Source organism: Panthera leo, chromosome E3 (assembly GCF_018350215.1).
Source record: "Panthera leo isolate Ple1 chromosome E3, P.leo_Ple1_pat1.1, whole genome shotgun sequence".
Taxonomy (NCBI): Eukaryota; Metazoa; Chordata; class Mammalia; order Carnivora; family Felidae; genus Panthera; species Panthera leo.
The window spans coordinates 6798596-6905523 of record NC_056694.1 but is presented as its reverse complement, the minus strand read 5'-3'; the positions used below and the strand labels follow the sequence as shown (position 1 = coordinate 6905523).

Below are 106928 nucleotides of genomic sequence, written 5' to 3'. Positions count from 1 at the left end.
TCTAACAGCACACCTAAAGGAAATAGAAGCAGAACAGCAAAGGCAGCCTAAACCCAGCAGAAGAAGAGAAATAATAAAGATCAGAGCAGAAATAAACAATATAGAATCTAAAAAAACTGTAGAGCAGATCAACGAAACCAAGAGTTGGTTTTTTGAAAAAATAAACAAAATTGACAAACCTCTAGCCAGGCTTCTCAAAAAGAAAAGGGAGATGACCCAAATAGATAAAATCATGAATGAAAATGGAATGATTACAACCAATCCCTCAGAGATACAAACAATTATCAGGGAATACTATGAAAAATTATATGCCAGCAAATTGGACAACCTGGAAGAAATGGACAAATTTCTAAACACCCACACTCTTCCAAAACTCAATCAGGAGGAAATAGAAAGCTTGAACAGACCCATAACCAGCGAAGAAATTGAATCGGTTATCAAAAATCTCCCAACAAATAAGAGTCCAGGACCAGATGGCTTCCCAGGGGAGTTCTACCAGACATTTAAAGCAGAGATAATACCTATCCTTCTCAAGCTATTCCAAGAAATAGAAAGGGAAGGAAAACTTCCAGACTCATTCTATGAAGCCAGTATTACTTTGATTCCTAAACCAGACAGAGACCCAGTAAAAAAAGAGAACTACAGGCCAATATCCCTGATGAATATGGATGCAAAAATTCTTAATAAGATACTAGCAAATCGAATTCAACAGCATATAAAAAGAATTATTCACCATGATCAAGTGGGATTCATTCCTGGGATGCAGGGCTGGTTCAACATTCGCAAATCGATCAACGTGATACATCACATTAACAAAAAAAAAGAGAAGAACCATATGATCCTGTCAATCGATGCAGAAAAGGCCTTTGACAAAATCCAGCACCCTTTCTTAATAAAAACCCTCGAGAAAGTCGGGATAGAAGGAACATACTTAAAGATCATAAAGGCCATTTATGAAAAGCCCACAGCTAACATCATCCTCAACGGGGAAAAACTGAGAGCTTTTTCCCTGAGATCAGGAACACGGCAGGGATGCCCACTGTCACCGCTGTTGTTTAATATAGTGCTGGAAGTTCTAGCATCAGCAATCAGACGACAAAAGGAAATCAAAGGCATCAAAATTGGCAAAGATGAAGTCAAGCTTTCGCTTTTTGCAGATGACATGATATTATACATGGAAAATCCGATAGACTCCACCAAAAGTCTGCTAGAACTGATACATGAATTCAGCAAAGTTGCAGGATACAAAATCAATGTGCAGAAATCAGTTGCATTCTTATACACTAACAATGAAGCAACAGAAAGACAAATGAAGAAACTGATCCCATTCACAATTGCACCAAGAAGCATAAAATACCTAGGAATAAATCTAACCAAAGATGTAAAAGATCTGTATGCTGAAAACTATAGAAAGCTTATGCAGGTAATTGAAGAAGATATAAAGAAATGGAAAGACATTCCCTGCTCATGGATTGGAAGAATAAATATTGTCAAAATGTCAATACTACCCAAAGCTATCTACACATTCAATGCAATCCCAATCAAAATTGCACCAGCATTCTTCTCGAAACTAGAACAAGCAATCCTAAAATTCATATGGAACCACAAAAGGCCCCGAATAGCCAAAGTAATTTTGAAGAAGAAGACCAAAGCAGGAGGCATCACAATCCCAGACTTTAGCCTCTACTACAAAGCTGTCATCATCAAGACAGCATGGTATTGGCATAAAAACAGACACATAGACCAATGGAATAGAATAGAAACCCCAGAACTAGACCCACAAACGTATGGCCAACTCATCTTTGACAAAGCAGGAAAGAACATTCAATGGAAAAAAGACAGTCTCTTTAACAAATGGTGCTGGGAGAACTGGACAGCAACATGCAGAAGGTTGAAACTAGACCACTTTCTCACACCATTCACAAAAATAAACTCAAAATGGATAAAGGACCTGAATGTGAGACAGGAAACCAGCAAAACCTTAGAGGAGAAAGCAGGAAAAGACCTCTCTGACCTCAGCCGTAGCAATCTCTTACTCGGCACATCCCCAAAGGCAAGGGAATTAAAAGCAAAAGTGAATTACTGGCACCTTATGAAGATAAAAAGCTTCTGCACAGCAAAGGAAACAACCAACAAAACTAAAAGGCAACCAACGGAATGGGAAAAGATATTTGCAAATGACACATCGGACAAAGGGCTAGTATCCAAAATCTATAAAGAGCTCATCAAACTCCACACCCGAAAAACAAATAACCCAGTGAAGAAATGGGCAGAAAACATGAATAGACACTTCTCTAAAGAAGACATCCGGATGGCCAACAGGCACATGAAAAGATGTTCAACGTCGCTCCTTATCAGGGAAATACAAATCAAAACCACACTCAGATACCACCTCACGCCAGTCAGAGTGGCCAAAATGAAGAAATCAGGAGACTATAGATGCTGGAGAGGATGTGGAGAAACAGGAACCCTCTTGCACTGTTGGTGGGAATGCAAATTGGTGCAGCCGCTCTGGAAAGCAGTGTGGAGGTTCCTCAGAAAATTAAAAATAGACCTACCCTATGACCCAGCAATAGCACTGCTAGGAATTTATCCAAGGGATACAGGAGTACTGATGCATAGGGGCACTTGTACCCCAATGTTTATAGCGGCACTCTCAACAATAGCCAAATTATGGAAAGAGCCTAAATGTCCATCAACTGATGAATGGATAAAGAAATTGTGGTTTATATACACAATGGAATACTACGTGGCAATGAGAAAAAATGAAATATGGCCTTTTGTAGCAACATGGATGGAACTGGAGAGTGTGATGCTAAGTGAAATAAGCCATACAGAGAAAGACAGATACCATATGGTTTCACTCTTATGTGGATCCTGAGAAACATAACAGAAACCCATGGGGGAGGGGAAGGAAAAAAAAAAAAAAAAAAGAGGTTAGAGTGGGAGAGAGCCAAAGCATAAGAGACTGTTAAAAACTGAGAACAAACTGAGGGTTGATGGGGGGTGGGAGGGAGGGCAGGGTGGGAGGGAGGGCAGGGTGGGTGATGGGTATTGAGGAGGGCACCTTTTGGGATGAGCACTGGGTGTTGTATGGAAACCAATTTGACAGTAAATTTCATATATATTAAAAAAAAAAAAAATGAAAATCCAGGAAGGGATCCACAACTATATGGTCAACTCACCTTTGACAAAGCAGGAAAGAATATCCAATGGGAAAAAGATAGTCTCTTCAACAAATGGTACTGGGGAAACTGGACAGCAACACGCAGAAGAATGAAAATGGACTACTTTCTTGCACCATATACAAACATAAATTCAAAATGGATGAAAGACCTAATTGTAATACAGGAAACCATCAAAATCCTACAGGAGAACACAGGCAGCAACCTCTTTGACCTTGGCCATAGCAACTTTATACTAGACACATTACCAGATGCAAGGGAAACAAAAACAAAAATGGACTATTGGGACTTCATCAAGATAAAAAGCTTCTGCACAGTGAAGGAAGAAACAAAACTAAAAGGCAGCCTATGGAATGGGAGAAGATATTTGCAAATGACATATCTAATGAAGGGCTAGTATCCAAAATCTATAAAGAACTTATCAAACTCAACACCAAAAACAAATCATCCAGGGAAGAAATGGGCAGAAGACATGAATAGATGCTTTCCCAAAGAAGACATCCAGATGGTGGCGCCTGGGTGGCTCCATCAGTTAGACGTCTGACTTTGGCTCAGGTCATGATCTTGTGGTTCATGAGTTCAAGCCCCGCATTGGGCTCTGTGCTGACAGCTCAGAGCCTGGAGCCTGCTTCAGATTCTGTGTCTTCCTCTCTTTCTGTCCCTCCCCTGCTCACACTGTTTCTCTCTTTCTCAAAATCAAACATTAAAAAATTAAAAAAAAAGAAGACATTCAGATGGCTAACAGACATGAAAAGATGCTCAACATCACTCATCATCAAGGAAATACAAATCAAAACCATGGTGAGATATCACCTCACACCTGTCTGAATGGCTAAAATTAACAACATAAGAAACAACAAGCGTTAGCAAGGATGTGGAGAAAGGGGAACTCTCTTGCACTGTTGCTGGGAATGCAACCTGGTGCAGTCATTCTGGAAAACAGTATGGAGGTTCCTCAAAAAGTTAAAAATAGAACTAACCTATGACCCAGAAATTTCACTACTAGGTATTTATGCAAAGGATTCAAAAATACAGATTCCATGGGAGACATGCACCCTCATGTTTATAGCAGCATCATCAACAATAGCCAAACTATGGAGAGAGCCCAAATGTCCACTGACTGATGACTGGACAAAGAAGATTGTGGTATACACACACACACACACACACACACACACACACACACACACACACAATGGACTATTACTCAGCCATAAAAAAGAATGAAATCTTGACATCTGCCATGGCATGGTTGGAGCTAGAATGTATTATGCCAAGTGAAATAAGTCAGCCAGAGAAAGGCAAATACCATATGATTTCACTCATATGTGGAATTTAAGAAACAAAACAGATAAACATATCAGAGGGGGAAAAAGAGAGAGGGAAACAACTCATAAGAGACTTTTTAAAAAAGAGTTTATTTATTTATCTTGAGAGAGAGAGAGAAAGCAGGCAAGCAGAGGTGGGGCAGAGAGAGAGAGAGAGAATCCCAAGCAGAATCTCTGCACTGCCAGTGCAGAGCCTGACTTTGAGCTTGAACTCATGAACTGTGAGATCATGACCTGAGCTAAAATCAAGAGTTGGATCCTTAACTGACTGAGCCACCAGGCTCCCCAACCATAAGAGACCCTTAACAATAGGGTTGATGGAGGGAGGTGGGTGCAGGATGGGGTAGATGGGTGATGGGTATTAAGGTGGGTACTTGTTATGATGAACACTAGGTGTTGTATGTAAGTGATGAATCATTTAATTGTACTCCTAGGACCAATATTGCACTGTATGTTAACTAACCAGAATTTAAATAAAAATTGGAAAAGAAAAAAAAATGCCTGAGAGAATAAGATCAACACAGAGACCCAAGCCAAGATGAAAGATGGGAAAAGAAGACACATTATTCATGCTACTGAATCTAGCTGATTCTGAGATCCGTTCAACCGTATTCATTGCTGTGATTTCACACCTTTCTCTTAAGATAGTATAAGTTTTCTTTTATATCACTTGAGTATTGTCACAAGAGCACTGATCAATACAAACTTTTAGCCTAACATGATATGTTATATTTGTTTGTTTGTTGTATCTGTAAATCCCATGAGGGAAGACACTACGCTTGCATGTTAATCAGTGTACACATGGCACCCAGTATTGTGCTTGGGATATAGCAGATGCTTATCATATATTTGTCAAATAAGTTAGTGAATTATATAAGTACCATATATGCCTTAATTAGAGAAAGATTATATTCTGGTGAGAAAGAGAGCACCAGCTTAAAGTATTAGACAGTAGGTTTTGAAGAAAATAATGATACATTCAATCTACTCAAAGAATAAACAACAAGGTAAGTTCAGTGAAGTAAGACATTTTAGTATTTGAGGTGAGATAGAGAAACAAAGGATAGTTCAACATATCCCTATAATGGAGAGGAAGAGTAGGATATGAGGATGATATGGTAGTAAATACAAAGAAGATAAACAGATACGCCATTTTCTTTTTTAACTTTTGTATCTGAAATCTTTTCACATATTATATTAATGTAGTCTGTAAAATTGGAGTTTGACCCATAGTCAGGGTGGGAAAGTCTAGTGGTTAATTGCCTGCCTCCATTCCTTGACTTCTTTTCTATGATATGGCACATGAGGAAACCTTCTAAAGTGTGTTGTGGGCAATAGGGATTAGATCTTTCTCAGATTGTGCTCTCAAAAGGGTTGGATGGAAAGGGGCTAGGGTGATCTGAGTTCTAAGATGAAAAACAAGCTAGGGACTCTCGGGATTATTTGTCTCCATAGTTAATTGGCCCTTGGAGAAGATACTCCCATGTTATCTTCAGATCTACACTCCTCAAAATATCTCATTCCCCTGACCCCTACAAGTAAACTTTAAGCAAAGCCCTTTGGGAATGCTTATCTCAATTCATATGGCAAGTCTAATTGGCATCTTGAGTAATGGTTTCCAGAAAAGATTCAGGATATGTCCCCTGGGTTGGGATCCCTGATGCCATATATTTAGTGTCCTCAGTTTGCTTCAGATGACATCATAGGTCTTCTGGATTAGAGGGATGTTCTATTTCTCACAGATGCTGCTCCTCTGTCCTCAAGATTGGTTCATGTCAGGACAAGTCTATCCTCATTCTCACCCCTATGATTGCTGCTGAGAAAAGATTCATGCAGTTAGGAAGGGGCTTATTCTAAAAACACCAGTGCTAGAAAAAAAAATTCTAGTTAAGCAGAAAAGGAAGAATAAAGCTAAGAAGAGAGTGCCTTGGGTGATTCAAAATAGGGGAAAATCCAAAACAGATGTTCTTTTGACTCTGGACTCATTGAAGATTAATCTAGTATTAAATGCAGCTTCTTAATCAGGTCACATTAATGGAAATTTTTATTGTCCAAGCTTGCATTTCCATTTTGGGATAGAGCAGTGGCTCAGATACATGTTTAGAGGCAGAGGAAATATATGCATGATTCAAAGGCCCCACTAGTAGAGGTTAAAGAAGTTCAGTTACTTAATCTGTCATGATGTGCACTGCTGAGTTCAAAATCTGAGGACAGATTGCAAGAGCATTACAGAATTACAGTTACTGTTGTTCCTGGTGATACTCTGTCACTAGGATAATTAGTGTCAACAATGGTAACTGTGTAGGACAATATCTTTTATGCCATCCCACTGGAATTTGAATGGCGATTTCCAGGATTAGACAAGGAAGTGTGATGAGCACCTCAGAAAAGACCTGAGTGATCAGTAGCCACTGTGTGAGTCAGTGTGGACCTATCCAGCCCTCTCTATTCCACTTCTGTATTTGTTCTGCCCACAAGTCTCTGCAGAAGGAATTCCGGGTAAGGTAATGCTGGGGCTTGAGGTATCTAGGAAATCTTTATTAGAAGTTAGGGTATCCTCTGGTATTGTCAGCTTATTTCCCCATCTCTTTAGTCAAAGGGTGATATTTGGACAGTTTGTGAACAAAGTTGCCAGAAATGGCAGAAAAAAAAGTCACTTGAGGGCCACAAATCAAAATGCGAAATTATTAGGAAAGTTGCCTAAGAGAGGAAGGGACATGAATCAGGTGATGGAAAAATTTACACTGTGGAGACTTACAGAGAAAGATGGAAACCAAGAAGGAAGGAGATGGGGAAGAGTATGGATATCTAAGTAAAAGAGAAATATGTGGATGTTTTGACTGGGTTGGAGTGACTGGAGGGAGCATGGGGAAGGTTGGGCTCTTAATCCACAAGAGGCGAGTTTGAAATGGCAATGTGAGGGGGATGACCAGATAGATAATCCCAGACTGCATTAATTTGGAGAGAGAAAGTGTGACCTCTTTCTTAGTGGTCAAATTATATTTTAAAGAATACATTGAATTCTGAGTTATTTGCTTTAAAAAGTAAGTAGATAATCTGGAATGTATAAAGATCTAAGGAAATGTTCAGGAGGAAAAACATAAAGAGGGATGGCTGGGGATCAATTTGGACTATTATTCTGCTGAGTTGAGCTTTCCCATGGAGACCAAACTATCTGGTCAGTATTCACATAAAAATTAGATAAAGGGCTGATTGGGAAATCTGGATGATTAAATTTCATAATCCTAGTTTTATCAGCCCAATTTGAAGGCTCTCAGGTCTACCCAGAACATATCTTTTTTTGTGTTCAGGTACATAAATATGGTGGCTTTGTTATGTGTTTACTTGGCACCTATACACAACTCTTTATACTTAACTTCCCAATAAAGACAATACCAAGTTACCCTTCCACCTAACATGATACAACTATCCCATGTATAATGAAAAAACATGTTATCCTTTTCCCAAGAGGAGAATATAAAACACATCAAGCATTTCCCCATAAGAGGATACAAAATCCTTTTTGTCTTTAGCTAAAATTCATTATACTCCTATCTGATTATACTCCTGCTTTTATGTCCTATAGCTTAAATGCTGAGATATTTAATATTTAACTATATTAATATAGTTAAATTCATACTGAGATATGAAATTAATTATATTAATATATCTTTTGTTAGAAAAAGGGATGGCCAAGGGGAAGAAAACAAAAATATTTGGGTAATATACATGTACAAAATGTTCATATTAAAATAAGGAAGAAATGCCTATGACTATTACACTTGTGGTTTCTACAGCTGGTCACATGGTCATGGCTGGTGTTTATAACTATTTCTTTCACTACCCATTCCATATTTCCTTTTTCCACAGGGTCATTTTTCCTTGCCTGTGGAGTGACCCAAACCTTCATTCTTGAAGGATCTGGGCCATTAGCAGTCCTGTCTGAACTGGGTTGTTGTAGTTTTCCACTGACTGTTATCACAGGACATTTGAGTATAGAGAGACACCATAGAAAATATCCTACATCCTTGATGTGCTCCTTCTTATCCCCATGGTATAGTAGCAACTCAGTTTTTCCTTGCTAGTCAGGATCAATCACACCAAGCCAGTAGAGTAACCTCCTTTGCTTGTTGATTCAGTGATATGAGGATCCCAAAGTGGCAGGGTGACAGTCTCAACTCTGAGTAAATGGAATCATTGTTGTGTCACCTGGTGGAAGAATTCTTCCCCTTGGAACTAAGACCTCTAAACCAGCAAAGTCTAAAAGCGCAAGGACAGGAAGCAAGCATTTTGCTGGGGGACAACAGTTACAGACATTATAGTGAGAGGACTCACTCCCATTTCTACCTCTTGATTCCTGGTCCAGTGAACCCTTGCAATAGGAGAAACAGCACTCTAAGCTGGATGCAGACTTAGAGCACATACCACATTCTGGAGGACATCGCTCCTTTGTGTTGTTACTGAGTTTTCAAAAGGCTGTTCTACCATTCTATCAAGCCAGTTGTTTGAGGATGGTGGAAACTGTGGTAAGTCCAGTAGATTCCATGAGCATGGCCCCAATCCCACACTTCATTTATTGTGAAATGAATTTCTTATTCAGAAGCCATGCTTCTTGGAATACCATCATGTTGAATAAAGTATTCTATAAGTCTGCAGGTGGTAGTTGTGCCAGTAGCACTATAGGCAAGAAAGATGAAACCATATCCAGAGTAAGTGTCTATTCCAGTAAGAACACAGTATTGTCCCTTCTGCATTGGAAGCAGTCCAACATAATCAGTGTGCCACCAGGTAGCTGGCTGATTCCTTTGGTGAATGCTGCCTTATCAGAGACTCCGTGTTGGTCTCTGCTGTTGGCCGACTGGGCACCCAGCAGTGGTTGTAGCTAGACCAGCTTCGGTGAGTAGAGGTCCATGTTGCTGAGCCCATGCATAACCACCATCCCTGTTGCCATGGCTACTTTGCTTGTGAGTCCATTGACATGAACAGGAGTGACTGAAAGTGCTAACTGTGGTCCACAGAATGCATTGGTGCTTGGATAGGATGACTTATTTTGTGGACGATAGTAATGGGTATTTCTTCCCTATTTTTATACAAATATTTTGCACATTTTTAGTTGTATGCAGGATAGTTATGTTAGGAAGAAGAATGACTTTGTTGTGTTCATTGGCTTTAAGGAAATGTGTATGAATGTCCAGCCAACAGAGGGTGGGCTCTGGTGGTTTTGTAATATGTCCTCTTTGCTAGGGTGAATTATACTTCCCAGAATTCCCATTTTTGTGCTTTTCTGGTGAAGATGGGCCATAGGAGAGATTCTAAGGGAGATTTAGAGGGCATAAAGGAAGTAGCCATTTTGTAGTTTACATATGTGGTTGCTGATCTGCTGACTTAATCTCATTGGTGTGAAAGCAGCTGTTGGGCCCGCGATTGCTCTATGTTTCCCTGGATCCTCCTAACTTATCCTCTCTGATTTCTGGGCCAGGTGTGCATGTTTAGCCTCATTAGGAAGAGCCCCTGCTTCTTCCAAATAACCACATCCCCCAATTCCAGAGACAACAAGAACTGACATGGGTTTCAGTCTGCCCTTGTGCGGTTGTAGCTCAGGCTTGTATATTCCAGTCTGCCCTTGATCTACCACCCTTTACATCCATTTTCCCTTCCTTACCACTTGCCCTACAGACCTCAAGTTCCATGATCAGACACAAAGGTGACAACCTTATATAGACAGCTTAACCAGCTTTCACAACTGTGTAAGGCCAAATTTTTGTACAATCCACTAAATGTATATGTTTATATTTATACTTATAAAAAAGTACACATGCTCATAAGTATCTATATAAAGTATATAAAATTTAGTGCACATAAAGTATATATACACATATAAAAGCATATGTGTGTAAAGATATACACATATATAATGTGTATAAAAATACACGTATATGAGGTATATAAAATATATAAAATATACATCATATATGTGTATAAAAATATATGTGTATATACACATGTATGTGTATATATATATATTTCTTCCTTATGTGTATACACACACACACACACACACACACACACACACACACACTTCTTCCTTAATGAGGAGAGACTCTGTTTTGAAGAATGGCACTTAACAGAATGTAGATATTCTGGATTTTCAGAGTTAATCACGTTTGTGAAGAGAGATTTGAGTTCTTTTTCTAAAAGTTTATTTCAATAATTAGAGCTGTTGAATAATCAGAAATAGAAAAAAATTCTCTTCTCAAATTCTTTGCTAGATTAAAAGGTGCTTACTGTCAGGTGTGCTGAACCCCGGTATTTCTGATATCACACTCATCTCTTTCCTCTTTCCCCAGGATTGAGAAAGGGGACATGTGGCAGAGGAATCAGACCTCTCTGGCAGACTTCATCCTTGAAGGGCTCTTTGATGACTCTCTCACCCATCTTTTCCTTTTCTCTTTAACCATAGTGGTCTTCCTTATTGCGGTGAGTGGCAACATGCTCACTATTCTCCTCATCTGTGCTGATGCTCGGCTTCATACACCCATGTACTTCCTGCTCAGCCAGCTCTCCCTCATGGATCTGATGCATGTCTCCACAACCATCCCCAAGATGGCTACCAACTACCTATCTGGCAAGAAGACCATCTCCTTTGTGGGCTGTGCAACCCAGCACTTCCTGTATTTGTCTCTGGGTGGTGCTGAGTGTCTTCTCTTAGCTCTCATGTCTTATGACCGCTATGTTGCCATCTGTCATCCACTTCGCTATACTGTTCTCATGAACAGAAAGGTGGGACTGATGATGGTGGTCATGTCGTGGTTGGGAGCATCCATAAACTCTCTAATTCACACAGTGATCTTGATGCACTTACCTTTCTGTGGGTCTCGAAAAATCCACCACTTCTATTGCGAGTTTCCAGCTATTTTGAAGTTGGTGTGTGGAGACATCACTGTATATGAGACCATAGTGTACATCATCAGCATTGTACTTCTCCTCCTCCCCACCCTCTTCATTTCTACATCGTATGCCTTCATTCTCCACAGTGTCATTCAGATGCGTTCAGCTGGGAGTAAGAGAAATGCTTTTGCCACTTGTAGCTCTCACCTCATTGTGGTTTCCTTTTGGTTTGGTGCCTGCATCTTCTCATATATGAGGCCCAGGTCCCAGAGAACTCCACTGCAAGACAAAGTTGGTTCTGTGTTCTATAGCATCATTACTCCTACCCTGAATCCTTTGATTTATACTCTCCGGAATAAGGATGTAGCCAAGGCTCTGAGAGGAGTGATGGGGAGGGAGATTCTCACTCAGAGATGGCAATTGCAGTTATCCTGAGTATAAGAGTGGAATGGGGGGTGCTGGGTGGCTCAGTCAGTTAAGCCTCTGACTCTTGATTTCAGTTCAGGTCATGAACTCACGGTTCATGAGATTGAGCCCTGTGTTGGGGCAGAGAGCACAGACCCTGCTTGGGATTCTTTCTATCCTTTTCCCGTCTTGCTCTTTCTCACACTTTCTCTCAAAATAAATAAATAAGCTTTAAAATATAAATAAAATGTTAAAAAAAAAAGAGTGGAATGGGATAAACTCCTTAGCCGATCTGTGTAAACCTCTAAGACTTTTCAAGGCTCCAGATACCTGATGACTATTGCCAAAATCAAGTGGTTAGCATATAATTCCAGTATTCTTGTGGTCTCAGGCACCTAAGCACTGTAGAGCACTATCTTGGCCCATTTGGGCTGCTATAACAAAAATACCATACACTAGGCAGCTTAGACAACAAGCATTTTATTTTCTCATTGTTCTGGAGGCTAAGAAATCCAAGATCAACTCTTGAAATTACTAGACGCTCCCTCATTTCCTTTTGATTTCTTTAAAAATGTAGCCTTGCCAAAATGTGCTTCCCTGACTACCATATCTAAAACAGCAGTCTGCATCCTCTGTCCCCTGCTTCAACTTTATAATACTATTTTGCATAATTTTGCACATTATATTATATTATACTTATTGTTTGTCTTACTAGAACATGAGAAACCGAGGGCAAGGACTTTACTTTGTTTACTATTGTCTCAGTAGAGCCAAGAAAAGAGCCTGACATGAAGTAAGTGTGCAACAGCTATTTGTTGCATAAATTAATAAATGAAAAGAATGTAGATTGTTTTAACTATCTCACATGACATTAATGATATTTAACTCAGAAAGGGGAAGAGATTATAAAAATGAATAATACAGTAGATGGCTTGGCAAGACTCATTTGTTTCAGACAGCCAGATGTTAATCCCATGCAAATGCAAAGAGATCTGACATCTCAGTGAATTTTTCTGAGATCTAATGATCTGAGGGATTCCAAAGTGAGGAAAATTTCTATATCTTACTTCCTTATTAGTTGAAAAAAGTCGTGAAGCCCTGGGACCATCTTCAAGAAGAATAACACTTTGAGAGCAAAGTTATGCCTTTTTTTCACAAGAAAATATTTTCCTTTTCAGAAACAGCTTTTTGGCATTCTATAAGATGAGCCACCAGTTGGGTGCCTTCTTATCCATCTAGCCCTAAGACTGGATTTACCTTGTAACATTCCAGTATCAAGTGGAAATGATTTTTTTAAGTTTATTTATTTATTTTGAGAGAAAGAAAGAGCAGGGAAGAGGGAGAGAGAGAGAGAGAGAGAGAGAGAGAGAGAGAGAGAGAGAACCTCAAGCAGTTTCTGTACTGTCAGTGCAGAGCCTGACATGGGGCTCGAACTCACGATCCATGAGATCATGACCTGAGCTGAAACCAAGAGTTGGATGCTTAACCGACTGAGCCACCCAGGCACCCCAAGTGGAATTGATTTTTATAGAAACTGTGCCTGGGTTGTTTCTGAAGGCTCAAGTGTTTTGCACAAACAGTGAGTTCACAATCCCAATTAGATAGAGGTGGTTGTTCTGCTACCTCTCTTTCTACACATACAACTATGGCCTTGTCAGGGATGCTATAAGATTATTTGGGAATGAAACAATTTAGGCCAACTCTATGGAGGGTATTCATGCAATGCTAGCACGTGTCAAAAGTAAATAACATAGTTTTATATAGGCTCCCCTTGAGAAGAGATTTAACACTACATTATTATCATCACTTTATATATTCCAGATATTAACCCCTTTTCAGATATGTGGCTTATAAATATTTTCTCTCATTCCATAGGTTGCATTTTCACTCTGTTAATTGTGTCCTTTGATGAACAGAAGTTTTAAATTTTGAGGTATTCCAACTTACCTATTTTTACCTTTGTTGCATGTGCTTTGTGTGTCATATCCAAGAAATTATTGGCAAATATCATGAAGCTTTCCCCTTATGTTTATTGTCTTAAGTCTTACATTAGAATTTTGATACATTTTCAGTTAAATTTTGTATATGGTGTAAGGTAAAGGTTCAACTTCATTCTTTTGCATGTGAATATCCAGTTTTCCTGGCATCACTTATTGAAAAGACGGTCTTTTCACCATTGAAGGATCTTGGCATCCTTGTTGAAAATCATTTGGCCATGTATCTGAGGGTTGCTTCTTGTGCTCTGTATTCTGTCCCATTGGTCTATATGTCTATCTTTATGCCAGTATCACACTTTTGTGATAACTATAACTTTGTAGTAACTTTTGAAATCAGGAAGTGTGATTTCTCCAGTTTTATTCCTTTTCAGGATTGTTTTGGCTATTTGGGGTCCCTTGATTCCATATGAATTTTAGGATAGATTTTTCTATTTCTGAAAAAAAATGTCATTAGGATTTTGATAGCGACGGCATTGACTCTGTAGATCACTTTGGGTAGTATGGATGTCTTAAAATATCAAGTCTTCAAATTCATGAACACAAGGTATCTTTTTATTTATTTGTATTTTTAATTTCTTTCAGGAGTGGTTTATATTTTTCAGTGTACAAATCTTTCATTTTCTTGTTTAAGTCCATTCTGAAGTATTATTTTTGATTGCTATTGTAATCAGAATGAAGTTGGACCTTTAAGTTACACCATATACAAAAATTAACTAAAAATGTATCAAAAACCTAATCTAAGAGTTAAAATTATAAAACTCGTAGAATAGACATAGGGGGAAAGCTTCATGGCGTTGGATTTACCAATGATATTTTGGATATGACACAAGAAGCACAAACAACAAAAGTAAACATAGGAAAATGGGACTACACCAAAATTTAAAACTTCTATTCACCTAAGGACACAGTCAACAGAGTGAAAAGTCAACCTATGAAATAAGAGAAAATATTTATAAACCATACATCTGAAGGGAGTTAATATTCAGAATGTATAAAGAATGACTACAACTCAACAACAACAACAACAACAACAACAACAACAACAACAACAAAATAACCAGATTAAAAAATGAGTAAAGGACTTGGATAGACATTTCTCCAAGCAAGTTATGTAAATAGACAATAAGCACATGAAAAGATGCTCAACATCACTAATCATTAGGGATATGATTAGGAAAAAAATCAACACAAATTGGATTAAAGACTTGGAAGTCAGACCTGAAACCATAAAACTATTAGAAGAAAACATAGGGGGTGGTCTCCTTGACATCAGTTTTGGTAATGGGTTTTTGGATTTGGTAACAAAGTAAAGGCAACAGAAGCAAAACAAACAAGTGGGACTATATTAAATCAGAAAACTTCTGCACAGCAAGGAAAATTATCAACAAAATGAAAAGGCAACCTACAGAGTGGGAGGAAATATTTGGAAATCATATATCTGATAAGAGGTTAACATCCAAAATTTGTAAGGAACTCATGTAAGTCAATAGCAAGAAAACAAACAATCTGATTTAAAAATGGGCAGAGGAGGGTTGTGGGAGGGGGGATGGGCTAAATGGGTACGGGGCATTAGTGAATCTACTCCTGAAATCATTGTTGCACTATATGCTAACTAACTTGGATGTAAGTTAAAAAAAATAAATAAAAATAAAAATGGGCAGAAGAACTAAACAGTTTCCAAAGAAGATATATGAATGACCAACAGGTACATGAAAAGGTACTCAACATCCTTAAGCATCAGGTAAACACAAATCAAAACCACAATGAGATACTCTCTCATACTGTTACAATGGCTGTTACCAAAAAGACAAGAGATAAGTGCTGGTGAGGATGTGGAGAAAATGAGAAAAGGGAACACTTGTGCACTGTTGGTGGGAACGTAAAGTGGTATAGCTACAATTGAAAACAGTATGGAGGTTCCTAAAAAACTTAAAAATAGAACTACAATATAATCCAGCAATTCCACTTCTGGGTATATATCCAAAGGAAGTGAAATCACTATCACAAAAAGATATCTGTATCCCCATGTTCATTGCAGATTATTTATAATAGCCAAGACATAGAAAAAACCTAAAAGTCCATCTATGGATTAATGGATCAAGAAAATGTACACACGTACACACACATGCACACACACACACACTGGAATAGTATTCAGCCATAAAAAGAAGGAAACCCTGCCATTTGCAGCAACATGGTTGGACCTGGCCGGCATTATGTCCATTAATTATGGAGATACATTGCACACAATATGAAAATACTTAACACCCATTGAACTGAACATTTAAAAATGGTTAAGGTAGTAAATTCTGTTATGTGCATTTCCATATAATTTTTAAAACTTATGTAAAAAATTAGGTTAGGTTGAATACAGAGCACTTTCATCATTAATGAAATATTTATTTGGATTTTAAAAAGTATGATTCTAAAACCTACCACAATGTAAATTTTAATCTAAAAAATATCAGAAACATTCCCACTAAAGCCAAGAACAATACAAAGCCCATAACTGCTACTACTATTAAGCATTATATAATCTTGCCAATATAATAAGAAATAATAAAACGAGCAGAAACATTTTATTATATTAATTTTCATACCACAGACATCCAAGAGAATCAACTTACAATTAATTGGAACCAACAAGTAAGCTCAAGAAATGTACAAAAAACAATACATTACTTAGCTCAAAGAACAAGTCAAAAAATATAACAAAACATTAATAAATAAAATGAAAATGAAAATGGAGATAAAGCACATTCCTACGTGGGAAACTTTATTGCAAAGGGGTCAGTTCTTTACAAAGTAATCTTTAAATTAAAAATTATTATAATCTAAATTTCTTAGTATGCATTGTGAAATTTGGCAAGACAAATCAAAAAGTTAGGTCAAAGAGAAAATCTGCAAGAATAAGCACAAAATAACTAAAAAAGAGCAACAATGAAGAGCAGGTGCTATCAGCTGTCAGAACATGCTATGAAATCCAGAAATTAGTGTGGTATTCATTCAGGGAAAGAATCAGTGAAAGAATAGTGAACCCAAAACACACAGATTTATATACAGAAATTTAGTTTGTAACAACCACAGTGTCTCAAATCAGGGGAAAATGATGTTAGAACATTTATGTATCCATGGCAAGGTGTGGGGAGAGGACTCTATAGTATTGCTCAATTTTCGACCTTTCTAAATGTTTTATGAAGTCCATGAAGTAGAGCCTTAGAAAATTTGTGTTCCCCTAGAGTTTGTTTTTACCCCTTAATTCTGGCAAGGTATTCCTATCTAGTTTTAGAAGAATATTATGGCATTTTGGGGCAAAGATGCATCCTAGTAACCCAGCAATGGGAGCCAAGATAGAAAAGATCTCCACGGCTGCCATCACCTTCCCTTTGGTGCTATTATACACAGGGCGGAATGTGATCCAGACACTACAGAACACCAACATGCTGAATGTCAGGAAGTTGGCTTCATTGAAAATGTCAGGCAGCCTCCTGGCCAGGAAAATCAAGGTGAAGCTTGCAAGGGCCAAGGAACCCAAATAACCTAAGGAAAAGTAGAACATAATGATAGAGTCCTAGTGCACACAATAGGGAAGGTAGGCTTCGACTGTGCACCTAGGTCAACGAAAGGGGGAGAGGTTCCCAACCAGACTACACAGAAAGTCACTTGAATCACCAAGCAGATGGGGATGATAGAATCAGGTGCCCCAGATAGTAACTACTGCCTCACATTTCTCCCTGGTGTTGTGATCTTGAAAGCCAGAACTACAGTGATGGTTTGCCAAAATGGTGGAAATAGCCACAGTGAATTTGACTCCAAATGTTATCTGTTGGAGGATGCAGCTGGCAGTGTTGGGATGGCCAATGAAGAGTAAGGAGCAGAGAAGCACAAGATGAGGGAGATGAATAGGATGTAGCTAAGAGCTCAGTTATTAGCTTTGACTATGAGAGTTTCTCTATATTTCATAAAAATCCCAAGAACCACAGCTGTAAGGACAGACAGACAAAGGGCTGCACAGGCAAGTATCATCCCCATAAGATCTTCATAACACAAGAAAGTCACAATCTCTGAGAGGCAATGATCTCGACCACTATTTGGGTATTGATTGTTTGGACACTATATATTGCTTCATATCTGCCAATAAAAACAACGTGCCATAATCTTGGATTCAGTGAATCTCATGAGCTTCCCACATATTCGTATTTGGCCAAACTGTTACAATTGTACACCAAATAAAGGAATGCTTCAGAAAGAAAAACTCCAGGTTAACGATGTCTATTTTTTCTTGGTATATCAAGGACCAAGCAGCCCTAAATCTCCTCTTTTGTTCATCTCCCATATGCAAGGAAACAAGTTTTTTCTTACAAAGAAAAATCACACCCAACTATATCACTTAAATATAGGTAGAGTAGGACATATCCTGGATTCAGTCACTCAGAAACAAGCATTTATTGATAACCTACAGTGACACAGTTAATATCCCAAGTTCTGTAGATATAGAGATGACAAGACAAAAATTCTCACTTATGAAGCTTCAAATTTACATTATTTCTGCTATCCAAGTAATTGAAAACCTACCTCCCATTATCACTTCCACTAATTTGAATAGTTTCTATTTTAACAAAACAACTCCCTGATGAGTCTCCCTATCTTGTCTTAACTATTTCTCATCTCTCATCCATTCAATCAACACCTACTGATGTTTCTTTCATATTCCTTTCTTGCTTAAAAATCCCACAATCATTCCCATGTTCAGCTAGAGCAGCAACTCTCAAACATTAATGAGTATTAGAATCATCTGGAGGGCTTGTTAAAGCAGTTTGCTGGATCCTACCACAGGAGTTTCTGATTCAGAAACTCGGAATTTACAGTTGTAATAGTAAATCCCAAAATGATGCTGATGCTGTTGCTATAGGTTTGAGAACCACTGTTCTAGAGAGAGTCTAAACTCCTAACAATGCGTAACAGGTTCATTGTTATTTGGGTTCTACCTGCTTCCCCTGTAACACCATTTTTGAGATGGTAAGGTGGAGAGGATAAAGAAACTAAATTGGACGTGCACCTGTAATATTCCAGGCAGTCTGCTTGATATATATCTCACTTAATTCTCACACAGTATTGTGAGGTAGATAGATAGTATCAAACCCATTTTGCAGAACAAAATAATTGAGGCTTGAAGAGCTCAAGTAACTCACCTAAGATCGTGGAGGTAGTGAAGGCAGGGCTAAGATCCAGGGGGTCTGACCAGGGTAAAGCAAATGAGACGCCAGAGGGGCTCACTTTCAGGTGCCACTTGTGCCCTTGCAGGACCTGGAGAGTGAGTGCCTACTTAAATTTTGTACCCCAGGCACCTCACCTTGCCCTAGTCCTGGCCCTACTCAGGACTGTCCGACTCCAAAGCCTGGGATTTTTCATTACACATCTTTTGCGAATTTTAATATTCACTACAGCCTTTTCTCTGACAAAGCTGTGATTCTTAGAATTATAGGACTTAGAGAAGTCTCTGTATTTTTTTTCTGAAGAGGAATTTCTCAAGATTTAATATAATAAATTTATTATTAAAAAGAAGACTACAGGCCAACCTCACTTATAAAATGCTAATAAGTTAATTTTAAATATTAGAAAATATCATCAAGTATATTAAAGAAACAGCACACCACAGTCAACTGGGAGTTTTTCAATGTTTTCAAACGCAATAACTTGAAAGAACATTTAACTTAGAGTCAGGAAGAAGTGAGTTCAAAGTAGTTCAAATATTGGCATCGGTTTTATTATTTATTTATTTATTTAGAAAATGGAGGGTTTTTAAAAATGAAGTTTATTTTTTGTTAGTACTTTCTACACCTAACGTGGAGTTCGAACTCACGACTCCAAGATCAAGAGTCACATGCTCTTCAGACTGAGCCAGCCAGGTACCCTGGCATCAATTTTATATTGAATTATAATAAATAAAAACAACAAAATTCCTGAACCTTTCTTTCTCTTTAATTTTACGGTAGAGTTCAAATTGAGTGAAACTTACCAGTTTCCTGGAGGCTTGATAGAATTCCCATGTAAACCTGCCTGGAACTTCTGCATTTTGGGGGTGGGTAGCCCTTCGATATCTTTAGTTTTTATTAAGTTTTTAAAATTTTGATTCCAGTATAGTTAGCATACAGTGTTATATTACTTTCAGGTTTACAATACAGTGATTCAACACTTCTGTACATTATTCAGTGCTCATCACAACAAATGCACTCCTTAATCCCCATCACCTATTTTTACCCATCCTCCCACTCCCTTCCCTCTGGTAACCATCAGTTTGCTCTCTATAGTTAAGAGCCTGTTTCTTTCAACATTATATCAAAATCTTCAAAGAAATCTATCTTTAAATCTCAAAATGCTCCATTATCCTCATACCTGGGTGTATAACACATACTTTCTCCTCTTCTTGGGACACCATTTCTTCCCTTCTATACCTGACTGACTAATTATAAACACCTGTCTCTAACTGAGCTTGAATTATTTCACCTGAGAAGCATGCCTTGCCCATTTAAGGATTATATACTACATATTTCCCCAAAACATCCTATTTATATTTCTATAATTACTTTTTACACTCTATTACACTTTTTCTTTACTTGCCTGCTTATATCACTAGGCTGGAGATGTTCAATGGCAGTGTGGCTTATTTAGAAGAGAACCAGATTTGGATTTAGAACAATATTCAAATTCAGGCTTGTCTATTTACTAGGAGTTTGATCTTACTAATTAATTTTGTTAATAAAAAATGATTCAAAACGTGGAAATAACCTAAAGGGATGGCTGAATGCCCATTCAATGACATATTGCAGCATTGTTTAACAAGACAACACATGGCTTATTTATTTATCTAACAGAATGTATCTGTTTGACTTTGCGAGTTACTATTGATTAGAACTCACTGTGAAGTTACCTGTTAGCCTGATTTCTGTCTGGGAGAAAGACAAACCCAAAGATTATGGTTTTATTGTCCTGTAGGACATTTTTCTATCCATTTTTCTATCTGACTTAGAAATCTTATTCTAACATTCTTTCATTGATGTTGTGTTGTCAAAAGTGCTTTTACTGATTAATTATATAAACCTGTTTTACAAAAGCTCTTGGAAGTCATTTTCTCTCATTGATCCCACATTAATTAATTAGCTGAATAAAATCTTTGATGTGTTTACTCTATATTTTTGAGTCATGGGTTTAACTTTTAAAAATTTATACTCATAGTAAACTCTAAGTAATGGTAATGATGATAACACTAACCCCCGTAGGGTTTTTTTTTTTTTTAATGAAAAAAAGAATGAGTATGAAAGCATTTGGAACTGTGCCTAGCACCTAATAAATAGGATACAAATGTTTGATATTATTAGTCATTTTGCCTATTGATTTGTTATTAGACATAATTCTCAACTATATGTTCTGTTCCATATATAAATGTGTATTTTTGTGTAGTATCTCATTTCTTTATTGTTAAAGTTTAAAAATACATTTTAATATCTGGCAATAAAAGTCTCCCATCTGTTAAAATTATCTTTCAATATTTTCTCTAAATTATTCTGTATGTCAACCTTATATTATGTAAAGGTCTTCATTTTCAATGAAGTTTCTTTTTTTTAATGTTTATTTATTTATTTATTACAGAGAGAGAAAGACAGAGAGAGAGAGCGCGAGCACATAAGCAGGGGAGGGCAGAGAGAGAGAGGGAGACGTGGAATGTGAATAGACTCCAGGTTCTGAGCTGTCAGCACAGAGCCCAACGTGGGGCTTGAACCCAAGAACTGTGAGATCATGACCTGAGCCAAAGTTGGATGCTTAACTGACTGAGCCACCCAGGAGCCCCTCAATGAAATTTCAATGTGAAATGTATTCAGCTTACAAATTAACTTAGTTTTGGTATCTTTCCATTTCTGAGTTTTCTTATCAGTAAATAATGTAAGCCCTTTGTTTATTCAAAAACTATTTTATATTCATAATTAAATCAGAATTTTTCTTTATATTAGACTTGCACACTTCTTGTGGGTTATTAATAAATATTTTAAATGTGTTGTTATGTTATTAGAATATTTTTAATGCTATATATTTAATATGGTTATTACTTATGCATTGAAAAACTATTTCATATACTTATTTGGAGATTGACCTTACCAAATTGTGGCAAAATGATCATTTTTGTCTTGTTCTTGTTTTTATTATTATTATTTTTTATTTTATTAAAAATGTTTATTTTTGAGAGAGAGAGAGAGAGAGCATGAATGGGGGAGGGGCAGAGAGAGAGGGGGCAGAAGATTCAAAGTGGGCTCTGCACTGATGTCAGTGAGCCTGATGTGGGGCTCAAACTCATGAACTGCAATATCATGACCCAAGCCAAAGTCAGATGCTCAATTGACTGAGCCACCAAGGTGCCCCCTCCTTGTTTTTAAATAAGAGTGTTAGAAGGGCACCTGGGTGGCTCAGTTGGTTGGGCATCTGACTTCAGCTCAGGTCACGATCTCAAGGTTTTTGGGTTCGAGCCCCACTTTGGGCTCTGTGCTGACAGCTCAGAGCCTGGAGGCTGCTTTGGATTCTGTGGCTTCCTCTTTCTCTGCCCCTTCCTATTCGTGCTCTGCCTCTCTCTCAAAAATAAATAAACATTAAAAAAAATTTAAACAAGAGTCCTAGAGGAGGATGGGCCAAGATGGCAGAGCAGCATGGAAGTTCTCTCTTCTCTCATCCCTGAAGTGCAGCTAGATCAGCATCAGACCATTTTGAACACGTAGAAAATTGATCTGAGGGTTAACACAACAGACTGCATAACTTGAGACACAAACTTGACAGGTACAGGGTGCAGAGAGTGAACTGGGGGAGAGAGAAGCTGCAAAGGGTAGGGAGCTGTATTTGTGTAGAGAGGACAGAGAAAGGGGGGAGAGTACAGGAAAAACACTCCCCCTGAAAGTAGCTGGAGAGAAAGAGAGAGTGGAAACACCCACAAGTGACTTTAATAAGAAAGGGAGAATGGAGAAAGGAGAGGGTTTCAATACCATTAGGACTCTATAAACAGGGGAGAGCAGCGTCGGAAATTTCACAGCTCATTACCTGGTAGTGCTCTGGTGGGAAGGGCAAATCTCCAGGAGCAGGCAGCAAGATCCAAGAGGTCCATGGGCCACACGGGGAGAAGCAGTTCCCCTGTTATCAGGGCATGTGGTAGAGGCCATATGGCCTTCCCACAGGCAAAGGTCCCAGCGGACCCTATAGAACATGATTGCTAGTATTGGAACAAAGACGCCCCTATAGAACATGATTGCTGGTATTGGAACAAAGACGCCAGGGTGCGGTGAAACCTGGTGCTGGTTGTGTGTTGTGATTTACCTGAACCGCTACTGCTAGACGATCACATGAACTTATTCTGGAGCAAGCTGACACCCAGCCACAACTTCTGAACCTCTGCAGCAGCACGATCTCAGGAATATTCCTGGGGTAAGTTGGCACCCAGCCATTGGTCTATGAGACTGTGCCCCAGAGGGCCAAGAGCATGTTCCAGGCACAGGGCCCTCAGAGGTGAGGGGTTTGGAAACACAGCCCCATCTGAGATAAAATTCAGAAGGGAGGTGCTGCCTGGCAGGTTGATGGCTAGGATGCAAACAGTGAGGAAGCTAGGAGTGGGTGGAAGGCATGGAAAAAGGAGGGGTGCTTGATTGTCAGTAGGTGAGAGCACAGAGTTCTGGAGCCTGAGACTGGGAAGCTGAGTGATGCCATTTTCAGCTTTCCCATTCATGTGCACACGTGACCACGCATGCCACACCGATCCACTCCAGTAAGGTAAGCAGCACCACCTATTGGAGAATGGATCCATTACACCAAGCGCTGTCCAACTTTACCAATGAAGCCTTACAGGACCACTACAAGGCTCTTCATCTGGTTAGTGTATGGATTATAAAGTACTTCATAGTTTGACTTCTAGGGGAAACTGGATGTAATTTCATCCAGATTTCATACTGTTCTCTTGTCCATCTATTTGTTTCTTTATTTGTTTCTTTTCTTATTTTTGGATATAGAAAGAGAAGACATTTATTTTTTATTTTCTGATTTTAGATACATTAAAATTTTTTTTACTATATTTTTTACTTTTTTGTGAACTGATTTTTTATTCTATTTTACCTTCTTCAATTCATTTTATTCTATTTCACTGTATAGATTAAAATTTTTTTAATGCTTTCTTACTTTTTTTTTCTTTTCTCTTCTTTGCTTTTTTCCCCTCTATTCAATCAAGCTTCTTTCTTTTTTTTTTTTTTTAATATTTGAAATTTACTGTCAGATTGGTTTCCATACAACACCCAGTGCTCATCCCAAAAGGTGCCCTCCTCAATAACCATCACCCACCCTGCCCTCCCTCCCACCCCCCATCAACCCTCAGTTTGTTCTCAGTTTTTAACAGTCTCTTATGCTTTGGCTCTCTCCCACTCTAACCTCTTTTTTTTTTTTTTTCCTTCCCCTCCCCCATGGGTTTCTGTTACGTTTCTCAGGATCCACATAAGAGTGAAACCATATGGTATCTGTCTTTCTCTGTATGGCTTATTTCACTTAGCATCACACTCTCCAGTTCCATCCACGTTGCTATAAAAGGCCATATTTCATTTTTTCTCATTGCCACGTAGTATTCCATTGTGTATATAAACCACAATTTCTTTATCCATTCATCAGTTGATGGACATTTAGGCTCTTTCCATAATTTGGCTATTGTTGAGAGTGCTACTATAAACATTGGGGTACAAGTGCCCCTATGCATCAGTACTCCTGTATCCCTTGGATAAATTCCTAGCAGTGCTATTGCTGGGTCATAGGGTAGGTCTATTTTTAATTTTCTGAGGAACCTCCACACTGCTTTCCAGAGCGGCTGCACCAATTTGCATTCCCACCAACAGTGCAAGAGGGTTCCCATTTCTCCACATCCTCTCCAGCATCTATAGTCTCCTGATTTCTTCATTTTGGCCACTCTGACTGGCGTGAGGTGATATCTGAGTGTGGTTTTGATTTGTATTTCCCTGATAAGGAGCGACGTTGAGCATCTTTTCATGAGCCTGTTGGCCATCCGGATGTCTTCTTTAGAGAAGTGTCTATTCATGTTTTCTGCCCATTTCTTCACTGGGTTATTTGTTTTTCGGGTGTGGAGTTTGATGAGCTCTTTATAGATTTTGGATACTAGCCCTTTGTCCGATATGTCATTTGCAAATATCTTTTCCCATTCTGTTGGTTGCCTTTTAGTTTTGTTGGTTGTTTCCTTTGCTGTGCAGAAGCTTTTTATCGTCATAAGGTCCCAGTAATTCACTTTTGCTTTTAATTCCCTTGCCTTTGGAGATGTTCAATCAAGCTTCTTTCAACAACCAGACCAAAACATACCTAGGATCTAGCTTACTTTATTTGATTTTTTTGTGTTGTTTTTAATCTTTTTAATTTTAATTTTTAATTTTATTAATGCATTTTCTTCCTCTAAAATGACAAAATGAAGGAATTCACCCCAAAAGAAAGAACAGGAATGACAGTCAGGAACTTAATCAACACAGATATAAGCAAAATGTCTGAACCAGAATTTAGGATCACAGTAATAGGAATAGTAACTGGGGTTTAAAAAAGCATAGAATCCCTTTCTGCAGAGAAACAAGAAGTAAAATCTAGTCAGAATGAAATTAAAAACGCTATAACAGAGATGCAATCTTAAATGGATGCCACAGTGGCAAGGATAGATGAAGCAGAGAAGGGAATCAGTGATACAGAAGACAGAATTATGGAGAATAGTGAAGCAGAAAAAAAGAGGGAAACTAAGGCAAAAGAGCAAAATATAAGAATCAGAGAACTCAGTGACTCACTACAAAGGAATAACATCCAAATCATAGGAGTCCCAGAGGAAGAAGAAGAGAGAAAAAGGGGTAGAAGTTTTATGTGAGCAAATCACAGTGGAAAACTTTCCTAACCTGGGGAAAGACACAGACATCAAAATCTAAGAAGCACAGAGAACTCCCATTATATTCAACAAAAACCATCAACAATGCATATAATAGTCAAATTCAGAAAATACACAGACAAGGAAAGAATTATGAAAGCAGCAAGGGAAAAAAAAGTCCTTAACCTATAAGGGAAGACAAATCAGGTTCTTAGCAGACCTATTCACAGAAACTTGGCAGGCCAAAAAGAGAGGCAGGATATATTCAACATGCTGAATCAGAAAAATATGCAGCCAAGAATTCTTTATCCATCAAGACTGTCATTCAAAATAGGAAGAGAGATAAAGAATTTCCCAAAAAACAAAAACTAAAGGAGTTCGTGACCACTAAACCAGTCCTGCAAGAAATTTTAACGGGGCTCTCTGAGGGGAGAAAAGATGAAACAAAACAAAAAAAGACCAAAAGCAGCAAAGACTAGAAAGGACTAAAGAACACCAGAAACTCCAACTCTACAGGCAACACAATGGCCGTAATTAATATCTTTCAGTACTTGCTCTAAATGTCAATGAACTAAACGCTCCAATCAAAAGACATAGGGTAACAGAATGGATAAGAAAACAAAATCTATCTACGTATGCTGTTTACAAGAACCCATTTTAGACCTAAAGACACCTTCAGATCAAAAGTAAGGGGATGGAGAACCATCTATCATGCTAATGGTCACCAAAAGAAAGCCAGAGAAGCTATACTTATATCAAACAATCTAGATTTAATTTTTTTAATGTTTATTTATTTTTGAGAGACAGAGAGAGACAGAGCATGAGTGGAGGATGGGTAGAGAGAGTGGGAGACACAGAATCCAAAGCAGGCTCCAGGCTCTGAGCTGTCAACAAAGAGCCTGATGAGGGGCTCGAGCCCATGAACTGTGAGATCATGACCTGAGCTGAAGTTGGACAATGAAACGGCTGAGCCACGCAGGTACCCAAGACAATCTAGATTTTAAAATAAAAACTGTAGCAAGAGATGAATAAGGGCATTATATTATAATTAAGGGGTCTATCCACTAAGAAGATCTAATAATTGTAAACATTTATGGCCCCACATGGAAGACCCCCAAATATATAAATCAATTAATCACAAATGTAAAGAAACTCATTGATAATAATACTATAATAGTAGGGGACTTCAACAACTCACTTACAGCAATGGACATCTAAACAGAAAATCAACAAGGAAACAATGGCTTTGAATGACACACTGGACCCGATGGACCTAACAGATATATTCAGAACATTTTTATCCTAAAGCAGCAGAATACACATTCTTCTCAGGGCACATGGAACATTTTCCAGAATAGATCACATATTGGTATACAAATCAGCCCTCAACAAGTTCAAAATGATCGAGATCATACTGTGCATATTTTCAGACCACAACACTATGAAACTCAAAATCAACGACAAGAAAAAAATATGGAAAGATAACAAATACTTGGATACTAAAGAACATCCTACTAAAGAATAAATGGGCTAACCAAGAAGTTAAAAAGGAAATTAAAAAGTACATGGAAGCCAATGAAAATGATAACACCACAGCCCCAAACCTCTGGGTCACAGTAAAGGCGGTCATAAGAGGGAAGTATATAGCAATCCAGGCCTTTCTAAAGAAGGAAGAAAGTTCTCAGATATGCAACCTACACCTTAAACCTTACACCTTACAACCTTACACCTAACCTTACACCTTAAAAAGCTGGAAAAAGACAGCAAATAAAACCCAAAACCAACAGAAGATGGGAAATAATAAAGATTAGAGTAGAAATCAATGTTATCAAAACAAAACAAAACAAAACAAAAATCAGAACAGATCAATGAAACCAGAAGCTGGTTCTTTGAAAGAATTAACAAAATTGATAACCCCATAGCCAGTTTGATCAAAAAGAAAAAGGAAAAGACCCAAACAAAATCAGGAATGAAAGAGGAGAGATCACAACCAACACAGCAGAAATACAAACTATAATAAGACAATATTATGAACAGTTATGCACCAATAAAATGGGCATTCTGGAAGAAATGGACAAATTCCTAGAAACATATAAACTATCAAAACTGAAACAAGAAGAAATAGAAAAGTTGAACAGACCCATAACCGGTAAAGGAATTGAATTAGTAATCAAAAATCTCCAAAAAACAAGAGTCCAGGACCAGATGGCTTTGTAGGGGAATTCTACCAAATATTTAAAAAACAGTTAACACCTACTTTTGAAGCTGTTCCAAAAAACAGAAATGGAAGGAAAACTTCCAAACTCATTCTGTGAAGCCAGCATTACCTTGATTCCAAAACCAGACAAAGACCCCACTAAAAAGGAGAACTATATACCAATTTCCTTGATGAACATGGATGCAAAAATCCTCAACAAGATACTAGCCAATGGGATCCAACAATACATTAAAGGAATTATTCACCATAACCAAGTGGGATTTATACCTGGGATTCAGGGTTGGTTTAAGATCCAGAAAACAATCAGTGTGATACATCACATCAATAAAAGAAAGGACAAGAACCATATGATCCTCTCAATAGATGCAGAGAAAGCATTTGACAAAATACAGCTGCCTTTCTTGATAAAAACCCTCAAGAAGATAGGGATAGTAGGATCATACTTCGAGATCATAAAAGCCCTATATGAAAAATCCAATGTTAATACTATCCTTAATGGGGAAAAACTGAAAGCTTTCCCTCTAAGATCAGGGACAGGGCAGGGATATTCACTCTTGCCACTGTTATTCAAGATAGTATTGGAAGTTTTATCCTCAAAAATCAGACAACACAAAGGAATCAAAGGCATCCACATAGTCCAGGAGGAAGTAAAAATTTCACTTTTCACATATGACATGATACTGTATATGGAAAACCCAAAAGATCACACAAAAAAACTTCTAGAACTGATCCATGAATTCAGCAAAAGTTGTAGGATATAAAATCAATGCACAGAAATCGGTTGCATTCCTATACACCAATAAATGAAGCAACAGAAAGATAAATCAAGGAATTTATCCCATTTACAATTGCATCAAAACCCATAAAATACCTAGGAATAAATCTAACCAAAGAGCTGAAAAATCTATACACTGAAAACTATAGAAAGCTTATGAAAGAAATTGAAGAAGACAAACACAAAAAAGAAACACATTCCATGCTCCTGGATAGGAAGAACAAATATTGTTAAAATGTCAACACTACCCAAAGCAATCTATCTATTCAATGCAATCTCTATCAGAATAACACCAGAATTCTTCACAGAGCTAGAACAAACAATCCTAAAATTTGTATGGAATCATAAAAGACCCCAAATAGCCAAAGCAATCTTGAAAAAGAAAACCAAAGCAGGAGGCATCACAATCCCGGACTTCAAGCTATACTACAAAGCTGTAATCATGAAGACAGTAGGGTACTGGCAAAAGAACAGACACTCAGATCAATGGAACAGTGTAGAAAACCCAGAAATGGACCCACAAATGTATGGCCAACTCATTTTTGACAAAGCAGGAAAGAATATCCAATGGAATAAAGACAGTCTCTTCAGCAAATGGTGCTGGGAAAACTGGACAGTGACATGAATAAGAATGAACCTGGAACACTTTCTTACACTGTACACAAAAGTAAACTCAAAATGGATGAAAGACTTAAATGTAGGACAGGAAGCCATCAAAATCCTCCAGGAGAAAGCAGGCAAAAACCTATTCGTCCTCAGTCACAGCAACTTCTTACTCAACACGTCTCCGGAGGCAAGGGAAACAAAAGCAAAAATGAACTATTTGGGACCTCATCAAAATAAAAAGCTTCTGTGTGGTGAAGGAAACAATCAGCAAAACCAAAAAGCAACTGATGGAATGGGAGAAGATATTTGCAAATGACATATCAGATAAAGGGTTAGTATCCAAAATCTATAAAGAACTTATCAAACTCAACACCCAAAAAACAAATAATCCAGTGAAGAAATAGACAGAATACATGAATAGACCCTTCTCCAAAGACATCCAGATGGCCAACTGGCACATGAAAAAATGCTCAACATCACTCATCATCAGGGAAATACAATCAAAACCACAATGAAATACCACCTCACACCTGTCAGAGTGGCTAACATTGGCAAGTCAGGCATCAACAGATGTTGGCAAGGATGCAGAGAAAGAGGATCTCTTTTGCATTGTTGGTGGGAATGCAAACTGGTGCAGCCACTCTGGAAAACAGTGTGATGGTTCCTCAAAAAATTAAAAAGTAGAACTACCCTATGACTCAGCAATTATACTACTAGGTATTTATCCAAGGGATACAGGTGTGCTGTTTTGAAGGGGCACATGCACCCCAATGTTTATAGCAACGCTAGTGACAATAGCCAAAGTATGGAAAGAGCCCAAATGTCCATTGACAGATGGATCGGTAAAGAAGATGTGGTTTATATATACAATGGAATACTACTTGGCAATGGGAAAGAATGAAATCATGCCATTTGTAGCAACATGGATGGAACTGGAAGGTATTAGGCTGAGTGAAACAAGTCAGAGAAAGACAGATGTCATATGTTTTCATTCATATGTGGATCTTGAGAAACTTAACAGAAGGCCATGGGGGAAGGGAAGGGGGACAAATAATTACAGAGAGGGAGGGAGGCAAACCATAAGAGACTCTTAAATACAGAGAACAAACAGGGTGGATAGGGGGTTGGGGGAGAGGGGAAAATGGGTGATGAGCATTGAGGAGGGCACTTGTTGGGATGAGCACTGGGTGTTGTATATAAGCGATGAATGACGGGAATCTACTCCCAAAACGGAGAGCACATTGTACACACTGTATGTTAGCCAACTTGACAATAAATTATATTTGAGAAAAAGAAGATGTGGTATATATACACAAAGGAGTATTACTTAGCAATCAAAAAGAATGAGATCTTGCTATTTGCATCTATGTGGATGCAACTAGAGGGTATCATGCTAAGTGAAATTAGAGAAAGACAAATATTATATGACTTCACTCATATGAGCAATTTAAGATACAAAACAGATGAAAATAAGGGAAGGGATGCAAAAATAATATAAAAACATGGAGGGGGAGAAAACATAAGAGACTGTTAAATATAGAGAACAGAGGGTTGTTGGAGGGGTTGAGGGAGGGGGGATAAGTTAAATTGGTAAGGGGCATTAAGGAACCTACTCTTGAAATCATTGTTGCACTATATGCTAACTAACTTGGATATAAATTTAAAAAAAATTAAACAAAAAACAACTACACAGCCATAAAGGACCAGAAAGACAAAAATCAGAGAGATCATTACAAAAACATCTCCATAAATTACAACTGAAATCCTAAGTCTGTGTTGAGGGAAAAGGCAGAGCTGGGAGGAAGTCAGCATCCTTGGACCTCTGCCTAGGAAAATAAAGCTGATGGTAAGCTTTCCATTTCTTGAGGAAATACAGTGAACTCAGTGTCTTGGGTCCATATCTAAGGCCAGGGAAAACATGGCGGCACAAAGTATATATAGACATTTCTAGGAGACACCTTCGGTGGCCTTGTTGTGAATTAGAGAGACATCGAGTCTCTCTCAGCCCCTTAGGATTTGGGGACCATCTGTATCCTGAGGCTGCACATCTGAGCCTCTGTGCTCATGTGAAAAATGCCAGGAAAAAAAATATGTTTGTATGTCACCCATTTCAGCCTTAGGCCCTATGATTTCATCAAAGGCCCTGGAGAACATCACAGGGACCATCCCCTTCTGAAGTAGCTGTGTCAATATGCCAAGCCCACACAAGATTGGAAGAGCTCTAATTTCAGTGTTGGGGATCATCTAAGTTAGTCCCAACATCATGCTCCCCAAAACTCAAGGTAGAAGGACCTTTCCAGGGCTTGTAATCCTCATACGTCCAGGGCCCACAGCAGTCATGACTGTGCCCTGTAAGGCCTCCAAAGGGTACCTAATGTTCCATATACTTTACAATCACCAGCAAGACCATGTACCCCTACTTGAGAAAATGGCAGTCAGGTGAATATTATTCAGCCTGACAAAGGAAGGGGATTCTGACACATGTTACAAAATAGATAAACCTTGAGGATATTACGCTAAGAGAAATAAGCTAGTCACAAAAGGACCAATAGTATATGACTCTAGTTCTATGAGGTACTTAGAGTATTCAAATTTATAGAGACGAAAGCAGAATGGTGGTTGCAGATGTGGAATCTGAGGCACTACATACTAAGGTATGGAGGTATTAAGTAACATGTTCAAGCCATACTTGTAAGCATCTGTGGTGAAGGATGGCATCAGATGGGTATCACTGGGCCACACACTCATCTCCCAGTTTCTGACAGTATTGTCTGCTATGAGCTCACAGCTACTCCATTTCTCTGAAGAATTGCCCTTGGCCAAACTAAAGCTACTTACCTAGTAGTTTATGCATCCTGGGGTGGGAGCACAGTCTATGACCAACTGATGGGTTACAAATGGCTGACCCCTGCCTCAAAGTGGAATAAACTCTGTAATACAACTCTGTAATTCTGGCTCCAGAATTCATTCTAGTTTTCTCCCTTTCCATCACTGTGAAACCTGACTTCCATTATCCTTATTATATTTATTATTTGATCAATCCCCCTTTATGTAACTAATCCCCACTCCATTCCTTAACCCTCACAGATACCCCCTTCATATTATGTGGGTTGTTCACACCATATTTAGGCTCTGGCTTCTGACTAGGCCACCCCTCTGTGTGGATACCCTTCTCACCTAGCTTGTACTCCCACACCCATGCCAGGATGTTCTCCATGTGGACGCCGTCACCACTCTACTCTGTCTCTGTCTTGAAGTCACTGTGCCTCCTTTCTCTGTCCCTGGAGCCCATGTGGGGCTGCCAACCTGGCTGTGCCTCACCTACTGGCTTTAGGACTGAGTTATCCAGGGAGGAAAGGCGATGGAAGAGAAGAAAGGAGAAGGGAAAGAAGGGGCAGGGAGGGAAGAGGAAGAAAATGACAAATTCTGTACAGCTCCTGATACTAACTGAAATGGAAAAGCTTTTAGCTTTTTTTGCCCAATTTACTGACCAATCAGTCATCTCTTATTCGATGTTCATGGTGTCAGGACAATGGTGAGCTGAGACTGGAACACAAAGAGAAAGCATGTTCCCTACCTATCTGAACGTCAGGGCAGATGAGATGAAAATATTAAATCAAAACTAGTAATACAATAGTAATTGCCCTATCGAGTGTTATAAAAAATGTGGTCCCAAATCAGTAGAATTAAACTATGAATATATTTTCTGAACAATGGGCAAAGTCACTGTGGATTAACTCTCACCTATTTTATCACTGTTGGAGTTCTGAACAAGCCCCACCCACTCAGTGACTGTGATAGTCAGAAACATTCAGTCGCTGCCTCTCACTCATCGTTTCTCATTTCTACAGAGTCCTCCTTAATATGCATGAAGCCAATCAGTTAATACTAAATAAATAAATAAATAAATAAATAAATAAATAGAGCAAGAGAAATAGCAAGTGAGCAGGGGAGGGTCAGAGAGAGAGAGGGAGAGAGAGAATCCCAAGCAGGATCTGCACTGTCAGCAGGGAGTCCAACATGGGGCTCAATCTCATGAACTATGAGATTGTGACCTGAGCTGAAATCAAGAGTCAGTCACCTAACCCACTGAAAAATCCAGGTACCCCAATTAGTTAATATTTTTCTAAAGGGATGTTGATTGACTCACTCAGTGTAATATTTAATACATAATATTCAAAATAAGACATGTGATATGTTATTACCATGGTTACTACAATAATTCTTATTTTCATTAAAGTTTGTTGATAAAATTGTTGAGAAATTTTTATTCTTGATAAGTGCTCAGGGGAGTAGATGGTACTACTGGGGACAGTCATGTGAACAATATAGGCTGAGTCTACATGTCTGGCATTTATTAGTCACCTTCTTTACTCTCCACATTATATAATGCTCCACAGAGATACTGCAAAAGCTACGGAATCCCTAGTCATCCATCACAGACAATACACGAAGCCCATCTTCATTTCTGGGTTGTACTCACAAAGTAAATTGAAGTCTCTGGTGTTCTGGGACACAGCTTCTTGAAGAACAAAGGGGAAGTTCTTAGGGAAAGTCAGGCTCCACTCACGCTCCCATCTCTCAGCTCAAGCTTGAGAACAATGGGTTTTTCTCATTGAATTAACCCTTGACTGCTATATTTCAGGGGGATCTGCAAAAGTTAAATGTGCAAAGAGAACCCATAAAGGAAGCCCTGCTAACAACAGAAACAAAATAGACAAGATACACAATGGACACGAATGTTTTACAAACATGAATACTACTTTCAGCATCGTATGTCTGTGATTCTTTTTCTTAACTACCTGTTAACATCTTTAATAGAAGGAGGAACAGTCATGTTATCTATTTTCCCTTGAGCAAATTTTAATAGCATGTGTCTTTCAGAGAAGTGGTCTATTTAATTTCAGTCAAAAATATATAAAGTTTTGAGAGGAGGGAGGGAAGATGGCGGCGTAGGAGGATGCTGGGCTCACCACGCATCCTGCTGATCACTTAGATTCCACCTACACCTGCCTAAATAACCCAGAAAACCGCCAGAGGATTAGCAGAAAGGAGTCTCCAGAGCCAAGCACAGACGAGAGGCCCACGGAAGAGGGTAGGAAGGGTGGCGAGGCGGTGCGCACTGCACGGACTGGTGGGAGGGAGCCAGGGTGGAGGGGCAGCCCGCTGGCCAACCAGAGCCCCCGAGTCTGGCTTACAAAAGCGGAGGGGCCGGATGGAGTGTGTTCCGACAGCAAGCGTGACTTAGCATCTGGGAGGTCATAAGTTAACAGCTCTGCTCGGAAAGCGGGAAGGCTGGAGGACAAAAGGAGGGAGAGTTGCTGAGCCCCCGGACAACAGAGCTCAGTTTGGTGGGAAACAAAGGCGTTCCACAGCGCCATCTCCTTCGCCCATCCCCCAGCCAAAATCCCAAAGGGAACCAGTTCCTGCCAGGGAACTTGCTCGCTCCGGGCAAACACCCTACGCTGTGCTTCTGCGGAGCCAAACCTCTGACTCCCTCCCGCTGCCACAGGGCCCCTCCTGAAGTGGATCACCTAAGGAGAAGCGAGCTAAGCCAGCCCCTCCTGCCCCCGTGCACCTTGCCTACCCACCCCAGCTAATAGCCAGATCCCCAGCACCACAAGCCTGGCAGTGTGCAAGTAGCCCAGACGGGTCACGCCACCCCACAGTGAATCCCGCCCCTAGGAGAGGGGAAGAGAAGGCACACACCAGTCTGACTGTAACCCCAGTGGTGGGCTGGGGGCAGACATCAGGTCTGACTGCGGCCCCGCCCATCAACTCCAGTTATACACCACAGCACAGGGGAAGTGCCCTGCAGGTCCTCACCACTCCAGGGACTATCCAAAATGACCAAACGGAAGAATTCCCTTCAGAAGAATCTCCAGGAAATAACAACAGCTAATGAACTGATCAAAAAGGATTTAAATAATATAACAGAAAGTGAATTTAGAATAATAGTCATAAAATTAATCGCTGGGCTTGAAAACAGTATAGAGGACAGCAGAGAATCTCTTGCTGCAGAGATCAAGGGACTAAGGAACAGTCAGGAGGAGCTGAAAAACGTTTTAAACGAAATGCAAAACAAAATGGAAAGGATGACGGCTCGGATTGAAGAGGCAGAGGAGAGAATAGGTGAACTAGAAGATAAAGTTATGGAAAAAGAGGAAGCTGAGAAAAAGAGAGATAAAAAAATCCAGGAGTATGAGGAGAAAATTAGAGAACTAAGTGATGCACTAAAGAGAAATAATATACGCATAATTGGTATCCCAGAGGAGGAAGAGAGAGGGAAAGGGGCTGAAGGGGTACTTGAAGAAATAATAGCTGAGAACTTCCCTGAACTGGGGAAGGAAAAAGGCATTGAAATCCAAGAGGCACAGAGAACTCCCTTCAGACGTAACTTGAATCGATCTTCTGCACAACATATCATAGTGAAACTGGCAAAATACAAGGATAAAGAGAAAATTCTGAAAGCAGCAAGGGATAAATGTGCCCTAACATATAAAGGGAGACCTATAAGACTCCTGACTGATCTCTCTTTTGAAACTTGGCAGGTCAGAAAGGATTGGCACGAGATCTTCAGTGTGCTGAACAGAAAAAATATGCAGCCGAGAATCCTTTATCCAGCAAGTCTGTCATTTAGAATAGAAGGAGAGATAAAGGTCTTCCCAAACAAACAAAAACTGAAGGAATTTGTCACCACTAAACCAGCCCTACAAGAGATCCTAAGGGGGATCCTGTGAGACAAAGTACCAGAGACATCACTACAAGCGTGAAACCTACAGACATCACAATGACTCTAAACCCATATCTTTCTATAATAACACTGAATGTAAATGGATTAAATGCTCCAACCAAAAGACATAGGGTATCAGAATGGATAAGAAAACAAGACCCATCTATTTGCTGTCTACAAGAGACTCATTTTAGATCTGAGGACACCTTTAGATTGAGAGTGAGGGGATGGAGAACTATTTATCATGCTACTGGAAGCCAAAAGAAAGCTGGAGTAGCCATACTTATATCAGACAAACTAGACTTTAAATTAAAGGCTGTAACAAGAGATGAAGAAGGGCATTATATAATAATTACAGGGTCTATCCATCAGGAAGAGCTAACAATTATAAATGTATATGCACCGAATACCAGAGCCCCCAAATATATAAAACAATTACTCATAAACATAAGCAACCTTATTGATAAGAATGTGGTCATTGCAGGGGACTTTAACACTCCACTTACAGAAATGGATAGATCATCTAGACACACGGTCAATAAAGAAACAAGGGCCCTGAATGATACATTGGATCAGATGGACTTGACAGATATATTTAGAACTCCGCATCCCAAAGCAACAAAATATACTTTCTTCTCGAGTGCACATGGAACATTCTCCAAGATAGATCATATACTGGGTCACAAAACAGCCCTTCATAAGTATACAAGAATTGAAATTATACCATGCATACTTTCAGACCACAATGCTATGAAGCTTGAAATCAACCACAGGAAAAAGTCTGGAAAACCTCCAAAAGCATGGAGGTTAAAGAACACCCTACTAACGAATGAGTGGGTCAACCAGGCAATTAGAGAAGACATTAAGAAATATATGGAAACAAACGAAAATGAAAATACAACAATCCAAACGCCTTGGGATGCAGTGAAGGCAGTCCTGAGAGGAAAATACATTGCAATCCAGGCCTATCTCAAGAAACAAGAAAAATCCCAAATACAAAATCTAACAGCACACCTAAAGGAAATAGAAGCAGAACAGCAAAGGCAGCCTAAACCCAGCAGAAGAAGAGAAATAATAAAGATCAGAGCAGAAATAAACAATATAGAATCTAAAAAACTGTAGAGCAGATCAACGAAACCAAGAGTTGGTTTTTTGAAAAAATAAACAAAATTGACAAACCTCTAGCCAGGCTTCTCAAAAAGAAAAGGGAGATGACCCAAATAGATAAAATCATGAATGAAAATGGAATGATTACAACCAATCCCTCAGAGATACAAACAATTATCAGGGAATACTATGAAAAATTATATGCCAGCAAATTGGACAACCTGGAAGAAATGGACAAATTTCTAAACACCCACACTCTTCCAAAACTCAATCAGGAGGAAATAGAAAGCTTGAACAGACCCATAACCAGCGAAGAAATGGAATCAGTTATCAGAAATCTCCCAAAAAATAAGAGTCCAGGACCAGATGGCTTCCCAGGGGAGTTCTACCAGACGTTTAAAGCAGAGATAATACCTATCCTTCTCAAGCTATTCCAAGAAATAGAAAGGGAAGGAAAACTTCCAGACTCATTCTATGAAGCCAGTATTACTTTGATTCCTAAACCAGACAGAGACCCAGTAAAAAAAGAGAACTACAGGCCAATATCCCTGATGAATATGGAGGCAAAAATTCTCAATAAGATACTAGCAAATCGAATTCAACAGCATATAAAAGGAATTATTCACCATGATCAAGTGGGATTCATTCCTGGGATGCAGGGCTGGTTCAACATTCGCAAATCAATCAACGTGATACATCACATTAATAAAAGAAAATATAAGAACCATATGATCCTGTCAATTGATGCAGAAAAGGCCTTTGACAAAATCCAGCACGCTTTCTTAATAAAAACCCTTGAGAAAGTCGGGATAGAAGGAACATACTTACACATCATAAAAGCCATTTATGAAAAGCCCACAGCTAACATCATCGTCAATGGGGAAAAACTGAGAGCTTTTTCCCTGAGATCAGGAACACGACAGGGATGCCCACTCTCACTGCTGTTGTTTAACATAGGTTGGAAGTTCTAGCATCAGCAATCAGACAACAAAAGGAAATCAAAGCCATCAAAATTGGCAAAGATGAAGTCAAGCTTTCGCTTTTTGCAGATGACATGATATTATACATGGAAAATCCGATAGACTCCACCAAAAGTCTGCTAGAACTGATACATGAATTCAGCAAAGTTGCAGGATACAAAATCAATGTACAGAAATCAGTTGCATTCTTATACACTAACAATGAAGCAACAGAAAGACAAATAAAGAAACTGATCCCATTCACAATTGCACCAAGAAGCATAAAATACCTAGGAATAAATCTAACCAAAGATGTAAAAGATCTGTATGCTGAAAACTATAGAAAGCTTATGCAGGTAATTGAAGAAGATATAAAGAAATGGAAAGACATTCCCTGCTCATGGATTGGAAGAATAAATATTGTCAAAATGTCAATACTACCCAAAGCTATCTACCCATTCAATGCAATCCCAATCAAAATTGCACCAGCATTCTTCTTGAAACTAGAACAAACAATTCTAAAATTCATATGGAATCACAAAAGGCCCCGAATAGCCAAAGTAATTTTGAAGAAGAAGACCAAAGCAGGAGGCATCACAATCCCAGACTTTAGCCTCTACTACAAAGCTGTCATCATCAACACAGCATGGTATTGGCACAAAAACAGACACATAGACCAATGGAATAGAATAGAAACCCCAGAACTAGACCCACAAACGTATGGCCAACTCATCTTTGACAAAGCAGGAAAGAACATCCAATGGAAAAAAGACAGTCTCTTTAACAAATGGTGCTGGGAGAACTGGACAGCAACATACAGAAGGTTGAAACTAGAGCATTTTCTCACACCATTCACAAAAATAAACTCAAAATGGATAAAGGACCTGAATGTGAGACAGGAAACCATCAAAACCTTAGAGGAGAAAGCAGGAAAAGACCTCTCTGACCTCAGCTGTAGCAATCTCTTACTCGACACATCCCCAAAGGCAAGGGAATTAAAAGCAAAAATGAACTACTGGGACCTTATGAAGATAAAAAGCTTCTGCACAGCAAAGGAAACAACCAACAAAACTAAAAGGCAACCGACAGAATGGGAAAAGATATTTGCAAATGACATATCGGACAAAGGGCTAGTATCCAAAATCTATAAAGAGCTGACCAAACTCCACAGCCGAAAAACAAATAACCCAGTGAAGAAATGGGCAGAAAACATGAATAGACACTTCTATAAAGAAGACATCCGGATGGCCAACAGACACATGAAAAGATGCTCAACGTCGCTCCTCATCAGGGAAATACAAATCAAAACCACACTCAGATATCACCTCACGCCAGTCAGAGTGGCCAAAATGAACAAATCAGGAGACTATAGATGCTGGAGAGGATGTGGAGAAATGGGAACCCTCTTGCACTGTTGGTGGGAATGTAAATTGGTGCAGCCACTCTGGAAAGCAGTGTGGAGGTTCCTCAGAAAATTAAAAATAGACCTACCCTATGACCCAGCAATAGCACTGCTAGGAATTTACCCAAGGGATACAGGAGTACTGATGCATAGGGGCACTTGTACCCCAATGTTTATAGTAGCACTCTCAACAATAGCCAAATTATGGAAAGAGCCTAAATGTCCATCAACTGATGAACGGATAAAGAAATTGTGGTTTATATACACAATGGAGTACTACATGGCAATGAGATAGAACGAAATATGGCCCTTTGTAGCAACGTGGATGGAACTGGAGAGTGTGATGCTAAGTGAAATAAGCCATACAGAGAAAGACAGATACCATATGTTTTCACTTTTATGTGGATCCTGAGAAGCTTAACAGAAACCCATGGGGGAGGGGAAGGAAAAAAAAAAGAGGTTAGAGTGGGAGAGAGCCAAAGCATAGGAGACTGTTAAAAACTGAGAACAAACTGAGGGTTGATGGGGGGTGGGAGGGAAGTGAGGGTGGGTGATGGGTATTGAGGAGGGCACCCTTTGGGATGAGCACTGGGTGTTGTATGGAAACCAATTTGACAATAAATTTCATATATTGAAAAAAAAAATAAAAAAATAAATCGTCACTTTAAAAAAAAAAGAAAAAAATATATGTTTTTTTGTGATGTTTCCTTATTATCATTTTTCTAAGTTATTTTTTTTCCAGTTTTAGTGGGACATATAATTGACACACAACAGTATATAAATTTGAGGTATACAGCATAATGATTTGACTTACATATATCGTGGAATTATTACCACAATAAGTTTAGTTACCTAAAAAATATTTTGTCTTGTGATGAGAATGCTTAGCATCCACTCTCTTAACATCTTTCAACTACAACTGAAATTTGTACCTTTTGACCATCTTCCTCTAATCCCACCACCCTTTGGATTCTTTACTCTTACTCTATAAGCTGTCAAGACTGGAGCATGGAAGTATTTATCCATCACTCATTCAGCAGAATATCTATTGAGCACCTACTCTGTACCAGGCTGGACCAAATCATGTTGGCTTGTGTCTTTTTTGATTTAAATTTTAGGTAAAATTGATGAGTGTTTAAAATTTAAAACAGATTCTTAGTCATCAAATCATACCACTTGAAAAGTGATACACAGTTAATTTTGTATATGTTGGAGCTTGTGGGGTCATCATGAGTGGGTATTACACATTTTATTGTATGGCCAACCTCACTGCTAAAGATCCTGTTACCTCTCTCAGTGGAACCATTCATTTATGGTGGCAGGAAGTCTTTATGAAGCATGATGCCTGTTCTCTAGCATCTTCTGGTTCACAAGTGTAGTGCAAATGGTGAGTTTCTCAAGATCAATATTATTATTATTTTTTAATTTTTTTAATGTTTATTCACTTTTGAGAGACAGAGAGAGACAGAGTATGAGCAGGGGAGGGTCAGAGAGAGAGGGAGACACAGAATCGGAAGCAGGCTCCAGGCTATGAGCTGTCAGCACAGAGCCCAACGCGGGGCTGGAACTCACAAACTGAGAGATCATGACCTGAGCTGAAGCCGGACGCTCAACCGACTAAGCCACCCAGGTACCCCGAAGAGCAATATTATTTTGACTGAACTTTTAGCCCCATTCTCATCGAGTGACTCCTAAAATTTGGGGGAGCCACCAGCAGAGTCACCTTTTAATCTCAGTTGACTGAAGGGCAAGCAAATTTTTCGGGAAGGTGAGAAGTGCCAGCCTGTGAGGGCCAGGAGCTTTCAGGAAGTGTCTGTCCCAGCCAGACCCCTGCTTTCTCTCAGGGAGAGTCGCTGTTTTTAAACACTTACAGGTCTGCTACACAGGTGCCCTAAAGCCACAAATAAGATGGAGACCATCTCTATCCTCCTCTTCTTCCCTCAGAAAGCCTACTTAAAGACAGGGGCTGTATATTAAATGCAGGAGTCCTAGAATTAAGCCTTATTGTACAGCCTTGCTGGCTATGAATCAGTGGCAACTGTTTTTGTTTTTTTTTTTTAATTTTTTTTACGTTTATTTATTTTTGAGACAGAGAGAGACAGAGAATGAATGGGGGAGGGTCAGAGAGAGAGGGAGACACAGAATCTGAAGCAGGCTCCAGGCTCTGAGCTGTCAGCACAGAGCCCAACGCGGGGCTCAAACTCACAGACCGCGAGATCATGACCTGAGCCGAAATCGGAGGCTTAACTGACTGAGCCACCCAGGCGCCCCCAGTGGCAACTATCCTTTATGCTCTTCAGAGGAGATTCCAGATCCTTGTTATTTTTTAAATTTTACGTGGCATGTATATATATATATATATATCTCCTGCAGAAACACACACACACACACACACACACACACACACCAAACAGCTACACAATTGTTACTTGCAAAGTTTTTAAAATTAAAATTGTTTACAATTTGCATCCCAGAGCTCTAAATCAACTGCAAATCACTTGTTAATTTTCCTGGATGACTGCAAGTGACAAGTGGGAGTTTAAGAAAGGAATAAAATGAAGCGCTAAAGACACCCTTGGGTACAAAGAAAACATAGAACTGACTGGATGAATTAATGACAAAGTGTTCAGTTCAGTGCCACAACCCTTGACAGCAGCCTGTAGTAACTGACAACATAACAGAGGAGGGAATGGGCTCTGGTGCATGGGGAGGTATCAGGGAGGAGTCTGGGGACTGACTAGGACTGGAAGGATGAGAATAGATAAGAGGAGAGTGGGCAGAGCACTCACAGAGCTCAGACTGGGATGAAAAGGGAGCACAGCCTGACTGGAGTGGGGCTCATGGAAGGTGGAGCCAAGTAGGCAGGATGGCTTGGACTATGGGAGTCCTTCACATCTGGCAGACATGCTTCACACCAGTGATTCTCAACCTTGCTTGTACATGAGAATCAATGGGGGCACTTTTAAAGCCACACTCTGGGTGAATTGTGTTAGAGTGTCTGAGATGGCCTGGGCATCAGGATTTTTAAAAGAATGCCACTGATGTCAATATACAACCAGGGGTTGAGAACCACAGTCATGTGAGTGTAAGTTGTGGAGAAGAGCATTGCTCAAAATTCCTGTGGTAATCACTGTACCTCATGACTGTGCACAACATTTTCCCATCCCTTCAGTGGACTTGAAAGAAATTTAAAATATTGCTCAAGTTCAAAGGTCTGTGCATAATCATGTGATGCTAACTGGACTGACTCTAGGTAACCCTTATGGTTGGTTGTTCATAAGCCACAGTGTGGCACTCAAGTCTGAAGGACCCTTAGGTTGCAGTTCCAAATAGAATCTCTGCCCAAAGGAACACGTTATTAAGGGTAAGTGAACCTCCACACCCACACCCATTCCATATCCCTTAATTTAAAAAAAACACCAGAAAAACATTCTTTATGCAGAAAGTTATTTCTCTGACCTGTGTTTCTTTAAAAGGCTTGAAGGAGAAGTTCTGCAGGACTCTGATGAGGGCAAGTTTCATGTTCATGATTGTGAACCTCATGCCAATGCAACTTTTGGGTCCAGTTCCAAAAGGTAGGTATATATAAGGATTTATGCTGTCCTTGATCTTCTTGCTGAACCTGGTTCCATAAAAGAAGTTGTAAACAAGTTAGTGAAACATAAAAACCACAAGAGCTACATGTTTGGGGTTTTCAACCAGGACTACACAGGACACTCGGGGGGGGGGGGCTGATCCCTGAAATCCTTCCATGCTTGTTCTGCAGTGACAACTGTAAGTTACAGATCCTCTGCATTACTCTTACCCTGTGGGAGCAGTCAGTCTTGTTGAGGAGATGAGACGAATGTTGTTAAAAGGAAGGGTTATCTTAAACACTAGAATTACAGTCAGGATGGGGAGATGTTCACACTCTGAAAGGCAAGCAGGCAATGAGCCTGACTGAAGGAAAGGTAGGTTCCTGCCTCCACTGACTTACATTGGTCATGTGCCCATGGAAGAAGGAAGCAGGAGAAATGCCTCCCATGATTTAGATTGTAATTTTTCCCTTCTCTTCCCTCCCTCCCACCTTGAATCCCCCCAACCACTTTGACAGAGCCACCTGTCAGAATATTTATATGGGCACATGATGCTGCTTCACTGTAGTCATACTCACTGATGTGTATAATCAGTATAATCACTGAATTCTTGGCCACCTGTTTCATGAGGCTAAAAGTCCCTGAAGGTTAGCCCTATGTTTTATTCAAAACTGATTCTACAATATTTGATTATATTAAAGGAAAATGTGGATTTGGGGAAAGTGATAATGACATTGTGGTGAGGTATTTTTATAAAGTCCTTATATTACAGACAACATTCTGGAATGATTACAGATGATGTACTTAAGGTAATATGGAAATCAGATGAATTACCATGGTGTGTGGATGGGGCAGCTGACATAGGTTAGCGGTTGTTAAGCAGATGATGGGCACATATAGATACATTAAAGGTATTTCATAGGGGTGCCTGGGTGTCTCAGTAGGTTAAGTGTCCAACTCTTGATTTCAGCTCAGGTCATGATCTCATGGTTCGTGGGTTCAAGCCCCAGGTTGGCTCTTCACTGATAGTGTGGATCCTGCTTAAGATTCTCTCTCCCTCTTTCTCTGCCCCTGCCCTGCTCACACTGTTTCTCTCTCTCTCAAAATAAATATAAGAACTTAAAAAATTGTTTTAAAAAAGTATTTCATAGTCATGTGCCTATAGGATATGCTTGTGCATGTATCAAAAATTCTCTATAATGTACATTTTTAACATGTGGATTTCTCACTTCCTTGCCCCATCCCTGACACACGTAGGTAAACACTTCATGTCATGACTGAATGAATCACAGAGAAGTACCAGGAATCTCTGGTTTCTGTTTGAGAAGCTACAGGAGCAGGGACTGCTGAGCTTGTGAGAACCACCAGGTCTTCTGGTCCAGAAAACAGGTGACTTGGTCAATTCTGACTTCTTTTAGCAAGTACTATATGTAGGCACGATGCTAGCACTAGGGGCACCATGCAACAAGACAAGGGCCCTGCCATCAGGGAGCTTAGAATCAGGACTAAAAGTCTGGATCCCTACAAAGTTCACTCCAATTTTTTCTCACCAATACAATAAACAGGAAAACACCAACTCTTTGCAGAATTCAAGCTGTGCCCAAAGCCAGACTCTCCTCTGGATTCCCAGAGAGAAAGCTCAAGACCCCTCCTCCAAGGAGGATGTCTCAGATGGCTAGAGAGCAGATGACTTTGCTTTGGACTAACCCCAGATACCAAGAGAGGTGGGAGATGGCACAGGACTGCAGCCACAGACAGCACAGGACCTGTGTGTGTCCCCATCTCATGAGGTTTCTCCCCCTGCCAGGGAAGATGACTCTCAGTTCCACAGTCTCTGCTCTCCCACTAGGGCTAGTGGAAAGGGTGGCCAAAGTTTACAACATGGAATTGTAGGGGAGTAGGGAGATAATTCAGAGAGCTATAGAGGACAGAAACACTTAAAGGAAGGCCTATTTCTTTATTTTTTTTTTATTTTTTAATATATGAAATTTACTGTCAAATTGGTTTCCATACAACACCCAGTGCTCATCCCAAAAGGTGCCCTCCTCAATACCCATCACCCACCCTGTACCCTGTCCTCCCTCCCACCCTGCCCTCCCTCCCACCCCCCATCAACCCTCAGTTTGTTCTCAGTTTTTTAACAGTCTCTAATGCTTTAGGCCTATTTCTTTAAATGAAATAGTGGGTAAGTAAGTTATGGTATATGCATATAATCAGACACAGACAATTGTAGTATGCTGTTATTGTTTGCTGTTACAGTAAGTAAGTTGTTCATAAAAATATGCCATCCTTATTTTTAGCAATCCTTATATGCTAGATAAATGTCCACAAGGACACGCATGACATATTAATAATTTTGACATATTGGGACTGAGGATGAGTCTAGTTTCTTTTGTCTAGTCTACAGTTTATAAATACAGACAACAAAGAATGATCATTGAATAATAAAAAAAAACTAAGAGCAAAAAAATGTACAAATAAATAACTGTACAGTCACACATTTGTCATCTATACTGAGATATCAGAATCTCCTCCAATATGAGGGTGGGCTCCCTTTTCCAGGGTTCCTTGTACCTTGTAGGATGGAACTCCTCAGGCTCTGACCAGAGTTCCAGGTCTCAGTGAAGAATAAAGGTTGGCACCACCACCACTGTCCCTTGGGGAATGAACACGCCATTGATTTCCACATCTCTCTTACAGATCCTCTCAAGTCTACCAGAAAGTGGGTATAATCTGAGAGTTTCATTCAGCACTCCATCTGTACAAGGGCATCATAAGTGGGAGGTGCCTGGAAGAAAAGAAACAGATTTTGATAAACTGAAATTTGGAATCAACGTTCAACTCAGTGTACACAGTACTACTGAAGTGTTAGGAACCCCTAAGAATCATTTGTTTTGGTAAAGGGCATTTATGAGCATTTTAATGTCTACCATGTTTTTTTGACCTGCTCAATGCCCCCCTGACAAGTGTCCAATAGTAACGACTAGGGGAGACAGCTGGGACATTTCCCTAAAAAGAACCTGAAATCCTTTCCACAACCATGTAGTGGTTTTTCTGCTTCATGTGAGCAAGTGTGACTAATACACAATGATCCTTACTCTTTTTTTAAGAGTACATTATTTATTTAAATAAAAGGTAGTTAACATAAAGTGTAGCATTGGTTTCAGGAGTAGAACCCAGTGATTCATCACTTACATACAATATCCAGTGTTCCTCCCAACAAGTGCTCTCCTTAATGCCCATCATCCATTTAGCCCATCCCCCACCCACTTTACTCAAGTGAAATATGTCAAAGTCACTGTTTCTTTTCAAAAGAGAGGCCACACACCTGTACCATTAAAAGGAAAATGTGCAACAGAAAAATATTCCCTACCCATATAAACTCTTAGTGGAAATATCCTGCTTTGTAGTTCTTCAATTATATATACAATATTAGGAGAGAAACACTATATTATATAAAAACTGTAAATAAGTTGGGGAGACACTAGTTCCTTTCAAACCAAATAAAGCAAAAGAAGGGAGGATTGGATGCTTCTAATTGTGGGCACACAAGTTCAGTTCTAGGGGACATTGTAAAGGGAATTGTAATCCTACTCTCAGCCCAACCCTCTGTTGCTGGAAGGGTCTCCTAGTTGTTGCTTCAGGGTTTCATTGTCAAATAAGCCACTCCAGCCCCACAGGCCAAGTCTCTTCATAAGGAAGAATTCCAGTTTGGGAAGAGATCTAAAACAGTATGGGCAATATGTGCATACATCTTGGTATTATATTTAATAGCCAACATTGTAGTGGTGAAGAGTTCAATCAGGACCCAGGCTCCTAGCCTGGCTTCTTTAGCACTAGTTATGTGATAGTATAAGAAAGTTATGTTGTCTCTCTGTAGCTCAGATTCTTGCCTCATTATATGGAGATAATTAGAGTTGACACTTCATAGGTGTATGGTAGAGACACTCACTACTTATCAATATCCATGTAGACCCTCATATTTCCTATCCCACATGAACTTTTGGGAAACAACTTTGCAAATGGGCTGTGAAGTGAGGAGATGTATGTCAGGTTAGGGCTAAACATTTGAAAAGCAAGTGAGCAACACCCTAGTTCTTTATTCCTCAGGCAACATGGAGTCCTCAAGTTCCAGATAATGCATGTATAAAAAAGTGGAACCTCTTGCCCTGTATCCCAAAGTAAATATATGCAGCGGACTCACTCCCACCCTCCACTAACATCCATGTTGGACATGTAAATGTGAGTTAGAAGTAAAACTTTGTTATGAAAACCCACTAGATTTGAGAGCTAATCTGTTACTGAGGCATAAACTGAACCTATCCTCACTCCCTCCGCAGGTGTGACCTGCTCACCCTATTGGGGAAAGTCGCATCAATCTTCTCCTGCAGTTTCTGCTGGACATCAGGGTGAGTGGCCAATTCATACACAAGGAAGGAAAGAGATGTGCTTGTGGTCTCACAGGCAGCAAAAATAAAGGTAATAGATTGAGCCATAAGTTCCAGATCAGACAGAGCTAAAAGGAGAGGAAAGACATTTTAGCCAAAACTGGTGAGTGTAAAACATCAGTTTAGATGATGAGAAATCCATTTGAAATGCCAAAATCCCTCAGGGAATAAATGTAAAAGCAACTGGGAATCAAACCGGGAGTGGTTTGTACTCTGATGTCTATCTTACAGAGTTAGAAAGAGGCAAAAGTTGTCTTGATCTGGTAATTCCCAAGGCCTATACTATTCTTGGCCAACTGTTTCTGGTTATGCCACCATCCCCACCAACAAAGTGGGTAATTTCAGGAGATGGCATTTCTGTCTAACGTGCATAGTGTTATCAGTCTGTTCCCAGAGAGTCTAAAATTACTTTACCCCTTAGTAGCACTATCCCTGAGGAATAATTTTACATTCTTCTACCTAACATACAGTTTGATTTTTTTTGAGAGAGTTTACAATAATAAGGCTTAATTGTCCTGAAAATAAATGATCTTTCACCTAAGCATATTTGCAATAACTGACACCCAATTGTCCTGAAAATAAATGATCTTTCACCTAAACATATCTTCAAGAACTTAAGCCCAATATTGGGCTAAGATAAACTCTTACTACTCAAAGTGTGGCCCATGGACCAGCAGCATCTATTACATCCGGGAGTTTGTTAGAAATGCAGAATCTCAAACCTCACCCTAGAACTATTAGAAAAATATGTGCTTTACAATATCTGATGATCTGTGTGCACAATCTAGCTTGAGAAGCACAGATTATACCTTCCAGAGGTCTCAGCTAATAGGAGACCTGAGGCACAACTCTTCCAACAGGTGATCTCAGATATGTACAGAAACTACAACACAGACAAAAAGCTAGAAGAGTAGTGTCTGGTGCTAGTCTAATCAACCACATTAAAACAGTAAGAGAAACAATGATCAATAGAAGGACATTGGCCAGCATGAAATATAGACAAACAGAATACAGTGAGTGGAATTAGCAATGCTTATTCAAACATGGCCTGAATGTCACCTTCCTTAGCGAATGGTCCCGCTCTGAATACGAGTTGGCCTCCCTTTGGATATCTCCTGGCAGTAAGCATGGTTAGGCTCTAATCTATTTGATCAGAACTGTATTATATTAGGACCTTTAGATATTTAGAGCACTGAAATTAACATGGCATCTGCCAAAGACATGAAATTCACAACTAAAAATAATACAAAAGGAGGGTAAGAAAGGTCTACAGAGTTCTGATTTCCCAGGCATACTTTCTGTGATACTGCTGTGGATAGATCCAACTATTAGATTCTTTCCCCTGATTGCCATGAACTCCATGATAATCGAATTTTATAGTTCTGCTGTACAGTATGTTAGCCACTTGCCAGATGTGCCTATTTATATTTAAACTTTAATTACTTAAATTAAATATAAGATTTGGTTCTTCAGTGACAGAAAGTGGTAGAATGAAACAGATAGATATATAGTGGTGTGATGGAGTAAGCCCATCCTTTAACCATAAAGGTATTATTTCTGTCGTAGAAACAAACTACATCCAGGCTCTTTTTTTTTCTTTCAGACACAGAGACCATAATTACATTACTGGTTATGGATAGAATGAAATGATTACATTTATCAGTCCTGTGTAAATATATTTGATGTTCTTATCTTGGTCCATTGAGAGGAAACAGAGGCAAAGAAACCCTCTGGTTACTAGGAGTGGCAAGGAGCACTCCTAGACCCCAGATTTTGGTTTCTAAATACCATTCTCACTAAAAGGAAACAGGGCTTCTTGGAGAAATGGCTGATTCCAGGGCTTCATTAGGGGAAACAGAGGAGAAACCTGGAATGTCTCATACCAGAATGCAAGAAAATGTTCACAAAATGATATGGGAAAAGGATACAGAATACTCTATGTACTGTAATGGTGGATAGACATTATACGTATTTGAAAACCCATAAACTGTATAACACCAAGGGTGAACTGTAATGTAAACTATGGATTTTGGGCAGTAATACTGTGTCATTTTAGGTATATTTATTGTAACAAATGTACCATATGGTGAGGGATTTTGATAATGGGGGATGCTGACTGTAGGTGGAAGCAGGGAGAATATGGGATCTCTTTGTATTTCACTCAGTTTTGCAGTGAACCCCAAACTTCTATAAAAAATAAAGTCTATTAAAAGCCTAAATAAAGAAGAAGAAAGAAAAAAAAGAACACAGAGTAGCCCACTAGAAAGGGCTTCCAGAGGACAAACTGAGAGAATTGAGGATCTCAATAAAAAACAATGTAAGAGACTAAGTTAGTAATATATGAGATCATACTGACATGTGTAAATAAATAAAATAATAATTAAGAATGCAGAGCTCACCCTAATAATGGAACATTAACTCGTAAACATAGAAGAAATGACGGATTTGGAAAGTCACTATTTTGAAGCCATCATACTAATAATGGTTTCAGTCAAGTACCATCCATGGACGATATAAGTAGTAAGTAAAAGTTTGAAGAAAAACACAGTATTTATATAGTCACAAAGGTGGCCAGCACCAGTTACTTCTTATTTACAAAAGGAATAAAAAACTTTACAGTACCCAAGGCTAGTTATCACAACTTTAATCAGGTGTTCCAAGTACAGGTCACCAACATGGGCACCATGTGCCTCCTGGTGTGATGAAGCCTTGATGTGAATTTCCAGACAGAGGTTCTGATTCAGTGGATCTGGAGTAGGCCAGAGGATTCACATTGGAAACAAGCTCCCTTGTGGGAGACCACTGACAGCTTAGGCATCTATCGATGCCTTTCAAGCTTTGAACAAACCTGAGGCTGTGGGCTTCCGGAGAGTGCTTCTGCTACCACTTGTATCTGAACATGTGTCTTTCTTCCATGTGCAGAAATTCCATCCATTGGAAATCTTTCTGCACATTTCAAAACCACTGCATGTCTTTGAGCTTCCCCATCACTGGCCCTCTGAGGATCTCCTTGCTTACCTTTATGGGTGTCCATTTCTTTGGAATTCCGGAAGTTAATCATGAGCTGAAGCAAATCCACTTGGTGCTGGAAGTAGAAAGAGAAATTTCAATGACAAAACACTACTTGTGAAGTCAGAAATATATCAGGGGTACAGCACATAACTTCTTTTTTGAGAATATGGCTCTTTTACATCCAGAAGTCTGACTAGTGTTGTCTCAGTCATCAGTGAACAAAAACATCCAGCTACAAATGTGGGAGAACAGGATGTTTCACTGACAGGAATTCAGCCATACTGTTAAACTGATTTTTGGTTCTTGCCCACTCTGATCCTCAGGTTCTCTGGCTTTTCAACACAGCTTCCTGGGCAAAAAATTGCCTTCTCGCTCTTGTGTCATGCCTCCTAGCTCAGGAGAAAGTTCCTGACTTTAGTCCTTTTAACTCAGCCTTAATTCTTTTTTTTTAAATTTATTTTTTTTTGAAAATTATTGTTTAATTTACATTCAAGTTAGTTAGCATATGGTGCAACAATGATTTCAGGAGTAGATTCCTTAATGCCCCTTACCCATTTAGACTATCCCACCTCCCACAACCCCTCCAGCAACCCTGTTTGTTTGCTATATTTGAGAGTCTCTTATGTTTTGCCCCTTTCCTGTTTTTATATTATTTTTGCTTCTTGTCTCTTATGTTCATCTGTTTTGTATCTTAAATTCCTTATATGAGTGAAGTAATATGATATTTGTCTTTCTCTGATTAATTTTGCTTAGCATAATATTCTCTAGTTGCATCCACACAAATGCAAATAGCAAGATTTCATTCTTTTTGATTGCTGAGTAATACTCCATTGTATATATAGACCACATTTTCTTTATCTATTCATCTGTTGATGGACATTTGGGCTCTTTCCATACTATGGCCATTGTCGATAGTGTTGCTGTAAACATTGGCATGCATGTGCCCCTTTGAAACAAACCACCTGTATCTCTTGGATAAATACCTAGTAGTGTAATTACTGCGTCATAGGGTAGTTCTATTTTTAATTTTTCAAGGAACCTCCATACTGTTTTCCAGAGTGGTTGCACCAGTTTGAATTCCCACCAGCAGTGCAAAAGAAATCCTCCTTCTCCATATCCTCAGCAACAACTTTTGTTGCCTGAGATGTCAACGTTAGCCATTCTGACAGGTGTGAGGTAGTATCTCATTGTGGTTTTGATTTGTATTTGCCTGATGATAAGTGATGTTGAGCATTTTTTCAAGTGTCAATTGGCCATCTGGATGTCTCCTTTGGAGAGGTGCCTATTCATGTCTTTTGCCCACTACTTCACTGGGTTATTTGTTTTTTGGGGTGTTGAGTTTGATAAGTTCTTTACAGATTTTCGAACTGACCCTATATCTGATATGTCGTCTGCAAATATCTTCTCCCATTCCGTTGGTTGCCTTTTAGTTTTGCTGATTGTTTCCTTCACCATGAGGAAGCATTTTATTTTGATGAGGTCGCAATAGTTGATTTTTGCTTTTGTTTCCTTTGCCTCCAGACACGTATTGAGTAAGAAGTTGCTGCGGCTGAGGTCAAAGAGGTTTTTGCCTGCTTTCTCCTCTAGGACTTTGATGGTTTCCTGTCTTACGTTTAGGTCTTTCATCCATTTTGAGTTTACCTTTGTGTAAGAAAGTGGTCCACTTTTGTGTAAGAAAGCAGTACAGGTTCATTCTTCTGCATGTCGCTGTCCATTTTCCTAGCACCATTTGCTGAAGAGATTGTCTTTATTCCATTGGATATTCTTTCCTGCTTTGTCACAGATGAGTGGGCCATACGTTTGTGGGTCCATTTCTGGGTTCTCTATTCTGTTCCATTGATCTGAGTGTCCGTTTTTGTGCTAGTACCATACTGTTTTGATGATTACAGCTTTGTAATATAGCTTGAAGTCTAGGATTGTGATGCCTCCTGTTTTGGTTTTCTTTTTCAAGATTGCTTTGGCTATTCAGGGTCTTTTCTGGTTCCATACAAATTTTAGGATTGTTTTATCTAGCTCTGGGAAGAATGGTAGCATTATTTTGATAGGGATTGCATTGACTATGTAGATTGCTTTGGGCAGTATTGACATTTTAACAATATTTGTTCTTCCTATCCAGGGGCATGGAATATTTTTCCATTTTTTGGTGTCTTCTTCAATTTCTTTCATAAGCTTTCTATAGTTTTCAGTGTATAGATTTTTCACCTCTTTGGTTAGATTTATTTCTAGGTATTTTATGGTTTTTGGTGCAACTATAAATGGGATCGATTCCTTGATTTCTCTTTCTGTTGCTTCATTGTTGGTGTATAGGAATGCAACTGATTTCTGTGCATTGATTTTATATCCTGCAACTTTGCTGAATTCATGAATAAATTCTAGCAGTTTTTTTTTGTGTGGAATCTTTAGGGTTATCCATATAGAGTATCATGTCATCTGGGAAGAGTGAAAGTTTGACTTCCTCCTGGCCAATTTGGATGCCTTTTATCCTTTTGTGTAGTCTTACTGCTGAGGCTAAGATTTCCAATACTATGTTGAATAACAGTGGTGAGAGTAGACATCCCTGTCTTGTTTCTGACTTTAGGGGGAAAGCTCTCAGTTTTTCCCCATTGAGGATGATATTAGAGGTGGGTCTTTCATATACGGCTTTTATGATCTTGAGGTATGATCCTTCCATCCCTACTTTCTGAGGGTTTTTATCAAGAAAGTTGCTATATTTTGTCAAGTGCTTTCTCTGCATCTGTTGAGAGGATCATGTGGTTCTCCTTTCTTTTATTGATATGATTAATCACATTGATTGTTTTGCGGATATTGAGCCAGCCCTGCATCCCAGGTATAAATCCCATTTGGTCGTGGTGAATAAGTCTGTTAATATATTGTTGGATCCACTTGGCTAGTAACTTGTTGAGGATTTTTGCATCCATGTTCATCAGGGAAATTGGTCTGTAGTTCTCCTTTTTAGTGGGGTCTTTGTCTAGTTTTGAAATCATGGTAATGCTGGCTTCATAGAAAGAGTTTGGAAGTTTTCCTTCCACTTATATTTTTTGAATCAGCTTCAAGATAATACATGTCAACTCTTCTTTACATGTTTGGTAGATGGGAATGCATCTGGTACAGCCACTCTGGAAAACAGTATGGAGGTTCATCAAAAACTGAAAGTAGAACTACCCTACAACCCAGCAATTGCACTACTAGGCATTTATCCAAGAGATACAGGTGTGTTGATTCGAAGGAACACATGCACCCCCATGTTTATAGCAGCACTATCAACAATAGCCAAAGGATGGAAAGAGCCCAAATGTCCACTGATGGATGAATGGGTAAAGAAGATGTGGTATATATACACAACGGAGTATTACTTGGCAATCAAAAAGAATGAAATCTTGCCATTTGCAACTACGTGGATGGAAATGGAGGGTATTATGCTAAATGAAATTAGTCAGTCAGAGAAAGACAAATATCATATGACATCACTCATATGAGAACATTAAGAGACAAAACAGATGAACATAAGGGAAGGGAAAAAATAATATAAAAACAGGGAGGGGGACAAAACAGAAGAGACTCATAAATATGGAGAACAAACTGAGGGTTACTGGAGGGGGTGTGGGAGGGGGATGGGCTAAATGGGTAAGGGACACTAAGGAATCTACTCCTGAAATCATTGTTGCACTATATGCTAACCAATTTGGATGTAAATTTAAAAAAATAAAAAATAAAACAAGTTAAAAATAAATAAATAAATGTTTGGTAGAATTCCCATAGAAAGCCATTTGGCCCTGGACTCTGTTTTTGGGGAGAGTTTTGATTACCAGTTTGATTTCTTTTTTTTTCTCTTTTTTTTTTCAATATATGAAATTTATTGTCAAATTGGTTTCCATACAACACCCAGTGCTCATCCCAAAAGGTGCCCTCCTCAATACCCATCACCCATCCTCCCCTCCCTCCCACCCCCCATCAACCCTCAGTTTGTTCTCAGTTTTTAAGAGTCTCTTATGGTTTGGCTCTCTCCCACTCTAACCTCTTTTTTTTTTCCCTTCCCCTCCCCCATGGGTTTCTGTTAAGTTTCTCAGGACCCACATAAGAGTGAAAACATATGGTATCTGTCTTTCTCTGTATGGCTTATTTCACTTAGCATCACACTCTCCAGTTCCATCCACGTTGCTACAAAGGGCCATATTTCGTTCTTTCTCATTGCCCTGTAGTACCTCATTGTGTATATAAACCACAATTTCTTTATCCATTCATCAGTTGATGGACATTTAGGCTCTTTCCATAATTTGGCTATTGTTGAGAGTGCTGCTATAAATATTGGGGTACAAGGGCCCCTATGCATCAGTACTCCTGTATCCCTTGGGTAAATTCCTAGCGGTGATATTGCTGGGTCATAGGTGAAATCTATTTTTAATTTTTTGAGGAACCTCCACACTGTTTTCTAGGGTGGCTGCACCAGTTTGCATTCCCACCAACAGTGCAAGAGGTTCCCATTTCTCCACATCCTCTCCAGCATCTATAGTCTCCTGATTTGTTCATTTTGGCCACTCTGACTGGCATGAGGTGATATCTGAGTGTGGTTTTGATTTGTATTTCCCTGATGAGGAGCGACGTTGAGCATCTTTTCATGTGTCTGTTGGCCATCCGGATGTCTTCTTTAGAGAAGTGTCTATTCATGTTTTCTGCCCATTTCTTCACTGGGTTATTTGTGGAGTTTGGTGAGCTCTTTATAGATTTTGGATACTAGCCCTTTGTCCAATATGTCACTTGCAAATATCTTTTCCCATTCCGTTGGTTGCCTTCTAGTTTTGTTGGTTGTTTCCTTTGCTGTGCAGAAGCTTTTTATCTTCATAAGGTCCCAGTAGTTCATTTTTGCTTTTAATTCCCTTGCGTTTGGGGATGTGTCGAGTAAGAGATTGCTACAGCTGAGGTCAGAGAGGTCTTTTCCTGCTTTCTCCTCTAGGGTTTTGCTGGTTTCCTGTCTCACATTCAGGTCCTTTATCCATTTTGAGTTTATTTTTGTAAATGGTGTGAGAAAGTGGTCTAGTTTCAGTCTTCTGCATGTTGCTGTCCAGTTCTCCCAGCACCATTTGTTAAAGAGACTGTCTTTTTTCCATTGGATGTTCTTTCCTGCTTTGTCAAAGATGAGTTGGCCATACGTTTGTGGGTCTAGTTCTGGGGTTTCTATTCTATTCCATTGGTCTATGTGTCTGTTTTTGTGCCAATACCATGCTGTCTTGATGATGAAAGCTTTGTAGTAGAGGCTAAAGTCTGGGATTGTGATGCCTCCTGCTTTGGTCTTCTTCTTCAAAATTATTTTGGCTATTCAGGGCCTTTTGTGGTTCCATATGAATTTTAGGATTGCTTGTTCTGGCTTCGAGAAGAATGCTGGTGCAATTTTGATTGGGATTGCATTGAATGTGTAGATAGCTTTGGGTAATATTGACATTTTGACAATATTTATTCTTCCAATCCATGAGCAGGGAATGTTTTTCCATTTCTTTATATCTTTAATTTCCTTCATAAGCTTTCTATAGCTTTCAGCATACAGATCTTTTACATCTTTGGTTAGATTTATCCTTAGGTATTTTGTGCTTCTTGGTGCAATTGTGAATGGGATCAGTTTCTTTATTTGTCTTTCTGTTGCTTCATTGTTAGTGTATAAGAATGCAACTGATTTCTGTACATTGATTTTGTATCCTGCAACTTTGCTGAATTCATGTATCAGTTCTAGCAGACTTTTGGTGGAGTCTATTGGATTTTCCATGTATAGTATCATGTCATCTGCAAAAAGTGAAAGCTTGACTTCATCTTTGCCAATTTTGGTGCCTTTGATTTCCTTTTGTTGTCTGATTGCTGATGCTAGAACTTCCAGCACTATGTTAAACAACAGCGGTGAGAGTGGGCATCCCTGTCGTGTTCCTGATCTCAGGGAAAAAGCTCTGTTTTTCCCCATTGAGGATGATGTTAGCTGTGGGCTTTTCATAAATGGCTGTTATGATGTGTAAGTATGTTCCTTCTATCCCGACTTTCTCAAGGGTTTTTATTAAGAAACGTTGCTGAATTTTGTCAAATGCCTTTTCTGCATTGATTGACAGGATCATATGGTTCTTATCTTTTCTTTTATTAATGTGATGTATCACGTTGATTGATTTGCGAATGTTGAACCAGCCCTGCATCCCAGGAATGAATCCCACTTGATCATGGTGAATAATTCTTTTTATATGCTGTTGAATTCGATTTGCTAGTATCTTATTGAGAATTTTTGCCTCCATATTCATCAGGGATATTGGCCTGTAGTTCTCTTTTTTTACTGGGTCTCTGTCTGGTTTAGGAATCAAAGTAATACTGGCTTCATAGAATGAGTCTGGAAGTTTTCCTTCCCTTTCTATGTTTTGGAATAGTTTGAGAAGGATAGGTATTATCTCTGCTTTAAACGTCTGGTAGAACTCCCCTGGGAAGCCATCTGGTCCTGGACTCTTATTTGTTGGGAGATTTTTGATAACTGATTCAATTTCTTCGCCGGTTATGGGTCTGTTCAAGCTTTCTATTTCCTTCTGATTGAGTTTTGGAAGAGTGTGGGTGCTTAGGAATTTGTCCATTTCTTCCAGGTTGTCCAGTTTGTTGGCATATAATTTTTCATAGTATTCCCTGATAATTGCTTGTATTTCTGAGGGATTGGTTGTAATAATTCCATTCTCATTCATGATTTTATCTATTTGGGTCATCTCCCTTTTCTTTTTGAGAAGCCTGGCTAGAGGTTTATCAATTTTGTTTATTTTTTTCAAAAAACCAACTCTTGGTTTCATTGATCTGCTCTACCATTTTTTTAGATTCTATATTGTTTATTTCTGCTCTGATCTTTATTATTTCTCTTCTTCTGCTGGGTTTAGGCTGCCTTTGCTGTTCTGCTTCTATTTCCTTTAGGTGTGCTGTTAGATTTTGTATTTGGGATTTTTCTTGTTTCTTGAGATAGGCCTGGATTGCGATGTATTTTCCTCTCAGGACTGCCTTCACTGCATCCCAAAGAGTCTGTATTGTTGTATTTTCATTTTCGTTTGTTTCCATATATTTCTTAATGTCTTCTCTAATTGCCTGGTTGACCCACTCATTCTTTAGTAGGGTATTCTTTAACCTCCATGTTATTGGAGTTTTTCCAGACTTTTTCCTGTGGTTGATTTCAAGCTTCATAGCATTGTGGTCTGAAAGTATGCATGGTATGATTTCAATTCTTGTATACTTATGAAGGGCTGTTTTGTGACCCAGTATGTGATCTATCTTGGAGAATGTTCCATGTGCACTCGAGAAGAAAGTATATTCTGTTGCTTTGGGATGCAGAGTTCTAAATTTATCTGTCAAGTCCATCTGATCCAATGTATCATTCAGGGCCCTTGTTTCTTTATTGACCGTGTGTCTAGATGATCTATCCATTTCTGTAAGTGGAGAGTTAAAGTCCCCTGCAATTACCACATTCTTATCAATAAGGTTGCTTATGTTTGTGAGTAATTGTTTTATATATTTGGGGGCTCCTGTATACGGCACATATACATTTATAATTGTTAGTTCTTCCTGATGGATAGACCCTGTAATTATTATATAATGCCCTTCTTCGCCTCTTGTTACAGCCTTTAATTTAAAGTCTAGTTTGTCTGATATAAGTATGGCTACTCCAGCTTTCTTTTGGCTTCCAGTAGCATGATAAATAGTTCTCCATCCCCTCACTCTCAATCTAAAGGTGTCCTCAGATCTAAAATGAGTCTCTTGTAGACAGCAAATAGATGGGTCTTGTTTTTTTTATCCATTCTGATACCCTATGTCTTTTGGTTGGCACATTCAGTCCATTTACATTCAGTGTTATTATAGAAAGATATGGGTTTAGAGTCATTGTGATGTCTGTAGGTTTCATGCTTGTAGTGATGTCTCTGGTACTTTGTCTCACAGGATCCCCCTTAGGATCTCTTGTAGGGCTGGTTTAGTGGTGACAAATTCCTTCAGTTTTTGTTTGTTTGGGAAGACCTTTATCTCTCCTTCTATTCTAAATGACAGACTTGCTGGATAAAGGATTCTCGGCTGCATATTTTTTCTGTTCATCACATTGAAGATCTCCTGCCATTCCTTTCTGGCCTGCCAAGTTTCAGAAGAGAGATCAGTCACGAGTCTTATAGGTCTCCCTTTATATGTTAGGGCACGTTTATCCCTCGCTGCTTTCAGAATTTTCTCTTTATCCTTGTATTTTGCCAGTTTCACTATGATATGTCATGCAGAAGATCGATTCAAGTTACATCTGAAGGGAGTTCTCTGTGCCTCTTGGATTTCATTGCATTTTTCCTTCCCCAGTTCAGCGAAGTTCTGAGCTATTACTTCTTTAAGTACACCTTCAGCCCCTTTCCCTCTCTCTTCCTCCTCTGGGATACCAATTATGCGTATATTATTTCTCTTTAGTGCATCACTTAGTTCTCTAATTTTCTCCTCATACTCCTGGATTTTTTTATCTCTCTTTTTCTCAGCTTCCTCTTTTTCCATAATTTTATCTTCTAGTTCACCTATTCTCTCTCTGCCTCTTCAATCCGAGCCGTGGTCGTTTCCATTTTATTTTGCAGCTAGTTTATAGAGTTTTTTAGCTCCTCCTGACTGTTCCTTAGTCCCTTGATCTCTGTAGCAAGAGATTCTCTGCTGTCCTCTATACTGTTTTCAAGCCCAGCGATTAATTTTATGACTATTATTCTAAATTCACTTTCTATTATATTGTTTAAATCCTTTTTGATCAGTTCATTAGCTGTTGTTATTTCCTGGAGATTCTTTTGAGGGGAATTCTTCCGTTTGGTCATTTTGGATAGTCCCTGGAGTGGTGAGGACCTGCAGGGCACTTCCCCTGTGCTGTCTTGAATAACTGGAGTTGGTGGGCAGGGCCACAGTCAGACCTGATGTCTGCCCCTGCCACCGCTGGGGCCACAGTCAGACTGGTGTGTACCTTCTCTTCCCCTCTCCTAGGGGCAGGATTCACTGTGGGGTGGCATGGCCCATCTGGGCTACTTGCACACTGCCAGGCTTGTGGTGCTGGGGATCTGGCGTATTAGCTGGGGTGGATAGGCAAGGTGCACGGGGGTGGGAAGGGCAGGCTTAGCTCCCTTCTCCTTTGGTGATCCTCTTCAGGAGGGGCCCTGTGGCAGCGGGAGGGAGTCAGACCCGCCACCAGAGGGGTGGCTCCACAGAAGCACAGCATTGGGTGTTTGCGCGGTGCAAACAAGTTCCCTGGCAGGAACCGGTTCCATTTGGGATTTTGGCTGGGGGATGGGCGAGGGAGATGGCACTGGCGAGCGCCTTTGTTCCTCTCCAAACTGAGCTCTGTTGTCCTGGGGCTCAGCAACTCTCCCTCCCGTTGTCCTCCAGCCTTCCCGCTCTCCGAGCAGAGCTGTTAACTTATAACCTCCCAGATGTTAAGTCCCGTTTGCTGTCTGAACACACTCTGTCCGGCCCCTCTGCTTTTGCGAGCCAGACTCGGGGGCTCTGCTTGGCTGGCAGGCCGCCCCTCCACCCCGGCTCCCTCCAGCCTTTCTGTGTAGTGCGCACGGCCTCGCCGCCCTTCCTACCCTCTTCCATGGGCCTCTTGTCTGTGCTTGGCTCCGGAGACTCCGTTCTGCTAGTCTTCTGGTGGGTTTCTGGGTTATTTAGGCCAGTGTAGGTGGAATCTAAGTGATCAGCAGGACGTGGTGAGCCCAGCGTCCTCCTACGCCTCCAAATTCCCTCTCACTAGTTTGATTTATTTACTGGTTATGGGTCTGTTCATATTTTCTATTTCCTCCTGTTTTAGTTTTGGTAGTTTATATGTTTCTAGGAATTTTTCCATTTCTTCCAGGTTGACCATTTTATTGGTGTATAATTGTTCATAATATTATTGTTTGTATTTCTGCTGTGCTGGTTGTGATCTCTCATCTTTCATTCTTGATTTTATTTATTTGGGTCCTTTTCTTTTTCTTTTTGATCAAACTGGTAGCAGTTTATCAATTTTGTTAATTCTTTCAAAGAACAAGCTTCTGGTTTCATTGATCTGTTCTACTAGGTTTTTTTTTTTTTTTTGTCTTGTTCTGTTTTGTTTTTTGTTTTGGTTTCGATAGCACTGATTTCTGCTCTAATCTTTATTATTTCCATTCTTCTGCTGGTTTGGGGTTTTATTTGCTGTTCTTTTTCCAGCTGCTTAAGGTGTAAGGTCAGGTTGTGTATCTGAGACCTTTCTTCCTTCTTTAGGAAGGCCTGGATTGCTATATACTTTCCTTTTACCTTTGCTATACTTTCCTATATACCTTTGCTGAATCCCAGAGGTTTTGGGCAGCAGTGTTATCATTTTCATTGGCTTTCATGTACTTTTTAATTTCCTTTTTAACTTCTTGGTTAGCCCATTCATTCTTTCGTAGCATGTTCTTTAGTCTCCAAGTATTTGTTATTTTTCCACATTTTTTCTGGTGGTTGATTTCGAGTTTCATGGCGTTGTGGTCTGAAAATACGCATGGTAAAATCTCCATCATTTTGTACTTGTTGAAGGCTGCTTTGTGTCCCATCATGTGACCTATTGTGGAGAATGTTCCATGTGCACTGGAGAATACTGTGTATTCTGCTGCTTTAGGATGAAATGTTCTGAATATATCTGTTAAGTCCATCCGGTCTAGTGTGTCATTCAAAGTCATTTTTTCCTTGTTGATTTTCTGTTTTAATGATCTGTCCATTGCTGTAAGTTGAGTGTTGAAGTCCCCTACTATTATAGTATTATCAATGTGTTTCTTTATGTTTGTGATTAATTGAGTTATATATTTGGGTGTTTTCACATTTGGAGCATAAATGTTTACACTTGTTAGATCTTCTTGGTGGATAGACCCCTAAATTATGATATAATGCCTTTCTTCATCTCTTGTTACAATCTTTATTTTAAAGTCTAGATTGTCTGATGTAAGTATGGCTACTCAGGCTTTCTTTTGGTGAGTGTTAGCATGATAGATGTATCTCCATCCCTATACTTTCAATCTGAAGGTGTCTTTAGGTTGAAAATGGGTATCTTGTTGACAGCATATAGATGACTCTTGTTTTGTTATCCATTCTGTTACCCTATGTCTTTTGATTGGAGCCTTTAATACATTGACATTTGGAGTGACTACTGAAAGATATGAATTTATTGTCATTATGTTGGCTATGAAGTTGGAGATTCTAGGTGGTGTTCTCTGGTCTTTCTAGCCTTTTTCACTTTTGGTCTCTGTGTTTTGTTTTGTCTCCCCACCCCCACCCCCGAGAGTCCCCCTTAAAATGTCTTGCAGGGCTGGGTTAGTGGTCACAAACTCCTTTAAGTTTTGTTTGTTTGAGAAACTTTTTACTTCTCCTTCTATTTTGAATGACAGCCTTGCTGGATAGAGAATTCTTGGCTGCATATTTTTCCAATTTAGTATATTCATATGGTGCCACATATGAATATATGATGCCACTCCTTTCTGGCCTGCCAAGTTTCTGTGGATAGTTCTGCTGTGAACCTGATCTGTCTTCCCTTGTAGGTTAAGGACTTTTTTTTTTTCTCTTGCTGCTTTCATATTCCTCTCTTGCCTGAGTATTTTGTGAATTTGACTATGATATGCCTTGTTGATGGTCAGTTGTTGAATCTAAGGGGAGTCCTCTGTGCTTCCTGGATTTTGATGTCTGTGTCTTTCCCCAGGTTATGAAAGTTTTCCACAAGGATTTGCTCACATAAACCTTCTACCCCTTTTTCTCTCTCTTCATCTTATGGGACCCCTATGATTCTGATGTTATTCCTCTTTAATGAGTCACTGGTTTCTTTAATTTTTAAATCGTGCTCTTTTGCTTTAGTTTCCCTCTTTTTTTCTGCCTCATTGTTCTCCATAAGTTTGTCCTCTATATCGCTGATTCGCTGCTCTGCTTCATCCATCTTTGCCGCTGTGGCATCCATTCAAGATTGCAGCTCCATTACAACATTTTTTATTTCATCCTGACTAGCTTTTACTTCTTTTATCTCTGCAGAAGAGATTCTAATCTATTTTCCACCCCAGCTAGTATTCTTTTTTTTTAATAGAAGAGTCCTTTATTAAAAAAATTTTTTAACGTTTATTCATTTTTGAGAGACAGAGAGAGATAGAGCATGAGTATGGGAGAGTCAGAGAGAGAGGGAGACAGAATCTGAAGCAGGCTCCAGCCTCAGAGCTGTTAGTGCGGAGTCTGACATGGGGTTGAGCCCACGAACTGTGAGATTATGACCTGAACCGAAGTCAGACACTTAACTGACTGAGCCACCCAGGTGCCCCAACCCCAGCTAGTATTCTTATTAATGTGATTCTAAATTCTGGTTCAGATATCTTGCTTGGATCTTTGTTGATTAAGTCCCTGCTGTTATTTCTTCCTGTTCTTTCTTTTGGCGTGAAATCTTTGATTTTGCCCTTTTGAAGGAAGAAAAGGAATTAATAAGGTAAAAGAATTAAAATTAAAAAAATTAAAAACAACACAAAAAATCAAATAAAGGATGTTAGATTCTAGGTGTGTTTTGGTCTGGTTGCTGAAAGGAGCTTGATAGATTAGGTTAAAAAGGGAAAGATAAGAAAAGAAAAAAAAGGAAAATGTTTGCAAATTTGAAAAAATGAATACAATGAAATAGAGTAAAATGAAATGATGGAAGTAAAATAGAATATGAAAATTTTCCAAAAAGTTAAAAAATATAGTAGAAAAAATTTAAAAAACACTTTTAATAAAAATGAACAAAAATAAAAATTTTCTCTTTCTGTACTCAAGAATAAGAAAATAAAAGAAAAATAAAAAATTGACTTGATGGGCCAGTGAACGGACTGAAATACAATTGAAATTACATAGTTTTCCCCTTAAAGTCAAACTATGAAGCACTTTATAATCTGTAAACTAAACAGGCAGAGAGATTTGTAGTGTTCCTGAAGAGCGAGGTTGGCCCAGTTGGGTAGGGTTTAGTGTAATGGCTCCATTCTCCACTAGATGGTGATGCTTAGCTTACTGGGGTGGATTGTTATGGTGCATGTAGGAGTGTATGTGCCTGCATGGTAGGGGTAAAAATGGCGTCACCCAGTTACCCAGTCTCTAGTATCAGAACTCTGTGCTCTCCCAACCAGCAATTGCATACCCCTCCTTTGTCTCTGGCTTCAGTCCACTCCCTGCTTTTACACTAGCCACGACCAAGCCATCAGTTTGCCAGGTAGCACTTCCCTCCTGAGTTTTATCTCAGATGCAACTGTGTTTTCCAACCCCTCACTTCTGAGGGACCGCGGCTTTGATCTGTTCTGACCCTCTGGGGAAAGGTCTCACCAAGCAATGGCCAGGTGTCGGTTTGCCCCCAGTAACATTCACGAGACTGTACTGCTGCTGCTGCCTAGAGACCGTGGCTGGGTTTCAGCCCGCCCTAGAAAAAGTTCACGCAATCATGTAACAGCCGATTTTCAGGGAGTATGGTAAATTACAACATACATCTGGAACCAGGCTTCCCCCTTAACTTCCTTGTTCCAGCACCAATGAATGTGATTGTTCTCCAGGGTCTGCAGGGACCTTTGCCTGTGGGGTGGCTCCACAGCTTCCCAGAAGGGGAACCACCTCTTCCCGTGTGGCACGAGGACCACTTGGACCTTGCTCTCTCCTCCTTGGATTCACCCTTCTCACCAGATCACCGCCAGGTATCGATCTGTGGAGTTTCAGACTCTGTGCTCCCCCTGTTTATAGAGTTTTAATGGAATTTAAACCTCTCCTTTTGCTTTCTCCCTTTTGTGTTCAGTCCCTTGCATACTCTTTCTTTTCTCTCCAGCTGCTTTCGTTGTGTGGGGAAATGCTTTCCCATACTCTCCCCCCATCTTCATCCTCTCTCCACCAGCAAAAACAGCTCCCTGCCCTCCACAGCTTCTTTTTCCCCTGTTCACCTCTCTGCACTGTGTACCTGCTGAGTTCTGTGTTTCAGGCTGTGCAGATTTTTGTGTTAATCCTCTAGGTGTGCAAGATGGTTTAGTGTTGATCTAGCTGCATTTCAGAGATGAGAGACTTAAAAAAAAACTTTCCATGCTGTTCCACCATCTCGGCCCCTCCAGCCTTATTATGTAATATTTAAATTACAGAGGTTTTCTACAAGAAAGTCAGAAAAGATAGAAAATTGATGTTATGCCAGTAATAAAAAGAACTTTCCAAAAATGCAAAACAACAACAACAACAACAACAACAACAACAACAAAAAGCTGGGCCTGATTTTCACTGGCCAACTGAACTGCTCACTATGTGGGGTGGTGGGAGGTTGCTCTGGAATGATTTGTGCATCACATTCAAATCTCATGAGTCTCAATGTCAAGTGTGCAAAAAGGAAAGAAATGTTAAGTTCTGTTCCTAAGTGTCAGGTTCCCATTATTCTTAGTGAGGCCAAACTTGATATTGACACTCCAGGTAACCAGGTGGTATCTAAGTTTTGGTAGCCCAATGGTTGGTGTGGGAGTGGTGAGAAAAGTGACAGGTCTTGGACATCCTGGCTTTGGAGGAGGTGGTCACCTCTCCCATTGTCATTAGATGTTGGGTGGGCTCTACATCAGATTTATTCAGTTCCTGAGTCAAGCCTAAATAGAAAATAGTCAAAATCCTTGCCTTATGAACCTGACACTCCAACGGGGAGAGAGACACTAAACCAGTAACCAAACAAATATTGAGCTATAAATCAAGACACCTGCTATAAAGTAATGGTATTTGATATATCTGGTAACTTTGCTGAGCCAGATATCTGGCCTTTGGCAAGCCCTTTAGAAATTTTCACTCCATATGAACTCTTAAAATAGTTTAACTCGAGGCTCAGAGAGGACAAGAGTTATAGAGTAACATCAATTATGCAATGTGTTTTCTTTTAGCAAGAGGAGGAGACTTGATTTCAAGTTTTAGGTGAAACATAATTAAAAGGTTGGCAGTTTGGTGGATGTGGACTGTTTATTCTTTTCCTTCTTATCAATTATGTGCAAATGTGTGAGAAGCCACTGAGGTCATAAATGTTAAAGACTTCAATTCCTGGGTTCTAATTTGAGCCTGCAGTATCTGTCCAGCTGTGTAAACACAGGTCAGGGAGCAAGACCACCACAACTTTTCCACACTCCTGTACCATCTAAAGATCCACCAGGATGAGAACTTTCTTGTCTTCCTCCTAGTTCACAGAATTTGTCTCTAAACAGTTACCTAAGCAGAGTGCCTTGTAGATCAATAAAAGTTAAACCTCCAAAAAGCAAAAACAAAGGAGTAAGGAGAGTTCATTCCCTCCTTACCAACACAGTGTTTTTATAAAATTCAGTTGGGACTTCTGGGCAGAACCGGGACAAGAGCAAAGAGTGAGGCATTCCACATGAGATCAAAATTGCCAACAGTCTCAGTAATCATACAAATTACACACTTTATTGGAAAATAATATTTTTAAAGAAATCAATACTAATGTAAAGAAATCAATAAGGAATGTATGTCAAAATTTTATTTTTTTAACGTTTATTCATTTGAAAGACAGACCATGACTGGGGGAGGGGCAGAGAGAGAGGGAGACACAGAATCTGAAGCAGACTCCAGGCTCTGAGCTGTCAGCACAGAGCCCGATGTGGGGCTCGAACTCATGAACCATGAGATCATGACCTGAGCCGAAGTTGGACGCTTAACTGATTGAGCCACTCTGCGCCCCACAAAGTTTTAAATAAAGACATGTTCTCTAGGTTAGCTTTATGTAAGTAATTCACTCTAAAAAATGGGAGGGGAAAAATAAGGAAACTAGAAAATAAACCCAAGAGTTCCATCATCTAATCAATAGGGGTTTCCAAACAATAGAAAAAATGAAAGAAATGGTTCAGGAAAATTTCTCAGAAATGAAGAGCAACAGTCTTCAAAATGAAAGGCCAATACAATGCACTCTGAAGTACACCATCCTTGGACACATGTGGCAAGTTGCATTTAAATATAAATTTATTAAAAATCAATAAAATCAGAAATGCAGATCCTCAGCCACACTCCCCACATTTCAAGAGCACCATACCCTTATGTGGCTGGAGGCAACTATATTGGACAACATAGATACAGAACATTTGCATCATTACAGAAAGGTTTCTTGGACAGCTCTGCCTAGAATAATGGATGAAAGAAGATCTATGATCAAGATTCTCACTTTTCCCCACCAACAGGACACATTTGGACCTGATCCAGAGCAGTACCTAGGAAATGTTTGTGGATCTAAACAAAGGCCAGGACAAGAACCTTCCTGCTGACCTTCTAGGCATATTTGAAGTTCAGATGAACCTCTGGATAGCAGGTGTTGGGAAATCCCCAAATGACAAAACAATGAGAGGTACTGGTGGAGTCCATGTGCTGTTTCCAATATGTGTTTCTGAAACAGCCACAAGATATTTTACTGAAGGCCTACTGTGTGCTCAGCAGTGTGTAGGCCCTGAGAATACAGCAGTGGAGCCAACGTTATCCTCAAAGCCATCCCTGCCCTTTGTGGGCCTGTGGGCTCCATCTCATCAGTGGGACTAATGAGCTTGTCTGGAAGCAGCACAGCATAGTGAATGAGGCCACAAGTCGGAGGTCTCCACATTCTCTACTCTCTCACCTTGAGGAAGTCATTAACCTCCCTGTTCCTCAGTTTCCTCTTAGAGCTATTAGAAGGATTAATGAGAAATCTATAAAATTAAAGCCTTGGATACCAACAGTGACACTCTTTCCAGCTCTCTGATTCTGCCATTTCATCTTTGTTAATCAATCAACTGTGTTATGGTTCCAAATGCAGACATGAAAGACAGTGCTTTTTAAAATGTATAGATGCTCCAAGAAAATGTGACTTTTCAACTTTTCACAGATGACATCATCATTCCCATGAGACCCTTCCTGGGATGAGAATGGGGAGGGAAACTTTCTTGTTACCATAAAACAACTTCTTGGTCTTACTTGGGTAATGTGCTTTTCTGACGTCAGTCTTTTTCATCATACCCTTCATAACCCGTTGCTCCTCCCAGAATGAGCTCAGAATGTTGGCAGTGTGACTTCTGAACTGGAAAAGTGGGCCTCAGACCCCCTCTCTGCCGTGGGCCTTACAGGTGACACCTGCTCCCTGCCCTGGTTCTACAGAGGGTCCTTGATGGTCTGTGGTAGTGTCCATGCTTTTATCAGGACTGGGAGTTGCCCCTGATGACCTGGGTCCTTCTCACTGGCACCCAAGATCCAGTTCCACCCTCCACACAGTGTTGATGAGTGCAGGTCCCCTAGCCCTCCTGTGACAGGTATGTGCAGGTCCATGGAGTCTCTCCATAGATCCTGGTACAGGCTGAATTGTGTCCCCTCCAAATCTGCATGCTGATGTTCTAACTGCCAGCAATTCAAAACATGACCACAGTTGGAGATGTTGCTTTTAAGAAGGAAAAGAATGTTAGATGAAGTCACTAGCATGGGCCCTAATCCAACATGACTGGTGCCCTTCTAAGAAGAGGAGATCAGGACACAGACATGCACAGAGGGAAGACTATGTGAATACACAAGAAGAAGTTGACTATCTACAAGCCATGGAGGGAGGCCTCTGAGGGAACCAACCTTGCTGACTCCTTGATTTTGGACTTCTGGCCTCCAGAATTGTGAGAGAATAAATTATTGTTGTTGAAGCTTCTTAGTCTGTGGTACTTTGTTATGGATCCCAGCAAATTAATATTGATCTGTTCTTCTCTCATGGGCTGGAGCAGGGGATGTGGGGCACACTGATTGTATAGTAATTATGTTTCTGTCTCTCCATCCAATTCAATTAGGAGATCCTCTTGGATAGAAGCCATAACCTTATCATTTCTATATTCTAGGGTGCTAAGAGAGCTATAGTTGGTGTGGTGATTTGAAGCAGTACAAGAATGATGGAATAATCTCCTTTTTGAAAATGCATCTTCAAATTTCAGTAAGATGGTGCAAAGGTCAAATTTCTCTGTAAATAGACCAATTAATTAATCATTAATACCAGTTCTTGTGGCATAACAAAAAGGGTCATGAGGCTTAATGATGCAAGCCCTTTGAGAGTCACTGGAAAAGGGAGGGCCAAGCTTTAGCCAATGTGGCTGCAGCCATGACAACATTGACACCTGGAGGAGCTGGCTTTAAGCTAGTGCTTCCTTATTGCTCTTAACTCAAGATAAGTCAATTTGCCATAATTGCAACACATTAGACCCAGCACATTCCATCACTCTCATTTCTCTGTCAGAGACAGAGACATAACTACGCAAAAATAGAGAGAACATAAAGTGGACTCAAGGGAAATCATACCAAAGCACCAAAGTGCCCAAGAACGGAGGCACTGAGTGGGGCAAGGAAAGGACAAAGCAGGGAATGGGCAGGTGTCATGAAAGGACCTAAGTCCTGATATAAAAATAGTAGAGTGTGTATACAGGAAAACCCACTTCTTCATATCACAGAGTTTGGGAGTTGGGAAGAACTGAAACCTCAGAAAGTATCTTCAGGAATCCAGAGACTGAGTCATTCAGTAAATTGGCTCTTCAGCAAATTGATCCATGCTAAACTGGCCAACTTCCACCTCTTCTGCAGCCAACAACAATCTGATCAACAAGTATGAATCTCAGTGACCCTGGCCAGCGCTGTCAGTGACTTGTCTGGTGCCTAGTATCACGTCAGAGCATCATAAACTTTAATATCCTTAAACCTCACAAAAACCCCCCGGTAGGTGTATCCCTGCATCACACATGGGGAAATTGAGGCTCCCAAGCATTGAATAACTAGATGTCCCAACTTTTAGGTGACAGAACTGGCTAATGAATCCAGGGAGAGTCTGCCCCACAACCAGCACAGCCCACTGGTAGCAGTAATTATCAGCCTCTCATAGACCAATTGCTGGGATCTTGCCCCTTTAATATGTGTACACATACTCCATACCTATACTCACATACACACCTGTACATATACCAGTACACACACACACACACACACACACACACACACACACACCCTCTCATACACACACACACACACACGCATCTGGATACACACACATACCACTACCACTACCACCACCACCTCCTTTCCTGCCCAACAAGCCCAGATGGCAGTCATGCCCCTGGACAGTCTTCAGAGTTCTCTGCTATGGTCATCCAAGATGTTCTAGTGCCTCATCCTCTGTATTAGTTTCTGCTCTGTAACAAATTACCCTAAAACACAGTGACATAAAATGATGATCTCGTTATCTCAGAATCTGTGGGTGAGGAATTCAGAAGTGACTAGCTCAGTGTTTCCAACCTGAGTCTCTCATGAGGCTGCAGCCACGCTGTTGGCTAGGGCTGCCGTCATCTGCACACTGGACTGAGCTGGATATCCTACATCAAAGGTAGCTCACTCATGGGCCTGATAGGTTAGCATCAATTGTGGCCAGAGGTCCTAGGTGCATGCCACATGGCCGCTTGGCTGTCCTAGCAGCTGGCACTCCCCAGAGCTAGTGACCAAGAAGGTTAAGGTAGGAGAATCTTTGTCTCTTATGACTCAGCTGCAGAAGACACATACCAGCCAGGCCCACAATATCCTCCTTGCCTTGCTTCATAGGCTGGCCCTTCATGGGGTGAAGACTACGCACCAGTAGGAGGGAGATATTGGTGAACTCTTCAAAGCTGGCTACCCCTTGCAGCCACAATGTTGCCCTACTGAGAGGCATTCTGGGGCACAAAGCCTTGATGTCCAGGAGGCCCAGCATGTGACAGGGGCTCAATAAAGTCAGTACTTTCCCTTCTTCCCTTTTTTCTGATCCATGGGACTTCAAGGACCACCCCTGATTAGGCATCAGAATTCCTTTCTCTGAGCTCACCCACAACCTCACTGCTGCCTCCATGAGTCACAGGAACTGAAAGTGATGGTTTCCTTCAGTTCCCTGCAATTGTCGTCTGTTTAAGGATCCTATTCATCTGATTCCACTGAAGTAAAGGAGGGATATTTCAACGATTGGATGTGGTTACAGGTCACTTCAAAGGATGGACAATCTTTTATTTTGCCCATGAATATGGAGTTGACTAGGCACAGTTGGGCAGCTCTTGCTTGGGATCTCATGTGGTTGCAGAGAGGCTGGGGCTGGGATCATCCTGAAGGCTCTATTCATATGTCTGGGTTGGAGAGACTCAAACATCTGGGGGCTGGAATGTCTGGGGCTCCTCAGACATTTCTATCTTTATAGATACATTCACAGATGGTAGGTAGGTAGATAGATAGATAGTAGATAGATAGATAGATAGATAGATAGATAGATATGTTATGATAGATAGATACAGATGGCAAATAAGTAGGTAAATATGGATAGATAATAAAGAGATATAACAGGTAAATAGATGATAGAATCCTATATACTTACATACAGACTTGCAATACTACACTTACAAAAATGTATTTACATCTTCAAACAAAATATCTGGGAGAGGGCAATTCTTGGCCTAAAGGAGTGAATATGAAGTTCACACACTCAACAGGGACTTCCAGCCCCCTGGATACTCACCTATTCCACAAAAACCAATCTGTCACAAGACAGAAGCAAATTCCTGAATTAGCTAATGTTTACTCCACATTTCTTGGTTCCTGCCTATCTTTGACCCCTGAAGAGATAAATATGTCTCATTCTAGCTTTTCAAGCATCCTGGACACTGAACAACCTGGAGGTGACTAGAAAGACTGGTCATAACTCTAGCACCAGAAAAGCAATCTTAAGAGAGGGCTGGAGAGAGTTCACATGAATGCAGTGGGAGGGTTTTCCTTCTGTCATTGCAGTGCAGCCCTGCCCCCAAGACTATCCACACTTAGTTGTGATGACTCTTAGCCTTTAAAATGAAAACTACCAGTTGTTTTACTAGACACAAGAGAGTTATTAAGTAAAAAAGAGAATTGCAATCCAGGAAAAAAAGTCTGTAGCAAAACCTGGGCCAAGTTCGAAGAATGAAGGGGAGGTACACCTTTTTCAGAAGAAAAGGGGAGGCTTGGAAGGGGGTTATAAACTAAAGTCCATGAAATAACCTGGGATTTTGAAGTGTTATGGCTTCTCATTGGCAGAGCTTTTGTTGGGGAGAAGGGGTGCTGAGCTGTGACAAGGAAAGCCTTTCTTCTTGCAGCTGGGATAGTAAAGTAGTGAAAGATCAAGTCCCTGTGAGGTCAGTCCATCTCTTCCTGTTGGGTCTGAGTGGTAGGGCATGAGAGCATCTCCTGCAAACCTCCCTACTCTATTTCAGTGGGGGTCAATTCACATGACAAAGGCACTTCTAGAATGGGGATGTTGGTACTGTTCTGTGGAAAATTCCTAAACAACAAGAGCTGACACACCACTATCTTCATAGTTAAAGCTCTGTGAAGAATATATGTGATTACTTTCTAAAATGGCATATTGAAGATGGAGTTGACAAGGCTGGAGCCCAAACATCAAAAACTGACATGTCCTCCTGAGGACTGAGGATAATACAGCTATGAAGGTAATAGCTGACATTGATTATTGCTCACTGCATGCCCCATGGACTGTGCCCTGCATCATCTGATTCCACCATCGCTTCAGATAAGCATTGGCATTACCCCTTATTTTACAGACTCTGAGGCACAAAGTACCAAGGCAGTAAGGTGTTAAGTAATTAGTTCAAGGCACCAGGTATAAGTGTCTATAGAGGAGGAAGGTACTAGATTCCTGTCACTGGGCAGCATACGCATTCCCCAGTTGCTGGGAATACTGGCTCTTACCATTGCTCTATTCTCAAAAGAATCACCATTGTCCAAACTGAAGCCATTTCACCTGGGAGTTTGTGCCTCTTGGGGTTGGGATGCCAGTCCATGACCCACCGATGGGGTACAAGATGCCATCCCCCTGCCTCAAAGTGACATCCACTCTGTAATACAATTCTGGTTCCAAGGCTCCTCATGAGATCAAGATCCCCCAAGACCACAACTTTACTCAGCTTTTATTCCTGCTCTACCCAGCTCCTGTCAATCCTCTCCCTGAGTAAACCATTTGCTCCAGAACCCCCATCTCATGCTCTGCTTTTAGAGCAGAGGGAACCCAACCTGAGGAAATGATCAAGCCTGAGCTAATTGTGAACAGTAGCATTCAGCTGAAGGACATACAGGTTCCAAAATGCAGCCCAAGCACTATGAGACCAGCCGTGCAAAGGGGGCATCTTTTACTCATTTACCCAAAGCCACCAGTCAGTCTAGACTCAGTCCTGGACTAAGCTGGGATTCGAACCTCAGGATCTCAGCTTCATAGCTCCCTATCTCTCAATCACTGTGGTGATACCTCTTGTATTAAATCATACAAGCGAGCCTAAGGTAAGGGAGGGGAAGAGCTGTGTAGGCCCAAGCTCCTTTTGTGATCCACTTCTCCTGAAAATAATCACAAGCTTCCAGAAGAGTCTGTTCCAAGAACTACATTCCTGACCCATCTCAGAGTAAATGCTGACCTGATATTTCATAATCCCCTGTAATACCTAAGAAGACATTCTCCATCAAAGTCAGGGCATGGACGCTAACACATTACTGCCATGTATCCATCAGGGCCCTCAATTCCCCCAACTGTCCCACAATGTCCTTTATAGCTGAAGGACCCTATTCACGCACTGATTTTCCATGCCACCACTCTTTAGTCTCTTTAGTTCAGTCTGGAACACTTCCTTAGTCTGTCTCTGGCTTTTGTTGGAAAACAAAATTCCAGCAAGTCAAGTTGAAGATCTCATTGGCTTTATTAAGCAATTCATGAATTGGGAGCATCCCATCTGACAGGGAGACAGATGATCCCAGGCGGTGTACAAGATGCAGAGTTTTAGAGGAAGAAGGGTGGGGCAGGAAGTGCTTAGAGGGAAAAGCAATGATTGTTTCAGGCCAGGACACCTTCTCTGGGGGAAGAAACCACAGGGTTTCTATCCTGAAGATGACTCACTAGTGCCCGTCAGGAAATTTCAGCCAGACTTTCAAAAGATCACCTTTCTGGGATAGGTTGAAAGCATCATTAGTCTTGGTTTGCTCTGAAGTGGGATTGGTGGGCAAGTGACTCCAATCTGGACTTGTTTTTTCTTTTTTTAAATAACTTTCATGACCTTGACTTTGTTGAAGATTTCACACCAGTTACAGATTAGGAGTAGATATTCCTCAGTTTGGGTTTGTCTTTTTTCAGGATTTCTTTCAGGTTTGCCTCCTTGGCAAGAATATCCCAGAGGTGATGCTTGATTCTTTTGGCTGAGTCCTACTGGGTGATACACCATCACTTACTCCTGTTCCTGATGATGCTCATTCATCTGCCAGGTCTCTGCTCTGTGAACTGTTCTCTCTTCCTGGCAACTCATGAGTATTTGAGTGGTAGTACTTTGAAACCGTGTCGGTGTCCTCATCAATTGTAATCAATCCTGTATTTATTACACCTGTGGGTACTCGTGTTTTCCTGTCTTATTCAGTGGGTCTTAATCCCTTCTTATCATTAGCTTTCCTGATGTCCAAATCATGCCTGATGGGTCGGTGAAGCCCCTCAGGCTGGCTCCTTGTTTTGTGGACATGGCCCAATCTCTGTGCAGGACAAGATGTTCCAGGCTCATCATGTGCTCCCCCAGGTTGGAATCAGCCTTTTCTCTGAAAAGCCCTAGGTCCTTTCAGTGGAAAATGATGTTTATAGGCCAAGTTCTGGGCATAAGATGTGCTAATTGGTCTTACAGTGTCACTGTTTCTAAGAGCTGTCTGTGGAGAGAGGTAGGGTGTATGTGTCTTTGCACATACACATGTGTGCGTGTGCGTGCACACACACACACATTTCTATCTCTTTCTATCAATCTATCATTTATCTATAGAAAAGCATGACTTTACATTGACAATCAGATTCAATCTCTGAATACATAGGCTTCATTTGGCTTTCTCCATTTCCAAATCAGTGAGTCCCATCCTGACAGTGTGAAACCTGGCTTCCATTATTCTTATTATATTTATTATTTGATCAATCCTCCTTTATGTAACTAATCCCAACACCACCCCTTAACACTCATGGATGCCCTCCTCATATGACTTGGCTCTTACCAGATAATATTTAGGCTCTGGATCTTGCCAGATCACCCCTCTGTGTGCACAGCTCTCTCACTCAGCTTGGGCTCCCACACCCTTGCCAGGCTGCTCCTCCATGTGGACACCCTTCCCACACTACTCTGTCTCTACTTTAGAGTCACTGTGCCTCCATTCTCTGCTACTGAACCCCAATGTGAGGCTGCAAATCTGGCTGTGTTGCCAGAACTGAGTTATCCCAGGAGGAAAAGCAATGGAAGAGAAGAGAGGAGAAGGAAAAGAAGGGGTAGGGATCAGAGAGGAGAAGAATGATATATCCTGTTCAGCTCCTGATACCAACTTGAAATTGACAAATGCTTTTAGCTCTTCTTACCAAGCTACTGACCAATCAACCATCTCTTATTCAATGTTCACTGTGTCAGGATAGTAGAAAGCTGAGGATGGAACACAAAGAGAAAGCATGTTCCCTAACTACCAAAACAGCAGGGCAGATGAGATGAAAACATTATATCAAAACTAATAATATAATACTAACTGCCTCAGTCAAGGGTTATAAAAAACATGTGCCCCAAAACCAGTAGAATTAAATTATGAATATACTTTCTGAACGGTGGGCAAATTCACAGTGGATTGACTCTCACCTATCTTAACATATCATGTTGGAATTCTGAACAAACCCCACCCACCCAGTGACTATGATGGTCAAAAACATGCAGTCACTGTCCCTCACTCATCAGTTCTACAGATTCCACCTTAATGTGCAGGAAGCATCAGTTAATACTTAAAAATTTTTTATATGTTTTTATTTATTTTTGAGAGAGAGAGAGACAGGGCATGAGCAGGGGAGGGTCAGAGAGAGGGGGAGACACAGAATCTGAAGCGAGCTCCAGGCTCTGAGCTGTCAGCACAGAGCCCGAGTGGGGCTCGAGCTCACAGAGTGTGAGATCATGACCTGAGCTGAAGTTGGACGCTCAACCAACTGAGCCACCCAGGCGCCCCCTATCAGTTAATAGTTTTGTAAAGAGATGTTGATTGACACAGTGTAGTAGTTAATGTGTAATATTCAAAATAAGATGTGTGATATAAATGTCACTACTACAGTCACCACAAAAATTCTTGTTTCATGAAAGTTTGTTGATAAAATTGTTGAGAAATTTTTATTCTTGATCAGTGCTCAGGGGAGTAGATGGTATAACAGGGGATGGTCTATGGGAACCAGATAGGCTGAGTCTACATGTCTGGTACTTATTAGTCACCTCCTTTACTCTCCACAAGATATAATGCTCCATACAGACACTGAGAAAGCTACAGAATCTCTAGTCATCCGTCATGGGTGGTCCATGAAACCCACCTTTATTTCTGGGTTTTACTCACAAAGTAAATTGAAGTCTTTGGTATTCTGGGACACAGCTTCTTGAAGAACAAAGGGGGAAGTCCTTAGGGAAAGTCAGTCTCTACTCACACTCCCATCTCTTGGCTCAACCTTGAGAATAATGGTTTTTTTCTGGTAGAATAAACTCTTGAGCACTTAATTTCAGGGGGATCTGTAACAGTTAAACAAGTATATGAGAACCAGGAATGAAGCCCTGACAAACAAAAGAAGCAAAGCAGGCAAGATACATGAAGGACAATAATGCACTACAAAGATATAAATATTACTTTTAGCATCATATATCTCTGATTCTTTAAACTTACTCTGTAATCTTTCAAGACTGCACTGTGGAAACATTCACCCATCACTCATTGAACAGACTATCTATTGAGTGCCTTCTCTGTACCAGGCTGGACACAAACTCATGTTGGTTTGTGTCCTTTTTTGATTGAAATTTTAAGTAAAAAGGATGAGTCTTTAAAATTGAGAACAGATTCTTAGCCATTATGGCAACCATTTGAAAAATGATACAGAGTTAATTTTGTATATGTTGAAGTGAATTTTGTATATGCAAAGTCACCCTGAGTGGGTATTACACATTTTATTGTATGGCCACCCTCATGGCTAAACATTCTGTCACCTCTCCCAGTGGAAACGTCCATTCATGATGGCAGATTGGGATGGAAAGAAAGCACAATTTGACTGGAGCAGTGCTCGCAGAAGGTGGAGCCAAGTAGTCAGGATGTCCTGGACTATGGGAGTCCTTCACATCTGGCAGACATGCTTCACACCAGTGATTCTCAACCTTGCTTTCACTTGAGAATCAATGGGTGCATGTTTAAGCCACACTGTGGGTGAATTATATTGGAATTTCTTTTTTTTAAATATAATTTGTTGTCAAATTGGTTTACATACTATATTAGAATTTATGAGATGACTTGAGCATCAGGATTTTTACAGAACTCACAGATTCCACTGTACAAGCAGGGGTTGAGAACCATGGTCATGAGACTATCTGTATGTTGTGGTAGAGAACAGCATCATCCAAAAGTCACGTTGTGGTAATCACTGCAAATCACGACTGTGCATAATACGTTCCTTTCCTTTCAGTGGACTTGAAAGAAAAAAACATTGCTCAAGTTCAAAGGTCTGCATAATCATGTCACGCTAACTGCACTGACTCTAATGACACTTATAATTGGGTTTTCATAATTTACAGACATTGCACTCAGAGCTGAAGGAAACTTAAAAGTTCACAGATGGCTCCAAATAGATCTCTGGCCAATAGAACAAGTTATTAAGGATAAATGAGCCCATTCTCTCTCTCTCTCTCTCTCTCTCTCTCTCTCTCTCTCTCTCTCTCTCACACACACACACACACACACACACACACACACATCTATTCTGTATCTTTTCATCTAAAAAAACCACATTCTTTATGCAGAAAGTTCTCTGTCTGACCTGTGTTTCTTTACAAGGCTTGAAGGAGAAGTTCTGCAGGACTCTGACTACAGCAAGTTTCGTGTTCATGATTGCAAACCTCATGCCAATGCAGTTTCGGGGTCCAGTTCCAAAAGGCAGGTATACATAAGGATTTATGCTGCCCTTGTTCCTCCTGCTGAACCTGGTTCCATAAAAGAAGTTGTAAAAATATTGGTGAAACATAAAAAACACAAGAGCCACATGTGTGGGGTTCTCAACAGGACTGCACAAGACATTCTTGGGGGCTGGTCACTGAAATCTTGCCTGGCTTATTCTGCAGTGAAAACTGTAAGCTACAGATCCTCTGCCTTCCCCTTACCCTGTGGGAGTGGTCAGACTTGTTGAGGTGATGAGATGAATGTTGTCAAAAGAAAGAGTTATCTTAAACACTAGAATTACAGGTGGGGGGTGGGGGGAGATGTTCACAGTCTGAAAGACAAGGAGGAAATGGGCTTGACTGAAGGAAAGGTAGGTTCCTACCTCCACTGACTTACAGTGGCCAAATGCTCAAGAAGGAAGCAGGAGAAATGTCTCCCATGATTTACACTGTGATTTTTCTCTTCTTTTCCCTCCCCTCCCTGCTTGTATACCCCCAAGAACTTCCCCAGAGGAGCCTGTCAGAAGATTTACATGGGCACACAATTCTGCTCCACTGTAATCATACTCACTGATGTGTATCACCAGTATAATCACTGAATTCTTGTCTGTTCCATCAGGATATCCTGAAATTTAGACTTATATTTTCTTCAAAATGCATCCCTCAATATTTGTATAAGAAAAAATGCAGATATGGGGAAAGTGATAATGACATTGTCAGTAGCTAATTTTATAAAGTCCTTAGGTTATGGAGAATATTCTGGAATGATTACAGATGATGTGCCTTAAAGTAATATGGGAATCAGGCAAGGTTTTGTAATGGTGTGTGGATGGGGCAGCTGATATGGGTTAGTGGTTGTTGAACAGACGATGGACACACATAGATGCATTAAAAGTATTTCACAGACTTGTGTCTATAGGATATGCTTGTATGTGTCAAAAATTCTCCATAATAGACATTTTTAATATATGGATTTGGCACTGTCTGGCACAGTCCCTGACACACATAGGTAAGTACTTCATGTCATGACTGAGTGAATCACAGAGAAGTACCAGGAGTCTCTGGTTTCTGTCTGAAAAGCTACAGGAGCAGGGACTGCTGAGCTTGTGGGAACCACCAGGTCTTCTGGTCCAGAAAACAGGTGACTTGGTCAATTCTGACTTCTTTTAGCAAGTACTATATGCAGGCACGATGCTAGCACTAGGGGCACCATGCAACAAGACAAGGGCCCTGCCATCAGGGAGCTTAGAATCAGGACTAAAAGTCTGGATCCCTACGAAGTTCACTCCAATTTTTTCTCACCAATACAATAAACAGGAAAACACCAACTCTTTGCAGAATTCAAGCTGTGCCCAAAGTCAGACTCTGCTCTGGATTCCCAGAGAGAAAACTCAAGACCTCTCCAAGGAGGATGTCTCAGATGGCTAGAGAGCAGATGATTTTGCTTTGGACTAACCCCAGATACCAAGAGAGGTGGGAGCTGGCACAGGACTGCAGCCACAGACAGCACAGGACCTGTGTGTGCCCCCATCTCATGAGGTTTCTCCTCCTGCCAGGGAGATGATTCTCAGCTCCACAGCCTCTGCTCTCCCACTAGGGCTGGTGGAAATGCCAGCCAAGGTTTACAAACATGGGGCCATATGGTGGGGGTATATCCAGAGAGGTAGAGAGGACAGGAAAAACTTAAAGGATAAAAAAATTCTATTTCCTTCAATAACATAGTGGTAAGTAAATTATGGCATATTCATGTAATCAGATAAACACAAATACAGTAAGTTATTAGTTTACTGTTACATTAGGTAAGTTGTTTAAAAAATATATAATGCCATCCTAATTTTAGTAATCTATATATGCCTAGATAAATGTCCACAAGGACATTACATACCATTATTAATAATCCTGACATATTGGTACTGAGGACGACTTTAATATTCTTTTATCTAGTCTACAGTATGTAAAATTTTGACATACTGTAATAAATAAATAATTGTACAATCACATATTTGTCATCTATACCATGCAATAGTGGAATATCCTCCAGTAGAAGGGTGGGTTCCCTTTTCCAGGGATCCCTCTACCTTTCAGGATGGAACTCCTCAGGCTCTGGCCAGAGACCCAGGTCTTGGTGAAGAATAAATGTTGGCACCATCACCGCTGTCCCTTGGGGAATGAACACACCATTGATTTCCACATCTTTCTTACAGACCCTCTCAAGGCTACCAGTGACTAGGTATAATCTGAGAGCTTCATTCAACACCATGTCAAGATACTCCATCTGTACAAGGGCATCATAACTGGGACGTTCCTGGAAGAAAGAAACATACTTTGATAAATTGAGATTTGGGAACAATGTTCAACTCAGTGTACGCAGTACTACTGAAGTGTTAGAAACACTTACGAATCATTTGTTTTGGTAAAGGGCATTTATGAACATTTTAGTATCTACCATGTCTTTTGGTCTGTTCAACGGCCCACTGATATGTGTGCAATAGTAATGACTAGGGAAAACCAATGGGATAATAACCTAAGTAGGGCCTGAAATCATTCCCACTATCATGTAGTGGTTTTTCTTCCTCATATGAACAGTAATCACTAATATTCTGTGACCCTTACTCTTTAAAAAAAATTTTTTAATGTCTATTTATTATCGAGAGACAGATAGAGACAGAGCATGAGCATGGGAGGGACAGAGAGAGGGGGAGACACAGAATCTGAAGCAGACTCCAGGCTCTGAGCTGTCAGCCCAGAACCCAATGCAGGGCTCAAACTCACAAAATGGGAGATCATGACCTGAGCCAAAGTCAGACACGCAATTAACTGAGCCACCAAGTCGCCCCAACCCTTATTCTTTTTAAAAAAATGTTTATTTATTTATTTTGAGAGAGAGAAAGAGAGTGAGGGAGAGAGAAAGAGGGAGAGAGAGAATTCCAAGCAGGCTCCATGTTGTCAGCACAGAGCCCACTGTGGTGCTCAATCCCACAGCTGTGGGATCATGACCTGAGCCAAAATCAGGAGTCAGATACTTAACCAACTGAGCTACCCAGGTGCCCCTATAACCCTTACTCTTAAGTGAAATATGTTGACTGCATTGTTTCTTTTTAAAACAGGGGCCACACATCTGTACCAAGAAAGGAGAACATGTAACAGAGAATATCCCCTATCCACATAAACTCTTTTAGTTGAAATATCCTGCTTCCTAGATCTTCAGTTATATATATAATATTTGGAGAAAAACACCATATTATGTAAAAACTATAAATAATTTGGAGAGACACTAGTTTCTTTCAACCCAAATATGGCAAGAGAAGGGTAGGATTGGATCCTACCAATTGTGGGCACACAATTTCAGTTCTAGGGAAAGTTGTAAAGGGGATCAGAACCCTAGTCTCAGCCACAGTTGCTGGAAGGATCTCATAGTTGTCATGTTGGGGTTTCACTGCACACAAAATAAGTCACTCTACCCCAGAGGCCAGGTCTCTTCATAAGCAGGGAATTCAACTTTGGGCAGAGATCTGAAAACAATGTGGTCAGTATATGTCATTGCTTGCTTGCTGTTATATTTAAGAGCCAACACTGTAGAGGTTAAAGGTTGATCAGGATCCAGGGTCCCTGGCTCCTAGCTTAGCTTCTTCACCACTAGTTATGTGATAGTGTAAGAAAATTATGCTGTTTTTCTGGGCAACTGGGTGGCTCAGTTGGTTAAGTATCTGACTTCAGCTCAGGTCATGATCTCATGGTTCACAGTTCGAGCCCCACATCAGTCTCTGTGCTAACAGCTCAGAGCCTGGAGCTAGCTTCAGATTCTGTGTCTCCCTTTATCTATTCCTGGCTCATGCTCTGTCTCTCTCAAAAATAAACAAACATTTACAAAATTTATAAAAAAAGAAAATTATGTTGTTCTCTGTAGCCCAGTTTCCTGTCTTGTTACATTGAGATAATTAGAGATGACACTTCATCCAATATCCACATAGATCCCCATATTTCCCATCCTACATGAACTTAGGAGAAACCACTTTGAAAAGCAAATGAACAACACTCTAGTTCTTGTTCCCCAAGATCCAGATAATGCAGGGATAAGAAAGTAGAGCCTCTTTATCCTGTATCCCTGAGCAAAGACTCCCATCCTCCACTAACACCCATGTTGGATGTATGAATGTGAGTTAGAAATAAAGCTTTGTTATCAAAACCCACTAGATTTGAGGACTAATCTGTCACTGAGGCATAACTGACCTTACCCTGACTCCCTCTAAAGGAGTGACCCACTCACCTTGTTGGGGAAAGTCACATCAATCTCCTGCAGTTTCTGCTGGACATCAGGGTGAGTAGCCAATTCATACACAAGGAAGAAGAGGAAAGTACTGGTAGTCTCATAGCCAGCAAAAATAAAGATAACAGATTGAGCTACTAGTTCAAGATCAGACAGAGCTAAAAGGAGAGCAAAGACATTTTAGCCAAAGCTGGTGAATGGAAAACATCACAGTTTAGATGATGAGAAATCCATTTGAAATGCCCAAATCCCACAGGGATAAAATTGTAAAAGCAACTGGGAATCAAACTGGGAGAGGTTTGTACTCTGATGTCTATCTTACAGAGTCAGAAAGAGGCAAAGGTTGTCTTGATCTGGTAATTCCCAAGGCCTATACTATTCTTGGCCAACGGTTCCTGCTTATGCCCCCCCCCCCCACCAACAGATGTGGGTAATTTCATTCAGAAATGGCATTTCTGTCCAATGCACACTGTGTTTAGCGTATCCTCGTAATGTCTTAAAATATTTACCAATAAGTAGCATTCTTCCCCATGAAAAAATTACACTCTTCTACCTAAAATACAGCTTTTTTTTTTTTTTTGAGAGAGAGTTTACAATGCTAAGGCTTAATTGTCAGGAAAATTAAATGATCTTTCACCTAAACATAAGGAAACTTATGTGGGAAAATTGCATGAACTTAAGAGAACAATATTGGGCTACAGATAAACTCTTGCTATTCAAAGTGTGGCCCATGGACCAGCAGCATCTACTGCATCTGGGAGCTTATTAGAAATGCAGAATCTCAAACCTCACCCTAGAAGTATCAAATCAAAATCTGAGTTTCATGAGATGTGAGGATTTGTGTGCACAACCTAGCTTGAGAGGCCCAGATTATACCTTCCGGAGGTCTCAGCTAATAGATCTGGGGCACAACTCTTCCAATGGATGATCTCAGATATGTACAGAAACTACAACACAGACAAAAAGCTAAAAGAGTGGTGTCTGATCCTAGTCTAATCAACTACATTAAAACATTAAGAGAGGGATGTCTGGGCAGCTCTGTTAGTTAAGCATTTGTCTTTGGCTCAGGTAATGATCTCACATGCGAGTTCAAGCCCCACATCAAGCTTTGTGCTGACAGCTCAGAGCCTGGAACCTGCTTTGGATTCTGTGTCTCCCTCTCTCTCTCTGCCCCTCCCCCACTCACACCCTGTCTCTGTCTCTCTCTCAAAAATAAATAAAAAATTTAAAACAAAAACAGTAGGAGAAAAAATGATCAATAGAAGGACATTGGCCAGCCTGAAATATAGACAAACAGAATCAGTGAGTGGAATTAGCAGTGCTTATTCAAACATGGCCTGAATGTCACCTTCCTTAGTGAATGGTCCCACCCTGAATACAAGTTGGCCTTCCTTTGGATATCTCCTGGCAGAAACTAAGCATGGTTAGGCTCTAATCTATTTGATCAGAACTGTAGTAGGACCTTTAGATATTTAGAGCACTGAAGTTAACATGGCATCTGCCACAGACATGTAATTTACAATTCAAAATAATAAAAAATGAGTGTAAGAAAGGTATACAGAGTTCTGATTTCCTAGACTTACTTTCCGTGATACTTCTGTGGATAAACTCAACTATCAGACTCTTTCCCCTGATTGCCATGAACTCCATGATAATCAAATTTTATAGTTCTGCTGTCTAGTACGGTAACCACTTGCCAGATGTGCCTATTCATATTTAAATTTTAAGTAATTAAATTAAATAACAGACTTAGTTCTTCAGTGACAGTAGTCACATGTCAAGGGCTCATTTAACCACTTGTGTTTAGTGGTTCTGTATTGAAATAGGTATATATAGAATATTTTCTTCATCACAGAAAGTGGTAGAATGAAAGAGATAGACGGATAGAAGGAGATGTATATATAGGTAGAGATATATTTTAGTGGTGTGATGGCATAATCCCATCCTTATTCGCTAGAATCAACTATTAAATATTCAAGAGTTTTATGAGATGGTTGTCAAACCATAGATAGCCTGAAATTAACCATGATGGGAATATTTCTGTCATAGAAACAAATTCCCTGAAGGCTATTTTTTCTTTCAGACACAGAGACCATCATTACATTACTGGTTATGGATAGATATGGAAATGATTATGTTTATCAGTCCTGTGTAAATACATTTGATGTTCTTATATTGGTCCACTGGGAGGAAATAGAAGCAAATAAATATAGTGGCAAGGAGCACTCCTAGATCCCAGATTTTGGTTTCTAAATACTATTCTCACTAAAAGGAAACAGGGCTTCTTGAAGAAATGGCTGATTCCAGGGCTCCATCAGGGGAAACAGAAAAGAACCTGGAATGTCTCACATCAGAAGGCTCAAAAAAAGATATGGGAAAAGGATACAGAATACCCCATGTACTGTAATCGTGGATAGACATCATTATATGTATTTTAAAATCCATAGAATGCACAACACCAAGAGTGAACTATAATGGAAACTATGGATTTTGGGTGGTAATAATGGGTAACTGTAGGGACATTGATTGTAACAAATGTGCCACATAGTAAGGGATTTTGTTAATGGGGGATGCTGTCTGTAGGTGGCAGCAGCGGGAAATATGGGAAAGCTGTGTGCCTTTCACTCAATTTTGCAGTGAACCTAAAACTGCTATAAAAAATAAAGTCTATTAAAAACCTAAAAAAAAAGAAGAAAGAAAAAAAAGAATACACAGGAGATGACTTGAAAAGTCTTCCAGAGGACAAATCTGAGAGAACTGAGGAGCTAAATAAAAAATGACGTAGGAGACTAAATTAGTAATACATTAGATCATACTGACATATATAAATAAATTAATTGAGAGAGAATGAAAAGCTTATTAACAATGAAACATTAACTCATAAACATAGAAGAAATGATGGAATTAGAAAGTCACCATTCTAGAACCATCATGGTAATGATGGTTTCAGTCAAATATCATCCATGGACAATAAAAGCAGTATGTGAAAATTTGAAGAGAATCACAGTATTTACACAGTCAGAAAGGCATCCTGAACAAGTTACTTATTAATTACAAAAAATAAAAAATAAAACTTTACAGGGGTGCCTGGGTGGCTCAGTTGGTTGGGCGGCTGACTGGCTTAGGTCATGATCTCACAGATCGTGAGTTTAAGCCCCACGTCAGGCTTTGTGTGACAGTTCAGACTCTGGAGACTGTTTCGGATTCTGTGTCTCCTTCGCTCTCTGCCCCTCCCTCACTTACACTCTGTCTCTCTCTCTCTCTCTCTCTCTGTCTCTCTCAAAAATAAATAAACGTGAAATAAAATAAAATAAAATAAAATAAAATAAAAACTTTACAGTATATTAAGCCAGTGAACACAACCTTAACCAAGTGTTCCAAGTTAAGGTCACCAACTCTGGGGCCATGTGTCTCCTGTGTGATGGAGTCTTGATGTGAATTTCCAGATTGAGGTTCAAATTCAGTGGGTCTTGATTAAGCCAGAGGATTGACATTGGAAACAAGCTCCCCAAAGGTTCTGAATTAGGTGATCTACAGAGAACTGACTTTCTTGTCTATGGTTACCCTTTAAACTTTGAACAAAGTTGTGTCTGCGTATTTCTGGAAAGTGCTTCTGCTACTGTTTGTAACTGAACATGTGTCATTCTTTGATTTGCAGAAATTAAATCTGGTAAAAACCTTCCTGCACATCTCAGAGCCACCCCTTGCCTCTGAGTCACCTCATCACTCACCTTCTGACTCTCTCCTTGCTTACCTTTATGGGTGTCTTTTTTTTTTTTTTTTTTTTTTTTGAATTCTGGGAGTTAATCAGCAGCTGAAGCAAATCTACTTGGTGCTGGAAGCAGAAAGAGAAGTTTCAATGACAAAAAGTTACTTGGGAAGTCAGAAATAAATCAGAGGTGCAGCACTTAACCTCTTTCTTGAAAATATGGCCTCTTTACTTCCAGAAGTCTGACCTGTGTTGTCTGAGTCATCAGTGAACAAAAACATTCAGCTACTGGGGTGCCTGGGTGGCTCAGTCAGTTAAAGGGCTGACTCTTGATCTCAGTTCAGGTCATAATCCCAGGGTCCTCAGGCTCCCCCACCCCGAGTGTGGAGCCTACTCTCTTCCTTTCCCTTCACCTGTCCCCTACTCGCGCTCTCTCTCTCAAAACAAAACAAAACAAAACAAAACAAAACAAAACAAAACAAAACTTTCAGCTACAAATCTACGAGAGCAAGATGTTTCCCTGACAGGAATGCAGCCATTGTGTCCCACTGCTTCTTGGTTCTTGCTCCCTCTGATCCTCAGCTTCTCTGGCTTTTGAACACAGCTTCCTGGCCAAAGAATTGTCTGCTCCCTCTCCTCTCATTCCTGCTTGCTCAGGAGAAAGTCTCTGATGCCAGTCCTTTTTAAATCAGCCTTATTTTAATGTTTGGCCACATAGACCAATCCTCTGACCTCCGCAGAGTCCATGGGGAGCTACTGTGTCAGCATCTTCCAATGTCTCACCCTCCCAAAACTCTGCACAATCTTCAGTGACATCCTGGGGTACCCAGCCCTGTCTCCCTATTGTACACACATCCTTGTGTGAGCCACCAGGCCTCATGAAGGCAGAGCTGACTTAGCCAGCTTATAGCCTCAGTGCCCAGAGAAGACTCCTGCCCACTCCAGACAATGACAAGCTCAATTTTAACAGAGACTATACTCCACCAGGTAGGTGGCTGATGGTACCTTCCACTGAAGAATGTCTAAAATAAGAGGCTTGGAATTGAAGGGATTCTTTGCAGCATAAGATCTGGGAAATTTACTATGAGGAAAATGATTTTACACAGTAATTTTTACCCTTTGACAAATAGTTGAAGGGAAATGGTAGTTTTTCTCTCACCAAATTTTATGCAGTGACACACTAATTGCCATGCTTATTATTAAATTTTAAACATTCTTTCTCTTGGCAATTTGCAGCAACTTTTGATGGAACTGGAGGGTATTATGCTAAATGAAATAAGTCAGGTAGAGAAAGACAGATACCATATGCTTTCACTTATATATGGATCTTGAGAAACTTAACAGAAGACCATGGGGGAGGGGAAGGGGGAAAAGTTACAGGCAGGGAAGGAGGGAAACCATAAGAGACTCTTAAGGAATGAGAACAAACTGAGGGTTGATGGGGGGTGGGGGAGAGGGGAAAGTCGGTGATGGGCATGGAGGAGGGCACCTGTTGGGATGAGCACTGGGTGTTGTATGGAAACCAATTTGACAATAAATTGTATTTAAAAAAAATAAAAATTCTTTCTGTGACTCATTTTCTCATCTCCTTCCTTAATCTCCACCTTTTTCATTCTTTCTAAAATGTTAGAACTCTCCTGTTCTAAACCCTACGGTTCTCTACCTACCATAAAACATACATAGAAGTGCACACGTGAGATGTACACAACTCAATAAAAAATCAAGAGCGAACACCCGCGTGTAACCACTACTGGATTTACCTTTTGTTTATTTTTGAGGCGACTTTCCTTCATCTTTTTTACAGATTTTGTGAAAAAATCAGGAACCCTTTTTGGACATAGCCAGATATTTAATAGTTCAAAAATTGGGGTAAGGAATGGGAAGAGTACTGTAAGGAAAAAGAACAATGGAAAGCACAGTGAAAATGCAAAATTTACCTGGAATAATTATAACTTTCCCTTCAATCAGAAGAGTAAAAGACACCAGGAGTCATTGAAACCAGGAGTCATTCCCTCTATGACCTCAAGCCAATCGCTGAGCCAGGACAAATCACACACAGGAACCACCACTACAGCAGTGAGATCAGTGCCCTCTTCCTTATCTCTGGGTAACTAGAGGAACAGGATGACATTCTTGGATCTGTTAGATTTTTATTTTTGGACCGGAGTCTCTGGACAAACAAACTATAATATGATACTTTAATCATGCTTTTTAAGCAAGTGTTGTCATGTTGCAAATAATACATAGCATTCAGTTCAATCACAATGGAATAAAATTATAAATTGAGAATGCAAACAACATTGGTAAACCCACAAATATGTGGACCTTAAACATTACATTACTATATAGCCAGTGGGTCATAGAAGAAATCAAAAGGGCACTAAGGAATTACTTGGAGATTACAAAAATGAAGACATGATATTCCAAAACTCATGTGATGTAGCAATAACAGTGACCAGGAAGAAGTTTACTGTTATATATGACTACATTTAAAAACAACCAATATCTCCACATTGCTACAAAAGGCCATATTTCATTCTTTCTCATTGCCACGTAGTATTTCATTGTGTATATAAACCACAATTTCGTAGCAACGTGGATGGAACTGGAGAGTGTGATGTTAAGTGAAATAAGCCATACAGAGAAAGACAGACACCATATGGTTTCACTCTTATGTGGATCCTGAGAAACTTAACAGAAACCCATGGGGGAGGGGAAGGAAAAAAAAAAAAAGAGGTTAGAGTGGGAGAGAGCCAAAGCATAAGAGACTGTTAAAAACTGAGAACAAACTGAGGGTTGATGGGGGATGGGAGGGAGGGGAGGGTGGGTGATGGATATTGAGGAGGGCACCTTTTGGGATGAGCACTGGGTGTTGTATGGAAACCAATTTGACAATAAATTTCATATATTAAAAAAAAAACAAAAAAAAACAAAAAAAAACAAAAAAAAATAAATAAAAACAACCAATATCTCAGGGTGCCAGACTGGCTCAGTTGGTAGAGCTTGCAACACTTGACCTTGGGGCTGTGAGTTTGAACCCCATGTTGGGTATAGTGATTACTTAAAAATAAAAAAAAAATGTAAAAAAAAAAGGAACCAAGATCTCAAATCAATGATTCAACTTTCTATCATAAACATGCCCCCAAAACAAGAGCAAACTAAACCCAAAGCAAGTAGAAGAAAGCACTTAATAGAGACAAGAGCAGAAACTTATGAAATGGAGAATAAAAAAAAACAATAGAAAAATCAATGAAATCAAAGCTCATTATTTCAAAGACACTTAGCTAGACAGGTGAGCAAAAAGGAGAGAAGATTCAAATTACTATTATCATAAATGAGAGAGAGATTACTGCAGAAATTACAAAAATAAAAAGGACTAAAAAGGAATACCATGAACAACTGTATGCCAATAATTAGATGACTCAGATGAAATGAAAAAATTTCTAGAAAAACACAAACTAGAAAGTGACAAATAAAAAAAACAGGCAACCTGAAAGAAAAATAAAAAGATTGAACTGGTAGTGAATAAACTATGCACAAAATGAATCTCAGCTCCAGGTGAGTTCTAGCAAATATTTAAAGTAGAATCAACACCAATTTTGCACAAATTCTTCAAAAAACGGAAGAGGTAGGAACATTTCCAAACTCATTCTATGAGGCCAGTATTACTCTGATACTAAAACCAGAGAAAGATATCACAGAGGAAGAAAACTACAAACCAGCATATCTTATGACATGGATACACATATCCTCATCGAAATATTAGCAATCTGAACCCAGCAACATACCAAAAGAAGGATACACTATAACTAAGAGGTTATGCAAGGTTACATAATACAGTATAACAACAAAACATTAAAAAAAATTTTTAAGTGTTTATTTACTTCTGAGAAAGAGAGAGACAGACAGAGACAGAGACAGAGACAGAGAGACAGAGCACAAGCAGGGGAGGGACAGAGAGAGAGGGAGACACAGAATCCGAAGCAGGCTCCAGGCTCTGAGCTGTCAGCACAGAGCCCAATGCAGGGCTCGAACTCCCCAACTGTGAGATCATGACCTGAGCCAAAGTTGGACACTTAACTGACTGAGCCACCTAGGTGCCCCACAAAACCTTTTTTAAAAACTACACGGTCATCTCAATACATGCAGAAAAAGAATTTGACAAAAATGCAACACCATTTAGCAATAAAAACACTCAACAAACTAGAAATAGTAAAGGAATATCCTTAACCTGATAAAGGGCACCTATGAAAAGCTCATAGCTAACACCATACTTAACAGATATAGTTGGGACACTTTCCCCTAATATTAAACAAAATAAAGATGTTTCTATTGCCTCTTCTATTCAGCACTGTACTAGAAGTTCTAGCCAGGAAAGATAGGCAAAACAAACAACAAACGAACAGAAACAAAACTGTTCATAGAGGAAATAAAGAAGTAAAAGCATCTTTATTATTAGATAACATGATGTTGTTGGGGCACCCAGATGGCTCAGTCGGTTAAGCGTCTGACTTGTGATTTCAGCTCAGGTCATGATCTCACAGTTTGTGGGTTTGAGCCCCACGTCGGGCTCTGAGCTGACAACATGGAAACTGCTTGCAATTATCTCTCTCCTTTGTCTCTGCCCCTCCCCATGCTCACACTCTCACCCTCTCTCTCAAAGTAAGTAAACATTTAAAAAAGATAAAAAGATGTTGTTACATCCACATTGTTGCAAAAAGCAGGATTTCATTCTTTTTGATCACTGAATAATATTCGTGTGTGTGTGTGTGTGTGTGTGTGTGTGTGTGTGTGTGTGTGTACTACCTCTTCTTTATCCATTCATCAGTTAATGGGCATTTGGGTTCTATCCATGATTCCATGATTTGGCTATTTTTGATAGCATTGCTATAAACATTGGGTTGCCTGTACCCGTGTCAGCATTTTTGTATTCTTTGGATAAATACCTAGTAGTGCAAATGCTGGGTCAGAAGGTAGTTCTATTTTTAACTTTTTGAGGAACCTCCATACTGTTCTCCAGAGTGGCTGTACCAGTTTTCATTCCCAACAGTGCAAGAGGGTTCCCCTTTTTCCACATCTTTGCCAACACCTGTTGTTTCCTGAGGTGTTAATTTTAGCCATTCTGAGAGATGTGAGATGATATCTCATTGTGGTTTGGATTTGTATCTTCCTGATAATGAGTGATGTTAAGCATCTTTTCATGTGTCTGTTAGCCATCTGGATGTCTTCCTCAGAAAAGTGTCTATTCATGTCTTCTGATCATTTCTTCACTGGATTATTTGCCTTTGGGGTGTTGAGTCTGAAAAGTTCTTCATAGATTTTGGATACTAACCCATTTATCCGGTATGTCATTTACAAATATTTTCTCCTATTCCATTGGTTGCCTTTTAGTTTTGCTGATTATTTCCTTCACAGTGCAGAAGCTTTTTATCTTGATGAAGTCCCAATAGTTCATTTTTGCTTTCGTTTCCTTTGCTTTCAGAGACATGTCTAATGAGAAGTTGCCATGGCTGAGGTCAAAGAGGTTGCTGCTGGTTTTCTCCTCCAGGATCTTGATGGTTTCCTGTCTTACATTTAAGTCTTTCATCCATTTTGAATTTATTTTTGTGTATAGTGTAAGAAAATGGTCCAAATTCATTCTTCTGCATATCACTGGAGTGTATTAGGCTAAGTGAAATAAGTCAGTCAGAGAAAGACAAATATATGATTTCACTCCTAGGTGGAATTTAAGAAACACAACAGATGAACATAGGGGAAGGGAAGGAAAAATAAGATAAAAGCAGAAAGGGAGGCAAACCATAAGAGACTTTTAAAATCAGAGAACAAACTGGGGTTTTCTGGACGGGGGGTGGGGGGGTGGTGGTGACATGGGTCTAATGGGTGATTGGGTTTAGGAGGGCCTTTGTTGGGATAAGCACTGGGTGTTATATGTAAGTCATGGGTCACTAGATTCTACTCCTGAAACCAATACTACACTATATGTTAACTAACTTGATTTAAATTAAAAAGACATAACATGATGTCATACATAGAAAATCTGAAAGAATGCATTAAAAGCTATCGGAATTAATACACCGGTTTAGGGATGTCTGGGTGGCTCAGTCAGTTAAGTTTCCGACCCTTGGTTTTGGCTCAGGTCATGACCTCATGGTCCATGAGTTCAAGCCCTGCATCAGGCTCTGCGCTGACAGCGTGGAGCCTCCTTGGGATTTCTCTCTCCCTCTCTCTTTCCCTCTCCTCAACTCATGCTGTCCCTGTCTCTCTCAAAACAAACAAACAAACAAACAAACAAATCAATCAATCAATCAATAACTTAAAAAATACACTGGTTTAGCAGGGTTTCAGGATACCAGATCAATATACAAAAATCTATATATTTCTATACACTGCAAAAAAAATCCAAAAATGAAATTAGGAATTTTACTCCATTTACAATAACATCAAGAAGGGCAAAATACTTAGGGATAGGTTTAACAAAAGAAGTGCAAAACTTATACTCTGAAAACCACAAATATTGCTGAAATAAAGAAGATTTAAGTGGGAAAAGATCCAAAGATCATGGATTAGAACTTAATAGTGCCAAGATGGCAATACTCCTCAAGTTGATTTACAGATGAATGCATTCCATATCAGAATCCTAGCTGTCTTCTTTGTAAAAAAAAATGACATAATGAATTTAAAATTCCTATGGAATTGTAGGGGACCCAGAACAGTTGAAACAATCTTGAAAAAAAAAAAGAATAAAGTTGTAGAATTCAGGCTTCCAATTTCAAAACTTATCATGAACCATAATGATCAAGGCAATGTGGTACAGGCATAAGCACAGACATAAAGTTCAATGGAATTGAATTTAGAGTCCAAAATTATACCCATGTGTTTATGGTCAATTGATTTTGACAAGGTTTCCAAGATCACTCAATAGAGAAAAATTGTCTTTCAATAAATGGTGCTGGGACAAGAGAGGATGGCCACATGCAAAAAAAAAAAAAAAAAAAAAAAAATGAAGTCGGACTCTTACCTCATACCACATATAAAAGGAAATTCAAAATGGATCAAAGATCTAAACCTAAAAGCAAAAACTTTATAACCCTTAGAAGAAAACCAAGGGATATACCTTCATGATCTGAGCTTTTGCAGTAAATTCTAAGATATGACACCAAAAACACAGAAATAAAAGGAAAAATACATAAACTGTACATCATCAAAATTAAACATTTTGTGCTACAGGAAAATACTGTGAAGAAAGTGAGAAGACAACTACAGTTTGAGAGATAAATTTGCAAATCATATATTTGATAAGGGACTTTTATTTAGAAGATACAGAGAATTCTTACAACTCAAAAACAAAAGATGAACAACTGAGCTATAAATGGGCAAAAACTTGAATACACATTTATCTAAAGAAGTTACAAAATAGCCAACAAGCATATAAAAAGTTACTCAACCTCACTAGCCATTAGAGAAGTGCAAAACAAAACCACAATAAGATACTCTTTCACACCCATTAAGGTGACCATCATCAAAACAGTAGACAAGTGTAAACCACATGTTGGCAAGGATGGTCAGAAACTAGAACCTTCATACCTTCTGGTGAGAATGTAAATGGTGTAGCTATTGTGGAAAACAGTTTGGCAGTTCCTTATTAAGTTAAACACACTTATTTTACCTTAGCATATAGCAAGTTACTACATACCTTAACAATTCCACCCCTGAGTAATTAAAAAAAGGTTCAAAACAGGTATTTAAACAAAAACTTATATGAATGTTTACAGCAGCACTATTCACAATACCCAGGAGTTGTAAACATCCCAAATGTCCATCAAGTGATGGAAGGATAAACAAAATACAGTATGCCCATACAATGGAATCTTATTCTGCCATAAAAAGAAAGAAAGTGGGACTCCTGGTAGCTCAGTCAGTTAAACATCTGACTCTTGATTTCAGCTTAGGTCATGATCCCAGGGACGCAGGATCGAGCCCTGAGTCAGGATCTGTGCTCCCTCCTTAAAAGTCTCTCCCTTCCTCTCTCTTCTCCCCCAGGCATGCGTTCTCTCTGTCTCTCTCTCTAAAATAAAATTAAAAAGAGAAAAGAAGTAATGATGTATGATACAACAAGGATGAACCTTGAAAACATTATGCTAATAAAAGCCAGCCAGAAGATCACATATTATATAACTCTCTGTATGAAGTGTCCAGAAGAGGCAAATCTATTAAAACAGAAAGTAGGTTAGTGGTCTCTTAGGGTTAAGAATTGTGGGATGTGATACTAAAATACTACAGGATTTCTGAGTGGATGATATTCTAACCATGGACTGCAGTAAAATTTGCACAAATCTTTGAAAGCACCTAAACCATTTTTCAGTTCATTGAGTTATAATAAACATAATGGTACTATGTAAGTTGAGGTATACTGCATAATTACTTGACGTACATATATAAAGAGATGGTTACCACAGTAAGGTTAGTAACATCCATTTTCTCATATAGTTACAAAAAAATTTTTTTCTGTTATGATGAGAACTTCCAGAACCTACTTTCTTAGCAATTTACAAATACTGCATACATATTTGTATGCATACAGCCTATTTGTAAACCATACAGCAGTGTTAGCTATAGTCATTACGTAGTATATTATCAGCCCAGTACTTATCTACCTTGTAAGTGAAAGTTTATACCTTTGCTCACTTTCATTCAATTCCTACCCCCTCACCCCTACCTCTGGTAACCACAAATCTGATCTCCTTGACTGGTTCTTGGTTGTTGTTGTTGTTTTATATATATATATATATATATATATATATATATATATATATACACACACACACACACACACACACACACACACACACACACTTAATTGAGCTCATTCAGTATTTGTCTTTCTCTAGCTGACTCTTTTCACTTACAGTAATGCCCTCAGGATCCATCCATGTTGTCTAAAAACAAGATTTCCTTCCATTTCTGTGGCTCAATAAGATTCCATCGAATATACATACCATATTTTCTTTATTCATTCCATGGTCAGTGAACAATGAGGCCATAAAAACTGAATTGTACACTTTAAAGGGGGACTTATAAGTTATGTGAAGTCATATTTCAATAAAATTGTAAAAAGGTAGGAAGGGAAGAGGTGATGGAGGAAGGAATGAAGGGAAGAAAAAGTAAGAGAGGGGGAAAAAGAAAAAAACAATAGTGCATGTACTTAAGGATAATAAAAATGGATCAAGGAATTCAAATTTTAAGAGCTTCTTGGCATTTTCCACAAAGAGATCTTGTGGGTTGTTGAGGTAATCAATATTCACTCCAAACGATGTGCTAGTAATCACATCCATGCTGTAGGCTCCCAAAATACTGAGTACAGATGAAAGACATGGGTATGTAAAATCAGCACCTCTTTATCATTCTCATCCGACACATGCAGCAAGAAGTACATGTATATTCTGATGTCCAGAGAAGAGCCACACTTTCAGAACCACCTGCTGGATCATCTGAAGAGTCTATATACAATCACTCTACTCATGAAGTGCTCATGAAGTGTCAGTGATGCAGTTGGTCCTGTGCTAAGGGTGATGGTGACACTATGGCAAGTTAGACACACCTCTGAGCTCCATGAGCTCAGTCATGGAGGGATAGAGACCTAAAGTCAGACAAATTACAGTAGTGTGTTTTGAGCATGGACAATAGAAGCCAGATAAGCACTGTGTCTGGGCAGAGTAAATGGTGGAATAATTAAACCTTCCTTCCTAGAGGAGTCAAGAAAGGTGAAACTGATCTGGACCCTCTCTTACTACAGTATCTATGCTCAGAGCTGATTCCTCTTCAGGACTTTACAGAAGAGCAACACCATATTCTGTGCTGCCAGGAATGTTATCCCTTCTTCTCTACCCCCTGCTAAGGCTCCTGAAAGACCCTCTCTTCCTCAACTCTAGCAATCTGAGCTTGCCCTAAGGACACACTCATATTTGGAAAATGTAAGAACTCGTTGAAAAATACATATTAAATCACTCCAAAATTGATTTATAGGTTGCCATAGCTAAGTGATCACATGCCACTAGTTTTCCCAGGACAGTCTCAATATATATATATGGCCTTAATTGTATTTTTGTCTTCCAGAGTATCCAAGGTGACAATCAAGCAGATAAATTAATCCTGCTTCATGTACACAAAAGAAGACCCTCTCTCTCCTGACCTCCCTGCCTTTTGAGGGGTGCTACCTCTTCTTGGGTGGCCCACTGGACTTGTAGCACCATATGCCTACTTCTGTTTATTCACTGCACTAACTCAACAGTGGGAGTTTGGCTCTGTGTCAGCAGCTGGAAAGTGTCATGACAGAGCCAGAAGCCCAGCAGGTGCAGCTCTACTTACTCTTTCAAGGTGACAGGATTGCCTTTCTCTGCCTCCTTCCTCAGGTTCCTGACCAACACATCTCCATACTGGCCAATGATGGGGAACATCTACACACAAATACAACACCACCTGATTTAAATTTTTTTTTCAACGTTTTTTTATTTATTTTTGGGACAGAGAGAGACAGAGCATGAACGGGGGAGGGTCAGAGAGAGAGGGAGACACAGAATCCGAAAGAGGCTCCAGGCTCCGAGCCATCAGCCCAGAGCCTGACGCGGGGCTCGAACTCACAGACCGCGAGATCGTGACCTGGCTGAAGTCGGACGCTTAACCGACTGCGCCACCCAGGCGCCCCAACACCACCTAATTTAAATCCAAGAATGAAGACCTAAAATTACACAGCTTTCATAAGCATGAAGCAGTAGGGACATCTAATAACAAATCTTACATGTCTCTTCCAGGACATGAAGCTAAAAGACCATTTTTGGGAAACCCAAATTTAGCAGACTGAGATAGTCCTTAAGAGATGGACTATGATCTTAGTTTCTATCTGTTCCCAGGTGAATTCGTTAACTTCCTAAATGAAAGCTCTTTTCTTACCTCCTTGAGCTTTCCACTGCTGAAGGCTGGAGACAGCACTGTTCGTATTCTTTTCCATTGTTCATCCTCAGACATACTAATGGCATTTTTCATAAGTCCCAATGGACCAAAAGACTAGAGTCAAAGCAAAACACATTTTTCCCGGTTCCGGAAGATGGCGGCGTAGGAGGACGCGGGGCTCACAGCGCGTCCTGCCGATCACTTAGATTCCACCTACACCTGCCTAAAGAACCCAGAAAACCGCCAGAGGATTAGCAGAACGGAGTCTCCGGAGCCAAGCGCAGACGAGAGGCCCACGGAAGAGGGTAGGAAGGGCGGTGAGGCGGTGCGCGCTCCACGGACTGGCGGGAGGGAGCCGGGGCGGAGGGGCGGCTCGCCGGCCAAGCGGAGCCCCCGAGTCTGGCTGGCAAAAGCGGAGGGGCCGGACAGACTGTGTTCCGACAGCAAGCGCGACTTAGCGTCTGGGAGGTCATAAGTTAACAGCTCTGCTCGGAAAGCGGGAAGGCTGGAGGACAAAGGGAGGGAGAGCTGCTGAGCCCCCGGACGGCAGAGCTCAGCTTGGCGAGGAACAAAGGCGCCAGCGCCATCTCCCCCGCCCATCCCCCAGCCAAAATCCCAAAGGGAACCAGTTCCTGCCAGGGAACTTGCTCGCTCCGCGCAAACACCCAACTCTGTGCTTCTGCGGAGCCAAATGTCCGGCAGCGGATCTGACTCCCTCCCGCTGCCACAGGGCTCCTCCTGAAGTGGATCACCTAAGGAGAAGCGAGCTAAGCCTGCCCCTCCAGCCCCCGTGCACCTTGCCTACCCACCCCAGCTAATACGCCAGATCCCCAGCAACACAAGCCTGGCAGTGTGCAAGTAGCCCAGACGGGACACGCCACCCCACAGTGAATCCCGCCCCTAGGAGAGGGGAAGAGAAGGCACACACCAGTCTGACTGTGGCCCCAGCAGTGGGCTGGGGGCAGACATCGGGTCGGACTGCGGCCCCGCCCACTAACTCCAGTTATACACCACAGCACAGGGGAAGTGCCCTGCAGGTCCTCACCACGCCAGGGACTCTCCAAAATGACCAAACGGAAGAATTCCCCTCAGAAGAATCTCCAGGAAATAACAACAGCTAATGAACTGATCAAAAAGGATTTAAATAATATAACAGAAAGTGAATTTAGAATAATAGTCATAAAATTAATCGCTGGGCTTGAAAACAGTATACAGGACAGCAGAGAATCTCTTGCCACAAAGATCGAGGGACTAAGGAACAGTCACGAGGAGCTGAAAAACGCTTTAAACGAAATGCAAAACAAAATGGAAACCACGATGGCTCGGCTTGAAGAGGCAGAGGAGAGAATAGGTGAACTAGAAGATAAAGTTATGGAGAAAGAGGAAGCTGAAAGAAAGAGAGATAAAAAAATCCAGGAGTATGAGGGGAAAATTAGAGAACTAAGTGATACACTAAAAAAAAATAATATACGCATAATTGGTATTCCAGAGGAGGAAGAGAGAGGGAAAGGGGCTGAAGGGGTACTTGAACAAATTATAGCTGAGAACTTCCCTGAACTGGGGAAGGAAAAAGGCATTGAAATCCAAGAGGCACAGAGAACTCCCTTCAGACGTAACTTGAATCGATCTTCTGCACGACATATCATAGTGAAACTGGCAAAATACAAGGATAAAGAGAAAATTCTGAAAGCAGCAAGGGATAAACGTGCCCTCACATATAAAGGGAGACCTATAAGACTCGTGACTGATCTCTCCTTTGAAACTTGGCAGGCCAGAAAGGCTTGGCACGATATCTACAGTGTGCTAAACAGAAAAAATATGCAGCCGAGAATCCTTTATCCAGCAAGTCTGTCATTTAGAATAGAAGGAGAGATAAAGGTCTTCCCAAACAAACAAAAACTGAAGGAATTTGTCACCACGAAACCAGCCCTACAAGAGATCCTAAGGGGGATCCTGTGAGACAAAGTACCAGAGACATCACTACAAGCATAAAACATACAGACATCACAATGACTCTAAACCCATATCTTTCTATAATAACACTGAATGTAAATGGATTAAATGCACCAACTAAAAGACATAGGGTATCAGAATGGATAAAAAAACAAGACCCATCTATTTGCTGTCTACAAGAGACTCATTTTAGATCTGAGGACACCTTTAGATTGAGAGTGAGGGGATGGAGAACTATTTATCATGCTCCTGGAAGCCAAAAGAAAGCTGGAGTAGCCATACTTATATCAGACAAACTAGACTTTAAATTAAAGGCTGTAACAAGAGATGAAGAAGGGCATTATATAATAATCACAGGGTCTATCCACCAGGAAGAGCTATTATAAATGTCTATGCGCCAAATACCTGAGCCCCCAGATATATAAAACAATTACTCATAAACATAAGCAACCTTATTGATAAGAATGTGGTCATTGCAGGGGACTTTAACACCCCACTTACAGAAATGGATAGATCATCTAGACACACGGTCAATAAAGAAACAAGGGCCCTGAATGATACATTGGATCAGATGGACTTGACAGATATATTTAGAACTCTGCATCCCAAAGCAACAGAATATACTTTCTTCTCGAGTGCACATGGAACATTCTCCAAGATAGATCATATACTGGGTCACAAAACAGCCCTTCATAAGTTTACAAGAATTGAAATTATACCATGCATACTTTCAGACCACAATGCTATGAAGCTTGAAATCAACCACAGGAAAAAGTCTGGAAAACTTCCAAAAGCATGGAGGTTAAAGAACACCCTACTAACGAATGAGTGGGTCAACCAGGCAATTAGAGAAGAAATTAAAATATATATGGAAACAAACGAAAATGAAAATACAACAATCCAAACGCTTTGGGATGCAGCGAAGGCAGTCCTGAGAGGAAAATACATTGCAATCCAGGCCTATCTCAAGAAACAAGAAAAATCCCAAATACAAAATCTAACAGCACACCTAAAGGAAATAGAAGCAGAACAGCAAAGGCAGCCTAAACCCAGAAGAAGAAGAGAAATAATAAAGATCAGAGCAGAAATAAACAATATAGAATCTAAAAAAACTGTAGAGCAGATCAACGAAACCAAGAGTTGGTTTTTTGAAAAAATAAACAAAATTGACAAACCTCTAGCCAGGCTTCTCAAAAAGAAAAGGGAGATGACCCAAATAGATAAAATCATGAATGAAAATGGAATGATTACAACCAATCCCTCAGAGATACAAACAATTATCAGGGAATACTATGAAAAATTATATGCCAGCAAATTGGACAACCTGGAAGAAATGGACAAATTTCTAAACACCCACACTCTTCCAAAACTCAATCAGGAGGAAATAGAAAGCTTGAACAGACCCATAACCAGCGAAGAAATTGAATCGGTTATCAAAAATCTCCCAACAAATAAGAGTCCAGGACCAGATGGCTTCCCAGGGGAGTTCTACCAGACATTTAAAGCAGAGATAATACCTATCCTTCTCAAGCTATTCCAAGAAATAGAAAGGGAAGGAAAACTTCCAGACTCATTCTATGAAGCCAGTATTACTTTGATTCCTAAACCAGACAGAGACCCAGTAAAAAAAGAGAACTACAGGCCAATATCCCTGATGAATATGGATGCAAAAATTCTTAATAAGATACTAGCAAATCGAATTCAACAGCATATAAAAAGAATTATTCACCATGATCAAGTGGGATTCATTCCTGGGATGCAGGGCTGGTTCAACATTCGCAAATCGATCAACGTGATACATCACATTAACAAAAAAAAAGAGAAGAACCATATGATCCTGTCAATCGATGCAGAAAAGGCCTTTGACAAAATCCAGCACCCTTTCTTAATAAAAACCCTCGAGAAAGTGAGGATAGAAGGAACATACTTAAAGATCATAAAGGCCATTTATGAAAAGCCCACAGCTAACATCATCCTCAACGGGGAAAAACTGAGAGCTTTTTCCCTGAGATCAGGAACACGACAGGGATGCCCACTGTCACCGCTGTTGTTTAATATAGTGCTGGAAGTTCTAGCATCAGCAATCAGACGACAAAAGGAAATCAAAGGCATCAAAATTGGCAAAGATGAAGTCAAGCTTTCGCTTTTTGCAGATGACATGATATTATACATGGAAAATCCGATAGACTCCACCAAAAGTCTGCTAGAACTGATACATGAATTCAGCAAAGTTGCAGGATACAAAATCAATGTGCAGAAATCAGTTGCATTCTTATACACTAACAATGAAGCAACAGAAAGACAAATGAAGAAACTGATCCCATTCACAATTGCACCAAGAAGCATAAAATACCTAGGAATAAATCTAACCAAAGATGTAAAAGATCTGTATGCTGAAAACTATAGAAAGCTTATGCAGGTAATTGAAGAAGATATAAAGAAATGGAAAGACATTCCCTGCTCATGGATTGGAAGAATAAATATTGTCAAAATGTCAATACTACCCAAAGCTATCTACACATTCAATGCAATCCCAATCAAAATTGCACCAGCATTCTTCTCGAAACTAGAACAAGCAATCCTAAAATTCATATGGAACCACAAAAGGCCCCGAATAGCCAAAGTAATTTTGAAGAAGAAGACCAAAGCAGGAGGCATCACAATCCCAGACTTTAGCCTCTACTACAAAGCTGTCATCATCAAGACAGCATGGTATTGGCATAAAAACAGACACATAGACCAATGGAATAGAATAGAAACCCCAGAACTAGACCCACAAACGTATGGCCAACTCATCTTTGACAAAGCAGGAAAGAACATCCAATGGAAAAAAGACAGTCTCTTTAACAAATGGTGCTGGGAGAACTGGACAGCAACATGCAGAAGGTTGAAACTAGACACTTTCTCACACCATTCACAAAAATAAACTCAAAATGGATAAAGGACCTGAATGTGAGACAGGAAACCATCAAAACCCTAGAGGAGAAAGCAGGAAAAGACCTCTCTGACCTCAGCCGTAGCAATCTCTTACTCAACACATCCCCAAAGGCAAGGGAATTAAAAGCAAAAATGAACTACTGGGACCTTATGAAGATAAAAAGCTTCTGCACAGCAAAGGAAACAACCAACAAAACTAAAAGGCAACCAACAGAATGGGAAAGATATTTGCAAATGACATACTGGACAAAGGGCTAGTATCCAAAATCTATAAAGAGCTCACCAAACTCCACACCTGAAAAACAAATAACCCAGTGAAGAAATGGGCAGAAAACATGAATAGACACTTCTCTAAAGAAGACATCCAGGTGGCCAACAGGCACATGAAAAGATGTTCAACGTCGCTCCTTATCAGGGAAATACAAATCAAAACCACACTCAGATACCACCTCACGCCAGTCAGAGTGGCCAAAATGAAGAAATCAGGAGACTATAGATGCTGGAGAGGATGTGGAGAAACAGGAACCCTCTTGCACTGTTGGTGGGAATGCAAATTGGTGCAGCCGCTCTGGAAAGCAGTGTGGAGGTTCCTCAGAAAATTAAAAATAGACCTACCCTATGACCCAGCAATAGCACTGCTAGGAATTTATCCAAGGGATACAGGAGTACTGATGCATAGGGGCACCTGTACCCCAATGTTTATAGCGGCACTCTCAACAATAGCCAAATTATGGAAAGAGCCTAAATGTCCATCAACTGATGAATGGATAAAGAAATTGTGGTTTATATACACAATGGAATACTACGTGGCAATGAGAAAAAATGAAATATGGCCTTTTGTAGCAACATGGATGGAACTGGAGAGTGTGATGCTAAGTGAAATAAGCCATACAGAGAAAGACAGATACCATATGGTTTCACTCTTATGTGGATCCTGAGAAACATAACAGAAACCCATGGGGGAGGGGAAGGAAAAAAAAAAAAAAAAAAAAAGAGGTTAGAGTGGGAGAGAGCCAAAGCATAAGAGACTGTTAAAAACTGAGAACAAACTGAGGGTTGATGGGGGGTGGGAGGGAGGGCAGGGTGGGTGATGGGTATTGAGGAGGGAACCTTTTGGGATGAGCACTGGGTGTTGTATGGAAACCAATTTGACAGTAAATTTCATATATTAAAAAATAAAAATAAATAAATAAAAAAAAGATGTGGTTTATATACACCATGAAATATTACTCAACCATCAAAAAGAGTGAAATCTTTCCATTTACAGTAATGTGGATAGAGGAAGAGTATATTATGCTAGGTGAAATAAGTTAAAGAAAGACAAATACTATATGATTTCACTCACATGGAATTTAAGAAACAAAACAGATGAACATAGGGAAAGGGAAGGAAAAATAAAATAAGATAAAAAAAAAAAGAGAGGGAGGCAAGCCATAAGAGACTCTTAACTATAGAAAACAAACCGAGGGTTGCAAGAGAGGGAGTAGGGGCGGGGATGGGCTAGATATATGATGAACATTAAGGAGGGCACTTGTGATGAGCACTGGGCTATATGTAAGTGATAAGTCACTAAATTCTACTCCTGAAACCAATACCACACTATATGTTAGCTAACTTGAATTTTAATAAAATCTTGGAAGAAAAAAAAGGAAAATAAAAAAAAAAAACAAACAAAACTGAGAACAAACTGAGGGTTGATGGGGGGTGGGAGGGAGGGCAGGGTGGGTGATGGGTATTGAGGAGGGCACCTTTTGGGATGAGCACTGGGTGTTGTATGGAAACCAATTTGACAGTAAATTTCCTATATTAAAAAATAAAAAAAATAAAAAAAAAAAGGAAAAAAAAAAAAAGAACAGTTAATTGGAATAAAACGTATTTGCATATTAAGATGTTTAATTTAAATTTTCACTTTGCAACTTAATTTCCAGGTATATTTTTTTGGAGTGAAAAATAAATTAATTAAAAATAGTTATTAATCAAACAGCACTTACCTTTAATAAGTGACTAGATTTATACTGATAATGAACATAGTCTTCAATCACTAGTTTCTTTGAAAACTGCTTTTTATCAACAAATGATAAGGTTTATTTTCATGGCTCATAAATGTGTATATCTATAAAAATAATTACCATTATCTTTGTATTGCATATTGGAGTCTTTGGAGCCTAATGGAAGTCACATTTGAATCTAAAATCATATACCCTGGTGAGATTACAACTTGGATGTTCAAAATTTCTTAGGGATAATCAGGAAATAATATTGAAATACTTATTTGGATGCTTTCAAACTTAAATGAAGCATTTGAAGACGACTGAAAAGTATTCAAAGCCATACAGACAGGAAAATTTTGAATGATTAGATTTTAAATTTTTGGAATTTTTCAATATTTGATTTAATAAAATTGAATTTAATCTAAAAAAAAAAAACAAAAAAAAACTAAAAGGCAACCAACGGAATGGGAAAAGATATTTGCAAATGACACATCGGACAAAGGGCTAGTATCCAAAATCTATAAAGAGCTCATCAAACTCCACACCCGAAAAACAAATAACCCAGTGAAGAAATGGGCAGAAAACATGAATAGACACTTCTCTAAAGAAGACATCCAGATGGCCAACAGGCACATGAAAAGATGTTCAACGTTGCTCCTTATCAGGGAAATACAAATCAAAACCACACTCAGATACCACCTCACGCCAGTCAGAGTGGCCAAAATGAAGAAATCAGGAGACTATAGATGCTGGAGAGGATGTGGAGAAACAGGAACCCTCTTGCACTGTTGGTGGGAATGCAAATTGGTGCAGCCGCTCTGGAAAGCAGTGTGGAGGTTCCTCAGAAAATTAAAAATAGACCTACCCTATGACCCAGCAATAGCACTGCTAGGAATTTATCCAAGGGATACAGGAGTACTGATGCATAGGGGCACCTGTACCCCAATGTTTATAGCGGCACTCTCAACAATAGCCAAATTATGGAAAGAGCCTAAATGTCCATCAACTGATGAATGGATAAAGAAATTGTGGTTTATATACACAATGGAATACTACGTGGCAATGAGAAAAAATGAAATATGGCCTTTTGTTGCATTAACATCTTTGATCATTACAAAAACCCCACGGTAGATGCATCACTGCATCACAGGTGGGGAAACTGAGTCTCCCCAGCATTGAATAACTAGATCCTCCAAACTTTAGGTGGCAGAGATGGCTAATGAATCCAGGAGAGTCTGCACCTCAATCAGCACAGCCTAATGCCAGCAGTAATCTTCAGCCTCCCAGAGAACAACTGCTGGGACCCTGACTCTTTATATATGTATAGACACACTACATATGTATTCACACAGACACATACACACACACACACACATACCTGTATACATACCTGTATACACACACATACACATATGGACACAGACATACTTCCACCACCACTACCACCACCACCACCACCTGCTCCCTGCCCAGCAAACCCAGCTGACAGTCATGCTCCTGGACAGTCTGCAGAGTTTCCTGCTGCAACCATCCAAGATGTTCCAGCTCCTCGATCTCTGTATTAGTTTTGCTCTGTAACAAATTACCCTAAAACACAGTGGCATAAAATGATGATCTCATTATCTTGGAATCTGTGGGTGAGGAATTCAAAAGTGATTTAGCTCAGTGTTTCTGACCTGAGTCTCTCATGAGGCTACAGCCAAGCTGTTGGCTGGGGCTGCCGTCATCTACACATTGGACTGAGCTGGATATCCTACATCAAAGGTAGCTCACTTGTGAAGCTGGCTGGTCAGCACTGATTGTGGCAGGTCTCAGGTCCATGCCACATGGCCACTTAACAATCCTCACAACATAGCAGCTGGCGTTCCCTAGAGAGAGGGGCAAGGTGGAAGCATCTTCATCTCTTATGACTCAGCTCCAGAAGCCACACACCCTCAGCCCCACAATATCCTCCTGGTTTCATAGGCCAGCCCTGTTCACGGGGCAGAGACTACACACCAGTAGGAGGGAGACACTGGGGAACTCTTCAAAGCTGGCTACCCCCCACAGCTACAATGTTGTCCTACTGAGAGGCATGCTGGAGCCCTTGTTGCCTTGGTGCCCAGGAGGCCCAGCATGTGACAGGGGCTCAGTAAAGTCAGTATTTTCCTTTCTTCCCTTTGTCCTGACCCATGGGACTCCAAGGGCCAGCCCTGCTTAGACTTCATCACTTTTTTCTCTGAGCTCACCCACAACCCCACAGTTGCCTCCACAATTCATAGGAACTGTAAGATGGTGACTTCCTCTAGATTCCCACAATAGTCATCTCTCTTCCACTGTAGTGAAGGAGGGATATTCCAATGATTTAATGTAGTGTGACAGATCACCCCAAAGGATTAAACAATCTATTTTGCCCATGAATCTGGGGTTGACCAGATTCAGGTGGGCAGCTCTTGTTTCGGGGTCTCATGTGGTTGCAGACAGACTGGTGCTGAAGTCATCCTGAAGGCTCTGTTCATATATCTGCATATCTGCATTGGAGAGACTCAAACAGCTGGGGGCTGAATACCAGAGGCTCCTCAGACATTTCTTTCTTTATAGATACATTCACAGATGATAGGTAGATAGATAGATAGATATGATTGACAGATGGGATAGATAGATTAGATAGATAGATAGATAGATAGATAGATGGAATAGATAGATACACATGACAGATAAATAGGTACATATGGATAGATGATAAAGAGATATAACGGGTAAATAGATGATAGATAGAATCCTATATACTTACATACAGACTTATAATACTACACTTACAAAAAATGTATTAACATCTTCACACAAGATTACTTGGATTGAAAAAATTCTTGGCCTAAAGGAGTGAATATGGAAGTTCACATACTCAACAGGGCTTTCCAGCCCCATGGACACTCACCTACTCTGCAGAAGTCAGTCTGTCACAGGAGAGAAAACAAATCTCTAAATTAGCTAATGTTGGCTTGGCATTTCCAGGTCCCACCTATTTTTGACCCCTGAAGAGATAATCACATCTCATCCTAGCTTTTCATGCATCCTGGACACTGAACAGCCCGGACATGACCAGACAGACTGGTCGGAACTCTGGCACCAGAAAAGCAATCTTAAGGGAGGACTGGAGAAAGCCCACTGAATGCAGTGGGAAGGTTTCCCTCCTGTCACTGCAGTGAAGACCTGCCCTCAAGACCATCCATGCTTAGTTGTGATGACTCTTAGCTTTTAAAATGAAAACTGCCAGTTGTTTGACCACATACAAGGGTGTTATTTGGGAAAAAAAGAGAATTGCAATCCAGGACAAACAAGCTGTAGCAAAACTTAGGCCAAGTTTGAAGAATGAAGATGAGGTATACTTTTTTTCAGGAGAAAAGGGGAGGCTGGGAAGGGGGTTATAAACTGAAGTGCATGGAGTAACCTGAAAGTTTGAAGTGTGGTGTCTTCTCATTGGCAGAGTTCTTGTTGTGGAGAAGGGTTGCTGGGTTATAGTGACAAGGGAAGCCCTTCTTCCTGCAGCTGGGATAATAAAGTAGTGCAAGGTCAAGTCCATCTCTTCCAGTTGGGTCTGAGTGGTAGGGTGTG

General features: G+C 40.0%; 2 protein-coding genes and 1 long non-coding RNA gene across 3 annotated transcripts; 2 read left to right on the top strand and 1 right to left on the bottom strand.

The window, feature by feature from the left end:
• The first annotated feature begins 10876 nt into the window (after nt 1-10876).
• Nucleotides 10877-11836, top strand: LOC122210278 (olfactory receptor 2AE1). Its single transcript, XM_042922902.1, has one exon. It carries the CDS (start codon nt 10877-10879, stop codon nt 11834-11836), a length of 960 nt encoding a protein of 319 aa, XP_042778836.1.
• Nucleotides 11837-33937: 22101 nt separating this feature from the next.
• Nucleotides 33938-96560, bottom strand: LOC122210154 (cytochrome P450 3A12-like). Its single transcript, XM_042922675.1, has 9 exons — nt 96454-96560; nt 95872-95960; nt 94709-94857; nt 87267-87394; nt 85568-85632; nt 81798-81957; nt 79609-79835; nt 42986-43148; nt 33938-33976 (listed from the first exon to the last, which is right to left on the bottom strand). The coding sequence occupies exons 1-9, from the start codon at nt 96544-96546 to the stop codon at nt 33938-33940; spliced, it is 1113 nt and encodes a 370-aa protein (XP_042778609.1). The 5' UTR covers nt 96547-96560.
• LOC122210164 lies at nt 71868-79963 on the top strand. Its single transcript, XR_006197945.1, has 2 exons — nt 71868-72025; nt 79735-79963. It is a non-coding gene; the product is annotated as an uncharacterized LOC122210164 (long non-coding RNA).
• Nucleotides 96561-106928: the final 10368 nt, after the last annotated feature.

What these genes read in the sequence shown, in the direction of transcription:
- LOC122210154 (XM_042922675.1), bottom strand. Translation starts at nt 96,546, where the DNA reads ATGAAAAATGCCATTAGTATGTCTGAGGATGAACAATGGAAAAGAATA. An exon ending in ATGTGACTTTCCCCAACAAG is followed by an intron (nt 79,836 to 81,797) that starts GTGAGTGGGTCA and finishes TCTTTCTTCCAG; the next exon opens with GAACGTCCCAGTTATGATGC. An exon ending in GAGGAGTTCCATCCTGAAAG is followed by an intron (nt 43,149 to 79,608) that starts GTAGAGGGATCC and finishes TTATGGAACCAG; the next exon opens with GTTCAGCAAGAAGATCAAGG.
- LOC122210278 (XM_042922902.1), top strand. Translation starts at nt 10,877, where the DNA reads ATGTGGCAGAGGAATCAGACCTCTCTGGCAGACTTCATCCTTGAAGGG.